We start from the raw sequence: 144179 nt of genomic DNA on the forward strand, positions 1-144179 counted from the left end.
GTTCGCCAGCAGCCCGCGGAGATAGCAACAGAGTTGGACAGCAATGAGGCTACAGAAGAACATGGGCCAGTCCTGGGGGCTGGGGAAGGCCTGGCTGAGGGCTCTGCATCGGAGGCAGAGGTGGGGCCAGGGCCATCTGGGAGTGTTGTGTGGATTCCGGAGCCTCCAGAGGCTGACAGTCGTGAGGCAGAGAAACAGGAGGAGCCTGTTTGTAGTGCACACATGAGAAGAGCTGCCAGAAGGCAAGAGCAGCTAAAGCAAAGCAAACCCCTCTCATAAAGATTAATGATGTTTGGGCTCTTTGCCGGAAAACAATGTTGATAACCTTGTCTTGCTGCATTTATTTCTTATTGGCGTCTTCTGCTTTTGAACTTTTGCCAAGAAAAGCCTTTGGCAGTTTGCCTAATTAGGCCTAAGTTGGTGATAAGACTGAAGAATTTGCTTTTATTTAGTTTGGACTATGCTGAGAATGAGTTATTCTCAGCTGTTCTAATAAAGTTTGTTTGTTTTTAAACTGACTGAGTTTACTATTACCTACTTGGGCCTGGGTCAAAAAAAAAAAGTGGAAAAATGTGACTTATGACCATTATTCACAGTTACGACCTTTTGAGCATCCCCATGATTATGTGATCAAAATTCAGAAGTTTGGCAACCGGTTCATATTTATGACTGTTGTTGTGTCCTAAAATCATGTGATCGCCCTTTTGTGACCTTCTTGCAAGCAAAGTCAATGGGGAAGTCACTTAACAACCATGTTACTAATTTATCAGCGGCAATGATTCACTTAACATCTGAGGCAAGAAAGGTCATAAAATAAAGCAAAATTCACTTAATATATGTCTCATTTAACAATAGAAATTTTGGGCTCGATTGTCGTCACAAGTCGAGGACTATCTGTATAGAAAGTTGCCAGAAAATGTCCTGTGGTCAGTTTGGTGCTGAAGGAATTTTGATGTCAAAACTCATTTTCTGCACTTTAGACTAACTTTTTTTTTTAAAAAAGCAAGAAAAAAGGATGCAAATAAGAACAATGAATGTTCTGTGGGTAGAAAGATAAACAGAAGCAATAACAACACTGCCATTGCTATTATAAATTAGCAACAGCTGCTTGCATTACTGCAAGTTCAAGTCCCACCAGGCCCAAGGTTGACTCAGCCTTCCATCCTTTATAAGGTAGGTAAAATGAGGACCCAGATTGTTGGGGCAATAAAACTTGACTTTGTATATACAAATGGATGAAGACTATTGCTTAACATTGTGTAAGCCGCCCTGAGTCTTCGGAGAAGGGCGGGGTATAAATGTAAACAAAAACAAAAAAAAACAGTTGAGCTGCTGGGTGTTTGTTCAATAGCAGCTACCCATTTGCAAGCAGAGAAACTGCTTTGTTTCATTGTAATGGATGGGTGGGACATTTGAGGCAGTCACCAGAGCAGCACTTCTCAATATAGCCACTTGAAGACATCTGGTACTTCAACTCCCAGAATTCCCTAGCCACCACTGCTAATAATGCATTATTAGATTGAAAAAGGACTTAGAATAATACAGTAAAAGCAGATCAGCATCATCACAAGACTTCTGAGTATTCTTTTTTATAGAGGAAAAAGGATTGTGGGGGGCAGTGTCTCAGTGAGATGGGCAGGACAAGACATTTTGGTTACTAAGTAGATAAGGGTTCATTGATTGAGATTTTTCAGCATGCATCTCTCAAACTTTTTATTGGTTAGCTCTTTACTAGCACTTCGGAATCTCAAACATATCCCTCTATTGTTCTGATAGCCTAAAAGAGTCAAAAGAGCCTGATCTCACCTTGTGAAATAAGTGTTGTGGTTCGCCAGCAGCCCGCGGAGATAGCAACAGAGTTGGACAGCAATGAGGCTACAGAAGAACATGGGCCAGTCCTGGGGACTGGGGAAGGCCTGGCTGAGGGCTCTGCATCGGAGGCAGAGGTGGGGCCAGGGCCATCTGGGAGTGTTGTGTGGATTCCGGAGCCTCCAGAGGCTGACAGTCGTGAGGCAGAGAAACAGGAGGAGCCTGTTTGTAGTGCACACATGAGAAGAGCTGCCAGAAGGCAAGAGCAGCTAAAGCAAAGCAAACTCCTCTCATAAAGATTAATGGTGTTTGGGCTCTTTGCCGGAAAACAATGTTGATAACCTTGTCTTGCTGCATTTATTTCTTATTGGCGTCTTCTGCTTTTGAACTTTTGCCAAGAAAAGCCTTTGGCAGTTTGCCTAATTAGGCCTAAGTTGGTGATAAGACTGAAGAATTTGCTTTTATTTAGTTTGGACTATGCTGAGAATGAGTTATTCTCAGCTGTTCTAATAAAGTTTGTTTGTTTTTAAACTGACTGAGTTTACTATTACCTACTTGGGCCTGGGTCAAAAAAAAAAAGTGGAAAAATGTGACTTATGACCATTATTCACAGTTACGACCTTTTGAGCATCCCCATGATTATGTGATCAAAATTCAGAAGTTTGGCAACCGGTTCATATTTATGACTGTTGTTGTGTCCTAAAATCATGTGATCGCCCTTTTGTGACCTTCTTGCAAGCAAAGTCAATGGGGAAGTCACTTAACAACCATGTTACTAATTTATCAGCGGCAATGATTCACTTAACATCTGAGGCAAGAAAGGTCATAAAATAAAGCAAAATTCACTTAATATATGTCTCATTTAACAATAGAAATTTTGGGCTCGATTGTCGTCACAAGTCGAGGACTATCTGTATAGAAAGTTGCCAGAAAATGTCCTGTGGTCAGTTTGGTGCTGAAGGAATTTTGATGTCAAAACTCATTTTCTGCACTTTAGACTAACTTTTTTTTTTAAAAAAGCAAGAAAAAAGGATGCAAATAAGAACAATGAATGTTCTGTGGGTAGAAAGATAAACAGAAGCAATAACAACACTGCCATTGCTATTATAAATTAGCAACAGCTGCTTGCATTACTGCAAGTTCAAGTCCCACCAGGCCCAAGGTTGACTCAGCCTTCCATCCTTTATAAGGTAGGTAAAATGAGGACCCAGATTGTTGGGGGCAATAAAACTTGACTTTGTATATACAAATGGATGAAGACTATTGCTTAACACTGTGTAAGCCGCCCTGAGTCTTCGGAGAAGGGCGGGATATAAATTAAAAAAAATAAAAATAATAATGAATGTTTGGCTTTGGAAGATGTTGGGTGTAGATCAGGGGTGTCAAACTCAATATCATTGATGGCCACCTCAGGGTTATGTTTGACCTCAGGGGGCCAGAGCAGGTGTAGGCAGGGGGCATGGCCAGCATGATGTCATTTGTGTCGAGGGTGCCTGTGGTGGCCTGAGCATTCTGCCAACGAAAACAGGCTCCCGAGCTCTGTTTTCAGCTATGACAGCCTCCTACAACCCTCTACTAGCAAAAATGGTATTCTATTTTTGCTGGCAGAGGTACCGCAGACTGGTCCTTCACTGTTTCCAGGGTGGCCCTGTGGGCCAGATTTAAGCAACCCACGGGATAGATCCAGCCCCTGGGCATTGAGTTTGACACCCCTGGTGAAAAGGCTGTAGCATTTGGACCTGGAAATCCATTTTCGCAATCCTAGAACAATTGAATCTTTGCTTGTTACTCTCAAGAATGTTCCTATTTTGTTTATAAATTTTCTGGTATTCAGAATACATGAAAATTGTACCAGTGAATATGCTATAGAGAGATAGTGTAGAATAGTGTCCAAAGCAATGTTTCTTAATCTGGCAGCTTTAAAAGATTTGGAAGGACCTTGGAGGTACTCTAGTCCAATCCACAGTCAAGCAAAAGACCCTTGAAGGTAAGTGGGGGGGGCAACATTCCCCCCCAATTTAACATTCTTAAATTTATCATAAAGTAGCATTAGCATTCGTAAGTCTGCCATCTTTATCTGGTCTATTTGAAGGGCTCATAGTAATATATGCAGAGGTGGGCCACTGTCAGTTCGCACTGATTCGGGCGTACCGGTTGTTAAGATTGTGCACAGTTTAGAGACTTCCGCTGGCAACGCAGGCTTCGTGGACGTTCCTTTGGGATCGTCTGCCCTGGGTTTCGTCAAACCGTCCCTGACAGCGTAAATGGGCTGTCAAACGGTTTGGAATTCTCTCCCCCAGGAGAAGGGGGAGGGAAGAGTGGTCAGGTTTGGGTAGAGCTCCCCGGGAGCCCCTGGAATTTAACCAGGGGATCGAAGGGTGAGAGCTCCCCTTTAGCCTGACGAAGCTCCGTGCCCAGGGTGCTTCTGATGGCCGCGACCATCTCTGTGCCAAGATTTATTTTTAAAGAGAACTCAACACAGACAGAACAAAGTAGGAGGACTAGCAAGGATTTGCAAGTAATAAATCTTAACTTCAGCTCTTAAATAGCTTTCCTTTGAACTAATTTTCAACTTGAGTGGATTTAAAATGGCGTTTGCAATATACAAAGGAAAGTGAAACTATAAAAGGACAAAGGAAAAGAAGAACATAACAAGCTACTTTTTAAATGGAATGAATAAGATTAATGATTTAATCTTAATAATATGTTAATGATTTTTTTTTCTTTTTACCTTTTTCTTTATCATAATGTTTAAGAAGAAAAATTTATTGATTTTTTTTTCTCTTTTTGGTAGATTTTACAGTTTAAGAATGGCTCTTAAGCAAACAGAACTAACTACTAAAATCTTGGAAACTTCTTCACTTCAAATATGGAATTATTATTTTTTTATAGGAACTTTTGGAGGCTTATCTTTTCTTAATAAGTTTTTAAACAAGAGATTTTTACACCAATATATTAAAGATTGGAAATTCTTTATTGTTAGATGTTAAGCTGATTGGTGAGCAGATGGTGGAAAATGTGTAAGATAGAAGACAAGGGGAAGGAGAATGCTTAAGATGTGATTTTGATGGTATTTTTTTTTATATATATATATAGGGTTTAATTTTTACAACTGACTTATTTTGGGTATAAGGTGTTACTATTTGATATATGTGAGGTATAAAGGAATGGGAAGATGGAATATTGTTTAACTTTTGGAGGACAGATAGAAAAATTTATGGATGTAATGTTGGTATTTGGTTAAATAGAATTTAGAATAGAATAGAATAGAATAGAATTTTTATTGGCCAAGTGTGATTGGACACACAAGGAATTTGTCTTGGTGCATATGCTCTCAGCGTACATAAAAGAAAAGATACGTTCATCAAGGTACAACATTTACAACACAATTGATGGTCAATATATCAATTTAATTAATTTTAATTGTTATAATTGATATATTTTGGATATAAGTTATAATTTTAATAATGTTATTTGACAGATGTAAGGTAAATTGAAGAAATATTAATATTAGCAATGTTATTTGATTTATGTAAGTGATATTAAAGATATGAGAAGATTGAATTTTTTTTCTCTTTTTGGTAGATTTTTACAGTTTAAGAATGGCTCTTAAGCAAACAGAACTAACTACTAAAATCTTGGAAACTTCTTCACTTCAAATATGGAATTATTATTTTTTTATAGGAACTTTTGGAGGCTTATCTTTTCTTAATAAGTTTTTAAACAAGAGATTTTTACACCAATATATTAAAGATTGGAAATTCTTTATTGTTAGATGTTAAGCTGATTGGTGAGCAGATGGTGGAAAATGTGTAAGATAGAAGACAAGGGGAAGGAGAATGCTTAAGATGTGATTTTGATGGTATTTTTTTTAATATATATATATAGGGTTTAATTTTTACAACTGACTTATTTTGGGTATAAGGTGTTACTATTTGATATATGTGAGGTATAAAGGAATGGGAAGATGGAATATTGTTTAACTTTTGGAGGACAGATAGAAAAATTTATGGATGTAATGTTGGTATTTGGTTAAATAGAATTTAGAATAGAATAGAATAGAATAGAATTTTTATTGGCCAAGTGTGATTGGACACACAAGGAATTTGTCTTGGTGCATATGCTCTCAGCGTACATAAAAGAAAAGATACGTTCATCAAGGTACAACATTTACAACACAATTGATGGTCAATATATCAATTTAATTAATTTTAATTGTTATAATTGATATATTTTGGATATAAGTTATAATTTTAATAATGTTATTTGACAGATGTAAGGTAAATTGAAGAAATATTAATATTAGCAATGTTATTTGATTTATGTAAGTGATATTAAAGATATGAGAAGATAGAATATTGTTTATTTTTGGAGATTGGATAAAAATTTAAGAATTTAAGCTGGAAATATGAATTATATTTGGGAGACTGTTTAAGGAAGAAAGGTATATTATAAAAGAATTTCTGATGAATACTGAAAGATGGAATATCGTCCTGGTCTTGATCGATGAAGATTGGATATTAAAAACTATAAGATTCTGAAGACTTCAGGAGTGGAATGGATTGATATATATTTGGTGTTAATTGATGAAGATTGGATATTAAAAACTATGTATTTTATTGATGAACTGGAAATACTAATTTAATTGGAAGATTCTGAAGATTTTAGGAGTGGAATGGACTGATATATAATGGACTGGAAGAAGAATGTACTTTTTTGTTTCTGGAAGGGGAGTTAAGGTCTTAGAGAGAGGAGTGACTATGGATTATGACTTATGTTGTATTTTAATTTATGATTGTTAATCTTATACCCTGTACTTTGTTTTGGGAAGTCTCGGGGGGTGGGAGGGCAGAGGGAGGGGAAGGGGGGAGAGGGGGGGAGATGAAGGATCAATGTAAAGGAATGATTGAAGATATGTAATTAAGAAATAGAAATAATTTGAAATGAAATCGGGGCTGCTCAGCTGCCATTTCAGAAGGGAATGGAAAGGGAGAGGAGAGAGTGAAGGAAGAAAGTAGGTAGGAAAGAAAGAATAAAATAAATAAAAACAAAAAAAACAAAAAAAAAGAAAAATACAGAAGAAAAAAAAAGATTGTGCACAGTTTGGCAAACTGGTAAATCCCTCCACTGGCTAATCTCCCCATTCCGCCCTACCCCACCCTATCTTGCCTCGCCCACCATGGTCTTTGCTGCCGGCAAAGACCAGTGGCTGGCACATCCCCCGACCCGAGGCAAAGCACGAGCAGGTGGCATATAGGTGGAGGCCCAGGGGAAGGCCAGAGCCAGGGACTGGTGCATTCCTGGACCCGAGCAAAGGGCTGGAAAAAACTGGTGGCTGCAGGCTCTTCACACTGAAAAAGAGCAGCAGTGGCTGCAGGCCGGTGTCTCAGGTCAGGGTCATGTGTCCAGCTGCACCAACAAAGGCCAGAAGTGGCCACCTGCCATTTCCTGCTGCAAAAAACATTTTTAAAATTGTGACTGTCGGGCAGCGAGATACAGCAAGAGATGGGGCATCAGAGAATCATCATTGCTGTTGCTGCAAAAAAGTAAGTCTAAGGCTCCAGCCACTGCCACTTTGGCCTGCCTGTGTCGCCCCACCTTGCCATAAGTGATATCAAGTTGGCCACACCCACTCAGTCACATGACCTGTCCCCCCTATCTTCGCCCACCCAGTCTTTAGGATGAACCAATTGTTAAATTAATTGGAGCCCACCACTGAATATATGTCCATCATGAAATGTTTGTCTCACAAAGCTGAATTTAGTATAAACTTAATGGGAAAAAAGTAAACATATTTATAAACAAATTGATTGTCTGTAACATTGGTACCATAACATTTTTGAAGAAATGTTTGAAGTTTGAATGCAGTATTTAATAAAAGCTAGAGCAGTCGTGCCCCAGAAGTCTGTAATTGGCTTTTTTTTAAATTTGCATTTATATCCCGCCCTTCTCCGAAGACTCAGGGTGGCTTACGCTTTGTTAGTTTACAGACATAATCCCTGATTATGTATACTATATACTGATTATGTATACTATATACAGACATAATCCCTGATTTTCCATTTTATTTATTTATTTATTTATTTATTAATCACATTTATATACCGCCCTATCTCCCGAGGGACTCAGGGCGGTTCACAGGCAAGTAAAAGACATATAAATACACACTAAAACCACATTTAAAAAACTTATTCTACAAAGCCGAATTAAAAAGCAATATAAATAATAAAAACCCATTTAAAACCAATATAAATTTAAAAACTAATCCAGTCCTGCGCAAATGAATAAGTGTGTTTTAAGCTCACGACGAAAGGTTCGGCGGTCCGGAAGTTGACGGAGTCCTGGGGGAAGTTCGTTCCAGAGGGTGGGAGCCCCCACAGAGAAGGCCCTTCCCCTGGGTGTCGCCAGACGGCACTGCCTAGCTGACGGCACCCTGAGGAGTCCCTCTCTGTGAGAGCGCACATTTATCCTTGTCAATATTTAAAATTATGAGATTTCAAGTCCATTTCTGCTGATCCAATTCTACAGAGGAATTATTGAGTCTGTCATTTGCACCTCTATAACTGTCTGGTTCGGTTCTGCAACCCAACAAGAAAAACACAGACTTCAGAGGATAATTAGAACTGCAGAAAAAATAATTGCTACCAACTTGCCTTCCACTGAGGACCTGTATACTGCATGAATCAAGAAGAGGGCCGTGAAAATATTTGCAGATCCCTCGCATCCTGGACATAAACTGTTTCAACTCCTACCCTCAAAACGACGCTATAGAGCACTGCACACCAGAACAACTAGACACAAGAACAGTTTTTTCCCGAAGGCCATCACTCTGCTAAACAAATAATTCCCTCAACACTGTCAGACTATTTACTGAATCTGCACTACTATTAATCGTTTCATGGTTCCCATCACCAATCTCTTCCCACTTATGACTGTATGACTATAACTTGTTGCTGGCAATCCTTATGATTTATATTAATATATTGATCATCAATTGTGTTGTAAATGTTGTACCTTGATGAACGTATCTTTTCTTTTATGTACACTGAGAGCATATGCACCAAGACAAATTCCTTGTGTGTCCAATCACACTTGGCCAATAAAATTCTATTCTATTCTATTCTATTCTATTCTATATAGTTAGAAGACTGTCCAGGGTTGAGAAGACTAGACCAGGACATAACTACATAATGTAATTTTAAAATAACCCTTTTGTTCTGTGTACACATGATGTGAATTGTGCACTTGTGCCAGATATCATGGTAGAATTACATAATTTGTTCAATGATATCATAATACATGTCATCATCTTGGTGTCATCATGGCTTGTTTTGGATACTGCTGCATCCCATTTATCTTTCAGTCTAACCTCATTGGGATATTTACAAATAGAATACAGTTTTTCACCTTTTTCTTCATTTTCTAAGGTTGAATTCAGACAGCACATATAACCGGGTTAATTAAAAACCTAGCAGCCTCATTTGCACAATACACTAAACACTCATTTTTAACTTTGTTTAGTGTATTCATAATTTAGCATGTTGTGCAAACAGAACGTCTTTGGCTTTCTTCTCATTCGATGTACTGTGTCAGCCTTGTATGTGGGTGAATTTATTAAATGAATCAACTGGATTATGTAAAACCCATCTCAGAATGCTTGAGCGGCCTGTATGGTCGGTTTGCAAAATGTCACTTCCTATTTATTCATTCTTTTAATTAAAAGAACCTAATGAAAACAGTAACAGGTGGGGCAAAGAGCCTGGCAAGTCCCAAAAGAGCTGCCTACCAAGCTGTCGTTGCCTATCCCTGCAGTAAATCTATGACCAATTGCTTCAGAAATGGGAATATGCTTTCTCTGCTTCAAACATCTGCCCTTTTGTGAAAATGGAGCCAAAAAGGATTTCATGGCGTACACGAATATTCATTCTCCAAGATTAGTTCGGCACCAGTGTAACTAACTAACTGTATTTCTGCATAAGCTGACTCCTTGCTGACATCTTGACAAAGGATGAAAATGCCCCCTGCAGTGGAATAAAGAGCTAGGTTCATTTATTTAAGCTCTACTTTAACATTCAAAAACGAGGCAAGTAAGTGCATTCATAAATTAGCAAAATGAAACAAAAAAGCTATTTTTCTGTTTAGGGTGCTTTCATTCAAGAACCCAGATACCTAGCAGTTTAATTGGCTTACCTAGGTTAAAAAAAATCCATTTACATACCTGCGATGCTACCAAAGTAACATCTGTATTCAGGCCCCCAAGGAAAGCTATTGAAAAACTAACTGCTTTATCAAATGTAAGTGATGAAACCCACAAGTCGAAGAAATCTCTGCTTGGATATGATATGCACAGATTGAAAAATTATTGACTTTGAGTTCTCCTGGGCCCAGCTGTTGCCAGATATCCCATGTATATCATAAGTAAATTGCTTCCAATTTGAAAATATTGGCTTGGGCTGGATAGAAATGATTTTGCATAAGGGAATCACTTCTCCATAATTATCAGTTACCCTAGGAGCCTATGAGCAATCTCAGAAAAGAGCCTCAGTAAAATAAAAAGCCCAGTTCAGGTACTCAGTTACAATAATAATAAGAGCCATCTTGGCAGCCAACATTAATGCACATTTCTGGAATCAGCTTGGCTCAAATATATCATTTTCCCCCCTTTAATTGTTTGGATTGGGAGGGGGGATTGCCATTGGATAATCATTTAGAACTGTAATGAAATCATCTGGCACTATTATGGAATGGACTTTTGGCTTTCCCAAAACATTATTCTTTAGCACAGAATGTAAAATGAGATTCTGTGCATGCTAAGTCTCATGGGTACCTACTATTTTCTAGATGCACATGCACAGATTCTTCAATCCTAATTCTTTGCTCACATATAACTCATGTTAATAATGTTTATTTGACAGTTCTCTTTTCCATTTCAGTTAAAAATATTTTTATATATTTATTGTGTTTACTTAATCCTATTTATTACAATGGGTAAACTTTAGAATTTGACCGTGGGAGATGGAGGAAGGAGGGAAGGAGGGGGGAAAGGAGAAAGGGAAGGCAGGGGAAATGGTAACTTTTATTTCCAGAATGTAAAGTATGGAATCTATTTTGATTCACATTTTATTTGGACAAAAACTCACTGAGCCTACACTCTGGCTTATATCACTTCAGACTTTATTTGGGGACTCTCAAAAGTCTCTTCGTGTAGAAAATTAACAACTTGGAGGAAAGGATAAGCAAAACCCAACGAAAGCCAAACAATGCCACTATGATTCTTCTTCTATATTTCCTACATACACCAAGTGCTAGAAGACTGGGAGACCAAGGTTCAAATCCACTATCAATTATGAAAGTTACGGAGCATATTCAAACTGATTACTTTCTCTCACTTAACCCATTTTATAGGGATTAGGATTGTGGGTTTAATATCGGAAGAAAGAGATTGCTGGTGTATAAATTGCCTTAAATCTTTAGAGGAAATACAGATTAAATACCAACAAATAAATAACAAATAAAATAAATAAGATTACAGTTGTGATTGAAACAGAAACTGCAGGATTAACAAAGACAGATAGATAACATGGTTAGCTTTGGAGAGCAACTGGGTTAGGGGTGTTTTGAGCATTACCAGGAAGATAAATGTAAGCATCCCCATCTTCCACACCAGTCCCCATCTGATTTCATTCTTCCCTTGGCTCTGTAAGCATTCACACATCCAAGCCTATCCTACTTGCAAATGTATGCAGGAACATATATATATAAATACATACCCTTATAGATGGAGAAATGTCTCATCGTCACCTACGCTTTAACATCAGCTGGGTAATCATACAATTCTGAGGGAATTTCAGCCTGGATTCAGTTGAAAGTAAGAATCTTCCACACCCACTTTTACTCCCCAAAATCCTTTACTATAAACCTAGCTGCTCTTATGAATAGTAAGGACTCTAAGTTACATCTTGAATATTACATGTTCACTCTGCTAGCAAACTCTCTAATTCTCCCCCCACATTATCTACGGGAATGCTGTTGAACTGGTCTTTACATAGACTTGTCAGCAAAATGACTACATCTCTCTGACCTGACATACAGTACCTTCTGAAATGGTGCAGCCCACCCAATTATAAATATTCTGAAGGGTTACAGTTCAATTGATCTATGACTTATGAGGATTAGATCCATGACAAGGGGGGGGGGGCAGAAAAACCTGCATTGCTGCAGAGGCAACTTTTCAGATTAATGTCAGGCACTGCCTGTTAATCTTTCTGGCAAGTGCTTTTGATTTCCTGTGATTGCACAGCTCTTGAAACAAACATCTGTCATATTTAAAAATCAGAGCTGTGTGTTTAAAAACTATCCTAAAAATAACACTGTCCTAGTTTCAAGGCCTGTTCTAAGAGCTAAGTTAAAAGGCAGCACACCCACTATCTGTGTGAAATCTTTAAACAGATTCCTATTCATGTCTTTATTTTAAAAGACAGCTTGGAATTGATAGCCTTGGTACCTGAGATGATTATTTGTGGCAAAAAGCCCAAAACATAAAGGAACATTCTTTTTTTTGTCAGCATTTTGCGAAAGTAAGAACTGTATTTCCCTGAAGTAGAGGGAGAAGATGCTCAGAAACCTACTTAATACACTCTCCAAATGTCCATACTTATCTCCTCCTGCCTCACCTAGGTAAGCAACACAGTAGATATTTTTCATCTTTTTGAATGCAAAAGGATCCTTAGGATACAATTCCTTCTATAGCCTTTTCACCCCTAGAGGCCATGTTCTATCAAGGATTAATCTTCCAAAAGCACATAGCCATTTGCGATATCAGCCAAGGGGAGCCATGCAACAAAAAATATATTGTGGTGCAGTTTATTTTATATTTGTTTATGATGCAGGTATGAAAAGATGGAGCTTTCATTAGGACATCACGGATCATGCTTCAGTATATTAACATTCTCAGGGTAAGAGTGCCTTTACAGGAGCAATATGGAAGCAGAGACTGAAGCTAACAAGCTACAATTTCACACAGTTGTATATTGAATGTTCTGCCATTCACACATGCAAACACACATGCTCCAACTTCAGTTCTACAACTTTGATTAATTCCAGATCTAACTGCTGCAAAAAGTTATCTGAAAATCAGACCTGATTTGACATTAATAGGCAGATAATATTCAGACCCATTAACCCTTTTCTCCAAATCCAGAATAAACCATTAATATTCTGAACCAATTCTTGAGAACAGTAAGAATTAAAAGAGGGTCAGTAAATTTTGACTCCGTCAAGACAAAATGGCTAGACTGTCAGCATTAGGAGTGTGAAATCTGCTATGGATTTCTATGGCAACAGATTGTAATATCTGCCAAATGGATTCTGAAACAGTTCAAAAGAAAAGTACCGAATAGAGTATAGTAGCAATTGGCTTTTACTGGTCAATAGCTCACTTCCAAAATATCCAACAACTCGTTCTTTTTAACGAACTAAATACAAAAGAGGTTGCTATGTTAACTATAAAGGAAAGTACAACGAGTAGAGTTATATTTTAAAACCCTGTACCAGGAAATTGATAATAACAAGGAATGACAGTGAGAAATTTGCATTAAATGAAAATTACAGAAAGAATTATGTTAACTACCAATGTTAGGAATTATTATATGCCAAAACTCCATACGCAAGGAAACCTGCAAATATAAACTGACACAAATCTTTTTAAAAATCATTAGAAAAAAACAAACCAAAATGCTTCCATGCTAAGCTTTATAGGAAAAAGGATTGTTATACTGATCTGCACATCCCAGATGAACAGGGTCTAATGGCATTCCACGGAAATCAGCTTAGCAGAATTCTTGGATTCAGCATTAGTTCTAGGGACACAAAAGCCTTAAAGCAATTTTATCATTTTAGATTGCTTTACCATATGCAACCTAATTTTGACATAAATAGCCTGGTCATAGGAATTTTATCCAGAATCTCAATTGTCCATAACAATCTGTGCCATTATAGTTATTCTGCAATTTCAAGGTTGCAGTTTCATTTCATTACAGGAGAGAATTATGCTAGATACTTTTCTCACAACTGCATTGTGCTACCAAAAATAGAGACCAAATGTAGAGATTTGGATAGTTCTTTCTTGTAAAAGAGGAACATATTTCTTTGGAAGTCTGCCTGCTATGACATTTTGAACCCAGAAGCTGCAAAAAAGAAAAAGTGACACATTTTTTTCCAGATAGAAAAAAAAAGGTTTAATAAACAGATGTGACCATTTCACATAAATAAGCATTTGCTGCCTCAACATCATGCCTTTCCAAAACATAAACATGTGATACTGTAATATATACAGAAGCTCAGTATCATGTTTATGTGCAAAATGTAATTTTTGGACAAAACTTAGAATTGCACTTCCATATTTCTGTTTCTATTAGGTCAAAGGGACTATTCCTATTGACCTGCATTTTTATAATATGCTTTGCTGAGAAAAGGGTCATTCTGAGGTATAAAAATATTTTGTAAGAGCAGTGCTTGCCTAAAAAAACTCTCTTTTGCTTCAGAATAGAGCTTGCCTCCCTCTCTTAACAAATAATCAAGAAAAGGCCACATTTTGTTTCAAACTGATTTTTTTTGGAGGGGGGGAATCAATTACAAGAGCCCTTTAAATGAAATGCAATCTGAAATAGTATGGTTTTCTTTTTACAGGAAAAGAGCCTCTACCTCAGGGGTCTCCAACCTTGGTCCCTTTAAGACTTGTGAACTTCAACTCCCAGAGTTCCTCAGCCAGCTTTGCTGGCTGAGGGACCCTGGGAGTTGAAGTCCACAAGTCTTAAAGGAACCAAGGTTGGAGACCCCTGCTCTAACTAGCTCCCAACATAATGTGCTTCTTTTCTGAGGAGGGGGAATCATTTGGTTGTTGTTGTTTTAAAGCTGAATTTAGTCACCTGGGCTTGAATAATATGCTTTCCCTCCATCCATCTTTATTCAACTTTGATCAGGATGGGAAAGTCACAAGGAAATGCTTTTTTTTTTTTTTACAAATGGAAGAAAACCAACCTGATGGAAGAATTGGAGAGTCCTTCTGCAGAACATCAGTTCAGACTTTTGGTAAGAGAACAAACTTTATTATGGCCAGTGACCAGGGAAACCATCTGCTAGGAATGATCTGTGTTTCCCTTCCATCGGGCAAGAAAAAGGGCAGAAATGAGGAGATTGGCCTTTGGCCAATTTAACTTTTCACGCATGACCAATTCATGCTAAGCAAATGTGGACCTTGATGGAAAAAAATATCATAACATAACATAACATAACATAACATCAGAGTTGGAAGGGACCTTGGAGGCCTTCTAGTCCAACCCCCTGCCCAGGCAGGAAACCCTACACCATCTCAGTCAGATGGTTATCCAACATTTTCTTAAAAATTTCCAGTGTTGGAGCATTCACAACTTCTGAAGGCAAGTCGTTCCACTTATTAATTGTTCTAACTGTCAGGAAATTTCTCCTTAGTTCTAAGTTGCTTCTTTCCTTGATCAGTTTCCACCCATTGCTTCTTGTTCTACCCTCAGGTGCTCTGGAGAACAGCCCAACTCCCACTTCTCTGTGGCAGCCCCTGAGATATTGGAACACTGCTATCATGTCTCCCCTAGTCCTTCTTTTTGTTAAACTAGACATACCCAGTTCCTGCAACCGTTCTTCATATGTTTTATCCTCCAGTCCCCTAATCATCTTTGTTGCTCTTCTCTGCACTCTTTCTAGAGTCTCAACATCTTTTTTACATCGTGGCGACCAAAACTGGATGCAATATTCCAAGTGTGGCCTTACCAAGGCATTATAAAGTGGTACTAGCACTTCACGTGATCTTGATTCTATCTCTCTGTTTATGCAGCCCAGAACTGTGTTGGCTTTTTTAACAGCTGCTGCACACTGCTGGCTCATATCTAGATGGTTATCCACTAGGACTCCAAGATCCCTCTCACAGGTACTACTATTGAGCAAGGTACCACATATACGGTACTGGTGCATTTTGTTTTTGGCCTAAATGTAGAACCTTACTTTTTCACTGTTGAATTTCATTTTGTTAGATAGCGCCCAATGTTCAAGTCTGTCAAGATCTTTCTGTAACTTGAGCCTATCTTCTGGAGTGTTGGCTATTCCTGCCAGCTTGGTGTCATCTGCAAATTTGATGAGTTCCCCATCTATGCCCTCGTCCAAGTCATTGATGAAGATGTTGAAGAGTACTGGGCCTAAAACAGAGCCTTGGGGTACTCCACTGCATACTTCCTCCATGTGGATGTAGTTCCGTTGAGGACTACACGTTGAGTGCGGTTGGTCAGCCAGTTACGAATCCATCTGGTGGTGGTGCTGTCTAACCCACATTTTCTACTTTATCTAGTAGTAGGTTATGGTCTACTTTATCAAATGCTTTACTGAAGTCCAAGTAAATTATATCAACAGCATTCCTCTGGTCTACTAATTTTGTCATTTTGTCAAAGAATGCGATAAGATTAGTCTGGCATGATCTGTTTTGACAAACCCATGTTGGCTTTTGGTTATTACTTTGTTTGCTTCTAGGTGTTCGGTGATTCGTTGCTTGATTATCTTTTCCAGAATCTTCCCCGGTATTGAGGTCAGACTGATAGGTCTGTAGTTTCCTGGATCTGTTTTTTTCCCTTTTTTGAAGATGGGAACTACATCAGCTCTTTTCCAGTCCTCTGGCAGCTCCTGTGCTCCAGGATCTTTGAAAGATATAGTTCAGTGGTTCTGAGATCACGTCTGCCAGTTCCTTCAGAACCTTGGGGTGTAATCCATCCGGTCCTGGTGATTTGAACTCGTCTAGGGTAGACAGGTGTTCACTTACCATTTTCTTCCCTATTTTAACTTGTGTTTCTAATCTGTTTTTTGTAGTGCTGTTTTTGATAGGTTGGATTGTTTTTCCTTTTGTGTAAAGACAGATGCAAAATATGAGTTAAGTAGATCTGCTTTCTCCCTGTTGCTTGTCATCTTCTTGCCACTTTCTCCCAGCAATGGGCCAATTGTTTCCTTGACTTTTTTCTTGTTTTTAACATGTTGGAAGAAGCTTTTTTTATTATTTTTTACTTTTGTCGCTAGCCTTTGTTCATTGTGAGCCTTAGCTTTCCTCACTTCATCTTTACAGGCTCGGGCTATTTGCTGATATTCTGCCTTAGTTATTTGCCCCTCTTTCCACTTTTTATATTTGTCCTTTTTGTCTTTCAATTTGTCAGATAGTTCTTTATGCATCCATGCTGGTTTCTTTTGTGATCTACTATTTTTCTTCTTCATTGGTATTGTGTTAGACTGTGCTTTTATAATCTCACTTTTCAAAATTTCCCAAGCTTCTTGAGTTGTTTTCCCCCTGAGGATTCTCATCCATTGAATCCTTCTCAAGATCTCTCTAAGTTTATTGAAATTAGCTCTCTTAAAGTCCAAGACTCTAGTTTGACTTTGTTCTACTACTTGTATTTGCTTAATGTTGAATTCCAATATTGCGTGGTCACTTGCCCCCAAGGTTCCTGTAGCTTCAACACCTTCTATCATTTCATCTCTGTTAGTGAGAATTAAGTCCAATATGGCTGATCCCTTGTCGCCTTCTCTATTTTTGGGAAACAAAGTTGTCTGCTAGGTTTGTTAGGAACCTGTTGGATCTTCCACTTGGTGCAGAGTTTGTTTCCCAGTTGATGTCAGGGTAGTTAAAATCCCCCATTACTACTGTGATGTGCTTCCTACATACCTTAGTTAGCTGACTAGCAAAAAGTTCATCTACTTCCTCTGTTTGGTTGGGTGGCCTATAGTATAGACCTATGGCAATATCGTTTTCACCCTTTTATATTGACCCAAATACATTCAAGATGATTTTCATCATTGTTGTGCTCTATTTCTGTAGAGATGTAGTTATTTCTTATATATAGTGCAACTCCACCTCCTCTTTTATTTGGTCTATTTCTTTTAAATAATTTATATCCTCTAGCTGTATGTTCCATTTGTCAGTTTCATCCCACCAAGTTTCCGTAATGGCAACAATATCATATCTACCCTCATTTACTTGGATTTCTAATTCACCCTGTTTATTCCTCATACTCTGTGCATTGGTGTATAGACATTTGAGTCCATTTGGATTGATTTTGTGTTTACTGTCTACATAACCTGTGTTGACTGCCCCTACTTTCATGCCACCTGTTGGTTTAGTGCACATGGTATGGCACTCACTGTTAAATGCTTGGTTTTGCTTGATAGCATGGTTGATAGTCTTACCCATACAGACATCTATGTTACATGCACTGATAACCCTTTTAGTTTTCGATTGCTGGGGACAGAAATTTTCTATATCAGTTAATTCTCTGTCCCCACTGTTCAGTTTAAATGTTTATCCAGAAAATCTGTGAATGTATTGCTAAGTAACTCAGTCCCTTTCTTTGATGGATGCAATCCATCTCTTTTGTACAATTTTTCATTGGACCAGTTGCAGACATCATGACTAATAAAACCAAAGCCTTCCCTTTTACACCACTCCTTTAGCCACACATTAAACTCCACTACACGCTGGCCTTTACCTTTTTGTTCCTTATGTACTGGTAAATCAATTAACTTAAGTTTTAAAATACATGTTGCAAAGGAATGATTATTTTACTTAGGAAGCCTTAGGAAGAGGAAGGAACTATACTGACAGCTTTCTTTAAAACAGAGGTCAGTGACACGATATATATGAGTACTGGGGAATCCACAACAATGAAAAGGATCCTTGTAGCTCTCAATGAAATTAAAGTTAAAATAATTCTAATATTTTAAATTATTTTTTTAAAAGGCTTCTTGAATATTTTAAAACCTCAGGAGGAGAGAGGGCTCTAGACTTTTAGTAATGACAGGGCCTGAAAATGTTGCTGTTCATCAAAATCATATGTTTTATTTATTTATTTTTATTTATTTATTTTGTCAAGTACGTATTAGATAATATATATCAGTACAATCATGAATTGAATACATAAAATGAATACAAATAAAGGGAACATTTAGGATAGGGATGGTAGGCATGCTGGTGCTCTTATGCACGCCCCTTACAGACCTCTTAGGAATGGGGTGAGGTCAACAGTAAGCAGTCTTAGGTTAAAATTTTGGGGTTTTTGGGATGAAACCACAGTCAGGTAGTGCATTCCAGGCATTGACCACTCTGTTGCTGAAGTCATATTTTCCACAATTCCACAATTGGAGCAGTTCACCTTAAGTTTGTATCTATTGTGTGCTCATATATTGCTGTGGTTAAAGTGAAATAGTCATTGACAGGTAGGACATTATAGCTGATAATTTTATGAGTTATGCTTAGGTCATACTGAAGGCAGCATAGTGCTAAGTTTTCTAAGCCCAAAATTTCAAGTCTGGTGGCATAAGGTATTCTCTTTGAGCAGAGGAGTGGAGGACTCTTCTTGTGAAATATTGCTGGACACACTCAATTGTATTAATATCAATGGTGGGATTCAAATAATTTAACAACCGGTTCTGTGCCTTAATGATTTCTTCCAACAACCAGTTCACCAAACTGCTCAGAAAGTTAACAACCGGTTCTCCCGAAGTGGTGCGAACTGGCTGAATCCCACCACTGATTAATATCCAATATGCAGTGCGGGTTCCAGTCAAATGAGCTGTATTCAAGAATTGGTCTAGCAAATGTTTTGTATGTTCTGGTTAGTAGTGTAATATTACCAGAGAAGAAGCTACGCAAGATTAGGTATACAACTCTTAATGCCTTTTTGGTGATGTTGATACAGTGATCTTTTCAAGGTCATCTGGAATGAGAGTGATTCTATTTTTGGGGACAAGAGAGCCCACCCACTCAGCCTTCAGTTAAGTTATAAGTCTACAATGGTTATAGAAGCAAGCAAAGAATATTCTTTCTGCACCAACTCAGAAAGCTCAAACTGTCCAAGGAGCTGATGATACAGTTCTACAGAGGAATTATTGAGTCTGTCATCTGTACCTTTATAACTGTCTGGTTTGGTTCTGCAACCCAACAAGACAGATACAGACTTCAGAGGATAATTAGAACTGCAGAAAAAACAATTGCTACCATCCTGCCTTCTATTGAGGACCTGTATACTGCACGAATCAAAAAGAAGGCTGTGAAAATATTTACAGACCCCTCACATCCTGGACATAAACTGTTTCAACTCCTACCCTCAAAACGACACTATAGAGCACTGCACACCAGAACTAGACACAAGAACAGTTTTTTCTCAAACGCCATCACTCTGCTAAACAAATAATTCCCTCAACACTGTCAAATTATTTACTAAATCTGCACTACTATTAATCTTCTCATCATTCCCATCACCCATCTCCTTCTACTTACGACTGTATGACTGTAACTTTGTTGCTTGTATCCTTACAATTGATACTGCTATTGTTTCCTGATTGCTTATTTGTACCCTATGACAATCATTAAAAGTTGTACCTTATGATTCTTGATGAACAAATCTTTTCTTTTATGTACATTGAGACCATATGCACCAAGACAAATTCCTTGTGTGTCCAATCACACTTGGCCAATATAGTTACTGCATTCTCTTTTGCCATTTCAACCTTCATTGCAAAGCCAGAGAAGAAGTGCTAATGAGCTTTTTAAAAAATCTTCATGGGGAAAGGAGAAAAACAAATGTGTTAAAAGTGAGCTATTTGTGGCACTTCTAAGATATTTCCGAAGTGTTAAGAACATATAATTGTAAAAATGCTAATAAGGGGTATGAAAACTGAAAACAAGAAAAAGTTGGCTTGCTTAGTTGTGATTAATGCAAGTTCCCAATTAGCCAGCATCTTTGAACCTTCAGCACACTTCAGTGTAGAAAGGACTTATAATTTGTGTTTGTTTATCTCTATAGATGCAACCAGTTCCTTGCTAAGAAAATGTGGCTTACAAATTTCATGGCCAAAAGATGATTTGAAAATAGGCTCAGAAGTTTCACCATTCAGTCTCTCTTCTCATTTGACAGCTCAATCCAGCTGCTCCAACCATATCTGAGTGTGGGAAGCCAGTGGACACAGGATTCATTATGGAAAAGGAGAAATTGTTGTCTCTGTTGAAAGGATGAGTGATGATAGCACTATAGAAGCTAATGTTACTTGGATAGCCAGAAGCAGTTAAGTGACAAGCTGAGTTCATTTCCTTCCATTTGTCATGACTCAAAAGTAGGGAAGGAAGGAGTCATGTAATCTGGGACAATTTTTTTACCAATTTAATTTAATATTTGTTATACTTACAATACCTTTTATCCATTTTATTCATTTTTTAAGCTCAGAACTGCTGATCTTCAATTGTCAATGTGGCAAATAATTCAGTAACAACTTTTCCACAATATACATACATCATAATTCTAAGTTATAAATTAACACTTTTTGAAGGATGTGTATTCAGGCAGGCAACAAAGGAGGGCTGATGTGTTGCAACTTCTTATGAATTCTTGTGAACTTTAACATCTTCTTTAAATTGTTAAAAGTAACTTAAACAGGTGGTGCCTGTTGGAAAAGCAAGCAGATGTTTCTGGTTCAAGTAAGTTTACAACTTGCTGGTTAGTATGCATGGATGAAACTTCCTTTTGCAGAAAAATATTTCAATGCTATTTATAACTATTTGTATTGATGTTTCACATCACCTGGGATTCAGATGTAAAAAAGAGAGTTTCTTTTCTTAGAAATAAAAACTAGAGGTATTACATACAGCACAATAACTTGAACTTAAATTATTATTGCAAATTCAAAATCATTTCATAATGTTACATTATGATTTTGTTACTTGATTTTAATGCCACTAGAGGATTATTTTTTCCTCCTCCTCCTCCTCCTCCTCCTCCTCCTCCTCCTCCTCCTCCTCCCCTTCCACCTCATCCAGTCTCAATTAGAGTCATTAAGTCAGGACTACCTATATTCCATGCCCATTCCATCCAATTTACTTTGGTTTTTCTTTACATATACAATTGACTTCTATATAAAAAGTAGGCAGCATATTTTATACATAACATTTTACTTACTTTCATCAACATTTATTCCTTGCAACAGAACATATATTACCATATATTATATTTTGGCACATATTAAACATTCTTCATAAGGGGATGCGGTAGCTCAAGGGGCTAGGATGCTGAGCTTGTCGATCGAAAGGTCGGCAGTTTAGCAGTTAGAATCCCTGGTGCTGCTGTGTAACGGGGTGAGCTCCCATTACTTCTCCCAGCTTCTGCCAACCTAGCAGTTCGAAAGTGCATAAAAATGCAAGTAGAAAAAATAGGGATCACCTTTGGTGGGAAGGTAACAATGTTCCCTGCATCTTTGGCATTGAGTCATGCCGGCCACATGACCATGGAGATGTCTTCAGACAGCGCTGGCTCTTTGGCTATGAAAAGGAGATGAGCACTGCCCCCTAGAGTCGGGAACGACTAGCATGTATGTGCGAGGGGAACATTTACCTTTAAACACTCTTCATATTTTCATCTTTTTCAACATTATATTAAGGTGCACAAATTCATCTATTTACAATAATTTTTTCCTACTAATATATAACTGGTAATCTTTCACTCCATTTTCATTGTCAAACAAGATTGCTTTAATCTTTGTCACATTAATTTCCAGATCCATGCTCTGGATTGCATTATCTTCTATAATCTATCTAACACTGACTGTAAATCATGTCGTTTTCAGGCAAACAGTAAACAGCTCTGCATACAAAAACACATATATTTAGGAAGTACATGAATGAAGTTCATGCCCATTTTCAGGTTTACACTGTAAGACTCTGTCTTGAAACAGGAAAAAAATAAATTCTAACTTTTGGACTTGCTGATTAGATATGTTTCTTATTATAGAAATAGCTAGTATATACTAAGCATGCAAAAGTAAAAATCTTCCTTGGCCCTTTTCTAATTGAATTTCCATCAGTCCATCAGAAATAAAAGTTTTGGTTTTGATTGATCGTTAAAATCCTTTGTATCATTGTAGAAGTTCCATCATTCACTTCTTCAATTTCTACATTCTACATTCCCCAACTCAGAATTAATCTTTCCGTGTCTGTCATCTCCCATTAGTTTCTAGGTTCATAACACTGCAGTATAAAGCTGGTATTCATGAGATTCATAAGTCATATAAGAAAGCTTGATGGAAAAAAAATAAACAGGATTTGCTTCATCATCTAGGTACCACTCAGTACATCTTAAAGTGGTGTTTCAAGCTATTTAAACCTGTTCTTTGCTAATTCTAAATGACCACCATCTGAGTCCTGGAATTTTCTGGGTGAGCATATTGTACATAGAAGTTGCTCTAGCAACCAGTGGCCCCATGATTGACGTGCCAGCTTTCCAAACACATTTCATCTTAATGAACCACCATTTTATATTCCTCTCATTTGTGCTTGTCTTAAATAATTCTTGTGTGTCCTACTCAATTTCAAAGCTGGTGAACATTTTGTAAGAGTTGGCTATCATTGGCTGTTTTCAGTATATGCCATGCACTTAGCCAAAGACTTACGATGTTTGTATTAGATTTTTCCATCCTAGCAACAAGGATAAAGGCTAGAATATGCTGCCTGAATCAATTGTATTGGCAGAGACAAAAAGGCAAAAAGCAGTTTCATTAATTGCTGCCTCTTCCTCATCCTAGGAGTAACATGATATCTCAGAATACGACAAATGTGCTTTTTCTTCTCCATTTGCTACAGTTTCACAAATGTGCCTAACATGCCCGATCTATTTTGTTAGTGCTGTTATGTGCTGTTATGTGCTGTTACATAAAAATCTTTTGGATATCTCTGAAAATTATGGCAATATGCAAAAATTGGGGGGCAAGTGGATTTTTCTTGATCTGAAAGTTATGACTTGGAAGTATTATTTCTGATTTGCCTAGAATATATTTCACAGGCTTTGCTGGAGGAATAAGGGGGAAATGTGCAATATCTATTAAATCATAGTTGACAATAAAAAGGGAGACACTAGCTTCAGGGATGGGTATTTTGATAAGATGTTCACTTTTTGCCATTTCTTCTGCCTTTTCCATCTGTTATATTTTTGGCCATCCTTTCAAAAATGCAATAAAACGAGAGCACTTTGGTATTGATAATCCTCCAGCAGTTTACAAAAGTAGTAGAAGATGTGAAGCCAAGAGAACGCCATGATACCAAATACACCAAAACAAACAAGAAATTGAATAGAAAGCACAACTTAAATTGGAAGGGAGCAGATGAATAAAACGCAACTTGAAGCAGCAGTGCGAATGTATGTCTCTCAGAATGTTCTAGTAAAAACAAAAGATACAATAAAAAACAAAAAAAAGTATTTTCTGTAGGACTTTTAAAAAAGTTTTTTATAAGGCAGAAAAAGAAAGAAAATAATGAAATACAATTTAGAAACTATACAAAATATAAAATGAAAAAATACCTTGATGAAGGTAACTTTTCTTTTATGTACACTGAGAGCATATGCACCAAGACAAATTCCTTGTGTGTCCAATCACACTTGGCCAATAAAAAATTCTATTCTATTCTATTCTATTCTATTCTATTCTATTCTATTCTATTCTATTTAAGCATTTAATAGAAAGAAAGCAAAAAACAATCCCACCAAATTTTCCTCAAATAATACTGAATTAGAGCAAATACAAAGAAAATAATGTGTCAGTTCAGAACTTTATTATTAAAATTAAATCAGAAAATGATAAAAACACCCCAGATTAGAATTTTAAGTCAAATTAATACAGTAGGAATTGGCAAGGATTTCTAAATAAATAAACTGAAGCACTATTCTATGGCCAATCAGACATTTAAAACACTAGATACTGAATAAGTTTTTAAACCTGATGTTATAATATATTGCAGAAAAAGCACCTGGCCCTGGAGAGTTACTCAGTTTTGGTTTCTATGTTGCGTCATTTTTTTCATCTTCAGAAATATTAAATAATTATTTTTATTGATCTCTACATTTTATTATGAAAATACTCTATACTCTTTTCCAAACCAGGTATTTGTTTACATACTGTATATATTTGGGAATTAATAATAAACCGACTCCTCTTTTTTCTTTTTTTCTTTTAAGTTGAAATATATTTCTTGCTGTCTCCAATGGAAGTTTTTTTCTCTCTCTTGTTCTATTCCCAATTGATAGGCTCGTCTGGATTGATATTTGTGCTTAACAAAATTCTAATTTATTTAGATCATTAAAATTAATCACCAGAATTACGTAATACATAAGAAAAAAATGTATGTCTTCTTTTTTAACTGCGTAGCTTGAAATATTAATAACTGATTATAAAATTTCTGAAGCTTTACTGTTCAAAAGTTAAATCACATTGACTAACAAACCTTCGAGGCTGACTGAACAACCCAGAACGTTCCAGATCTTTGGAAATGCTTTGTCCATTCTGAAATAGCTGTGCAAGGGTTGCCCAAGTTACACCAGCCAATTAAAAATAAGCACCACCCGTCTGCCCCCTCTAGTTGGCTTTGGCCAGCGCAGTAAAATCTTCAGGGACTCCTTTACCTTTTCTGTCAGTTCAAAACGAGCCATTAAATAATTGGAAGTAATCATTCTTCAGTGGGAAAAAAAGCAATAAGAAACTAGTAAGGCAGTTTTGGATACACCCTCAAAATATATGAATTTGAGTTATTCATTGGATATTTCTTCTAATAAGAAGTTTGGATGGAAAAGGGAAAAAAAATCAGCATATGAATGGAAGGTATCCTTAAAAGATAATTATTGGGACAATATGATTAGCAGAAAGTTGGGGGATCACATATTACAAAAGTCAAAACAGTAATTGTGGTAACATATATAATTTGAATAAAGTGCGATGCTCTGGGACGCAGTGTTCCACTTTTGGCACCAAAATCACTGGAACATAGTACTTGCTTATACAAAGTGGAGTAAAATAAATTTTATTTGCCAAGTATCGCAATGACCACTATATCAGCCCAAAGAAATATGGTATCTTTCTATCAGTCACAAAAATGCCTATTGCTGAAATCTTAAATAAAAATGTTGTATTCAGATTAATTGAAATTGATGTTTTGATTAATTAAATGCAATTGATGTCTTCAGAATAAAGTCAAACGCTTTGCAGATCCTGTATTATTATTGCTACTATTATTATTTCCCCAAATAAATCCAGTGCAGGAAAAAAGCCTTTTCATTAAACATTATGGATCATAATCTACCACATTGATCCAGTGTGAGTTGATAGACATATGTCTATAAAGTGACATTCGTGTTCCCAGCATGAGTCATAATTACATTTTATAATTTTTTATAATTCAATTCATTGCAATATATCAGCAGCAGGCTAAACATTGAAAGCAAGCTCAGATAAATAGCCATGTATTCCTCATCTTCTTTAAAATCAACTCTCTATTGTGGGGTTACAGTAGTTCGGTAAGATCAATTTGTCATGTCCAGTTCTTGTAGCCAAAGGTGAAATTATGGATTTAGCAACTACATTACCAACAGAGAAAAAACAAAAATGTGAAAATTGCAATTACTGTTTTTGTCAGTTAAATTATCTCTCAAAGACTGGATCTGATGGGAAGTGTCATCCTTGAATAGAATGACAAAGTGATGAATGCTAAATTTGGGACATGAAAAATTAGCACTTTTATAAAGAGTGCCTTTTTTGGAAATGCATAGATATGGACAGTGTAGAGCTTGTGGCTGTTGAGATGTCACATGCAAATATATTAATAACAACAGGTCTAAATACTTCCTTTACAAACCACTTTTGGTTCTATTTTTACAAAAAGATCAATAGTCATATGTTTAAGTGTGAGAAAAAGCCAATCAGTTTCCCCTTCTTAAAAGCCATGAAAATAATGTTTGCAATTTATATATGATAGGACAACTTCCCTTAGCATGAACGACAGGCTGGAGAGCTAAAGAGTACAACAAATTCACTGGGAATTTGTTGGGTGGGTGATAACCCACTTATGGTTAAATAGCAAAGAAAAGAAACAGTTACCAATTACAGGTAATCCTTGACTTACGAGTCCAATGAGACCAAAATTTCTGTTGCTGAGACAATTATTAAGTGAACTTTGCCCCCATTTTATGACCTTTCTTGTCGCAGTTGTTAAGTGAATCACTGCAGTTGTTAAGTGAACCTGACTTCTCCATTGACTTAACTTGTCAGAAGGTTGCAAAAGGAGATCACGTGACCCCAGGACACTGAAACCAGTAATGGGTTTCAAATTTTTTTACTACCGGTTCTGTGGGTGTGGCTTGGTGGGCATGGCAGAGGAAGGATACTGTAAGATCTTATTTATTTATTTATTTATTTGATTTGATTTTTATACCGCCCTTCTCCCGAAGGACTCAGGGCGGTGTACAGGCATAATAAAAAACCGACAATACAATATACAGATTTAAAATACGATTTAAAAAACTTATTTAAATTAGCCCAGTGATTAAAATTTACCATACTAAAACCCCGTTTAAAATTAATAAATTTAACATTAAAATCCCGATTTAAGCCAGCCCCGCGTGGATAAAAAGATGAGTCTTGAGTTCGCGACGAAATGTCCGAAGGTCAGGTATTTGGCGTAAACCCGGGGGAAGCTCGTTCCAGAGTTCGGGAGCCCCCACAGAGAAGGCCCTTCCCCTGGGGGCCGCCAGCCGACATTGTTTGGCGGACGGCACCCTGAGAAGTCCCTCTCTGTGGGAGCGTACGGGTCGGTGGGAGGCGTATGGTAACAGCAGGCGGTCCCGTAAGTACCCAGGTCCTAAGCCATGGAGCGCTTTAAAGGTCATAACCAACACCTTAAAGTGCACCCGGAAGGCCACAGGCAGCCAGTGCAGTCTGCGCAGGAGCGGTGTTACATGGGAGCTACGTGTAGCTCCCTCTATCACCCGCGCAGCTGCATTCTGGACTAACTGAAGCCTCCGAGTGCACTTCAGGGGGAGCCCCACACCCCTCCAGGGGAAGGATACTGTAAAATCTCCATTCCCTCCCCACTCCAAGAGAAAGTTACTGCAGTAACTGCAAAATCTCCATTTCCTCCTGATCAGCTGGGACTCGGGAGGCAGAGAATAGACGAGGGCGGAGCCAGTCAGAGGTGATATTCTCCAAACTACTCAAAATTTCGCTAGCGGTTCTCCAGACCTGGTTAGAACCCGCTGAAACCCACCTCTGACTGCAACCATCATAATATGAATTAGTTGCCAAGCGGCAGAATTTTGATCACATGACCATGGGGATGCTGCAGTGGTTGTAAATGTGAAAATTGGTTATAAGTCACTTTCTCCAGTGCTGGTGTAACTTTGAATGGTCACTAAACAAACAGTTTTAAGTCGAGGACTACCTTTACTTAAATAGGTATCATATTTGTACCTAATTTCCTTTCTTTGTTGTACAGTGCAAAATAAATGTGTTAGCGTTGCCATTGGTATGTAGAACCTGCTTAAAAGTCATTGGTGATGCTGCTCAATTCCCTCAGCTCTTTAAGGAAAGTAAGCATTCTGTTCCCAGGGTATTGAATTCTCTAGTCCTTTTCATCTATCTTCTTATATATGCCTAGCATCAGCTACCCTGTTCAGGTTTATTGTTGTTATCCAAATAATGACCATCTAAATTTTTAAATCAGCTTCTACTTTGAATTGGAAGCATCTTCCTTTGCACTACTACTTGATAGATTTGTTCAAAAGTAATTATATTTATGTATTTTGAGAAGACATAAAAGTATCCTAGAATTACAAGAGGCTGATGTTCATGAATCAAGTCACAGCTTTCGATGCTTAATCCAGAATACAGTAGCTACTATTGTATCAGAAAGATTCTGGTTTAGCTTCAGTATAATCCAAGCCATGATTCTATCAGACTTGGCCAGGGGTGAAATGCTCCCGGTTTGGACTGGATCGCCTGATCCAGTAGTGATGGCGGTGGGTGGTTTGGAGAACTGGTAGCAAAAATCCCTGCCCCCCCCCCAGCTGAGCCACACGATCATCAGGGTTTTTTTTTAACTTTTAAAAGCATTTTTTCTTCCACCGAAAATATGCTTTTAAAAGTAAAAAAAAGCCTCTGATGATCGCGCAGCTCATCTAGGATTGTCAGAACTCTTTAAAAGCTTTTTTTCCTCTGGCGATCCCAGCTGAGTTGCCTGATCATCACAGGCTTTTAAAAGCATTTTTTTATAACCTCTTCGGTTGAAGAGATTGTAGAAAAAATGCTTTTAAAAGTTAAAAAAAAAAGTTAGCCATGCCCACCCAGTCACATTCCACCCCCACCAAGCCACACCCACAGAACCGGTAGTAACAAATTTTACATTTCATCCCTGGACTTGGCCCTTAGAGATCAATAATTATTAATTATCATTAACAGGTAGTGAGATATGGGGATAAGGTTGATTACAATATCAAAATCAGTTATTTCTCACTTAATTATATTTCACTTTCAGCATAAAAGATAGCAAAAGCACTTAGACTTATATTATATATACTTATATATAAGAGCTGTGGTGGAGCAGCGTTTAGAATGCAGTACTTCAGACTAACTCGGTGCCCACTCCAGGACTTTGATTCTGAACTGCTCAAGGTTCACTCAGCCTTCCATCCTTCCAGGGTCGGTGAAATGAGGACCCAGCTTATTGGGGGCAATATGTTGAATTGCCGCTTAGGGTTAGGGTTAGAGTACTGTAAAGCCCTATGAAGTGGTATATAAGTCTAGGTGCTATTGCTATATCGCTCCATAGTGCTTTATAGCACTCTCTGAGCAGTTTACAAAGTCAGTTGCGAATCATCTTTGGATTTTATCCAAAGTCACAGACGCTTACTTGTTAATGATTCTAAGCTTTGACTGTAAAGATAAAAGTACAAATATTCACTAAAGTTACATAAAATACTTAAAAGCAGCGTTTGCAGCATTTTCTTAGTGCTGTCACAAAAGAGAGAATATCTTCTAATGCAAATGCAAATAAAAAAACATAGTTATTCCTCTTAAAACCATTCAATAATTTTAAAAAATGTAGTTGTATTATTGTTCTAAATTTCTGCAATGTATTGTGCCATCTGCTGGGAAAAAAAACAAATCCAACAGAGAATTTCCATATCCATTACAGGAATCCAAAAAATACATCGGAACACAAATGCCTACTAACAATGTTAATGTTATATTTTCCAGCTATAGAAAGATTAGTTTTTATGTTGTGCACTAAAATGTCTGCATGGGTTCTTAATTGGCTTATGATCTTTTTATCCAAGCTAATTATAATTTCCATAAATAGATGATGCTGAATAGCAGAATTCTAGATCTGGTATCAAACAGCTTTTCTTAAGACGATGCCTATGTGGTGTAACACTTCTACAGAATTGTATACCATTCACTATTCAGGGAGAAAATATAATGATCCTGTGTTAACTGCATGCAGTTCTTATAATTACTGGTGGATTATTCATGAAATAAAAAGTGATAATTAAGTACAAAGCTTCATTTTTCTTAAGGAAGCAAGTATGATTTGCACTACATGTAAGTTTTTGAAGGAAGGAAGGCCCTATAAAAATGCAGGTTCAGAGTCCAATCCATCCTGTGACAAGGAATCTGAATTTATACTTGATCAGAGAAAAACACTCGTGTGATTTTAATAGCAGTTAATAATAACTGCTGGCAGGATAATAATCAAAACTGACAACATTTGGAAACCAAGTCATTATGGTTTTTTTTACCAACAACAAAAATAACCTCCAAATGCGGTTTGAAAATTTGCAAGTACTTTTGGTCCTCTCTGCAGGTGCTTTAATGCTGCCAAAATCAAAGATACCATTGAATGTTGTCCTTTTTATATTTGGTGGCATTTTAAATTGACACGTCTTACATTTTAAAAAGATGTTTTTAGCATTTGTTATCCATTGACAAATTAATTGCAATTTAAATAAGATGGTGAGTGTGTTACATATTGGCAATAAATAATAGGTAAAGGTTCCCCTCGCACATACGTGCTAGTCATTCCCGACCCTAGGGGGCAGTGCTCATTTCCGTTTCAAAGCCGAAGAGCCAGCGCTGTCCGAAGACGTCTCTGTGGTCATGTGGCCGGCATGAATCAACACCAAAGGAGCACGGAACACTGTTACCTTCCCACCAAAGGTGGTTCTATTTTTTCTACTTGCATTTTTATGCGCTTTCAAAACTGCTAGGTTGGCAGAAGCTGGGAAAAGTAACGGGAGCTTACCCCGTTACACGGCAGCACTAGGGATTCGAACCGCTGACCTGCCGACCTTTCGATCGACAAGCTCAACATCCTAGCCCCTGAGCCACCGCGTCCCTTAATAAATAATATGGAAGTCAATATGATTGAATTCATTAGATCTTGTTTCCTGGGGGAATTTTTGGCATGATGCAATTCTACAATTTTCTTGACTGCAATAATAATCATATTTATTGAATAAAAATTGACTTTGAGAGACAATCCTCAATAGCGTTCAGTTCTTCAATACAATAAGCGAAATATATTGGGGGCGAGTCATTGGCCCCGATGGAGAGGGTGCGCAATCTGGGCGTTCTCCTGGATGAACGGCTGTCTTTTGAAGACCATTTGACGGTCGTCTCCAGGAGAGCTTTCCACCAGGTTCGCCTGGTGCGCCAGTTGCGCCCCTTTCTAGACCGGGATGCCTTATGCACGGTCACTCACGCCCTCGTGACGTCTCGCCTGGATTACTGCAATGCTCTCTACATGGGGCTCCCCTTGAGGGGCATCCGGAGGCTTCAGTTGGTCCAGAACGCGGCTGCGCGGGTGATAGAGGGAGCCCCCCGGGGCTCCCGTGTTACACCTATCCTGCGCAGACTGCACTGGCTACCTGTGGCCTTCCGGGTGCGCTTCAAGGTGTTGGTGACAATCTTTAAAGCGCTCCATGGCATAGGGCCGGGCTATTTACGGGACCGCCTACTGCTACCAAATACCTCTCACTGACCCGTGCGCTCCCACAGAGAGGGACTCCTCAAGGTGCCGTCAGCCAGGCAGTGCCGTCTGGCGACACCCAGGAAGGGCCTTCTGTGGGGCTCCACCTCTGGAACGAACTCCCCCCAGGACTTCGTCAACTTCCGGACCTCCGAACCTTTCGTCGCGAGCTTAAAACGCACTTATTCATCTGCGCGGGACTGGATTAGATTTTAAAGTTATTGGTTTTAAGGGTTTTTTTATTATTTATATTGTTTTTTAAATTCGGCAATAGAATAAGTTTTTTAATTGTTGTTTTTTAATTTGTATTTATATGTATTTTAACTGCCTGTGAACCGCCCTGAGTCCTTAGGGAGATAGGGCGGTATATAAATTTGAAAAATAAATAAAATAAATAAATATATCCCTTTGGTTATAGGGGGAAGCTAGCTTTATATTTAAGATGAAAATGACACCACTTTCAAATCAAACCTATTGCTAAATGATTTCATGGCCTTATTCAGTAGTTTTCTTGACCACAAGAGAAGTTCTTTCACTATGTTTTTTTCAGCTTCCCAATCTAGACTAAAGCACTGGGATTGTTTTTTAAGGACTAATGAAATTCAGCCCCGCCAATCTTTTTGAAATGAGCTAAATGCCTAAATAATTAGATCATTGATTCTAACATTGATTTAAAATACTGTTCAGGTTCATGGCAACTATTTCATTCTCAACACCATCTCTTTCTCATAGTTTTGTTCTACAGTTTATACCCACAGCTGTTTCATTAATCTACTTTTATCTGGATGGTATTAAATATAGTCAGCAACTGGTTTGTCTAAAAATTACAATATACAGGCATCATTGAATGCCATTCAAAGTGACATCATTTGCAATACTATCTTCAACCTTAGAAACCTATTTGTGCTTAGTTATGAACTTTTAGAACCTAAATTAACCAATTACCATACTTCCAGATACCCTCATTAACTTTAGACATGGCTGTTGCTGGCACACCTACCTTAGAATCAGTGATGAAATCCAAATTTTTTTTACTACCGATTCTGTGGGCGTGGCTTGGTGGGCATGGCAGGGGAAGGATACTGTAAAATCTCCATTCCCTCCCCACTCCAGGGGAAGGTTACTGCAAAATCCCGATTTCCTCCAGATCAGCTGGGACTTGGAAGGCAGAGAATAGATGGGGGTGGGGCCAGTCAGAATTTTTACTACCGGTTCTCCAGAACTGGTCAGAACCTGCTGAAACCCACCTCTGGAAAGTTCCCATCCCTTTTCCCAGCCTTCAGTACGATGGCTTGTTTAAACATGCTTACCACATGTTTGCTGCTGATTTACATATCCCGTCTGCAGTGGTAAAGCAAGCACCCGTCACTTTTTTTCATGGGGATGGAGTTGACAACATGTGATTTCCATTGATAGGGTTTTTGTGTAAGCCCCCTCCTCATACTTGTCTTCATAGTTGTCGTGTCCCACTCCTCCGCTGATGGCCGGGTCAGGGAAATCCGAATCAGGCTTGCCTCTGCAGCTCTGCCCAAAGTCCTAGCAAAGTCCTCAGAGCAGGCAGGAGACCAGTAAGTGACTTCAGCAAGATAAGTTCGACTTTTGCCTGACTCAGAGACTGCCAGAAAGCAGATCCTTTATATAGGCCATGGGGTGTGGCTCCATGACTCAGCACTCATTAAGGCCTGCCCCTCCCTTCCTTCTGTTGCCTCCGCCTATCCAGTCTTCTGATGCGAGGGTCACTCCAATCAGGTGTTGGTAATAAACCCTCCTCAGGCTCACATGCTGTGGAGGAGGGGGAGGGGTCTAGCTGCTCCGTTTGCCTGGTCATGGAGTCAGGGCTGGGGCCGGGAGGTGCTCCTTCTTCTGCAGTTTGTCTGGGCATGGAGCCAGGACTGGGGCCGGGAGGCATACATTCCTCCGTGTTCGGGAGCAGATAAGAAGGCCCCGGCTGCTCTGAGGGCGGGCAAGACACAACAATAGTACTCGGTACCTTCGGAAGTGGATAATTTTTTTAAAAAAGGAAAGAAACCCCGCCACCCAAAGGTTTTACTGTGCTACCAGTGAATTTATTGTTTATTTATTATTTATTGTTTGAATTTATATGCCGCCCTTCTCCCGAAGGACTCAGGGCGGTTTACAGCCAGATAAAACACACATATAAACATATAAGAGTTAAGAACATTATTAAAAAACTTATTCAAATTGGCTACTAAAATCCAATAGAGCTAAAAATTCAATTAAAAACTCCCTTTAAAAGACATTTTTAAAAAAACCCATTAAAAACTATCAGGCCAGCCCTGCACACCGAAACAAGAATGTTTTTAGCTCACGTCTAAAGGCCCAGAGGTCAGGGAGCAGACGTAACCCTGTGGATAGCTCGTTCCAGAGGGCAGGAGCCCCCACAGAGAAGGCCCTCCCCCTGGGGGTCGCCAGTCATCATTGCCTGATTTGATAAAGGAAAAAAAAGTCTTAGTCCACATCCCTTCAGAAGCAGGCAGCAACTCAACTGTCCAGGACAGCTTGGCTATGGAGAGCGGTGACCACTGATTGAAGGGAACAGAATATTTCTCCCCCATTGCTCAGTGCCCAAATAGGATGGGGGGCATTGTCTACAATGAAGGTGGTGGCTTCAAGTAAGCAAATTGCCTTCCTGTGATGCATGCCAAGGAATGATGTGTGGAGATCTCCTGAGTTCCATAAGCTGAGGTATGTGGAGACAGTTATTTAAAACATTTATATAACACCGCCCCCTTGTACTAAATGCTGTGCAACTTACCACCAAAAATAAAACAGCATCTATTTAGCAACAAAAATCTTACCAAAAAAAAAAAAGACCTGGTACAATAGCTAAACTGATGGAATGTAGTTCAGAGTCTCAGAAGCCAAGGAGATAAAAGCAGATTAGCCTGGAATCCTTGGTATGCAGGAAGAGAGCCAGGGTGGATCCTCCCTAACTCTTCCCAGGTTATAGCAACAGCACTATAGCACTTAGACCAGTGGTTCTCAACCTTTATAGTGCTGCGACCCCTTTAATACAATTCCCCACGATGTGGCGATCCCAACCATAAAATTATTTTCGTTTTGAATTTATCACACCTGAAGCCATATTGGCTAGTGATCTGAACTGCTTGTGATTGCCTTGGGGACGGAGGCATTAAAGCGGAGACTCCTCCCCTATTAAGTTTATCACGCCTGAAGCCAGATTAGGCTAGCGATTGGGAGTGATTGCAGCTGCCTTGAGCGGGAGACATCAGAGCAAAGATTTCTCTCTTTTTTAATTCATCACGCCTGAAGCTGAATTTGGCTAGCGATTTGAAGAGCCTGCAGCTGGCTTGTGGAGTCAACCATTGGAGCGCGATTCTTCGACTCGCAAGTATACTTCCCATATTTCCGATGGTCTTAGGCGACCCCTGGGAAATCATCATTCGACCCCCAACGGGGTCACGACCCACAGGTTGAGAACCGCTGACTTAGACTTATATACCATTTTATAGTGTTTACAGCTCTCTCTAAGCGGTTTACAGAGTCACATATTGCCCCCAACAATCTGGGTCCTCATTTTACCAACCTCGGAAGGTTGGAAGGCTGAGTCTACCTTGAGCCTGATGAGGTTCAATCTGCCAAATTGCTGGCAGCTGGTGATCAGCAGAATTAGCCTGAAGTACTGCACTGTAACCACTGTGCCACCTAGGCAGATTTGTGCTTTGGAAAATTATATTCTACATTTAGTTTTAGAGTGTTACTATACGAGCATTCTGTGTTACTTAGTTGAGTATGTTTTTCAATAATAAAGAGGATATAAATTGTATACGTATACGTGTGTATGTATGTAAAAATAAATAATGGACATACTAGTACCTCTCCAACTTTTTGATCTACTAAACTCATATCATGTAGTTCTCTGAATGCATTTTTCTTACCAGGTGTCCTGAACTGTAAAAATGTGACTATTACTCTAAACAGGGGTGAAATCCAGGAGATTCTGACAGGTTCTGGAGAACTGGTAGTGGAAATTTTGAGTAGTTCAGAGAACCAGCAAATACCACCTCTGGCTGGCCTCAGAGTGGGGTGGAAATGGAGATTTTGCAATACCCCAGAGGTGAAACACTACCAGATTGGACTGGATCGGGCAAGTAGGTGGCGGAAATTGGGGCTGGTTTGCCGAACTGGTAGCAGTCGCTGGCTGGCCATGCCCCTGAACCAGTCCATGGCCCGCAATCTTGCCATGCTTGCCTGTCTTCCACGCTGCCTTCCCAGCATCCCAGTGACCAGCTTGCGAAGGCAGGCAATTGGAAGCCCACTTGGAAGGCAGGTAAGCATGGCAGGGCTTCGGGGAAGGAGCTAGCAGCTTACTCCCTTCCCTGAAGCCCTGCCATGCTTGCCTGCCTTCCATGTGGGCTTCCAATTGCCTGCCTTCGCAAGCTGGACACCGGGAAGGAAGCTCGCCACCCGCTTGCCGCCTCTTCACCTTTCAGTCAGGGGCTGGGGCCCATTCCCTAAGGACCCAGAGCTGCCACCTGCTCACCGCCTGCCTCAACCAGGTCAGGGAATGCACCATTCTCCAACACCAGCTTTGCCCCGGAGCCACCACCTGCTCTTCCTTCGCCACATGGCATGTACTTACCTTCCTCCAGTTGCTGGCTGCCATGAAAGACAAGCACTCTCCTTCTTGAATATGCCGCCGCTAGCTGCGCAAGCGCACACCGTTTATTTCATTCATTTATCAGTGGCAGGTTTGGTGTGTGCTTGTGCAGCTGGTGCATGGAAGAAGGCGGCGATGGTGGCAGCATATTCAAGAAAGAGAACAGCTCCGGTAACTTTTGGACGCTTGCCTTTCCTGGCAGCCAGCCGCTGGCGGAAGGTAAGTACACGCTGTGTGGCAAAGGAAGACAGGCGACGGCTCCGGGGCAAGCTGGTGTTGGGGAATGGTGCATTCCCCAACCTGGTTGAGGCAGGCGGTGAGCAGGTGGCGGCTCTGGAGCCTTAGGGAATGGGGCATCCCTGGGCCCCAGCCCATGACCGAAGGCAAAGGGCGAGTGGGCAGCGAGCGGGCAGCGAGTGGACGGCAGCTCTGGGAAAAGGCCAGAGTAAGAGAATGGTGCATTCCCTGACCCGGTTGAGGCATGCAGCTGCTCTGGGGCCTCCAGGAATGGTGCATCCCTGGGCCCCAGCCGCCGACCCAAGGCAAAGGGTGAATGGGTGGCAAGTGGACAGAGGCTCCAGGGCAAGGCCACGTTCAAGAAGGGGAGTGACTCTGGTAACTTTCGTTTGCAAGAAGCCTGCAGCCACTGAATCTTTCTGCACAAGAAGTGCCTCCAGGTGCACCAAAATGAGAGAGGCTGCAGCAGCAGTCATCTCGCAAAAAGGGAAAAGGCAGAATAGAAATTAAAAAAAATGTTCCTACTGGGTTCTGTGGGCGTGGCTTGGTGGGGGGGGTTGTGACTGAGTGGGCATGGCTGTGAGTGACATTGAGTTGGCCATGCCCACTCAGTTACAGGACACACCCATCCACCAAGCCACACCCACAGAACCAGTAGGGAAAATTTTTAAATTTCACCCCTGCTTCCTCAAAGAGTGGGAAGGGAATTTTGCAGTATCCTTCCAGTGGTGGGTTGCCCCGGTTTGGACCGGTTCTATAGAACCAGTAGTAAAACCGGCAGGAGGTTCTGCCCACTGACCCCACTAATATCAGGAAGCTTCTGTGCACGCGCACCAAACCAATCTGTTCTGCAGACCTCTCCTAATTCCGCTTGCCCTTGCTGGTTGCTCTGCTGCAGATTCCTTCTCCATTTTTGTCCATGCATCACTTCCAGACTCCATAGCACAAATATCTCTCCTCTGTTGCCTGTGAAGTCTGTCCTTTATATCTTTGCACCAAAAGGCAGAGGGCCTGTACATACAACATTAGGCAAGAAGCTTCTTTCTTAGTTTCTATGTGGCACTTTGCATGTCTGTTTGCAACAGTGGTGGGATTATCTTTGTCTTTGCATGTCTATGTCTTGCAACAGTGCATGGCATGGCACTTTGCATGGCACTTTGCATGTCTATGTCTTGCAACAGTGGTGGGATTCAAAAAATTTTTTACTACCAGTTCTGTGGACGTGGCTTGGTGGATGTGGCAGGGGAAGGATACTGTAAAATCTCCATTTCCTCCCAATCAGCTGGGACTTGAAAGACAGAGAATAGGTCAGGAGCAGGGCCAACCAGTGGTGGTATTTGCCAGTTCTCTGAACTACTCAAAATTTCCACTACCAGTTCTCCAGAACTGGTCAGAACCTGCTGAATACCATTTCTGCCTTGTGACCATTTTACAACATTGTCCTGATCCGGACACCTCATCTTGCCATCTATCACAATGGCCAAAGAGAAGAAAAGAGTTAGAACTCAGAAAGGAATGTTCTAAACCAGCTTTATTTCCAGCCAGTTTACAAATGGAAGAACAAGCTGTTTAAGGCTACAATGCAGAAAAGTCTGAACTGTTGTTCAACTGAACCTTGGCACAGAAGTAATGCTTAAGGCTGCAAAAAGAAAATGAGGAAGTGAGTGTTCCACTCATTTTTAACTGATTTCAGTAGAGGGAAGGGAGAGAGGGAGGGAGAGCTTTTGGACCAAAAAAAATGCAAATTTTAGTACACAAAGAAGTATATCCATCTGAATGATCGGGGTTTCACCTTAATAACATGCCCTTCCACAAATACTGGGACCTGCAAGGAAAGGCTTCCTAGGGGTTTCCTACTTTTTCTCTCTCCCTCAAACAGAGGAATTAATACAGTGGTGAAATCAAATTTTTTTTACTACCGATTCTGTGGGCGTTGCTTGGTGGGCATGGTGTGGCTTGGTGGCTGTGGCTTGGTGGGCGTGGCAGGGAAAGGATACTGCAAAATTTCCATTCCCACCCCACACCAGGGGAAGGATATGCAAAATCCCCATTCCCTCCCCACTTGTGGGAGAAGGATATTGCAAAGTCTCTATTCCCACCCCACTCTGGGGCCAGCCAGTGGTATTTACCAGTTCTCCGAACTACTCAAAATTTCCGCTACCGCTCTCCAGAACCTGTCAGAACCTGCTGGATTTTCACCCCTGAATTAATATCCTGCACTGGAGGTGAGAGCAGGCTAATATAACTTGAGGGAAGAAATGTCCACTTCAGTTTATGTCTCAAATGATTTAAAGCTTGGGAACTTTGGGAGAGGGAGTCATTAATATTAATCTGGAAATACAGGAATAGCAAAGGCTAATTTTGGAAAGAGGATGAAGCAAGACACATAAGAAGCAAGATGAAGAGTTCGAAGAAAAAAATGCATATTAAGCAGAGAACAGATAAAAAAGCAGCTTCATCTTTGTAGTAGGAAGGGGTGCCATTTTTAAAAGAATACTTTAAAGAATTGCCATTGTGTTTGATTTACTGCTACAATCATTTTTCACCAAGATGTTTGTAGTTACGAGCCAACACAACTGGGGGTCACTAGGTTGGAAGGCTGATAAGTGTTTTCTCCATCTGTGAATATTGGGGCAATTGGTGTCTTCCAATTCCATTAATAGGTTGCCCTCTTGAGAACTGAGTAAGATTAATATTAAACTATCCCTAATTAAAACAAACACAAGTATAGAAAACCACAAAAATATCCAAGGAGCAAAAATAATACATCTTAATTTAAATTAAATTTTGCCCCTTACATACTCATCCCTGATTATTCATTACAAGATCTATAGGCATCTTTACTACTAGAGTAGCTCTCTCTCCCAAGTTACAAGATGAGCCACATATTTGACAAAGACATTCTAGAATCCACCTGTCAGAATCCCTTGTTACAGAAAATTGGTAAAATCTGCTAGAGAAGACCCAATTGATGTGTTTTTAGGACTGTGTCTATTGAATTCCACCTAAGGAAATTCTTGTTTAGCAGAATTGCATCTTTAAGCTTATTTCAAAACACTTGAAGAAACACAGAATTAAATGGTGTGATGATAGCAAATGGGTTCCAAATGTCAATAAAGGCAATACTCTATGCACATCGAAAGAAACCATTTTAGCAGCATGAGATCTACACAGAACTACAGGTAGTCCTCAACTTAGAATAGTTTATTTAGTGACTGTTCAAAGTTACAACGATATTGAAAAAAGTGACTTATGACCATTTTTCACAGTTACAACCTGTATAGCATCCCCTTGATCACATGATCAAAATTCAGATGCTCAGTAACTGGTTCATACTTACGGCCATTGCTGTGTCCTGGGGTCATGTGATCCCCTTTTGCGACCTTCTGTGAAGCAAAGGCAACGGGGAAGTCGGATTCATTTACCAACCGGATTACTAACTTATCAACTGCAGTGACTCATTTAACAGGTGTGGCAAGAAAGGTTGTAAAATGGTGCAAAACTCACTTAACACAGTCTCACTTAACAATAGAAATTGTGGGCTCAATTGTGGTCATAAGTCAAGGACTACCTATACAGAGAGGAATCATCAGTATACAATCAGTGAAATATCTGGGTGACTCAGAAGAAAGCAAATACTTATTTTATGAAAGATTTATTCAACATAATGGCTAATACCTTTATTTAATTTAACTTAACTGTTTAATATCAATATTTGGAACTATTTTTCACTCCAGAGACATGAAACAATAAAAGCAGTGTGTTTTTGTATCTATTTCCAATACATTTACTATCATTATTCCTCTTATTCCTGTCAATACAATATAATATCTGAAAGAAAGAAACTGACTTAACCAGCTGGTTGGGAAATTTTGAAATGACAGATATCCAGATCTTGCATAACTTATTCTTAACTTTTTCACTGTTCACACCTTTGCATAGGAGTGGCTGTGAATGTCCTGGCATTCTGGGAATTCACTGCAGGGAAAATTGGAAAAAAAAATGTTCCTAAACACAATTTGAAAAGAAGCACAGTATAAAGCTTTCAGTGTACTGTGTTCCTCCGAAAATAAGACCCTGTCTTATATTTTTTTTTGAACCCCGAAATAAGCACTTGGTCTTATTTTCAGGGAAGTCTTATTATTTTGAGGCACATGGAGCAAGATGGCACTCCTCTTGCCGTCTTACTCAATTTCCAGCTCTGTATTTAAATATTTTCAGGGAGGGCTTATTTTCAGGGGGAGGCTTATTTTAGCGCATGCGCTCAAAAGCCTAATTATTATCAAGGGATGTCTTATTTTTGGGGAAACAGGGTACTATGTATGATACTGCTGCATTTGTTAACTGGAATATATGGAATTGAGTGTCAAATATAGACAATACAGATAGTCCTCGACTTATGAGCACAATTGAGTCTAACATTTCCATTGCTAACCAGGACAGTTGTTAAGTCAGTTTTGTCCCATTTTACAACTTTTCTTGCCACAGGCGTTAAGTGACTCAATGCAGTTGTTAAATTAGTAACACGGTTGTTAAGTGAACACTTCTGCATTAACTTTGGTTGTCAGAAAAGGGGATATCACATGATCCTGGCGCACTGCAACCATCAAATACACATCAGTTGCCAAGCATCCAAATATTTTGATCATGTTACCATGATACTGCAATGGTCATAAGGGTAAAAAATGGTCAGATGTCACTTTTTTTACTGCTGTTGTAACTTTGAACAGTCACTAAAGGAATGGTTGTAAGACTACATGTAAAGGCTAAGGACTTTTTTTTTTTTTTGAAAGCCCTGATATTTTCCCCCCTCCATGGGCTCATTTAACATAAACCTAAGGAATTTGATGCAGATGGTTCAGGTACTTTTTCAAGATAGTAGCTAAATATGTCTAAAAAATTACTGTGTATAAATAAATGCACAAACTCCACTGATACAGGACCTTCTCTACCCAACTGTGAAGTCTGACAGACTGTACCTGTTGCCTGATTTTTGGAGAGGTTCAACAAAAGCCGTTTTTCTGAATGGCACAACAAACAACATTTGGCATACCAGTGTATTGCCTGGAGAAAAAAATCAGGTCTGCAGATGAGAAGGCTGTTTCCATGCTCAACGTGCATGTTGAATAATCAAAGGAAAGATTGAGTAGCAAAAGAGTCATTATTATATTCTGTCTTAGGCTTTGGAACAGTGCAAAAGTTCAGTAAGAACTATTGGTCTCTCTTCTTTAGCACACTTATCTACTCCATCCACATTCACAAAAATAGCTGCTTCTTGCCTCCATGTTGTACTTTTCCTGTCCTCCAAAGAGTAATGGTTCACCTGTTTTCTCCTTTACAAAGGACTATATTCTTGCACAAGTTCAATTCTCTCATTGGTTGATATGTAAATATGGGCTATTTTGGCTCAGTTCTCATTAGGATGCCATGGAGAGGGGAGAGCACCAGCAAGTGAGTGAATGAAGTGGTTTCTCATTATTGTTCCATTTTCTAACCCAACCCCCCCCCCCCGGAGCAAGATCAGGGTTGAAATCCAGCAGGTTCTGACAGGTTCTAGAGAACCGGTAGCGGAAATTTTGAGTAGTTCGGAAAACCGGCAAATACCATCTCTGACTGGCCCGAGTGGGGAGGAAATTGTCGTGTCCCACTCTTCCGCTGACGGCCGGGTCAGGGAAATCCAAATCAGGCGTGCCTCTGCAGCTCTGCCAAAGTCCTAGCAAAGTCCTCAAGGCAGGCAGGAGACCAGAAAGTGACTTCAGCAAGATATGTTTGACTTTGCCTGACTCAGAGACTGCCAGAAAGCAGATCCTTTATATAGGCCATGGGGTGTGGCTCCATGACTCAGCACTTATCCAGGCCTGCCCCTCCCTTCCTTCTGACGCCGCCGCCTATCAATTCTTCTGAAGCGAGGGTCACTCCAGTCGGCAGCTGTTGGTAATAGACCTCCCTCAGGCTCACATGCTGTGGGGGAGGGGGAGGGGTCTAGTTGCTCCGTTTGCCTGGGCATGGAGCCAGGGCTGGGGCTGGGAGGTGCTCCCTCCTCCTCAGCCTGTCTGGGCATGGAGCCAGGGCTGGGGCCGGGAGGCATACCAGGACATTCCTCAGCGTTCGGAAGCAGATAAGAAGACCCTGGCTGTGGGTGAGGGCGGGCAAGACACAACAGAAATGGAGATTTTACAGCATCCTTCCCCTGCCATGCCCACCAAGCCACGCCCACAGAACCAGTAATTAAAAAATTTGAATTTCACCACTGAGTAAGATGAACTGTTTGCGCTCATGTCTCAGGTTACCAATGTGGGCCCTATGAACTGACTAGCTTCCCTGAGAGAAAAAGCAAGACGGTGCCTTTTCTTGCTTTCTTGCATCCTACGAAGTGGGACAGAAGCAAAAGGCCCGCTAGCCGCTGCCTATCTGGGAAGCCTCCCCTAGAGACCTTCTTCCAGGTACCTTAAGTTATGCTGAAGAAGTAAAAAAAACGAAAGAGAGTTAGATCACTTCTCATGTCAGATTTTTTGTTTTCCTTCAGAGTCAACATAGCAGGCAATCTGAGGAACAAAATCAAACAAATCTTATCAAATCAAGTATCCCCTATTTGTGGTCTTAGGTATCTTGTTTTCAGTTTAAGAGTTTACAGAAAAGAGGGCTCACGTTTATTATCGAGTTAATAAACCTAATAAAACAAGTGGAGGTAATCCACAAAGTCCATGCCAAACCACATCGGTATTAAAAGAAACCTACAATCAGTCTGCTGTTTTTGTAGTGGCAGACTAATCCAGCTATCCCTCTGGAAAGTTTTAAACATAAGCCAAAGTCCTGCGGGTTCACCGGTTTCAGAAGCAGGCGGTGGACTGTGACAACCAATGTTAATTCCCCAAACTTTTCTGCCAGACTTGCAGGCGAAAGCTCGACGTTTGAAGGTGCCACGGAAGTCCTGGAAGCGCCCGTTGCCCGGTTTGAACAGGTTGCTTGCCTAAAGCTGGCTCTTTTCCGCTCCTTCCCTAATCGGCCCGAAAGGCTCTTAAGCAAATGAAGACAGCTGCGTCCGTCGTCCGTCGAGGAAGTGTTGCTCAGCTGAGCCTCCGCGCTGAGGAAATAGTTGGGGCTGCGAGGGAGAAAATGAGGAAGCGAGCGCTCCACTCATCCTGAACCGGGACTTCAGAGGCGCCTAGCAGGCGTGGGCAGAAAAAAGCCGAGGCGTCGTGTCAAGAAGCGCGCCGATTTGGGAGCTGAAGCTGGAAGGGGTTGGTGGGGGTGGGGTGGGCGAAACCTCGCCGCCGAGATCCTGAAGGCGCAAACCGACGAGGATCTCCCTTGCGAGCGCAAATTCATTCCCTCCCTCCGCTGCAAAGGCAGGGGCTGGTGAGGAGACGCCCCTGTCGGAGGTTCCCACCACCCGTCGGTTTCTCAAGTAAGAGGCGTTCCTTTCCCAATTTCGAGAGACCGGGGGGGGGATGGTGGTGACAGAAAGGGGCTTCGGGATCCCCCTCTTTTAGATTAATGTCAGCCAAGATTTGGAGTTGGGTAACTGCGGGAGACGGAGGAGGAGGGGGAGGAGGAAAACCCGAGGTCCGACTTCAAGTTTCCCTACTTCTGTCAAGTTTGGGAAGGTGTGAGTAACCTGGAGGAGAATGCCCTCCAAAGCAAGAAATATATGCCAAAAAGGTCGTTTGGAAGGCGGGACGTGGGATCGGGCTCAGCAGAAGCAAGGCAAGGGAATGAATCATTTCGGGGAAAGAGGCGTGCCCCATGGTGAAAAGAGGAGGATGGAAAAGAAAGCAGGTTTGTCGGGGCGAACTCCTTGAAAAACTGCTTGAAAAAATCGCGGCTGCGTTAGGTTACAGTTCTCGCCTTCTCTCTGAAAATGGTTGGTCCAATACAACCAACTCGAAATGGTTGGTGGTTATGGTCCAACGAAACTGGAGTTTCACTAGGCTGTGACAGGTTGATTTATGTCTATGGATAATTATGGATAATAGATAGGTGGAAGCACAGATAAACAGTAGGGTTGTTGTTTTTTTTGAAGATTTTTTTTGTTTTGTTTCATACAGGCATTGACAGAACTGAAGTGAAAACTCCATTGCTCCTGAAGTCAACTCAAAATAGCTTTTCTTTGTGAAAGATTTCATAATATACAGACTACAAGTGGAAGGGGTTTTTTTTGTTGTTATTGTTTTGTCAGGCACAATTTTGTTTCACATTGTTGTTGTTTTTCTTGCCTGTTATATTAGTGCGCAGATCAATGTGACAAAAGTTGCCCTTATAGGCGTGATTTTATCTGTTTGGCGGATGAATCTTAACACAGTGAGTTGTGCTTCAAAAAAAAAAAAAAGTAAAAATGCCTTCTGGGCTACACAAGATAGGGAAGTAAAAGAAGCTGTTTTACAATAAGTGCAGAAATAGGGTGGCTTGATGCAGATGGCAGGAGGGGAAACCAGGAATCAGAATAATGTGTACAGAATTGTTGATCATAATCCATCTGCCTACAGGAGGAGAGAATGAAATGGGATTGGAAGTTAAGATCCTTCACGAACAACTTCACAGGTTTCATTTGCTTTTGTCTCATGCTTGATTGGGGGGGGGGGGGGGTTAGGTCTGATTTTTAACTTCTTAGGCTGTGTTTTGGATGTTTTGTGCCTGTGAGTCAGTGTTGACTCCTGGATCAGTTCCTGCAATTTTCTTTGCCACTGCCTCCTTCCTAGAATCCAAGGCAGGACTAGAATTCCTGGTTTCTAGCCTGATGTCTTAACTACTACACCAGACTGGCTTTCGTATCAATTTAGGACAAACCTTCAATTTGTATTGCAGTCTGTATATCACTGTTATTTAAGAACAGTCCTTTGGGGTCTTTGTTTTTTCCTTGTTTTATCCCCTTAGAATTATTCTGCAGAGAAACACCCTCATGACTTTGAATGGGTACTATTGACAAATTCTGGAGGTGGGAAACGGATAGACTAAGTTACAGGCTAATTTCACTTTTGAATAACTCAGAAACCTGTAGGCCCTATCAAATAGGATTCAAGATACAGTTGCCATCTTCACAGGGGTGGGCAGTACTTCTTGATGCTGCCATGAGGGGACTGAGTAAAGAGAGATTCTCTTTCTGTCTGTCTCCCAATAAGTCCAAATCTTCTCCCTTTTCTGTAAACTGCCCCCTTTCCCTCTGCAATTAGTGGGCAGCATGTCACCACTGGACCTAAACAAAGGTTGCAAATTCTTCAATTTAGCTGCTGCAGTTGAGAGCAGTGATGGTCTTCTCCAAGGACAGGCAGCTAAGAAAAGAATGAAACAGATATGGCAAGGGAGGCTAGGTAGAAAGAATATTAGGGTGGGATGTAGTGACAGGTTTTATGGATGTTACTAATGAAAATAGTGACCTTGTGCAAGGGATTCCAAGTCAGTACAGTATCCTTTTGTCCATGGGGGGAAAAAGAACTGGGGTTTTGGTCTCTTGGGCAGATGGAGGAGAAATAGAAATACAGAGCCCATGGCTGGATGGAGGTCCTAGCCCTGGGATGATGGGCCATTTATTGATTCATTTACCGATATTTGCCCATCTCGAAAATTTAACTGGGGAGCTCACAACAATGAAAAAAGCAGAACTAAAAACAATAAAAATACAGTATAAAACCACATAAAAGCATATAATTTTAATTATAATTAAAATTATTAAATAAAATCAATAGCAGTGTTCCAGAAACACTTCAGCAAAGTTCAGTATAGCCATTGGCAGGTTTTGCCACACATCTGGATCTCCAAGTCCAGAGGCAAAGCCGCTTCCTCAAAGCTTTGCAATCTAATCTCGGGGAAGAGGGGGTCCAAAGACCAGGTACCACAATAAAGAAGTTCTCTTCCTGAGCCTGAACAGATGACACATCTTAGTAGATGACACCTGGATCATCCCCTCCTACTGGGTGAAATGGGATACAGTACAACTAGGGAGAGGTGATTCATCCATTAATCTGATTTAACTGTAACACCGCAGGTTGCTGACCTTTCTTAGAGTTTATCTTGCGGAAAGACTGATTGAATCGTTAAGGGAGAAAAAATTACAATAGTCCTGAGAAAGTGTGAGAAAGTAATTCAAAACAACTCTGCCTTACCATAGGTAACCAGGCAACATGAATGCAGACCATAAATAAATAGGGCTGTTGATTGCATGCAAAGATTTTGATTACTTCAGCCCCTGTAATAAACATGTTTTATTTATTTATTTATTTTTGTCACACAGTATATATAAGCATAAGCATGAAATAATTATACAATATATAATCATATATATATGAGTATACGTATGTAATAACTATATTAATTGGATATAACGAAAGAAAACAATAGGACAGGAATGGTAGGCACGTTTGTGCTCTTATGCACGCCCTTTACAGACCTCTTAGGAATGGGGTGAGGTCAATGGTAGATAGTTTTTGGTTGAAGCTTTTGGGATTTTGGGAAGAGACCACAGAGTCAGGTAGTGTATTCCAAGCATTAACAACTCTGTTACTGAAGTAATATTTTCTGCAATCAAGATTGGAGCGGTTAACATTAAGCTTAAATCTATTGTGTGCTCGTGTATTGTTGCAATTGAAGCTGAAGTAGTCTTTGACAGGAAGGACATTGTAATAGATGATTCTATGAGTTAAACTCAGGTCATGTCGAAGGCGGCGTAGTTCTAAATTTTCTAAATCTAGGATTTCAAGTCTGTTGGCATAAGGTATTTTGTTGTATTCAGAGGAGTGGAGTACTCTTCTTGTAAAATATTTCTGGACACGTTCAATTGTATTGATGTCAGAAATATGGTATGGGTTCCAAACGGTCGAGCTGTATTCAAGAATTGGTCTAGCAAATGTTTTATATGCTCTGGTTAGTAGTGTAGTGTTTTTGGAGAAGAAGCTACGTAAGATTAGGTTTACAACTTTTAAAGCCTTTTTTGCAATGTAGTTACAGTGGGCTTTGACATTTAGATCATTTGATATGAAAACTCTAAGCTCTTTAACAGGGTGGGGTAATCAGTAAGGTAATGTCCATCAAACTTGTACTTAGTGTTTAGGTTCTTTTTTCCAATATGTAAGACTGAGCATTTACTGGTTGAGATTTGGAGTTGCCAAGTTTTAGACCATTCAGATAAGAAGTTATGTTCTTATCTGAATGGTCATGTTATGTTAATGGTCATGGTTATCTTATGGGCAATTGTTTTCTATCCCTTAATATATCCTTTAAACCTTATATATTTAAATTCATTTAACAATCCTGTTGACACATACAATTTGGCTGCAAAACTACAAATGTGTACATTTTTCCCTCAGACTAATTTTACTGAATTTCATAAGACTGTCTAATCTTAGTGTATGAAAATATTGGGTGCGTGTGTGCACCTGCATGCTTTTAGTCAGTCATGGCTCCTGGCAATTGCCTCGACAAGTCCCTGCAGTTTTCTTGTTACCATTTTTGCAAGTGGTTTGCCATTGCTTCCTTGTTAAGACTGAGAGAGGGAGAGAGTGACTGGCCCAAAGTCAACCAGCTGGCTTTGTGCTTGACAACCACAACTGTATGGAAGTATATTGGGTATATTGAGACCAGAGGTGTATTCAGCAGGTTCTGACCAGTTCTGGAGAACCAGTAGCAGAAATTTTGAGTAGTTCAGAGAACTCAGCGGTAAATACCACTGCTGACTGGCCCCACCCGCATCTATTCTCTGCCTCCCGAGTCCCAGATGATAGGGAGGAAATGTGGATTTTGCAGTAACCTTCCCCTGGAGTGGGGTGGGAATGGAGATTTTACAGTATCCTTCCCCTGCCACGCCCACCAAGCCATGCCACACCCACCAAACCATGCCCACAGAACCAGTAGTAAAAAAATTTGAATCCCAACACTGATTGAGACCCAATAATGGGTCTCAAAACAGGTATCTACAACTTTTTCAGTAACCAGTGAGAACAGGGAAGGGACTTAGACCTAATTTTGCTAATGGGATATAAGACTTACCCTCCATTTTTCTGTGAGGCCTGAGTTTCAGACTCCAGTCAATGTTTTTCAGGTAATGGTCATGTGGCAAACCTTATCTGGCCAACTCTAAATTACCCTATAAATATTCACTCATTATATGTTTGGCTGTTTTCCAGACCAATACAAGAATACATAGGGATGAGAGAACATTTTGTTTAGTTAAGATCTTTCAATGAAGAGTTATCAAAAATTCAGATTTATTTACATATGAGAGGGACCAAATCTGAGATAAAAAAGACTAGTGAAGAAGAAATCAAACCTAACAGATCTCTCTGTTTCTGCTGAGTGATACTGATCTTATTTATTGGTTTTATTTATTATGAATCTGTGGATTGCATTTTGTCAGTCATTACTTGTATGAGCACAGTTATAAATTACAACAGTTGCTGCTCATTTTCCCCCTGAAATTTGTAATTAAGAATCTGATGCCCCTTTTGGGGGGAGGTGTCCAAAGGCCAGTAAGTTGTCAGGCTGGCAAGACAATAAAACACTTGTGTCCTTCACTAGACTAAGCCAACAGCATAGGCCTGAATCACATACTCTGCTCCATTGTGGCTGAATTTTAAAGAGAAGTACTGTATCATGTAACTGGATCTGCAAGACAATTTTAAATTATGCTGCCTTTACCTCAAGGTTTTTAACAGTTACATAATGACACATTTAGTTATGTTTAATAAAGTTTATGTTAAAAAACTTCTGATGATGTCACGGAAGCATAGAAATTTTGTCAGATTTTTGCCTTCAGGAATGGAAAGGGAGTACCGATTACAAACGAAGAAATTCAATCTTGGAAACTCCCCTGTCAGACCATATGAAATTTGCTAGGACCAATAGGAAGGGGCATTGGACAGTATGTTGAAAGAAGCCTAAGATTCACTGAAGGACCTTCCCCAAAGTAGTTTCTAATCTATTCCTTTCAAGGTATTAACCCAAAAATGAAACCAGCCAAAAGGGAAGTATTCAGAAGATATTTGTTTAGGAAGAATTAAAAAAGAAATAAGCATTGCTTCTTCCTCAATTTACCCTGCCATCTGTACCCTTTAAATTCAGTAATTTTAATTTTCAACCGTACAGATAGTTTTTTTTTAAATTTTTGTCACAAAAGTATATATAAGTTAAAAAATATATATAAGTTAAAAATACTGTGCTTGAGAATTATTTATGTGCACAATTTATGCATATAAATTCTAGGGGTGTTCTAGCAGTCTAGATGGTTCTTGTCCTCAGTTCATGGGTCAGCAAAAATAGATACCCAAATTATCCAGCTGATGAACAGCTTTTAATTTGAAGTTGCAAAGTATTTCTGGATATTTGTTATTATTATTCTGCATCTATATATACTGTATAATATATACATATATACTGTATAGTAATTCTGTGATAAAATCTTTTCTAATTTTTTTTACCATTGTCTTTCAATTTGATTGGTTTGCTTAACTTTTTTTAAATCGATGTAGTAATCTTTTGGTGACATTCATATTGGGTAGAATGCCAGGGTTTTGCAAGTAATTAGGGGGCAGAAGTATTTGTTAGTAGCTTGTCTCTTATTGTAGATTTCTGCCTGCATCTTCTTTAATTTTTTATGTTTGATCAATCCCATGGGAATATTTCTAAAGGAAACACATGGGTTTTTCAGTCCAAGAAATGTGGGAGATTTCAGAGCAATAGAGTGATGCGTAACAAGAAAAAATCAAATCCTCTGCAACTTTGCAACATAAAGTAAGCTCAAAATTCATCATGTGTTATTGCTATATATAACAATCCATGATTATGGAGATTGAAGTGGATGGGCTTTAGCTATTCTGCTATAGTGACATGCTTAATAGGAATATCTTCACTTACATTGAGGAACATTTAGATCATTAGAATAGAATAGAATAGAATAGAATAGAATAGAATAGAATAGAATAGAATAGAATAGAATAGAATAGAATAGAATTTTTATTGGCCAAGTGTGATTGGACACACAAGGAATTTGTCTTGGTGCATATGCGCTCACTGTACATAAAAAAAAAAAAAGATACGTTCATCAAGGTACAACATTTACAACACAATTGATGGTCAATATATCAATATAAATCATAAGGATTGCCAGCAACAAGTTATAGTTATACAGTCATAAATGGAAAGAGATTGGTAATGGGAACTATGGAAGATTAATAGTAGTGCAGATTCAGTAAATAGTTTGACAGTATTGATGGAATTATTTGTTTAGCAGAGTGATGGCCTTCGGGAAAAAACTGTTCTTGTGTCTAGTTGTTCTGGTGTGCAGTGCTCTATAGCATCGTTTTGAGGGTAGGAGTTGAAACAGTTTATGTCCAGGATGCGAGGGATCTGCAAATATTTTCACGGCCCTCTTCTTGATTCGTGCAGTATACAGGTCCTCAATGGAAGGCAGGTTGGTAGCAATTGTTTTTTCTGCAGTTCTAATTATCCTCTGAAGTCTGTGTCTTTCTTGTTGGGTTGCAGAACCGAACCAGACAGTTATAGAGGTGCAAATGACAGACTCAGTAATTCCTCTGTAGAACATACATAAAGATCACTTTGTTCCACTTGATTTTCTTTACTTTCATGTGTAAAATTTTATATTTGCTTATTGCTTTGTTGGCTCTGAAATTACGTATACCTTTTAATGGTCATGTATTGATTCCCCGAGATGCTGGCTCTACATTTTCACATATATGCAAATTATTACAATTTTCTTTCTTTATGCTATGCTTGATGAGATTTGTTGCTTTTTATCAGTTTATTCACAGAATTGGCAGATAATTACTACTTGTATGTATAGTAAAATAAAAAGTCCAGGTTTTAAGGTTAAGATATAAAATATTGCCTTCACAAAAAATAAACTCAAAGTCAGGACTCACCACCCATAATCCCATTTATTACGGTAATTTATATGTCTATATATTCTGGTTATAATCTGTTGTGTGAATATGACAGTTCTGTCATTTGATTACCTTTGAAATCATTATATGAGAACCAGTTAAGGCACCCAGCTAGAAACCAGGAAGCCATGAGTTCTAGTTTTAACTTACACACAAAGTCAACTGCTTTTCACAGGATGTGTTCAAGCAGATCCTGGACAGCCATCTGTTTTGGAATGAATCTCTCTCCCCCCATCACTCTCTGCATTCTGCTTTATACATTTAGATGTTTGGTAGGCTAAGTTCAAAGCCATTGCTTCCTCTCCTCTGCTGTACTGTAAACTTCATAAATAGCATCTTATTTTCAATATTAAATATTATCTTCAGGAGAGTGAAATGCAGCTAACACGTTTGGAGTAGTGTTGGCTTTTTCATGTAGTGTTGGTTTGCTAGCATTAACAAATTATTTATAAAAATAGATGAAGGCAGATGGGCTATTAAAATTCTCAGGGGATTTTTCTCTTATTTTACTGGCTGACATGTTTTGCTAACTGTAACTATAATCCTGACTCTTCCGTCACTGAAATACTTCTAGTTTTTGACAGAAAACACTTTTGCCTTTCTAAGTTTTCATTTTAAAAAAATCTTTGAAAAATTAGAGGTTTCTTGTTTTAAAAAAAAAAGTCTAACTGGCTTTCTTAATTTGGTACTTGAAATTTGGCCTCTCTTATTGATGCCAATATGCATAAGACTCGATTAAATATGCATAAGACTCCCAATAATTTTTTTAAAAACTTTATTCTTAACAATTATTTATTATTTTAGCTTGCGCAAGATAGGATATATGTCCATGCAAGAATTTTAATTTAATCATATTTACTTTCAATTGAAATGCAATTATTTGCTGAAGAATATTGTCATGTTGCATTTTTTCTTTCTCTTTGTATATAGCTGGAAATAATTCCAAAATCTGCAGGTAAATTTTTTGAAGTACATGAAATACATGTGGCTGGACTTTAGTAGAAAATTGCTAACTGCTCATCCATTCTACTTGAAAAGATTGATGTATGATATTAGTTGGGGGGGGGGAGTTTGAAAATTATACTGGTAATAAGAACAGTGAAAAAGATTTGTACTAACTGCCTAATCTGGGACAAATCTGTTCTCTGATGTTCACATTTTTAAAAGCACATATTAATTCTGTCCCATTTCAACTTCAATTTGTAAGAGGTCTTGTCTGCTCATATTTTTTGTCTTTTTATACAGTAAATACATTTATAAAATACATCTTTACATGAGTAGTGGGTTTCAAATCCCAGGGCTACTGGTTTGCTATCAGTAGCGCACAGGCGCACACGCTTGCTATGCAAGCGCACGGCGCTTCTGCGCATGCGCAGAGCATTTTTGATGACATCTGGGTGGGTGGGCGAAGCCTCCTGCTGCTACCAGGTCGCCTGAACTGGGGCAACCCACCACTGCTTTACATGTATATTAATATGTACATATTTGTATAATTCCTCCCACATCCTATCCATGTGTACGTTTATATCTTATTTTTCCCTCTCTCCCACCCCACTGCAAATCTCTAAGAATCATAGCAAATAATGCTCATCTGTTATTAATATTCTCAGATCAGACATTAATTTAGAAACTATGAATTTTTAATTTAAAATAAAATTAAACTGAGTAAAGTTAAAATAATTTTAAAAGGATATTCCAATAGCCCTCAGCCCGTCTTAGCAAGATGGGTGGCATACAAGTTTGATAAAATAAAAAATAAAATAAAATATAAACAGTTTCTAAGAAATAGTCCAAAGATACAGTCATAACTGCAGAATTCTAAGCAAACACAGTTTTTCTATCATTCAGCAGCTCTTAGTATAAAAGAGCAATTGGTTTTTAGAAGGCTTAGTACATCAGTAGTATATATGTCTGAGTAATGTGCACCAGTATAGACAAACTGTTTGCTTGGATTCATATGCAAACAAGTCACACTTCAGTGAATAAAGCTAAGCTAGAAAGTTCTTTATTTCAGAACTGATGTGCAGTTTTGTACATGTACCTATAAACTTTTAAGGAAAGTATACTCCTTCAGCCTGTATGCAATAGAAGGATGGTGAAATATCTACATTATTGACAATTCTACATTATAGCCATTTTAATTCAAATGTTTCTTTTACCTGAGTTAACTTAGGGTAAAACCAAAGTTATTAAAACAAAATTATTTTTGGATTTTTCACTCTATTGGGAATTAATCTGATAATCCAAAACATATCAACGATTTTTAAAAATTACTTCCAGTTCAATAGAATGTTGAAAAGGAAAAAAAAAAACCCTTAAAGGACTTTGGGAAACTTTCAGCTAAATATATATGAAAAAACCTGAAGCAAATTACATGGGCAAAGAAGTTGGCAAAAGAAGTATTTAGATAAGAAGTGGGCCAGAGTTAGCTAATAGTTTCAGTTAAAAAAGAAATTTAGTAATATTTTTCCAAATGCTTTTCCTGAGGAGATAGAAGAGCTGAAGGAAACTTCATGTTATATATTTGAATATATAGTTTAGATATAGCCATTTGAATAAGCAGATGATGGAAAAATAATTCAACACAAATGGTGCAATGTTTCATATTTTTCATTGTTTTCACAAAAATGGATTTCAGCTGGGACCCTTAAGAATGGAGAAGGTTCTCCTATCTCCTAACCTCCTGTCAGGTTATCCTTAAGCTGCTGGAATCTGTTTGTGCTCTTGTGTGGGTACTTGCTCTACTCCAAGCCCCTTCCCTCTTTTGACCAAGAATGAAGGTATTCTTAAAGGGTTAGAAGGCATTTCAGAAGTCACAGAATCAGGGGTGCTATTCAGCAGGTTCTGACAGATTTTAGAGAACCGGTAGCGGAAATTTTGAGTAGTTCGGAGAACTGGCAAATACACCTCTGGCTGGCTCCAGAATGGGGTGGGAATAGAGATTTTGCAATATCCTACCCCCAGGAGTGGGAAGGGAATGGGGATTTTGCAGTATCCTTCCCCTGGAATGGGGTGGGAATGGAGATTTATTTTATTTTTTTTTATTGAAAAAGTTTTTTAAAAAAACAAACAAACATTTTCCCCCATTATGGGCATTATGAGCATATTGTTGGCAGCGAAAATATTGTTTCCCTTTGATTTTTATGATTATGAGCCGTTGATTATTTTTCATGATCGAATTGTGTATATTTCCATCTCTTGGTTTCAATAAGATCATCAGGGTAGCATACAAAATAACATACATTCACACAAAAGTGTCACTAACTTGTGTTTTTTTAAAATTCTTTCTAGGTGTAATATAGCCTCAAAAGCAGACAAGTAAAGAGAAGTAGTGGGAGAAAAATGGCAAGTTCTGATTCTGTTAGCCACCTATCCTATTTTTTTGGCAACATCACACGTGAAGAAGCTGAAGATTACCTGTTGCATGAAGGACTAAACAACGGACTGTACTTGCTGCGACAGAGCCGAAACTATCTGGGTGGTTTTGCTTTATCTCTGGCAAACTGTGGAAAGGTTTATCATTATACCATTGAGAGGCAAATTAATGGCACTTATGCTATTACTGGAGGGAAATCTCACCGGAGTCCTGTGGAACTCATCGACTACCACTCAGATGAAATTGATGGTCTCGTGTGTTTACTCAGGAAACCATGTAATCGGCCGCCAGGAGTGGAACCAAAAACAAGTCAATTTGAGGACTTGAAGGAAAATCTAATCAAAGAATACGTTAAACAAACCTGGAATTTATCTGTAAGATTATTTTTTTTGTCCTTTTCTGAACGTCTATGGAGATTCTCAATCATCGAGGTCATGGTTGTCCCAAAGGTGCTTTTTCAAGAGGCAAATGGACTTTCTGTTTTGCTTCTCATCCAAAAAGTTTATTCAGCTCTGGAAGCTGCTTCTTCCTCAGAGCTGAAGAAGCTTCTTGGATGAGAAACAAAACATCTTCAAAAAAAAAAATAGGAAGTCCAGTTTTCTTTTGAAAAAGCACCTTTAGGGTTCATTTTCTGTAGTTTTTCCTCTTTTGCTTTGGGGAGGTTAGTGGCTATAGTTGGAAAGTATCCAGGAGCATGTCATATACGTGGACAAAGCCAGGATTTCCAATTTTTCTGGAGTTTTGGGATGGAAATTGAAGTTGGTTCCTATACTGTATTTGTTCAGTATAGACATCCTCAGCTTAAAACCATCCATTTAGCAACCTTCTGAAGTTACAACAGCACTGAAAAAAAGTGACTTATGCCAATCCTCACATTAATTATTGTCATAGTATCCCACAATCACATGATCAAAATTCGGGTGCTTGACAACTGGCATATATTTATGACAATTGCAGATTCTGGGGTCATGTCATCATCGTTCATGACATTCGTACCCAGCATCTGACAAGCAAGTCAATGATGGAAACTGGAGCCTTTTAAAGATATTTATTTATTTATTTATTTATTTATTTATTTTGTCAAACACAACAATATATATAAGTATAAGCATGAAATAACCATACAAACTGAATACAATCAAAGGGAACATTAGGACAGGAACGGTAGGCACGCTGGTGCTCTTATGCACGTCCCTTGAATTGACTGCGCGATTCAATTAACAACTGCAGTAATTCGCTTAACAACATGGCAAAAAGGTTATAAAATCAGCCGTATCTCACTTAACAACCATCTTGCTTATCAGTGGGAATTCCAGTTTCAGTGTGGTTTTAAGTGGAGAACTACCTTTACTTGAACCTTATTTTAGGATTTAAACTACATTTGACATATTTTCCCACTATTTTAACTTCATACCATTTTAATTTCCACCATAAACTACATGCCATAGTTTCCCACCATTTTAAAGTGATACATGTATTTATCCCTTTAAAATGGTGGGGAACTCTGGCGTGTATTTAAGCCATTTTGTTTTGAGCATTTTCTGTGAACTGCAAAAATAGATCAGGCTTGCCACATACCCACCTTCTGACATGCCGCTGTCCTTGTTCCACAAATAAGAAGTGCAGTGATGCTTAAAAGTTTATGAACCCTTTTGGATTTTCAGTATTTTTGCATAAGTGTGACCTGTGATCTGATTTCCACACAAATCCTAAAAATAGATAAAGAGAACCCAATTAAACAAACGAGTTAAAAACACTATACATATTCATTTATTTATTGAGGAAAATAATCCAAAGCTACATATTTAAGTGGGGCAAAAGTAGGTGAACCTAATTTTGAAACTCGTGTGCAGAACGTACCATATTTTAGGCCATACTTGGGGAGAAATATTAAAAATTCAAAAGGTTTACAAACTTTAAAGCACCACTGAATGTAAAAGCGTAAGAAAAAAAAGAGGTGAACCAAAACCACAACTTGGAATAGCATGCTTGTTGTACTCCCTAATTAACATACTACTATTGCTGGGTGGAACATTTTTTCTTTTAATTTGAGAATGGATTTCAGAATACGTGGAATTTCCCAGTTATATATACATGTAATTCAATTTGTTATTTTGGAAACACTGACCATGATATTTCTAGACAACATTTATTCATATATTTTTTTACTTTCAGATATATTGTATTATTTTCCATGTTTCAAATTTGTTCTCATAAAAACATTCCTGTTGGAGCTGACTAAGATCGATCTTAGTCCAGCATTTCCTTGTTCACGGTGTCCAACGAGATGCCTCTGGGCTGCTCACAAAATGGAGCCATACTCCTGTCTTACTGATGTTTATGTGCAACCGGTATTTGGGACATGCTAAAATTCATAACTCTTGATAGACTCTAATCTTCGAGATGTGCTAGAACATCTTCTGATAATACAATGTGCTTTGGATGTCCTAATTTCTCTCCTGGGAAAGTCAATACAGGTTCAGGTATCAGTCCAACAAGTAGTTTTCAACTTCTAACCACAGTTGGGACCAGAATTTCCATCACTAAGTGATACAGTTGTTAAGTACGTTGTATCCGATTTTACAACTTTTTTTGCTGCAGTCATTACAGTAACTGTATCACCACAGTTGTTAAGTGAATCCAAATTCCCCCACTGACTTTGCTTGTTGGAGGCCCCCTATGAAGATTGCAAATGGTGATCATGTGACAATGGGAAATTGTAACTTTTATAAATATATGACAGTTGGCAAGTGTCCGAATTTTGATCATGCAACCACAGAGGTGCTGCAATGTCATAAATATGAGGACTGGCTGTAAGTCAATTTTTTTCAGCCCATCATAACTTTGAATGATCAACAAATGAATGATTGTAAGTCAAAGACGATCTCTATATATTCTACATCAGGGGTATCAAACTAGTTGTATCACGTCATCATGTGACTTTTTCCCCTTTGCTAAACGGAGAATGGGTGTGGCCAGCACATGATGCATCCATCCCGTGGGTTGTGAGTTCTACAGCAAAAGCAGGTAGAAAGTATTAATTCAGTTTTTCTGCATTCATATTCTCTAGCATTCATTTCACCGCTTTGTCATCTAATCACCTAAACTGGTGAAGTTGGCTAGAATCCAACTTTAAATATGAATTTCAAAATTCTTGTTTAATGATTTTGTAATTCATTTCTCAGTTATTTTAAATTTTATTTGTATTATTTTATTTGTATTATTTTTTATGACTTTACACCATCTCTGCCAATCATTTTCACAGTACTGCTTCTGCAGGCAGAAGTTAGAAGACATCACTTTAGATAAGGGACAAGGAAAAGGATAAGGGACAAGGAAAAGAAATGGACAGTTTGCCCTTGCAGTGAGCCAGTGATGGTTGAGAGCAATATCTTACTTTTAACTCCTCAAAAAAGGATTAGTAGGGTAAATTTCTCTCAGGGCAAGCCAGATATTCAGATGATCTCTAAAACTTATCCTAAAAGTTCTACAACCGGAATGTTTATACTTTAAAATCTTAGTAAACGGCTCTGTTTATGTCAAAATCATTCATACATCAACTTCCATAATTAACTATATTATATTTGTATATTTTTTGCCCTCCTGTCAATTATATAGGGACCTGCCCTTGAGCAAGCAATTATTAGTCAGAAACCGCAACTGGAGAAACTAATTGCTACAACTGCACACTTGAAAATGCCCTGGTTCCATGGAATGATATCTCGGGAGGATTCAGAGCAACGGCTACTTCTGGGTACAAAGGTCAATGGGAAATTTTTGTAAGTATATATATTTTTTCCTACAGGTTCCATGACTTAATGACTTAAACAGAAGAAGAGTAGGAAAAATAATCAAAACAATGTTTTTAACCATTCCAACATTTCTTTGTAATGTCGGCCATTGCAGTTCCATTTACTTAAAACAGCATTTGTGATTTCTTTACAGTGGCATGATCAGTTCTTTACAGTATATAGAACGTCGTGTCCACCGATTATGGAGCTGAAATTTGTTTTTTCATATACTATCACCGTCTCTAAAAAATAAAATGGACAAATTAAGGGTAGGTGGTGGTGATAATCTCTGTAGCTAAATAGAAGGTCCATATTTCAGTTAGTTCATAGTTCATTTGTCATTGAATGTCAGAACCTGAATGAACAACTAGAGAACTAGTTGAGAACTGGCCATGGTAGCTCAGGCTGTAAGAAGCCTGTTATTAAAACACAGCAGCCTGCAATTACTGCAGGTTCAAGCCCGGCCCAAGGTTGATTCAGCCTTCCATCCTTTATAAGGTAGGTAAAATGAGGACCCAGATTGTTGGGGGGGCAATAAATATACAAATAGAATGAGACTATTGCCTTATACACTGTAAGCCGCCCTGAGTCTTCGGAGAAGGGCGGGATATAAATGTAAAGAAAAAAAAACCTATGTTGCCTTCATGCTCTCCTTTTGTGCATCCAGAGGATTGGATTGAAAAAAGTAGATCCTGAAATAAATAGACTATGGCCTGGGTTAATTTTTGCATGAAAATAATGCATTCTTCATTCTGCTCAATGGAAGAAGCTATTGTGAGATCAAAACTCTTTACAACAATACTAATACTATTTCTCCCTCTATCGCTCATTTTACATTGAAAGATAGTGAATTTGAGAGATATTTCCATATTCTTTTCTCTAAAACTATAGTTAGTTTGCTATGCTTTCTGGTCATATTTATACCATTTATACAATTTTTCAAAATAGGTATTGTCCCACACAATATCATGCACTATTTAATCTTCTTTCATTCTGCAGTATTATTTTTAGATTAGTATTACATACTTTGAACTCCGATCTGAAAGCATTGTCTTTCTTTTTGCTGTGCTGTTTACAAAGTTACTCTAAGCTTGACCTAAGAAAGGTCCTTCTATACCTAGAATTCTACAGTTAGCCTGATAGTTGCTGAAAGCTCTTAAAGTTTTTTATTATTACCTGTATTCTGGCTTGAAAGAAAAAATAATAAATTACCTAATAACCCTGAAGCAAATCTTACCTGTTGAGGATAATCAAGAGAAAAGTTACAGTTCATTGATTTCATCTACCATTTAGAAAGCAGATTGCAGTTGCCCCAAGAGATAGGCAAATATACCTACTGTGATCTTAGTAATAGATCTCTAATAATTTACTAAATAAGTAACAAACCAATATAATAAATAAATATATGTGATTTTATTATAAAACTCTTTTCTAGTATCCTGAAAACCAGAATTAGATTGTGTGAATGTCTAAATTCTGTAAATGCAGAAAAATGCTGTGATTTGCAGATAAAAATATTATGATCTATTTGTATTTCCTATCTTTTTTATTGGAACTAAACTATTTATAGGTCAATCAAAAAATACACAGAATGATAGTAAATCAGGAACTGGAATATACTAATCATTCATGGAAGCTTGGAAATAATGTATTAAGATCACATAAGTTATATTTTTTTATAGATTGTGATCACAGAATGAGTATAAATCAGTACATGGGGTTTTTTTAACTAGCCTTCATTTTTCCTTATTTTACAACTTTTAAAAATATAACCTTCTCAGACCATGATTTCGGGGAGAAGGATAAGTAAAAATGAAACCAATTTATATGATAGTCTCCTTATCTGGTGTCATTCGGGTACATTAAAGTGCAATTTTTGCCCAAAGCATTTGGAAGACATTAGATTGAAGTACAGTAGATTGCTATAAAACATCATGGTGTTACAGTTATGATAAGACACTTTGTAGATATTAATATCTTTTCTTAGGGATATTGTAAAGCTAAACAGATTCTTCTTGATAAATATATTCCCTACTGTGTGCCACTTACTCTCTTGTAATCCCTTCTTTACCAATCTCTCTGTTCTGCAAGAAGGAGGAGGGATCAGATATGGGAGAGATTGCCTAGAGAAATCATTTTTTTCCTATTTCTCCCCCCACCTCCAAAATAAAACTTTTCATGATTTCAGTATCCACAAATGAGTCATGGAAGGCAAACATCAAATTTACTATAATTAATAATACACAATATACACATATTAGCCCAGTGGTGATTTCTAAAATAGGGATATATATTCAGAAATTTTTGAAAATGTAAGAATCAAGTTGAAATGTTTTATTATATCTGGTGTTCAATTTTTGTGGCAAACTATCAACTGCAGGATGAACCAAATTATAAATACTGACTTTTGTTTGCGACCAGTTATTTTCCTGTTAGGTATTGCTAAATTTTACATAAACATACAAAATAGATTGAACTGTCTTTATATATGATATTTGCTGCCAGGATATTTTGTAAGTCACATATCATTCTGTTGATAGCTTGCTGCCGTATCTGAAATTTGGGTTCTCTTAAAATAAGTTCTTTAAACTAAGATGGTTTATTTTCAATAGATAGATCTTTAAATTTTATTTTAAAATTATTTTTAATAATAATTAAACGTAACAATATTGAAACTGCTAAACTATTAAAATGTCATGAAACTAACTTTATAATTGTTTTGATCCAATTATAAATGGCTATATAAGGATAACGTTTCTTTCAGTGGAATAAGTTCTGCTTTCATTTTAATTCTATCCTGACGTTATTCTGCAAACTTTTCCATTTAATTTGCAATTTCTATTTTTTTTTCTTCTTTTCCTTTTAAAATAAATTATTTATTCTTTTAAAAAAACCACCCTCAGTCTGGACCACATAATCATCATTCTGATTTACCTACTGGTAGCAGGAGCACTTAACAATTGTAGTTTGGGCACTATGTTCCAACATATTTTGCCATGAATATTATTAGGTTTTCATAGCCCTTCTCTTTATATAGACTATAATTTACCTTATTATTGTTATTATTATTATTTTACTTTTTAGGATTAGGGAAAGAGATAACAGTGGATCCTATGCTCTTTGTTTACTCAATGAAGGCAAGGTAGCACATTATCGCATTGATAAAGACAAGAGAGGAAAACTTTCAATACCAGCTGGAAAGAAATTTGATACTTTATGTCAGGTTTGTTGAATAGTATTCACTTAACTATTTAACTTGTTCGCCGGTTGTATATATATTTATGTTGCTGTTAAGCGTCCACAGTTTTTAACAATTTCTATAATTATTTTGATAGTTGATTTGTTGAAGCCTTATGTATGTGTGTTGTGTGTAGTTGTGTGTATAAAATATACTATGTTTAATACTGATTAAATTAACCTATCCAATTAGGATAACCCAGCAAGTTTTGTGGCAGAGCAGATTCAGAAAGATATTTGTAATAATAGTTCTATTACAGGTCTATTATATTTAGATCTATTTAGATTTTTATTTATACCTAAATGAAAATAACTATTGAAAAAAATCTAGGATTCCATTTCAGAATATTTCAAATATTTTCTTTATATTGAGTGAGTTTCAATAATAAAATGTCTCAGAAAAGAGACTACCTTGGAAAATTGTAATCTTGGAAAAGAGGCAAACAATCGCAATAAATAAATATTTTTTTTTAAAAAAAATTATTTGAGACAAGACTATATACAAAAACATGCATAAAGGAAAACACAAAACAAATATATTTAAATTGTCATCCCTAATTGAATACTGATAAATATATTTGAAAGATAATAATTCTTGCCTTTATCTATTTTTAAGTGTTTTAATGATTTGTGACATTATTTTAATTGTTGGTTGAACTTCACCCAGATTCACATTCAATGAGATGGACAGCCCTATCTCATACCACCTATATAACATTGTAGAGCAGGGGTGTCAAACTCGATTTCATTGAGGGTCGCATCAGGGTTGTGTTTGACCTTGGAAGGCCGAAGGTAGGCATAGCGGAGGGTGGGCGTGGCCATGCTAGGCGTGGCCAGATCAACGTCACTCGTACCAGGGCACCTGTAGTGTCCAAGTGCTAAGGCAGGACTTCCCTGAGACCCTACCTCACGCTCATTATAATCCCCTTCCTTCCTTCCTTCCTTCCTTCCTTCCTTCCTTCCTTCCTTCCTTTTCTTCTTTTTCCTCCCCTCTTCATTCTCCTTTCTTCTTCCTTTTCCTCCTTATTTTTCCTTCCTTGCTCTGTTCCCATCTTAAACTTCTTTTTATTTCCTCTTACCCTTTCTCCTTTCTTGTCCCTTCTTGTATGCTCAAATGCAAAAGGGGAAACATTTCTCCTTTTGTTTTGTTTTTAGTTTGTTTTGATAGGCCTCTGCCAGTGAAACCGGAGCCCAGGGGGCCATGTGCGCCCCCCACGCCCCATTTTTTGTCACAACAGCCTCCTGCAGCCCTCTGCCAGCGAAAACGGAGCTCCGTTTTCATTGGCAGAGGCACTGCAGACTGGACCTTTGCTGTTTCTAGGTTGGCCCCACAGGCCAGATCTAAGTACCAGATCCGGCCCATGGGCCTTGAGTTTGACACCCCTGTGTAGAGTGGATTCCTTTTAGTTTGTATACTAAAACTTTACTCATATTTCTTGTTGATGGAAAAGGACAGTTAAAAAGAGAAAGGCAATTACTTCTAATTGTGCCATAAATGTTGTATAGGTAGTTCTCAACTTATGATCACAATTGAGCCCAAAATTCATGTTGCTAAGTGACAAATTTGTTAAGTGGGTTTTGCCCCATTGTACGACTTTTCTTGCCACCTTTGTTAACTGAATCACTGCAGTTGTTAAATTAGTAACATGGTTGTTAAGTGAATCAGGTTTCCTCATTGACTTGGCTTATCAGAAGGTTGCAAAAAGATGATTGCATGACCCCAGGACACTGCAATGGTCATAAATGTGAATCAGTTGTTAAGCAGCTGAATGTCATTCACATGAGCATGGGGATGCTGCAATGGTCATAAGTGTAAAAAATGGTCATAAGTTGCTTTTTTCAATGTTGTTGTAACTTTGAATGGTCACTAAGAAAATTGTTGTAAGTTGAGGACTACATGTACTACTATTCTGTCTGCAGAAAACTGAGTTAAAAGAGTGGTAAACAAGCCAAATTTTCACTTTCTCTGGGCAGCTTGTTTTTAAGTACACAGTTCTTCAATGAGATTACAAGTTTATTTTGATCAAACGTGCAAAATGTATAGGAATTTGGTCCATACAATCTAATTTTCTAATGCTTATATACTTATATTCTTTTCCCAAATGAGATAGTTTGCATATTAGCAAATAAAAACGATGTTGCCTCATCATATTTCTAATCTTGGGGTATACAAGTTTACAAAAATCTATTTAAGTCAATGGTTGGTGAAAAAGAGAAACGTATACGTAGCTCAACAGGGCTATTTAAATTTTAGTAGGAGAGTTAAATCTCACATACTTTAGAAGAAAGTCTGATATCACATAGTTATTAAAACAAGATTGGTGGAAATTGGACCTCCTGCTCCAAGAAGCCAAGTAGCCCATTAAAAAGAATGAACAATATAACATAATACAAAAGGTTTGAATAGTTAATCTATAAATGGCTCTTGTACTTGAAATGCTGCAATTTTTTTCATGATAGCTTTCTAATTTTAATAAAATTACTTATCAGAAGTTCTCAACTTCTTATGAAATTGCCAAGTTATTTCCAGTCCTGCTTGTTCACTGAAACCTGATATATGTGCAGTATTAAGTAGAAATCATAATCCAGAATTTTAGTTGTGGGCTGGAACTAAACATTTAATAGCTTGTGCATGCATTTGTTTTCATTTAATTGCTGCTACTGGTATTTTATTTTATCCAAATGACAGCTAGTGGAACATTATTCCTACAAAGCAGATGGACTTCTAAGAATAATCACAGAGCCCGTTAAAGATCCAGCTTTTCAGTCAAGAAATAGTAAGTGACTTATATTTTTAAAATATGGAAGTCAAATCATACACTGTGTGCATTACTAACATCTGATTGTGTCAAGAAGATGAAGAAAATTCCTAGTAATAAATTAAAAATACCCTAACAATGTCATTATTTGCATAATTAACTTAATTTTTCTGAAATACAGTTTCTTAAAAAAAGATAAGTACATATTGCAGGGCTGTCAAACTATTGCAGGATTTCATTGAGGGCCGCATCAGGGCTATGGTTGACCTCACAGGGGTGGGCAAGCGTGGCCAACTGGGTGGGTGTGGCCAGTTTGACACAGCTCATTGGGTGTGGCCGACTAAGTGGGCATGGACAACTGAGTGGGCATAGCCAGCTTGACCCCATTCACTGGGCATGGTCCACTGGGTGGGTGTGGCCAACTGGGTGGGTGTGACCTGCTTGATGCCACTCACTGGGCGTGGCTGACTCAGGATGGCTGAGTCGGAACAGAACAAGTCATACCTGCTAACTTGATGTGGGGACAATTTGGTTCCCCACAAGTTCCTTGCCTCCCCAGATTGTTGGCTGCCAAGTGCATATGCGCACACACATACACACATTCCAGTTTGGGGACTTTCATCCACATAGGAAGGAGAGGACCTTCTCCCTTGGCAGTTTGTAAGCTCAGATGTGGATAAAAGTCTCCAACTTGGAATGGTGTGTGCGTGTGCCAAAGGAGGCGTTCTTCTCCCAGTCCCAGACATTGTTGGCATTTTCCTATCTGGTGCACCCTCCCAGAAAAGGAGGAGGAAGAGGACGCCGTGCTGCTGTGTGTGGAAACAAAGAAGAGAAAGTTTGCAGGAAGCAGTTTCCTCTGAATCCAACTTCTGCCTTAATAGATCTCTGGAGAGCAAGAGGAGGCAGCAGGGGAGCAGTGCTCCTGCACGAGGGAAGCTGGCCCTTCTCCAAAAGGAATCCGTTTCCAATTATGAGTGGTAAGGATGTTAGCTTGTTGAGGCAGCCTTCCCACCATCCCCTTCTCCTCTCCATGCTGCTCTCCCACCATCCCCTTCTCCTCTCCATGGCAGGTCTCCACTCCACTCCACTCCAGAGATCTTTCAAGTCACATGTTGGGCTTGGAGGAAACTGCTTCCTGCAAAATTTCACTGCATCAGCATTATGGTTGCCCTCAAAGGGCCAGTTGCATATTAGTTCAGGAGTATATTAGCATGGGACGAACAGGATTAACATTTCAAATATGAACAAATATTTCAAATAAATCTGCAAAAACAAATTTAAAACAAAGAACAAAAATAAGCTTTTAATATGCAAAAACAAAGAACAAAAATAAGCTTTTAATATGCAAAAACAAATTTAAAACAAAGGAAAACATAAGTTTTTTAGTTCTCTCTTTCTCATGCTGTTTTGTCTGAGCCGGATGCTTGGCATCTTTTATTGACTACAAGTTCATCCATGTTTGGAGTTAGGTTCTGAGCTGTGGAAGCTCTCAGGATAGAGTGGAGGTGTGCATCAGTAATAATCGTTCTGTGTGCGCTTTTTCATCATAGACAAAAGTTGCTTACATGTACTTCCAAACAAGCACATCATTTGAGCACCTTGTAGGTGGAGTTGGGGAGTCGTTTCAGGGATGAACCTGGTGAATTGTTGATGGAGGAAAAAAATCAGCAGTCCAACTGCTGAACCAGCTTCAGCAGTTCACTCTGAAGCTGGTCCAGCAGCCACAAGGGCTAGTCAATCTCTCTAGTTAAGCTATCTCCATTTCTGATCAGATGCTGATATTTTCAGGGCTGCCTTTCAATGCCTCTGATTGTAGGGGGGAAAAACCCAAGACACCATCCAGCTTTCTAAAATAGGAAACAGAGAAGCACAGTCTCCATCTTTTCCCAACAACTCTCCAACATTCAAGAAGCTTAATATCCACCCAAAATTTAGCTTTTTCAGGCAACGCTGGTTAAATCCCTCAGGGCCTTCTTGTGTGTTTGTCTTTTGGGTGGGGGGGGGAACCAAAGCTTCCCTCCATTGACTTCCAGACATTTTCCACAAAGCCTTGGAGCATGGTATGTGTGGGGGCCCAGGGAATCAGGGCTCATGGGAGAGGATGCTCATCAGGTGTTGGGTTCCAGTGGTTTAACATGTGTGGTATGCCAGTGAAAGGTTTTGGGCCTCTGAGCAGTGTCTCCTGTGTCACACTCGCTGTATCTTAGTGATATCAGGGTACTTCATCACCTTTGAGTATTATTGCAATGCTCTCTACATGGGGCTCCCCTTGAAGAGCACCAGGAGGCTCCAGCTTGTCCAGAATGCGGTCGCGCGGGTGATAGAGGGAGCACCGCGTTGCTCCCATATAACACCTATCCTGCGCGGCCTGCACTGGCTGCCAGTAGCCTTCCGGGTGCAATTCAAGGTGTTGGTTACTACCTTTAAAGTGTTCCATGGCTTAGGACCGGGTTATCTACGAGACTGCCACCGATAGCCTCCCAATCTTTTGTTGATGATGAACTTGTAATGAGGCTTTTCTACTTTTCAGCCTGTTGAAAAACCCTCCAGTAAATTGCAAAACTACAAGATCCTCTTGACCAGCAGACAAAAGTTTATACATAACCTTTTCTATTCCAGAAAAATATGTTCCAGGACCAAGTCACATGTGCTCATTTGTATACTTTCATTTTTTAATGGGAACTGAATTTGTCTTTGCATGGAGATAAAGTCTGTCTTTGCTCCTTGAAGCTGATCTTAATAAGTCACAACTGATATTTTTATAGTAATTGATATATCTTTTTACCTTAGATACATTACCCCCAAATGTTTCTAAGCCTCGCAACTCCACGGTAAGAAAATGTACTGGCGAAAACCAGTCATATTTTAAATAATATAAAGTCTGGCAATATTTAAGCATTTTGTGTGGTTTATATATTTATTCTTGCTGAATAGTGAATTAAAATAAGTTTCAAAAATAAGTTGCAAATTACCTTTTTATGCATTTATGCATTTTCATAAATATGTTTGTTGTTGTTTTTAAATTAAAGTAATATTAATTTGTTAAAAGGCAACTTATTCAGTGATTACCGAAAATTCATACATGGGTTTGTATCTGGTACAAATAAAATATTAGCTATCATTTTTCAAATTTTGAAATATTAATTCTGTTTTCAGAATAACTAATGAAATAAGTAATTTTAGATATATTTGTTTGCTCTGTAAGCAAGTGCATATAGGATTTGAATACATTAGAAGCAGAAAGTATAATTGGAGAATATGAAATAAAATAACGGGGATTATGTTTAAAAGAAATACTGTATGTGACAGTTACAGAAATTCATATATTATATTTGAAGAAATGGAGAAAATAATAAGCACAATCCAATAAGGCTTTTGGTCCCAAACATTAAACATTATTGGAAATTCCTGTCCTAGTTTTTAAGATTGGATTTTATCCTTTCCATTCACTTCGTGCTAGAACAAGCATGTACCGTAAGTGAAAGTGATTGTTTAAACTTGTTTGCACTAGTTAAAATACTTTAATCTCTTATGTTAGACATAATCTATTAATTGTGATAAGTTATAATGTAACCAGCTGGTAAATCTGATCATTGTGCCTTATAAATTGGTGCTTTATGATTTAGCATGATACCAACCAATTATGTTTATCTGCAAACATTTTTAACAAACCAGGCCTTAAATTTGTGTATAGATGGCTATTGTGATAGATTTGTGAAGCAGTTACTCAGATACCTACACCCAGAAGGGAATTAATATGTATCGTAAATTCCTCTAGGAAGAATCTCCAAAAACTGATTTTTCATAAATGTATTAATTAGACCAAAATGATCAAACTTTTTCTTAATGGATTGCATGAGGATGGTGTATGTTATGAATAAATTAAATTCCATTTCCAATATTCGAATATACATAAAACAAATTATACCATTGGGGAAAAGAAATAAAAAAATTGAAGTTTTCCAACCAAGAAAATTTCTTAATATCTCCCATATTATTGCTAAATATATAATCATAAGGCTGTATGTCCCAGTTATGACCTTTACTAGCAACAGAGCAAGCTGACTACAAAGCCAAAAGTTCTAATTAAAAATGCAACCATTGTCATGAAATCCAGAATTGTTTCTACTTATAATAAGCCATTGTAATCAATAAACCTGCAAATGAATAATTTAAGATCTATTTATTTTAGTGGATCTCTTTTAAAATAAATCAAAGTTTGAATTTAGCCAGTGTTTTGATGGAAGCAAACATCCACTTAACTTTAAAACCACTGATTATAATGTACATCACAAAATATGCTATACTTAGAACAGACCTATTGTAAACGACTGAAAAAAATAGATAATGGATTTTTCACATTTTCTTCATACATTTATTTATTTTTTTGATATCCTTTATGGTTTCTAGACTTGGTCAACAGGTGGACTTATCACCAGAATCAAATCATACACTTTCCCAAAGCCAGGAAGCCAAAAGGTGCAATTAAACTTAGTTTGGTTAAGTCCTACCATACATTTAAAAATTACCTTCATTTTGCTGACTTTCAAAACTGTTTGTAGTTTATTCTGCTTCTTGTTGCTAATCTCTGAGCATCTAGCACCTTTCTTCAGCTTTTACTTCTTAATTTATATAATTAACCCATGGCTATTTTATTCTTGGGCTTGCATTTTATTTGTTTTGAAATACAACAATGATTTGTTTTATAATAATTATGTTGCTTAGAAAGAAAATAAATATTTTTACAAGCAGGTCTAATTTCTGAAACATCAGGCATCCTAAGTTTACTGGGCTCCCATTGCAATGCATTGTCCTCCTCTGAGAAGTAATTTTAGCTTGAGTGGAGTGAGTGTAAGTGCAGGGCTTAATAGACCAACTCCCATCTCAACCCCTTAGAGATGCCCAAGAAAAGAACAAAGGTATTAGATAAGAGCACTGTGATCTTGGCTATGTTGCTTGGGTGGCCATCTGGAGTAGAAACAGTTCCAGAAAAGGTCATTGAACAAGTGCTCAAACCTAAGCTAGCAGTCAGATAGACTGCATCCTCTAGATTCAGTAGGAGAAATGCAACTTCCTTCAAAGCTACTTGTGACTCCACCAGGAGATCATGACCCAGACTTTATGAATCCCTTGCCTACATAAAGCAAAGCATTACACTAATTTCTGCTACTTACCTCTCAAACTATAATAACTCTGCTGGTGCTATTTGATTGCCATTTTGTAATTTCTTTCAAGGCCTTCCAGCTTCCTAGTCCAATGCAAATTCCTATATGATATACAATAAACAAAATGGTTCGTGGATCCCATTGTGGAAACTCTTCTAATGGAAAAGGGTTAGAAAGATTTTATTAATATATTAAATATATTGATGAATCTAAAACAAACATAAATATTGTATTTATTCACAGCCTATTATGACAAATGAGTTTTAGGCATTTTACATAAATGTTAGATGTAAAGGAGAGGCCTGATTTACAAACACTTGTTTCTTTTCCCATCACATGGGTCATAGTCACCTCTTCATAACTAAATAGGGAAAAGTTAATTAATTTTACCACTCTCCTTAATTGTGTTAAAGTCTCATACGAATAAGTTTCATATTTAAAAGTAATTCTCCAATGTTATCAATCAATTTAGTTCTGTCTTTAGCAATGGGGACCTGAGAGTGTTGAAACTGACAGAACTAAATTAATTAATAACATTAGAGAATTACCTTGTGCTTTGGAGAAGACAGGAACATTAAGTGATTACCTATCTCTGTTTTTCTCTGTTTCATTCAAAGTAGGGCTCTTACGTTTTGCTAGCACAGGGGTGTCAAACTCAATTTCATTGAGGGCCACATCAGAGTTGTGTTTAACCTCGGGGGCCTGGGAGGTTGTGGCTAAGGGGCACAGCCAGCTCAATGTCACTCATGTCGGGGGCATCTGTGGTGGCCCGAGCACTGTGCCAGTGAAAATGGAGCTCAGGAAGGCCGCATACAGCCCTCCCAAGCTCCATTTTCTCTGGCAGAGGGCTGCAGGAACCAGCCGCAGCTGAAAATGGAGTTCAGGAGAGCCACGTGCAGCCCTCCCGAGCTCCGTTTTCGCTGGCAGAGGCACCACGGGCCAGTCCTTCACTGTTTCCAGGGCAGCCCTGCGGGCCAGATCTAAACACTCCTGTTCTAGCAAATATAGGTATTTACATAGTGTATGTACTGTGAAATTCATAGGCATCTATTAATTCCCTTTAAAAGGTTCAGCACCAGTAAGAATTATTTTCCTTTTCTGTGGCATATATAACAAATAAAACTATTTATAAGTGATTTAGTAGCAGCAGATTTTATGTTAAAAGCATTTGTAACTCATTTCCATTCTTTCCTTGAAAAGTGATGCTGAAATAGTACTCAGGATTCCAATTGCCATCACAGAGGCAGCTCTAAATATATGTTACTTTGTAAATATTTATGAAGTAGTCATTTTATTTATAAACAAACGTATCAGGTTGCTAGTTGTCTTTTTTTTAAAAAAAGATACTTAAATTGTTTTGCTAGCAATATAATTTCTTTACAGCTTGGCTTTTTAAATCAAATTTGTCGCAAAACCTTCCACTTTCTTGGGATATCAGTTTTTGTGAAACTTCTACAATTTAACATGGAAGCATGTTAAAATTGAATTTACAGATAAAGTGATAAAAACAATTAGACATATTAGCAAAATGCTGTTATTGCTGTAATGTAGACTTACAACTAGTATATTTCATTCTGTCTGTTATCTATGTAGACGTTGTTTTGATTCAAATAGATATTGGTGTGCAAAAATATGGGAGGGAGGGAAGGAAGGAAGGAAGGAAGGAAGGAAGGAAGGAAGGAAGGAAGGAAGGAAGGAAGGAAGGAAGGAAGGAAGGAAGGAAGGAAGGAAGGATGGATGGATTGATTTTATGGCTACCACAACTATCTATTGTATCATGTTTATCCTCGTACATCTGTATTTACGTTTTCTAGTGTTCCAAGCAAGCTTAATGTGTTATTCAGCTTTCCATTTTTATTCACTTGCATTAAAAAAGCATAGATCAATGGTTGGGAAAAGCAATAAGACTATTTAGAGATAAGTTCATTCAGTTGACCCAACTTATCCATGTTAGTTTCAAATAATGCTAGACCAGTAGATTACATTTATTTCCCAAATTACTGCTTCAAAGTCCATGCACTTTTGAAGAATGGTTTATAAAATGAAAAATGGCAGTATATTAGAAAAAAAACACTGAGCAGTTCTTTTTTCGGGATTTCAAAATAGGGATTCCAAAATAGGATCTATAGTTGTCTTCTTGAAATATAAAACTATTGTTTAATTTCTTCTTTAGGAAATTATTTAAAATATTTGCAGAAATCTTTATGCTTTTGCATTGCAAGTCTTTCTTTACTGCCAAATATAAGCAGCAAATAACTTTTGAAAAGATTAGGTAAGATTTGCTCTCTCTCTTCAACTCGGCTTGCACATTGTTTTTGCTTAATGTTTGTCAAGTAATTTTCTTCTTAATGTTGTCCCTCTCTTTAACCCCAAATGATTGAAATAATATATATATATCTATCTATCTCTTTTTATCATAGACTTCTTTCTCTGTTCGTGGCCAGAGAGATGATTCTGCACTACTTGCAATGTTTAACAATTATGCGCCCTCTTGGGCAAAACGAGGTATGTAATGATATTGTGTCATTTCTGATAATGTCTAAAATACAGCAGTGAAGAAAGTTAACTATTCACAAGTTCAAAGTGCTTATTTATTTCACTACAAGTGAAATCACTTGTTCAGGTCTCACATTGGCCTAAGACTTATAAACACTGATTGAGATATATTAGTGCTTTGTAAAACTGTGGACCAAACTTCTCCAATATTTCTCTAACCTGGTGCCCAGAAAAATGCTGGATTTCAGTTTATTTATTTATCCAGTTTATATGGTCATCCAGCTATCCAATAAACTCTGGGAAGTGGACCAGATAAAAGCAAAGAATTCCATTATAGTCCAAAAACATATAAACTGTACTGAGTGCTCTTGAGGTTCACTAGGATGCTGTGAGTCCAGATGTTTTGAGCAGCTTTAGCAACATCACAGCACCTATGGAGAGTGACAGTGTACCTGTTTGTTGACATTAAAATAAGGCTGTGTGCCTTGTTTGCAGAACTACTGTGGCTGTAATTATAGAATATAATGTGAGACTACACTATGAGACAAAACCTCAGGACAAGTACAAAAACTTGGACATACACCAGAAGCTAAAGAAGGTGGAAGAGTTGAAAAAGAGTCTGATGTCACAGCAGCACATTTCACAAAAGCAAAGTCACAAAGTGAAGCTGCTGTGAAAGCTGTTTTTATAGTGGCACCGTGCTAAACCTTAAACTTCAGGGACGGGACCGTGTGATCACGAACATGTACGATGCAGTGTGAGTCTTTCGAGTAAAGCTGCGACTGTGGAAGACTCAGATGCAGCAAACAAACTTGAGTCACTTTCCCTGTTGCCAAACACTCATCAGCCAAATCCCCACCGCTGTGTTCTCAGATGCTCAATTTGTTGATAAACTGAGCATACTTCAAATGGAGTTTACACGTCGCTTTGTTGATTTTGAAGCACAGATGTTCAATTTTGGATGGCTCTGCAATCTATTTGCAGTTGACTTGGAGAAATCTCCTGTAAGCATGTGGATGGAGCTGATAGAATGTAGCACACTTAAGGCAAAATATTTATTTATTTTTATTTATTTATAATTACATTTCTATACCACACCATCTCCCGAAGGACTCAGGGCGGTTTACAGCCATATTAAAATACATAAACCAATACAAATTTAAATCTAATAAATAACAATATTTAAAAACAATTAAAACCAGATATTTAATGGCCAAATCACTAAAATGGTCAAAGACCGATTTAAAACCCATTTAAAATTTCGCTAAAATATTTCTTAGGCTAGTCCCGATCGATGAAATTATAAGGTCTTCAATTCACGTTTGAAGGCCTGGAGGTCGGGGAGTTGGCGTAACCCCAGAGGTAGCTCGTTCCATAGGGCCGGTGCTGCCACAGAGAAGGCCCTCCCCCTGGGGGCCACCAACCTACATTATTTGGTCGACGGCACCCTGAGGAGGCCCGCTCTGTGGGAGCGCACAGGTCATTGGGAGGCAATCTGTGGCAGAAGGCGGTCTCGCAAATATCCCGGTCCTAAGCCATGGAGCGCTTTAAAGGTGGTAACCAGCACCTTGAATTGCACCCACAAGGCTACCGGCAGCCAGTGCAGGCCATGCAGGAGGTGCTCCCTCTATCACCCGCGCGGCCGCATTCTGGACTAGCTGGAGCCTCCTGGTGCTCTTCAAGGGGAGCCCCATGTAGAGAGCATTGCAATAGTCCAGGCGGGAAGTGACGAGGGCATGAGTGACCGTGCGTAAGGAGTCCCGGTCAAGGAAGGGGCGCAACTGGCGAATCAGGTGGACCTGATAAAATGTTCCCCTGGCGACAGCCGTCAAGTGTTCTTCTAAGGACAGCCGATCATCCAGGAGAATGCCTAAGTTGCACACCCTACCCCTGGGGGTCAGAACTTCCCCCCCAACAGTCAGCGATGGCGTAAGCTGACTGTACTGGGACGCCAGAACCCACAGCCACTCAGTCTTGGAAGGGTTGAGCTGGAGCCTGTTCCTCCCCCGGCTATCATCTCCAGCAGCTCGGGCAGAGCTGCCATTATGTAGCAAGGAGCCAGGTACACAATCAGCAAGCCCACCTGCACCCCACGGTCCCACTTCAGTAGGAGGGTTTCACAGCAGGCTATCTGCGGGACAGCGACCTCCCTCGGTCAGAATCAAAATATGATTCTGTAGGGCCCACACAATCCACAAGGTTCATCCCTGAAACAATTTCCCAACTCAACCTACAAGCTGCTCGAATGCTGTGTATGTTTGGAAGTACATACCTGTGTGAACAACTTTTCTCCAAGATGAGGGTGAACAAAAGCACACATAGAAGGGTTCTCACTGATGCACACCTCCACTCTATCCTGAGAGCTTCCACAGCTCAGAACCTAACTCCAAACATGGATGAACTTGTAGCCAATAAAAGATGCTAAGCATCCGGCTTGGACAAAACAGCATAAAAGAGAGAGAGAATTAAAATGTTATGTTTTTTCTTAGTTTTAAATTTGTTTTTGCATATTAAAAGCTTATGTTTGTTTTAAATTTGTTTTTGGAGCTTTATTTGAAATATTTGTTCATATTTGAAATGTTAATCCTGTTTGTCCCATGCTAATATACTCCTGAACTAATATGATACAATAGTCTTCACATGCAACTGGTTTTTGAGGGCAACCATAGTGCTGATGCAGTGAAATTTTGCAGGAAGCAGTTTCCTCCGAGTCCAACTTCTGCCTTGAAAGATCTCTGGAGTGGAGTGGAGTGGAGTGGAGTGGAGTGGAGACCTGCCATGGAGAGGAGGAGGTGTGGGTGGGGAAGCAGTATGAGGGAAAGCTGCCCCAACAAGGGGCAGCTTTCCTTACCACTCATAATTGGAAACAGGGATTCCTTTTGGAGAAGGGCCAGCCTCCCTTGTGCAGGACCAGGGAGCACTGCTCTCCTGCCGCCTCCGCTTGCTGTCCAGAGATCTGTCAAGGCAGAAATTGGACTCAGAGGAAACTGCTTCCTGCAAAGTTTCTCTTCCATTTTTGCACATGCAGCAGCAGCGTCCTTCACCTCCTCCTTTGCTGGGAGGGTGCATTAGACAGGGAAATGCCAACAATGTCTGGGATTGAGAGAAGAACGACTCCTTTGGCATGCCGTGCACACACAGAGACACACCATTCTAAGCTTGGACCGTTTTATCCACATCTGAGCTTACAAACTGCCAATCATGCTTGGGCTTGGGAAGAAGGCCTTCTCCTTCCTATGTGGATAAAAGTCCCCAAACCTGGAAACCGTGTATATGTGTGCGCGTATGCACTTGGCTGCCAGCAGTTTGGGGAGGCGAGGAACTCGTGGGGTACCAAATTGTCTCCACATCAAATTAGCTGGTATGACTTGTTCTGTCCCAACCCAGCCATCATGAATCAGCTATGCCCAGTGAGCGCCTCAAGCTGGCCACACCCACCCAGCTGGCCACACCCAGGGAGCAGGTCAAGCTGGCAATGCGCACCCAGTGGGCCATGCCCACCCAGTCAGCCACGCCCAGTGAGCAGCGTCAAGCTGGCCGTGCCCACCCAGTCAGCTGTGCCCACCCAGCACCCCGAAATCAACCACAGTCCTGACGCAGCCCTCAATGAAATAGAGTTTGACACCCCTGCTGTATGTGATCCATTAAGATGTACAAAAGCAAATGAGAACCATATGCCTAAAATAGCACTATAGTTCAATACCAAAGTTCAAAGTAAAATATAATTATGATTGTTTGAAAAGATGTGTCTCATTTTGAGCTAATAATGTAAAGTTAATATTTTAAATTCAATCAGTAAGGACAGATTACCAAGGAGTGTTGTAATAAAGTAAGTTCTGCTGTTCATTTAACAGGTGAACACAGGGAACCTTTGCCTATGGATACAGAAGTTTATGAAAGTCCATATGCAGATCCAGAAGAAGTAAAAGCTAAAAATGTCACTCTTGACCGAAATTTACTGACTTTGGAAGAAAAAGAACTTGGTTCTGGTAATTTTGGTACAGTAAAAAAAGGCACTTATGAAATGAAAAAGTAGGTTATTGTTCCCCATCTGTATGCTTTTAGTATCCTCCTCTTTATTGGATTTTGATACTGTTATTACAATAATTATTAGAAAAAAATTATATGAGACCCTTTATCTAATATAGAATTAAAAATTAACTAGGTTCAATTAAATGAATATTGTTCATTTGCTATAGCCTTCCAAAACATTTGGTAATTTAAAATGAATAGACAGTTGTTCCCATAAACCAGTAGTACATTGCTTTAACTACATTAACTCTCAAGTCACAAATATGTGCACTGGATTCCAGCTGTATAACAAAAATCTAGCATGGTACCTTTAAACCAAAGACACAGGCAGCTTTATTATCTCCTAGCTCAGTCAGAAGTCTCCTTAAATTCAATAACTGCCTACCGAATTTCAGCTGAATCTTCCTTGTGAATATGGATATAATTGTATCTTTAAAATTCAGTTTTGTGTACGTTTACACAGAAATGCCATTTAATTAACCTAGAAAGAGTAGTTTGAATTGCAGCCTAACCAGTGGTGGGATTCAAGTAATTTAACAACCAGTTCTCTGCCCTAATGATTTCTTCCAACAACCAGTTTGCCAAACTGTTCAGAAAGTGAAAAACCAGTTCTCCCGAAGTGGTGCGAACTGGCTGAATCCCACCATTGAGCCTAACATAACAGTATTTTTATTTCAAATTATTTGTTATAATTTGTTCATATGAAAATCAGCATTTTGATTTTAATCTGGTGCCATAGCAGTAAACTATATAATTAACATTTTTTTCTATATATATTTGCTCTTTCTGTTGGAAAAAGTATGGGCACAATTTATATTTTATTCTATTTTATTATTTATGATTATTTATTTTTCATAACAAACAAATCTAATTTGAAAAAAATACAAATTAAGAAAGAAAAAAGAAAAATCTAATATTTTATATTTCTCAGTAGTCACTGATTTACCAATAAATTCACTACTATAACATGAATAGTACAAAATATTATTTTAAGATATGACAGAACCTGTGCTATGCTATTGCATCCTTTGATTGATAGAAAATAATCTGTTTTGCATTTTTCAAAACAGATTGGTCACACATTTCTGACAACTATTCCTTGACAGATTCCAATTTCTTAACAGAATTGTTTTGCACCACTCCCATGCTGATTACAAGCACAATTCTTGATAAACAGCCAAATTTCAAAGCTTCAACATTATGTATATATATTTTTATTTGCATTTATATCCCACCCTTCTCCGAAGACTCAGGGCGGCTTACACTATGTCAAGCAATAGTCTTCATCCATTTGTATATTATATACAAAGTCAACTTATTTCCCCCAACAATCTGGGTCCTCATTTTACCTACCTTATAAAGGATGGAAGGCTGAGTCAACCTTGGGTCTGGTGGGGCTTGAACCTGCAGTAATTGCAAGCAGCTGCTGTTAATAACAGACTGCATTAGTCTGTTGAGCCACCAGAGGCCCTTTTAAATTAAAATATTAGCTTATTTTTAACATTTAAAGATGTTCCCATAAATCTATTAATATGCATTAATTCACTATTCCCCAAAAGATACTAAATTATCACCTTACCTTATAATATGACTCAATATGGGTCAAATACTATATCATATGGGTCAAAAATAGCATTGGGCCAAGATTTTTATTAGCCACCAATATAACACCTATTATCTGTTATAAATTTGGCAATTATTATCTATTTCCTTTGTGCTATTTTCCATGGCAAGTTCTTTAAGCAAAATTTCTAGAAGAACTAGTGGTGAGAAATCTTTGAGCAATTTTAGGATGTAAACTGAGTTGTGATAGGGACTCAAGAGTATGTAACTCTTTGGGAAAATTCTATTTTGGTAAATTATTTAATTGGAAAGCTAAGATACAAGCTGGGTCATGATTTTAAATCAACTATGATATAATGACAAGTTTAAGGATTTTCTCCAACTTAAAATTGAATTTTGGCTTCTCAGTTTGTAATAGGGGAAGTGTCTTCAGCATAAGTGTGTTTTAAAGGATCGATATGGACCAGATGCTTTAGTTGCCTCAAAGGCACCTGAGTTGCTTTCTTATTTGATGGAATCCATTACACTATAACACAGCGGTCTCCAACCTTGGGAACTTAAAGCCTGGTGGACTTCAACTCCCAGAATTCCCCAGCCAGCTTTGCTTTGCTTTGCTTTGCTGGCTGGGGAATTCTGGGAGTTGAAGTCCGCCAGGCTTTAAGTTCCCAAGGTTGGAGACCCCTGCTATAACATACTGTACCTCTATCAAAAGCTCATAAAAAATTTGGACCTGGACTCTTCTGTGATATTTCAAACATAGACTAAAGAATTGGAATTTATGATAAAGCCACTTCATGAACTTAAAATTTGGCTTCATGAACTTAAACATGAACTTAAACACGTCTTCATGAACTTAAAATTTTTAAATGTTATCTACAGATTTGAAATTAAGGCTAACTCTGTTTGAAAAATGTCAGCAAAACAAAGGAAGCAAAATTTATTTTAGGACAGAAATAGACCACCTCATTTTCAGCCATCTACCCTTCTCCAAAGCTTAACATAATTATGTTTTCCTGGAATTCCTGTTACAGAGGAAAGAAAATTGTGGCTGTGAAAATTCTCAAAAATGAAAGCAATGATCCAGCAATAAAAGATGAACTCCTAAGAGAAGCAAATGTAATGCAACAACTTGATAACCCATATATTGTCCGAATGATTGGCATATGTGAAGCTGAATCTTGGATGTTGGTAATGGAAATGGCTGAGCTTGGCCCCTTGAATAAATATTTGCTAAAACATGGGTGAGTTGACAGTAAGTTGCAGGTTTTGACCAATAATGGATGGAATCTAAATTGATAATTAAAATGACCACTTTTCATTGGAAAGTGCAGGTATGAAAATAACAGCTTTTGTAATATCCAACGAATTGCTGAAATTGGTGTTTCTTTGAATACTTCAAAAGCAAACATTTTCATAAACAGTGACATTTTCAAAATTAACATTTTCTTCTTCAATTTACTTTGAAGGTGTATATGCAGCTTTGTGACATACCACTTATTTTCACTAGAAGTGAATTTACTGAATACAAATTAGAATAGAATAGAATAGAATAGAATAGAATAGAATTTTTTATTGGCCAAGTGTGATTGGACACACAAGGAATTTGTCTTGCTGCATATGCTCTCAGTGTACATAAAAGAAAAGATACATTCATCAAGAATCATAAGGTACAACACTTAATGGTAGTCATAGGGTACAAATAAGCAATCAGGAAACAATATAAATATAAATCGTAAGGATACAAGAACAAAGTTACAGTCATACAGTCATAAGTGGATGGAGATGAGTGATGAGAACGATGAAAAGATTAATAGTAGTGCAGATTTAGTAAATAGTTTGATAGTGTTGAGGGAATTATTTGTTTAGCAACTATACATAGCTATGCCGTATTCATATAAAGGATGATATACTTTGACTTGCCATCCCTGCTTACCTGAATGCATGGCTACAATTTTGCTGGATTTAGTATTCCACAGGTACATTTACAGAGCATGGAAGTCACTGCAATGTAGAAAAGTGACAAATTTAAATGATCTGTTTAGGTCAGAGATGGGGAACGATGGCCCCTTAATGGCTTGTGGATTTCAATTCAATTCTGGAGTTCTGAATTCAGTTCTGGGAGTTGAAGTCCACAGGTCAAAAAAGAGCCATAGTTCCCCACCCTTGGTCTACACCATCATCATGCTTCTTAATTATCTCATATTAATTGTGATATTGATCCAGTATATATTCTTGCTAAGACAAGCCAGTGTAATTCTGGGAGTTGAAGTCCACAAATCATAAAAGGGCCTTCGTTCCCCACCACTGGTTTAGATAAACCTTTGATTTCTGCAAGGTCTACTTCCCAGAAAATCTCTATTTAATGGTTGGCATTTGCTTGTAAAGCAACCTAAGTCAAGCTTTTCAGGGCATATTCCAAACATTTGTTAGGATCAGGACAAAGAAATAAACAAAGAGCAAGAAAATATTAATTTTATTCTAATTTAAATGTAGTTTAAAAGATTAATTCAACTAGTATATTTATTTCCTGTATAAATAATAATAATAATAATAATAATAATAATAATAATAACAACAACAACAACAACAACAACAACAACTTGTCAAATTATAATTATGTCACATTACAATTTATAATCCATTGACAATTCTGAAGGTTTCTGAGGCTGTACAAGATGGAGGGGGGAAATACTCTACCTCTGATCTAGACTATTTGGATGTTACATAATATAATAAAAATTTAGCAATAATGTATGGAAAAAATGAATGCATAAGGACTGTGTTCTCTAAGCAATAAAGTTATGATATTTATTCAATGTATTATTAGCATCCACTCTCTACTGGGTGGGTGAGAGGAATGAAGAATGTAAAAAGAAATAGATTTCTAAAAGTCTGGTTTGATTTTTCAGAGATGTCACAGAAAAGAACCTAATAGAGCTGGTGCATCAAGTTTCCATGGGAATGAAATATTTGGAGGAAAATAATTTTGTACATAGAGATTTAGCTGCAAGAAATGTGCTTCTGGTTACACAACATTATGCCAAAATCAGTGACTTTGGACTTTCAAAAGCTCTTGGCTCTAATGATTATTACAAGGTAATTTTTCCATCCTTTAACATGTTTTAAAATTTTTATCACCAAATGTCAATGTGAATTGTGGTGTCACTGTCATTCAGCCTTATGCCTTATGCACAAATTTGCAACAAATAATTATGGTTCATTGAACAATTACAATGGAACATGTTTTCTGGTTCTTTAATAGATTGTGGTTGATAGATATAATACACCAATATTTTTTTATTGTTTTCTTTAATTTTGGGTGTTATTACAGGCAGAACATCATGGCAAATGGCCAGTTAAATGGTATGCTCCAGAATGCATGAACTTCTTCAAATTTTCTAGCAAGAGTGATGTTTGGAGTTTTGGCGTGTTAATGTGGGAGACGTTTTCCTATGGTCAAAAGCCATATAAGGTAAACAAACTTTATTTACCATTATTAAACTTTCCTTTTTAATTCCAATCATAGATTAAAAAAAATAAACCAAGATGGAGATGCTATTCCAATGTCCACTACGACACACCTTTGTAAGAAAATATTTCAGAAATTGTGATATTCTTATTTCAGTCGAAGCCAACAGTGTCTCAGTTTTCTGTGTCACTCGGTTGTAGGGTATGAAAGGAATTGACGTTGCTCAGATGATTGAAAGAGGTGAACGATTGGAATGTCCAGTGGGTTGCTCGTCTGATATCTATGAATTAATGAAATTGTGTTGGACATATAAGTAAGTATTCTCATATCAATAGTTTCTTGAAGCTTATCAGGCTCGTTGTCCATAATTAAATATTCCATTGAAACCAGCATAAAAGGTAAGGGTCTCCAACCTTGGCAACTTTAAGCCTGGAGGACTTCAACTCCCAGAATTCTCCAGCCAGTTTTGCTGGCTAGAGAATTCTGGGAGTTGAAGTCCTCCAGGCTTAAAGTTGTCAAGTTTGGAGACCCCTGATATAGAGTCATTCTTTGCCCTTCAGTTTGCCCTTTGCCCTTCAGTTTTAACAAATGAGAAGTAGTACATCTCATTTTTCATGCATCATAACATACCGTATTTTTCCGTGTATAAGACACTACTTTTTCTTTAAAATATTTACTTGAAAATTGAGGTGCGTCTTCTACACAGGAGACCGAGGAGAAGGCCACATATGCCGGATGAGCCTCTTATCTTATATGCAGCTCTATCATTCCTCTCTATTGTAGTTGTTTCCCGTACCACATTGGTTTCATTCTAGGTTTCACCTCTATTGTTCCTGTGATGCATTTCCTGTTCTTGTTGTATTACTCACTCTAACAAGGTGGCTTTTTCACAGCTATGGCTTGTAGCGTGTTTACTACAAGAAACTACATGAAACATGGAGGCATCTTATACATGGGGGTGTCTTATACTCAGAAAAATATGGTAAACACCATGATTTGATCTCTTGGTTGTGACCGCCATCCTGACTTTTTGACCCATTCTCTGTTTCCACCTCCACCCTGCAGATCAGCTTCTTTTGGAAGTATCTGATAGTATTGATAGGCAAAAAGATGAAAGAAAAATACAGATCATGACTTTGTCTACATTTGTGGTCCTTTCCAGTGTTTCCAAAATGTCATTTCACAATGCAGTATTCTGATGGCTGCTTCTTGCTAAGTCCTCAGAAACCACTATTAGGTTATCTGATAAGGATAGCAGTTACACAATAAGCTTTTCTGAAGCAAGAGGAAGTGCTGGTAAATGTTATTGTTAAAGAGATAACATATTGACTGGAAATTGCCAGACAAATAATAAAGAGTCTTCTTGGCTACAAAAAATATTTTCCTTTTTTCTTCCAGTGTTGATGATCGGCCATCATTTTTTACTGTTGAATTAAAGTTACGCAACTACTACTATGACATTGCTCAATAAGTATACAGTGGAATTACAATGAAGACGTCCCGAGACACAGATACAAAAGTTGACTTTTCAAATAAGTTGCAGAAATACCAAAATGCACTCCAGAAGTATCATTGTGAAAAGACCATTGCAGTAGAATTACCTTGCTACTTTTAAAAACTTGCTAGTTTCTATGGTAATATTTTTAAAGTGAGCTTATTAGATGTTCAAAGATCTGGCATTAATTATACTTGCTTAAGTCTATTTTAAAAATGGGTTTTGTTCAGTTGCTTTTTGTCTTGCTGTTCAAATGAACCATCTTTTATGATATCAAAAGAACACTTGTATTTTCTTCATTGTTGCTGTTAAGAGAATCGGATACTTTCACTTTTGAATACTCAGAGCAGAGATTGGTTTTAAATTAGAAATGAGCCAATAAAGTTAGAAATCATAAATCATAGCTTTAAAACATATGGCATATATGTGCAAAACAAAACCTATATCTCCACTTCTGTCTTGGTATGTATTATTTGGAAAAATATAAACATCTATAAAAAAATGGCAAATTGTTTCATATAGTAACAACAGATCCCTATTATTGTTTTAATCTTTAAATTAAATAATAAAAGTTAAAAAAATAAGTATAGATGAATTAACAGCACTTAACCTCAATCTGTTGTGTCATATAATCAAAACACTGATAGGCGCTGAGAACCCCATCTATTTATATTAAAACCTTAATTGTTTAATTAGGTGTTATTGAGTCAGGCTTATTTCCTGGGGTATTGCTCAGTATTTCAATTTATTTCCAACAATAACCCATAACTCTTCCTAAGACAATCATGCAAAATTTTCTTTTATCCTCTCCTTCTACCTTATCCTTTATCCACCCTCTCTTTCATTTCTCCATCTTGACAAAGAAAGTTTGTTTCAAAGTTTGTGAATTTTACCTTACTGATTGTTGCCTCAAAAAGACAGTGAGCCTTTATTTGGCTCAGGACTGAATAATCATTTTTGCCAGGTATTCTTACTGTCTTTAGATCCATCATCTGAACTTGATTCTCTCATTCTTTCTCAGTATCAATATGCAGTATATTATGGAAAGATCATTGCTTTAACTATTCTGATCACAGTTGTCATCAAATATTCTTTTGTAAAATATCCTTCAGTGAGGGTGTTTACCCACTTGCATCTAACAATAATACAAACATATTTTAGCAACTTCTTTATACTACGTGTTCCCATAATGTCTTCATCTTGCTCCCAGCCCACTCATTAGACAGGCTTAAGTTGTTCTCAGCCATTATCAAAGCAATGCTTTCTCTCTTATAGGAAGCGGAACCCCTTAGTTACCCCAAAGTGTGTAAAATCTTAGATGCTTCATGGACTATTCTGTCAGCAGCACAGTCAGGTGACTTCTAGAGGGTAGGATCAGCTTCAAGTTACCACAGTTACACATTTCCCTTCGGTACCTTCTGTCACCATTCTCTTTTCTTAGCCTTTGGCAGAAAGCACTGGGCATAGTTGTTCCAGACCCAGCAATTTCATCAAGAATTTAATAAATTGTGAAGGTTCTCCAATCCAGGAATTGGATTGGCAATGGGACAATATATTTTATGCCAATATTGATTTCTGCTGACTCAAACATAGCCACTTGAATTAGGCCTTAGAGGAGGGCCATCTTTTCCACAGCATTTATTCCTAAGATGAATGTTTTCTTTACTCATTACTTTTACTTTACTTTGTGAACCCAAAAGCTGACTTGCCATCTACCATCTTCATGACCAGCTGTAAGCTCATGATATTAGCTTGTGATCATGAGGTGATGTTATTTATGAGGTGACTAGAAATCCTTCCATGGCTGGTGACCAAGATGTTTAGATAACAAATATCTGCAAGTAACCAAAACTTTCTCAGCTCAGGCATGGAGAAACTGTTACTGAACTGATTCACATAATAAGAGTTTCTAATACTGCATTAGTGGGCAATAGTACTATTGTGCTTTTTTGTAATTTCTGTAATAGAGAGCTGTCAGAAAAAGAACTAGAATGTTCATGCCTTAGCATCTGAATTTAAGTTTCTTGAAATGTTTCTAGTAAACAGCCATCTTGCCTTATTCTCAGAACAATATTAAGTGTTCAGACAGTAGGGTATATCCGACTATACATGCTTCCCCTGTTAGCTTAATATCTGGCAGTGAAATATATTCTTCTACCAATGTTCTATCCAAGGATGCTGCAGAAGATGGCAGCCTCTTGTGGGCATTACAAGGAGAATAAAGGCGAATTCTTTTGCATGTGTGCTTACAGAATATAAGTGTAATTTTAGATGTCCCCTATTATCTTATTCAGAGAACCAGTTTGGTGTAATGCAGTGCTTCTCAAATAGTGGGGCGGGCCCCCCAGGGGGGGCGCGAGGCTCCGTAAAGGGGGGCGCGTTTGACCTCGGCAAACACTGTCATAACAAGCTAAGCCCCGTGTTTACAGTCGCGTGGGGGGCGCGAAAAATGTTTTCTTCTTCCTAGGGGGGCATGACAGAAAATAATTGAGAAGCACTGGTGTAATGGTTAAGGCACCTGGCTAGAAAAGAGGAGACAATGTATATGAAGCCTTACCTTGGGCCAATTGCTCTCTCTCAACCCTAAGGAAAAAGGAAGAGCAAACCACTTCCAAAAAAACTTTGCCAAGGAAACTGCAGGGACTTCTCCAGGTAGTCTCTGAGAATCAGACAGGATCAAACAGAAGAAAAAATACACACCTTAGTGTGTAACTATCTTACATTTATGTAATCCTGCATTTTTTTCTTACCACAGAAAGCCCACTAAAAGGGGAAAGTTTGACTAACACCACAAAACATCTGATTGATAGTATTAGCAAACTTTTTTTTAAAAAAAACATCATTATTGGCTGAGCATTTAATGATTTATGTATTGCTTATGATGAATAAGTCCCTAAACAACTCTTGATCAATTGTATTTTCTGTATGTTTTTAAAAATGTTATTAGTTTTTAATTTTATCCCTGAAGACATCTGGTATATGTAGCCATACATCCTATCATGAAGATTTAAGAACTACAGTAATATAAACTAAATTATGCAATAGAAATGTATATTATTTCAAATAACTCGACATAAAGCATTTTCACTTTAATTTATTTTTAAATCTCTTTAGGCATAAAGAAAAATATTTGGTAATAATAGAATTGAATAACTAATACTTAATTATCATTTGTTAATTTTATATACATTCACAAGATCTTATTTTATCTGTTTCTATGGTAAATATATTTGTAATGAGGCAGATGAATTCAAACCCACCTGAGAATAACAGATATCGTCATAGTAATAAGATGAGTGTATCTATTTAAAAATTCTGATGCATTTCCTGAATGAGAAATAGTATGTGTAGATAAAGATTTCCCATCTCTGATTAGACATCCATTATCACAATCTGTCAACAGCAAACTGTCACAACCATCAACAATACAGACTTTTTAAAAGCTGATGTACCTATCAAAATTGAAGGTGAGGCCTTTTAATATCTTTTGTACCTATTTTAAACACCTTAAAATATTGTTTCTCTTGTTTGTAATAAACCATTGGAGATAAATGTGTGGCTGACAAGGGTGACTGAAACCATTAAAAGACAATTTACTGACTATACATAGTTTATACAAAACAAAACTCCTCTTTATTTAAGCCCATACACCTTGAATTCCTTGGAGCTTCCAAACATACTTAAAAGGGTTGATTTTTAATTGCCTCTTTAGACTTCTTTGTGGGTTGAAGGAAAAATGGGCTTCCATTTCTAGAAATGATTCAATAGGGAAACAATACAACTCCCTTTATTTTGATTTTATTGCCAGAGGGGAAAAAAGAAGCATAGCAAATAAACATTCAGAATCTCATCACCAACTACTTACTGGAATGCTTTCTGAGAGGCTTTCAATATAAATGTGTACAAAAGAGAGAGCTGCTATAATCTTTCCCTCATCTCTCTTGAATGTAGAGGATTAGTTCTTTTGACACATAAAACTTTTGTATAAAGAATGCCTGTGAAATGTGAGAAAATAAAAAAAAACACCAGCCAAAATAAAGGATACATCACAATGCAATTTAATACATTCAGACATTTAAGCCTTGATATTCTAAATAAAAATGCGCCATTGTATGCATTTTTAAAATGTTTTCTTCTTCCTAGGGGGGCATGACAGAAAATAATTGAGAAGCACTGGTGTAATGGTTAAGGCACCTGGCTAGAAAAGAGGAGACAATGTATATGAAGCCTTACTTTGGGCCAATTGCTCTCTCTCAACTCTAAGGAAAAAGGAAGAGCAAACCACTTCCAAAAAAACTTTGCCAAGGAAACTGCAGGGACTTCTCCAGGTAGTCTCTGAGAATCAGACAGGATCAAACAGAAGAAAAAATACACACCTTAGTGTGTAACTCTCTTACATTTATGTAATCCTGCATTTTTTTCTTACCACAGAAAGCCCACTAAAAGGGGAAAGTTTGACTAATACCACAAAACATCTGGTTGATAGTATTAGCAAACTTTTTTAAAAAAACATCATTATTGGCTGAGCATTTAATGATTTATGTATTGCTTATGATGAATAAGTCCCTAAACAACTCTTGATCAATTTTATTTTCTGTATGTTTTTAAAAATGTTATTAGTTTTTAATCTTATCCCTGAAGACATCTGGTATATGTAGCCATACATCCTATCATGAAGATTTAAGAACTACAGTAATATAAACTAAATTATGCAATAGAAATGTATATTATTTCAAATAACTGGACATAAAGCATTTTCACTTTAATTTATTTTTAAATCTCTTTAGGCATAAAGAAAAATATTTGGTAATAATAGAATTGAATAATACTTAATTATCATTTGTTAATTTTATATACATTCACAAAATCTTATTTTATCTGTTTCTATGGTAAATATATTTGTAACGAGGCAGATGAATTCAAACCCACCTGCGTATAACAGATATCGTCATAGTAATAAGATGAGTGTATCTATTTAAAAATTCTGATACATTTCCTGAATGAGAAATAGTATGTGTAGATAAAGATTTCCCATCTCTGATTAGACATCCATTATCACAATCTGTCAACAGCAAATTGTCACAACCATCAACAATATAGACTTTTTAAAAGCTGATGTACCTACCAAAATTGAAGTGAGGCCTTTTAATATCTTTTGTACCTATTTTAAACACCTTAAAATATTGTTTCTCTTGTTTGTAATAAACCATTGGAGATAAATGTGTGGCTGACAAGGGTGACTGAAACCATTAAAAGACAATTTACTGACTATACATAGTTTATACAAAACAAAACTCCTCTTTATTTAAGCCCATACACCTTGAATTCCTTGGAGTTTCCAAACATACTTAAAAGGCTTGTTTTTTAATTGCCTCTTTAGACTTCTTTGTGGGTTGAAGGAAAAATGGGCTTCCATTTCTAGAAATGATTCAATAGGGAAACAATACAACTCCCTTTATTTTGATTTTATTGCCAGAGGGGAAAAAAGAAGCATAGCAAATAAACATTCAGAATCTCATCACCAACTACTTACTGGAATGCTTTCTGAGAGGCTTTCAATGTAAATGTGTACAAAAGAGAGAGCTGCTATAATCTTTCCCTCTTCTCTCTTGAATGTAGAGAATTAGTTCTTTTGACACATAAAACTTTTGTATAAAGAATGCCTGTGAAATGTGAGAAAATAAAAAAAAACACCAGCCAAAATAAAGGATACATCACAATGCAATTTAATACATTCAGACATTTAAACCTTGATATTCTAAATAAAAGGCGCCATTGTATGCATTTTTAAAATGTTTTCTTAAATTATGTTCTGTTTTTATCATCCACAAATGAATAGAATGTTTTTGTTACCTTATTTCCACTGTCTGCAGTTTTGAAAATTAAATTTATATTTGCCTAGTTTTTTTTCTAAATAGCTGCCTTTCTCTTTCTACAATTTCAGTTTCTGTATGAAGTGCATTGTGTATTAAAAGATATTTTACAGATGGCAATGGACTGATTTTACAAACATTCAACGTATGTATGGTGGTTACAACTCAGCCTGTAGCTTGTGCTTGTTACTCTCTAGGGTAGTGGCGACCAACCGATGGTCCGTGAGAAAATTTTGGTGGTCTGCAGAAAAATTATTTGCATTTTTATATTGCACTAAATACTATTTATCCTTTTAAAAAATTCATATTATTGGTCTGTGGGATTTAAAATGAATTTAGTGGCCCCTGAGGTCCAAAAGGTTGGTGACCTCTGCTCTAGGGCTAGCATGGCCAACCACTGTTTCATTGTTATAAATACTGATTGGCAGAGATCTCTAAAAATTTCGAGATGTGTTTTTTTTAATCCCAGCCTTACTGCAGATTTGAGGGATATAGGGGAATTTCTGCAACCAAGAGATATATACTAAGGTATATTTGAATGAGGGGTCCTTGGTGCTCTCTGAGCTTGCTTGTTTCCTTGCACACACTTCGTTAACCTAACTAGGTAACATCATCAGTTCTAGTAAGGAGTGCTGTTTGCTGTCAGTTTATATTCTGTCTGTCTTACTGATGGAGAAGTGCTGGAGTCTTGGGCTGGTTGATTGTCTCTTCCATAGTCTATATATGTTGCTGATATCTAGACAGACAGACAAGACATCAGTAATCAGCACTCAGATCGGCATAGATTAGCTCCAAATTAACTTCATACCAACAATCAAGTAAGGAATACCCCAGTCAAGAAACTGCCAAAGAGCCATCAGTAAACAGCTCAACCAAAGAATCTCTATGACTGCCCCCAACCATACAGACAGAATATAAACTGACAACAAACAGCACTGCTTACTAGCACTGATGATGTTACCTAGTTAGGGTAATGAAACGTGTGCAAGAAAACAAGCAAGCAATATACCAATAAAGGAGAATATTTGTAGTTTAGGGTTGAAATGAGGTTCTCAGAGCACCAAGGACCCTTCATTTCAACCCTAAACTACAAATAATCTCCTTTATTGGTATATTTCAATCTCAATTCCAATGACTGCCAACAGCGTTTCAAGATTCTGATGAAATATTTGTGTCTCTTGTAGTTCATGCAGTTTTTTCAAATAGCTCATTAGGTGATCTGCAGACACTATGTCTTTCAACTCACTTATTTTCAGAAGGAATAGGGAAACTTCTGCCATGAAGAACCTTCAGGAGAAAACCTTGCATATACGAATACAACTAATGTAATGTTTACCATGTCCTTCCCATACCGGCCAAAGAAAGTATGACATGCCTGTGACCAGCAGGTGTCAGTATTTGAATAGATTTTGCTCATTTCTTATTTTAGTTTCCATTTTAGTGAGTAGCATGCAGTCCCTTCAACAGCATTCTGAAATCATGAAAAGTAAATTTTATGCACGTCGTGCATATGAAATGTATGCATGTCTAGTGAAAAGTATATCCTGCCTGAACTGAAATATTTTTAAATTTAGCCTGTTGCTCAGTTTTAGATAGATAGATGACTTTTATTGTCATTTTTTTTACTGTAGGCACACTGGCACACATTGAAAAGAAATTTCTATTGCCTGCTCTCAAAAGTCTACACACATCACACATATACATGTGTGTGTGTATATATGTGTGTGTATGTGTATGTACACATACACACACACACACACACACACATATATGTGTGTGTTTTCTGAGGTTTTCACGGGTGTTTGTATGTAGGTCTTTGGTTGTTCGGGTTTTCTCCCGTGTAAAATTGGAAGTGTCTTGGCAAATGAGACTTCGTCGAAACGTCGCCGAGACACTTCCAATTTTACACGGAAGAAAACCCGAACAACCAAAGACCTACATATGTACATATACATATACGTATACATACATACATACATACATATATGTAGTTCTTGGCATATTCAGGTCTTTTCCCGTGTAAGGTTGAGAGTATCTTGGTGACGTTTCAATGAGACCTCATTGAATGTACCATTGAATGTACCAGCCTGAAGATGATGAGTGAGACCTTGTCGAAACGTCGCCAAGATACTCTCAACCTTACAGGGGAAAAGACCCGAATATGCCAAGACCTACATACCTATACCTGTGAAAACCTATGTGTGTGTGTATATACACACACACACACAAACACACACACACACGTGTGTGTGTGTGTGTATCCATCTTGAATACATATTGGAAACAGGAAGCTTGAGAGCTCACAAGGTTGATACTATATGGAACTAAACAAAATTTAATCTGCTTCGGATACCAAGAAGCCGCCTCCCAGAAGGTAACAAGGAAAACAGGTCATGAAGAGGACGCGTAGTGTCCCAGACAATCCTGCAGACGCTGGTCAAGCATCACTTATATGCTATGTCCTGGCTAGATGGAAGTGAACTGCCAATAATCTTCTCTGCCATCCATTCAGTTTAAGTAACTGAACATTGCCTTACAGATAAACCGAGAAAATAAATCTCAAGCAATCTACAGATAGTTTTATATTCAAATAGACATAAGGTATTTTCATTTGGTTTTCACTTATGTTGTATGAACGCAACCATTATGTTTTGTAATGTTTTAATATGATGCACATATCTAACCAATTGGGTTCTATTTAACACATACCATTGAAATGGAAAACTCGAAGCCAAATTCAGATAAATGCATGCACTTCCCAAATACTTTGCCTTTCAGGCCACTTCAACCATGTCAGTGGGGAAGAGCCAGGCTGTCATAAGAAAAGCAGCACTTCACTTAAGTTCTTTAAGCTTTTCTACAATATTAGAATAATAGGATTCAGTTCTAGCAACTTACCGTTGAACCTATTCCTCTTGTCCTTAACTTGCTGTTTATATTGCTTGGTGCTTTATTTTTAAACAATTTTTATGAATTTTTCATTAAGTTATATGCCACGCATCTCACTACCCAAAGTGATTCGGGGCAGCTTACAATACAATAACACACAAATATAAAAAAACAGTTAAAATTACCAGAGTTAAATAAAAACCAAAAATACCCACCACCTCCAACATAAAAAGCCTTATCAGAGCCAAGTTTTGAGGCTGTTCTGGAAGGCCAGAAAGTGGGGATGGATCTCATTCTCTCAAAAAGATGTTTCAAAAGGCAGGAGCCATGGCCAAAAAGGCTCTTCTCGTAGACCCAGCCTGATGAGAAACAGGGTCCGTAGCAAGCCACTTCTGACAGAACGAGTGGGGCAGATCAATCCCATTGGGGCTGATCATTTATTAAGTATCAACACAGGGATAGCAGGAATATCAAAATGCCTGGCAGGCTTAAGAGAAGCCTTGCAATGCATTAATTTATTTAAAATACTGTGTTTGCTTTTCTATATAAAAGGTCTTTAAAGAAACAGTGAGATAACTATCTGATGGGAAATATGCCCTGAAAGAAGTATGAAAAAGTGTCCAGAAGATCTGTTTCCCGCACAGCTCAGCTTCTCAAGAACCTTTCCCCAAAATAGGAGGTTAGAGAATGGGCAACGGTTGTCTAAAATTACGAGGAAGAATGATGGCTTCTTGAGGAGCATAGCCTCTTTCAAGGCAGGTTTATAGCTGTGCTCCTAAGGATACAGTTGTGGGCTGCTGTGGGTTCGCAGGGGTTCGGGAGAACCTCTAGCTAAGATTCTGTGCAGTTGGAAGAACCCCCAAATCTCACTCCTGGCTGGCCCCATCCATCTCACCCCTCCCCTCCCAGGAGTACCCACGCAGACCATTTTGGATGTAGGTAAGTGCAGGGTGCACATGGAGGCTCAGGGAGGGTGAAAAAGGGGCCTACTGGAAGTTTGGGAAGGCTGGAAACGCCCATTTTTGCCCTCCTGGAGGCTTGAGGAAAATCTCCGGAAGCCAGGGAGAGAAAAAATGCCCCCCCCCGTCCAGGAGGCAGACTAGGCCACGCCCACCATGCTATGCCCACCCAGCAAACGGGCAGAGAACCCCTTGCTAAAATTTTTGAAGCCCACCCCTGTAAGGATACCGTCACTATTGCCTTGATCCAGCCTCCTGTTACCTCTCTAGAGCCTTCGCCAACTAAGAAGACCAGGGATCCAAGCTGCTGGGGGCAGGACTGATATTGCAGATAATGTTTTTCATGTCTTTGGAGATTCTCAGTCATCCAGGTCATGGTTGTCCCAAAGGTGCTTTTTCAAAAGGCAAGTGGACTTCCTTTGTTTTTCTTTGAAGATGTTTTGCTCCTCATCCAAGAAGCTCCTTCAGTTCTGAAGTACAGTTCAGAACTGAAGAAGCTTCTTTGATTGGGATAATATTCTTCATTTCCTCTGGACCAACAGCTCAAATTTCCTCCAAATAACTTCATGAGTTTATGAGAACTCCATAAGACTTGTCCAGCTGCATCCAACTCAAAATGAACCTGAGCAATTTTATCCTTAGCTACCAAGCAATTGCTTTCAGAGAGTTTTATGCACATATTTTTCAACCTAACTAGTACTACCTCTTCAACTGCTTCCATTTGCATATGATTCACATATGGATACACTGAGTGTATAGTTCAGGATTAGCCACTATTAACCATTATATACTAACCATACAACTCAAAAAGCATAGGCAAGAAACACAAGAAAGCAAGATCTCCACTTAGGAATGCACTCTAAATCTTTGATAAATTTCAATAATGGAATGCAGATATGAGTTTTAATGCTATAAGCACAATGTAGGAAAATGCAATTTTAGGAAACAAAAGGGAAAATCCATAGCCACTAGCAAGTTTCAAACATTATATTTGTTCGGTGTTGACTCAATAAACGAAATATTCATTTGTTACCTAAAACAAAATTAATCAGTTGTCTCATGTGCTTTGAGAAACCCTTCCTTCCTTCCTTCCTTCCTTCCTTCCTTCCTTCCTTCCTTCCTTCCTCTCTTCCTTCCTCATAACTTCCATGTTCTTTAGTTGAAGTATTGAACAAATAGAACATGATGCAGAAAATCAAGCAGAATGGCTATCCTGCATTTCTTAGTCATGGAGCTCACACAAACCAAATCTCTTTCCCTTATATGCTCTTAAATGCCCTGTATTCTTGTTTCTTCCTTTCTGTTCCTCTGCAACATTTAAATTTGTCTTGTTATATATTTCCCAGTAAATATCATCAGTGACAGACTTTTACAGCTCACCAAATGAATGCGAATGAAAGCTGGAAAGGATAAGTGAGAATGAGCGTTGCTTCCAGAACTGTAAGCTGATTGATTATTAGCTTAATCAGCCAAGAGAGAACTACCAAGCTTCAACCAAGGAAGGAGAATTAAGTAGGTTTAGACAACTGAAAGAAGCATTGTGATATCATGATGCCAGTCCTACTACTTCGGTGCATATATTGTGGAATCAAACACATGCTCAAATGCCATTGGATTCAACTACTACTGACAATTTATATTGACTGCAGCTCATTCCTGGTGAGAAACCAATTAGGTTTTTGCCCAATAATGGTGAATAACATTAGTTTTCCCAAAGAGTTTACAAGATCAAACTTGCTTTGGTTCTGCCAAGCAGGCCTTCACTAAGCCTACAAAGTGGAGAATGGAGTTGGCACACAAACCATCCAAATCTTAAGGATGATTAAGAAAGATACATCCTAAGAAAGATACAGTACATCCTCACATTTTATTTTTTTTCAAGCAGAAGTCATTTAGCCAAACCACAAAAAAATATCTAGTGGACACCTATCCACCCACACTCCATCAATTGGGCAGGTTCTGTAAAAGCACAGCTAAGTTTAAATCAGTTCCATTGACAGATTAGAACAAGCATATTTTACAGAACTGTTTTTTTGTGGTGGAATACCAGAGGCTTGCCTCTGGGACATCTGCCGGAAACAAGGCACCAGTTGTGGGAGTTAACACAACTCAAATGCCTTCCGAAAGCCGACAAAGCCACAACCAGGTATAGCTAATGAGGAAAAGACACCCATACCCAAGTCATATAAAGCTGACATAAATCAACTTGTCTGTTTTCCTCGGATGTGCATTTAGTGATAAACAGAGAATATGAGCTACCCATTCCCCTCAAGAAAAAACAAAGGAAGGACCAAAACTGACTTTTTGTGAGAAATGTTAGTACAGCCTTATCCTTACAGAACAAAATACCAGAACCACAAAATGTGCTTTGACTAATTATAGGAAAAAATTGATTTTATAAGCAGGTGTCCATGTGCCTTTGTGACACAAATAGAGATACAAAGCCATAAAGAAGCAGAACATGAACACATTAATAAAAATGCCTGAAGAATGGGAAGCCTTGGTGGTTCAACTGCCAAAATGTAACTGTTAGAATCCCTGCCTGTAACTGCAAGAGACTTCTTTTAGATATTTAATTTGTTAGCTTGTCTTGTGATTACTATAAGGAAAAAAAAATAGCCTGAAATCCAAGACTATTCTTAGTTCCGCTAAGTGCACTGATGTCTTCCTTATCTGGCCTATCCCAGCCTGTGCCCTGCAGATACAACACTGATCATTCACAGTCAAAATATCTGGAAAGATAGCTTGGCTTCAAGACATAGAAAGCAGGCAATGCAACAAATAGATTGGATTGGGTCCAGTTCTACTGAGTTTATTTATTTCTTGGTGAAGCAGAGAAGCAGATTGTTACAAACACGGAAGTGAAAGTGCAAGGAAAGAGAGCACCTGGAGGATTTTAGGAAAGCCCTTTGGTGATATTAGTAAAATGACAGAGAAAAGAAGGATCTCTTGAGGATGGAAGAAAAGAATTTGAAAGAGAAATATAATTTGATCTGAGGAGAGTGAAGCAGTTGAATTTTGCCTTTAAAGATCAAAGTGTTTGAAAAATCTTAGGAAAACATTAAGAGAGGAAAAGTAATTCATCCCCATGGAATTTTTGAACAGGACTACTCTAATTGATGAAGGAAAACATTGAAGGAAAGGCCTGATTCTGAATAATTTACAAATAATGGGGTAGGTTGGAGCATTTGAAAGGAATGAAATGAAGGAAACTAAGAGCAATTCTAAATGGCATCCTTATGAGCTCCCTTCTCCTTCCCACACTACTGTACTAAAGAAAGGAGCTAAAGAATGACAGCATTTAGCAGGGAAATGTACTATATAAACAAGAGAGTCAGAAGAGCCTCAGCAATGATGCTAAGTGATGGCAGCATTCAAAGGAAAAACGGCTTAATCAAAAGAGGGGAGGATTTTCTCCACTCTCTAATTGAGTCACTGTTTCATCCAAAACTTGCCTCTCTTCAGTAGCCAGTTTTTCTTATTGCTTGCAAAAAATAATATACTTCATTCAATTTTGGCCAGAAAGATGTAGATTCGGCTTCTGATATTCAACCCTCTGCAATAGACAAAGCCAGTACCCAAAGCAGAGTCATATTTTGGCACCACCTATGGTTTGGCTTATCTTCTAGTTTTGTTAGGAATTTAAGAAAGGTGCCATTTTCTCTTCTCCTCTCCTCTCCTCTTTGTGCTTTTCAACTTTACCCTTATAATTTTCCATTCCAATTTGTGTTTATTTTTGCAGACATATTCCTCCTATTTATTGTGAATCATAATATTTTAATGACATCATCAACCATTGTTGTCATATGGCAACAATTCTGCAAAATTGTATTAACCTTCAAGCTGGCGCACTGGCACAAAAAATATACTATTTTTGTGTTTCCAAATACAGTTTAATTTAAATGATCCCAATAGTCACAGGATTTGCCTGCTCAGTACCTTCCTATCAGAACATTGTATTGCTTTGGTAAAATATCAACTTCCTGAGGATCATAATTGTAATAGTAATTCATTTTTCATGACTTGCATCATGTGGTTAGTGTGTACTGTTCAATATCATTCAAATGACTTTTTGTTTGACCTTTTGTTGAACAGAAAGAAGTTCTGTTTCTAAAGCAATGAAGAAAGATGATTAAAATTTATACTCCTATTGTATATTTTAAGAATTGTTTCAATTTTGGCACCCCCTAAAATTTGGTGCCCTAGAGAACCTAGATTTAGAATCATCCCTGAGCAGGAAAAAGAAATAAATGCTTAAATGCTTTTAAGTTCAGTCTGCATCTTCTTCATTTTATCAAATAAACTGAAAAATAGCTTCTTCAAAAAAAGAACAAAAAGTTACAAAAAACCTACTATAAATTGTGATCAACAATGTAATGCATTCAAACAGAGGAAGTACAATAATTAAGTATAACCAAGAAGTCTAAAATGTGATCCTCATTAAAAACTCGGCCAAAATAAAATGTTTTGAGTTGCTTGCCTGAAGTTTTTTGCCTGCTCTGTATTATTTGATTATGCCTGGAAGGATAATAAATAAATAATATTTATATGTCTTGAATCATAATGTCAGAAAGAATAACTGAAAGTCTCTGATGGAATATAAATAATATGTTTTCATTCCAAAATAATGAGAAAACAGCTAACTTTTTAAAGCTACAGCAGTCCTGAGAAAATTATAAGGAACCATTTACTGCCATAGCTATGGCTTTTTAACATATTAAAACCTTTACAAAAATGCCAGGGAGTGAAGGTAACATTTTCTACAGTTTATGTGCTGGCAACAGAATTAGGTGAATTATAATAGAATTATTATTCTAATTAGAATTAGAATAAGGGGGAGTCCAGGACTGAAGGGCTGCCTCTTATTTTAATGTAAAAAGAGGGCAGGACTTCAATTGCCCACTTGCCATGTTGACTTTTTGATCCCCTTGGCCCAGGGATCCCTTATGGGAATCCATTCTCTTAAATTGGTGGATTTATCACTGCAGATAGTCTTCAAGTTGCAATGGCAGTTGGGACCCGCATTTCCATCACTAAGCAATGCAGCTGCAAAGTGCAATGTCACATGATGGCATTGCTTAGCAATGACACTCCTGGCAATCCCAGTTACCATCGTAACCCCAGGTCTGCGTGAATATTTAAGCAGGAAGAGGTCAGAGTCTTAAGCAAGCAGGCTGGCGGAAGAGTGCATGGGATGCTGGGAAGAGGTCGATGGTCAAGTGCTAAGGAATATGGGCAGGTGAAAAAGCAGGAGGACCAGGAGCAACTTCCAAATTCCTGCTTCTTAGATGTCGGCAGGGAACATCGGAAATCACAATCACATGACCATAGCTGATTGCATCATCATAACTGCAAGGTAGGCATTCAAGTCAGAGGTGAGTTTCAACAGGTTTCTGACCAGTTCTGGAGAACCAGTAGCGGAAATTTTGAGTAGTTCGGAGAACTGGTAGTAAAAATTCTGACTGGCCCCGCCCCCATCTATTCTCTGCCTCCCAAATCCCAGCTGATCGGGAGGAAATGGAGATTTTGCAGTAACCTTCCCCTGGATTGGGGAGGGAATGGAGATTTTACAGTATCCTTCCCCTGGAGTGGGGTGGGAATGGAGATTTTACAGTATCTTTCCCCTGCCACGCCCAGCAAGCCATGCCCACCAATCCATGTCACGCCCACCAAGCCACACCCACAGAACTGGTAGTAAAAAAAATTTAAAACCCACCACTGATTCGAGTGCCTAGATTGCGATCACAGGACTAAGTGATGATGTGACAACCAGAACTCTGAAAATCAGGTATATGTCACCTTGCTCAATGCTGCCTTAACTTTGAATGGTCACTGAACAAGTGGTCATAACCTAAGGATTACCTGTAAGCATGCATGAAGCAAAGCAGAATAACCTTATAAAACAGTTTACAGAGAAGCATATTAATTTGCACAAAGACACTTCGGCATGTTAGGCTATTTTTAACCTCGCCATTAGATTCTAGCAAGTATGGACTGAATTCACAGATTCCAGTAATTACTGAATTACTGAATTCAGTAATTTTGAATCTTGATTACATTTCGTTGTCATACTATGCTGAAATCTGCCTCACAGTTTCTCAGAACTTATTTCTCCCTGAAATAGAGGTCTCTTTTTTTATACTTTTAGTATATTCTCAAGATGCTTTAGAACCTCTCTTGCTAGTGATTTTGACTTTACTTGTAGATAAAGGTATTTATTACTGTTGGTGTTGCTTTCTATTAAATATCCACAGTTATTGTCATTTTAATATGTATATAACTGATTCTAATAAAAAAAGCACTTGCTTGCCAGCATTAATGTATTAGCAAAAGGTGATTTTGCAATTGAAAGTGACCTTGGGATGAGTTACCTTTATTTAGCAGTCGATATTATAATTGTTCCCAGAAATAATGAGCTTCTCCATTTAGAGTTAGCAAAATTAATTAAATTCACCATTTGTTTAATATGCTTTCTAATTAATTCCGTACAGAAAACAGGAAAACATTTTCAAAATTTCACTCTGCTACAATTGGCCACAGAGCCTTTCGAGAGTTTTGCATCAGGGAAAAGAGGCACTGAAGTCTCCTCATAATTAGTTTGCTTGGAAGGTTTTAATGAAGGAAGCTTTGATAACAGTGTTAGTTGCAGTACTTTAAGTATCACAACAATACAATTCCAAGGGAGGAAAGGCATCAAATCTGAAAGCCAGATAGGCTTTTCGTTTTACAAAATAGATGGCTATTGTTGCATGTTTACGTCATAAGGCTTCTGTATATGTGCCTTATGGTTTTACATTCTAATCCTAAATTCTTATGCCTGCAGACTAGTCTTCTCACATCAACTGAGGTAGCCACTCAAATATTTATGATTTCTATATATTATTTTTTATTTGCATTTTAACCATTTCTGTTCATATATTATGTTTGTTCACCTTAACTTTTCTCCATGGAGCTCCGATAGTGTACTTGGCCTCCCTCAACATGATATCTTCTGATCAAACCTTTGAGAAAGATTATGCTGAGAGGAAGGTAAGTCACCCAATCAGTGCATTCCACAACATGAAGAATGATGATGCTAGTTAATTCATTGTCCGATGCTGCCTTATTTATTTACAAATTTAGGTGGCCGCCCAACTCACACAGATTCCAGATGGCTTACAACATGAATAATAGACCAAACAATAAGGTAATATAATGAGGTTGTTCACACATGGCTGAAAGTGGTTCTACTGTGTCCCTGACTCAGCCCCATTAAGTAACGTTAACTTCATTTACAGCCAATTCTCCATATCACACACATGGTCCATAACAGGGGTGAAATCTACTTACCTTCCTTACTGGTTCGGAAGTACACACACCATGTGCGTGCTCTCACTTTGCCCCCAGGTGCTCACACGCACATCACATGGATGCACAGGCCTTCTGCGCATGCGCAAAACACATTACTTCCTGGTTAAAACCAGGAAGTAATGACACCTGGGCGGGTGGGTGGAGCTTCGCTCCGCCATCACTACCAGATTGCCGAACTACTGGCCACGATTGATACTGGATCGTGCGATCCTGTCCGATCCGGGATCATTTGACCCCTTGTCCACATGCTTTCCTAGACAATAAAAACAGGGATGGGGGACTTTGCAGGTGTTCCCAGATGCTCAGAAAAGTAAGCAACCAGAAGTTAGTTAGAACAATTGATAGGGAGCCATCTCACTGATTCTTTTCTAGCCACAGTCACTTTGCAATTTGGGAAAGTGCTCACAATAACTAAATGTGCGCACAGCATGAGCAAGTTTGTCTATTCCTGACCTCATCACTGCCTTTCATTGGCTCTTATAATCCCATGTGGCCATAAACTTTCATGTAAATAAGGAGAGTGGGACCTTAATCAAAGTCTAAACTGTTTTGAGCCAGATTTCTTTATAACATTTGACAGGTATGTAATGTATTTTTAACTTTGAGAGGGAATTTTGGGCGGGAAAATTGCATGTTGCTGATTGGTTGAAGCCTCGACCAAAAGAGTATTTAAAGAGGGGTTTTTGCCGGTTGTGTTTGCTGGGGTCACAATAAACTAAAGAGCTGTTGTCACTCACTGGTCTCCTGCCTCTTCATTGCCCGAACTTAACATTTGGCGACGAGGGTGGGATGTTGAGGCAGTGAGATTGCGAAAAGAGCTGACGGAACCAGGAATTCGCAAACCCAGCCAGTTCTCGAAGGCGGAAAATAGCGATGTCCAGCTACACGCTGCCAGCGCCATTTGACCCCGCAAAGGAGAAATGGGGGTCGTACATGGCTCGTTTCGAGTGTTTCCTCGAAGCAAACGAATTACAGGGAGTCTCAGATAATCGGAAGCGAGCATACTTCCTGAGCCACTGCGGTCCAGAGGTCTTCGATACGGCGGAGTCACTCTCAGAGCCAACGGTACAATCGTGGCAGACACTGCAAACAACACTTCGAGCACACTACGCACCGGTACCCTCAAAGTTTGTCCAACGGTTCGAGTTGAGGCAACGGGTACAGCGAGAGGGCGAATCAATAAGTGTGTACATGGCCGCGTTGAGGGAAGCCGCAAACCACTGTGAGTACAGAGATTTGGAGGATTCCCTACTTGAACAACTCATTTGTGGGGTCAGGGACATCAGACTACAAAGGCGGCTGCTGTCCAAAAGCAACCTGACTTTAGCGATAGCCCTGGACGAAGCCAGAGCTCATGAGATGTCCACCAAGGTGGCGGAGACCTTGCAAAAACCAAACGCGCAGGGTGCCAGGACAAAGACTACACCGGTCCACAGCGAGGAAGTCCAGGCCGAATCGGAAGGTGAGGAAGAGGTGTTCCACACCGGGAGGCTGGAGAGAGGTGACTGGGACGAATGTGTGAGTTGTGGGGGGCAACACCAATGGCAAAACTGCAGATTCAAGGATGCGGTTTGTCGGCGGTGTGAAAAAAAAGGACACATAGCTCGGGCCTGCCGAGCCCCCCAGCCTTCCCGCCAAAAATTCAAACCGACCAATCAGAGTGCGGGAGCAGCGAAGCGGCCCGGGATTGGTCCATTTAAAAGGGCGGTTAAACCAGACCACTGTGAGAGTGGGCCACGCATCGACACGACTAGAGAAGAAAATATTTACCCAAGTCTACATTGAAGGGGTGCAGTGCCCAATGGAAGTAGACACTGGGTCTTCAATCACAATTATGTCCTGGGACACCATTGTGAGAGACCTGCCAGCCATCGCAAAACGTCAGCTACAAACCCAGAAGCTGAGAGTGCAGGACTACCAAGGGAATCAGATCCCTGTTCGAGGAGTCACATCCGTCCAAGTCAAATATGGACAATTCAAAAAGACCCTGCCAATCACCATAGTAAACGGAACTCTACCGAGCTTGCTAGGGCTGGACTGGTTCCGAGCTTTGGGCATGGGAGTGACCGGGGTCCACAGGAGCGACGTCATCCTCAGAGACGAACTACTGAAGGAGTTCGAGGACATTTTCAAGGATTGCCTGGGCAAGTACGTGGGGACCCCTATTTCTTTCAACCTTGACCCCCAAGTCGCCCCCATCCGGTTAAAGGCTAGGAGGGTTCCATTCGCCCTAAAGCCCAAAATTGACCGAGAATTAGACAAGCTAGTAAGCCAGGGAATACTAGTCCCCGTCGATCATGCAAAATGGGAGACACCCATAGTAACCCCAGTCAAACCGGACGGATCGGTCCGGATTTGCGCTGACTACAAAGCAACGCTTAACAAAGCATTGCAGAAAAGTGCATACCCCGTTCCAGTGGTGCAACATTTGCTACACTCATTAGGGCAAGGGCAGGTCTTCGCCAAACTCGATTTGGCCCAAGCCTACCAGCAGCTACCTGTAGATAGCAGCACAGCAGAGGCGCAGACAATTGTCACGCACCGCGGGGCTTTCAAATGTACGCGACTCCAGTTCGGAGTTAGCGTGGCCCCAGGGCTCTTCCAGAACATAATGGAACGATTATTACAGGGCCTACCAGGAGTGGTACCATACTTCGACGATGTATTGGTATCAGCTGAAAACTTAGAGGAACTCGGGGTAAAACTAAGGAAGGTGTTGGGCATTTTTAGGTCCGTGGGGCTTAAAGTTAAGCTCAACAAATGCCACATTGGGGTGAAATCTGTAGAATTCCTAGGATACCGAATAGACAGGGAAGGGATCCACCCCACGGAGAGCAAGGTACGGGCCATTAGAAAGGTCCCAGCCCCCAAAAATAAAACAGAATTACAGGCATTTTTGGGGCTTGTTAATTTCTATGCGGTATTCTTGAAGAATAAAGCAACAGTAGCCGAACCGCTACATAAGTTGCTAGCAAAGAAAGCTGTGTGGTCCTGGGGGAGAGAAGAGGCTAGGGCATTTGAGGGGGTAAAAAACCTTTTGTCCAGTGATAGCCTCCTCATCCAGTACAATGGCACGTTGCCACTAGTGTTAGTTTGCAATGCGTCACCATATGGGGTGGGGGCGGTGCTCAGCCATAGGTTACCAAATGGAACAGAAGCCCCTATAGCGTATTATTCCCGGACGATGTCCTCTGTGGAGAGGAACTACAGCCAGCTAGACAGGGAAGCGCTGGCCATAGTCTCCGGGGTTAAGAAATTCCACGAATACTTGTTCAGGTGAGATTTCGAGATAGTCACGGACCACAGACCCCTTCTAGGACTCTTAGCGGGTGACCGCCCAACACCCATGGCACTTTCTCCCAGGCTGACCCGATGGACTATTTTCCTAGCGGCATACTCCTACAAATTGCTCCACCGCCCAGGAAAAGACTTAGGGCATGCGGACGCTCTGAGCAGATGCCCTTTACCAGAGACAATTGAAGACCCCACCCCGGGGACACCCGTCTTGCTAATTGACTCTTTGGACTCTGGCCCAGTCACATCCAAGCAGGTGGCTAGGGCATCTTACAGGGACATTACAATACGGACTGTAATCGGTTGGGTGCAAAGGGGTTGGCCCGCTGCGCCGGGCGAGCGTTTCAAAGACTTTGCGAAAAAACGATCAGAGCTGTCGGTTCAAGGGGGGTGTCTGTTATGGGGGGATAGGGTAGTTATCCCAGAAAAATTACGCGAAAATGTGTTGGAACTGTTGCATGTGGGCCACCCAGGGATTGTGAGGATGAAGAGTTTAGCGAGGAGTTATGTATGGTGGCCCTTAATGGATAAGGACATCAGCGACAGGGTAGGGAAATGCCAATCCTGCCAAGAGTCGAGGTCGCTACCCCTACAGCCCCAGTTAGAGTGGGAGAAACCCCAGGGCCATGGTCCAGGATTCACATAGATTTTGCGGGGCCGTTCCATGGGCAGACCTTTTAATTGTAGTAGATGCCTACTCAAAATGGTTAGAAATCATCCTCATGAAAAGCACAACGGCCAAGCAGTAATCACAGTCCTAAGGCATCTATTCGTAACACACGGCCTGCCCGACACCTAGTCTCTGACAACGGCCCGCAATTTACGGCAAACCAGTTTGAGGGGTATTTAGCTGGAGAGGGCATCAGACATGTCCTCTCGGCGCCTTTCCACCCGGCAACGGACGGACTTGCAGAACGTTTCGTTCAGAGCACCAAGGAAGCGCTATCTAGGATAAGGCCAGGCGACTGGCAAACGAAAATAGACACTTTCCTGGCCGTCCAACACAGGACCCTTGTGTAACAACTGGCGCAGCCCAGCAGAACTCTTAATGGGCAGGAAACTCAGGTGCCCACTAGACCGACTAAACCCAACTTATACCCCAGACGGGTACAAGGGTATTCAAGGAAAACCAGGAAATGACAGTGGGTGACCCAGTATGGGCACACAACTATAGCGAGGGCCCAACATGGTTAAAGGGGGAAATTCTGGGCATAACCGGACCCAAATCATACGTAGTAGACATGGAGGACGGCCGGGTATGGAAACGCCACATAGACCAGTTAAGAAAACGTATACCAAACAAACTAGAAACCAAACAACCAGGCCCTGACTACCAATTGTTTGAATCTGCAGCTGACTCAAACCCGAGGCGAGCGGAGGACTTATCTGATTCCGATGAAGTCCAGCGACGCCAACAGGTTCCTCCTGAAGGCAACAGGGACAACTCAGCCAATAATCCAGGGCCGGACGGCCTAGAGGAGGAGCTGGGAGGAACAAACAGTCCCTCCGACCAGCTCAACTCTCTCCCAGAGAATGAACTGCGCAGGTCAGAAAGAGTTAGGAGCCCTGTCTACCTGCGTGACTACATAGAGAAATAGCATGCAAATATTATGTAAATAGAGGTACCAAGTGTTCTGGGAGGGAAGGAGTGTAATGTATTTTGAACTTTGAGAGGGAATTTTGGGCGGGAAAATTGCACATTGCTGATTGGTTGAAGAGGGTTTTTTGCCGGTTGTGTTTGCTGGGGTCACAATAAACTAAAGAGCTGTTGTCACTCACTGGTCTCCTGCCTCTTCATTGCCCGAACTTAACAGGTATGTTTTCATAATTAAAATTGGCAGAGCAGTTGGTGCATGCTCTGTCTTCTTCCTGAATGCATGAGACCCAGATGGTGATGAAGAAGTAAAGGAGGGCAAAACTGGCGACAATGAGATTGTTGCAGAAACTGAAAAAGAAATGTATTGCCAAATACTGTGGAGAGAGACATTTCTTATCCGTAGCTCCCTAATGTCTAGGCCTAGGGCAAACCAAGGCAAGGAGAATTTCCTTTCCCATTATCTCCTATTGTTACAGGGTGATTGTTATTAATATTTTAGATGGAGGTGCATTTAGTAGTTAAAACAATTGCTCCTGATAATTGCTTTCTTTTTTATCATGTTGTTTGGGGATGCTAGTGTTCTAATTTCTTACAATATTTGAATGCTAGTCCAATGAGATTTGAATGGAAAATCTACGCAGAGATTTGAATGGAAAAATTGGAAAAGCATGTGCAATGTCTTGAGAGAAATATAAATCTACCAAATAAATCATTTACAAAGTAAATGGAAATAAAGTAAAGTAAAGCCACATACGCCATTATTTTAAAGTCTAATATTTCTTTTTAAAAACTCTTGTATTATTCCTAGAAATAAAACTCTAACAATATATTTCTTTAATTCTTTACCCAGAAGTGAAGAAAACTGCAACCTAAACCTCATTAAATTTAGACCCCGACAGATTCATTAAAATTACACTGAGCTTTAACCTGAGGTGGGCAACATGCAGGGTGGCCTTCCCACTTCAAACATCTCATAAGAAATATTTCGCACTTCTCTAAACTATCTTGTTTGATGGGGGGGAAAAAAGAAGTAACAGGAAAAAGAATGGCAAGAAGTAAGGGGGCTATCAGAAAAACATTCCCTATTAATTTTTGGCTTAGCCTTGCCTATTAGCTCTCCAGCAGAATTCCCTTGCTTGCTCCTTAAGGAAAGAACTGTTTAGGGGATTGTTTGTTTTTGTGCCTTTGAGTCAGCATTGACTAGTTCCTGCAGTTTTGTTGGCAAGATTTCTGAAGTGGTTTATCATTGCTTTTCCTAGGGCTGAGAGAAAATGACTGGCCCAAGATCATCCTGCAGGCCTGGTACCTAAGCCAGAACTAGAACTTATGATTTCCAAGCGTATATCAAACTAAATGGTGTCTTTAACAACTATATCGAATTATATGTATTTTACTTAATTTGTTCCTCAGGAGTATGGAACCTTCTTTTTTCCCCTCAGCATTCAGAAAACTCCCTGCACTATTTTGGCCTTTTAAGTTATTAGCAAGAGGGAGGGAGGGAGGGAGGGGAGAGAGAGAGAGAGAGGGAGGGGAGAGAGAGAAAGGGAGGGAGGGAGAGAATTATTTTTTTTCAAGCACTGTACAGAAATGAAATAATCATACCCCTTAAAAGCAATTAAAGGAACCATTGAGTAATTTGCAAATCTAAATAGCAAATGTACAAAAATAATTAGCATGGCTGAAAATCTGCTATTTCTCTGATAAGCTCATAAGCCCTTTTAATTAAAATCACAATATTTTTTAATTACCAAAGGGAATATTTTGTTTATAACAGAGGAACATTTCTAAGTTTTAATTTAAGTTTCATACTAATATTCTTGTAATTGAGAAACACTCTCTGGGGCCATGTGTATCCATCTAACCAAATAATGTGTCTCCCGTTAACACTAAGGAATTGCATACATAAAAATAAGGACAATCTTGAAAATACAAAAGTTACCACAAAGGAATTCTGAAGCCTTCTCACTTACATATTGTTTCTATATGTAAGTCATGTGAGACTTACATATAGAAACAATGCCTATCTCAGTATATTGGTTACTGTTATAATATATGCTTTGGAATAACATAACTATCAGTCCATTTATTTATTTTTACATGGAGTACTTAAACTAGTTAACAATAATTTTTTGCTCTAAACCCAGTTTTGATTCTTCTGAATCTCTGTATTATGTATTAACATGAACATCATTAAGCACTGTAGTTACTTCAGTTTTATTTATTTTGTTGAACAATGTAGTATAGAACAGCATTTTTCTTCTAGCAATGAAAAACAAAGCTGTGCTCTCTAGTCTGAGAACTGTTTGTGCATACATATCCATACACACACACACACACACACACACACAGAATGAGAGATGTATAGACATACCAACACACACAACACAGAGACACATAGATAAACATACCAATACACACACAAACCCAAACATATTTATTTTTATATATATAGTATTTATATATATGTTTTCATAGGTTTATATATATATATTTGTGTATATGTGTGTGTGTGTGTGTGTGTAGGTCTTTGGTTATTCGGGTTTTCTCCCATGTAAAATTGGAAGTGTCTTGGCGACGTTTCGACAAAGTCTCATTCATCATCTTCAGGCTTCAGCTTCGTGCTTCTGGGAGCAATGTGTGATTGCAGCCGTTTCTTCCTTTTTAACTGCTAGTGGGGGTTTGAACTGATTGGGTGGGAGCTTGGCTGTGCTCTGATTGGATGGGGGGGGTTTTGTGCTCTGATAAGATGGGGGTGTGTCCTGTTTGGGTTGGGGTTTGGTTGTGCTCAGATTAGTCTGATTTGCAGGGGGATTTGAGCTGGTGAGCTGCATTGCTGTTGTTTGGCTTCGTGTTTGTGGTCGTGCTACATCTTCATAGTGGGTGTCAGTCTGCTGCATGTATGGATTGGAGGGGTTTGAAATGGCTATGGATTGGAGGGGTTAGAAATGGCTAATGTTGCAGCGACTAAGGACCAGAAGTCAGACTGCAGCTGCAACATTAGCCATTGGGCCCAGTGTTCAAGTTTGTCAAGATCCTTCTGGTTCTTGAGCTTATCTTCTGGGGTGTTAGCTATTCCCCCCAGTGAGGTGTTATCTGCAAATCTGATGAGTTCCCCTTCTATTTCCTAATCTAAATCATTTCTGAAGATATTGAAGAGTCCTTGGGCTACCACGCTGCTTACTTCCCTATGTGTACATGTAGTTCCTTTAAGGACTACATGTTGAGTGCAGTTTGTCAGCCAGTTGTGAATCCATCTGGTTGTGAAGCTGTTTAACCTATATCTTTCTAACTTACTAAGAAGTAGGTTATCTACTTTATCAAATGTCTTGCTGAAATCCAAGTATACTATGTTCACAGCATTTTGCTAGTCCACTAATTTAATCACCTTGTTAAAGAATGAAATAAGTTTTTTTTTTTGGCATGATCTATTTTTTACAAACCTATCTTGGCTTCTGATTATAACTTTAAGTTATAAAAGTAACTAAAGTAAACTATAGCTTTTAGGTGTTTTGCAGATCTGTTACAGTGGTGAGATTCAAAAAATTTTACTATTGGTTCTGTGGGCATGGTGTGGTGGTCATGGTGTGGCTAGGAGGGCGTGGCTTGGTGGGTGTGGCAGGGGAAGGATACTGTAATATCGCCATTTCTTACCCCACTCCAGGGCAAGTTTACTGCAAAATCCCCATTTCCTCCCGATCAGCTGAGAGTTGGGAGGCAGAGATGGGGGTGGGGCCAGTTGTGGTATTTACCGGTTGTCCTAACTATTCAAAATTTCTGCTACCGGTTCTCCAGAACTAGTCAGAACCTGCTGAAACCAACCTCTGATCTGTTACCTGATTATCTTTTCCAGGATCTTCTCAGATACTGATGTCAGACTAATTGGTCTATAGTTTCCTGTATCCATTTCTCCCCCTTTTTTGAAAAGAACCATGTCAGGTTTTTTTCCAGGCTTCTGGTAGATCCTTGGTGCTCCAATATCTTTGAAAGAAATGTTCAATAGCTCAGAGATTATGTTTGCCAGTTTATCAACACTCCGGGATGCAATCCTGGTGATTTAAACTCATCTAGGATGGACAGGTGTTCTCTAACCATTTCCTTGCCTATTTTAATTTGTATTCCTAATCGTATCTTTTACAGGTCTGTTTTAGATTGGTTGGGCTATTTTTTTCCTTTTCTGTGAAGAATTAAGCAGTTCTTTCTCCCTACTGCCCCTCATTTCCTTGACATCTTCTTCCATTAGTGAACCAATTATTTCCTTGACTTTTTTCTTGCTTTTATACATACTGAAAGAAACTTTTTTTAAATTATTTTTTTAGACTTGTTGCAAGTCCTAGTTCATTCTGAGCCTTAGCTTTCCTGACTTCAGATTCTTTGCAGATTCAGACTATATGCTGGTATTCTGCCTTAATTACAGTATGTGTCCCTCTTTCTATTTTTTTTAAAATATATATTTATCCTCTTTATCTTTAAGTTCAGGAAATTCAATTCAGGAAATTCAGTTCAGGAAATTTCCATTCAGGAAATAAAATGCTAGCGTGGTAGATCTTTTTTCTGATCTTGAGAAATTGCCTAATAGATTATAAACAGATGACTAAGCATATGAGAAATGTCTCTTAGCACCCAATAACTCTCATTGGGAAAATAAAGTATGTCTCCAATCTAACACAAATAGCCCCTGCACCTTTTGAGATCAAATGTTGAACTAGAAGCTAGAAAAAAGCAAAGGCTAATTTGCTGGACAGAACAATCCAGAAATATAACAGAATGTACAGAAAGAAATAAGTGACAGGGAGGGTACAAACTTTGCACGCCTGTCAGTTTTAAGTGATCTGCCTTGTGGGATAATAATCGATCTGATAAGATAATCTTTTTATCCTATCCGTTGAGATATTATCATCAGACATTTATAGAGACCTTGACACCCTCTAAAGAACACTTGGTGGCAGTCATACAACACCATTTTTCTTTAGCTATTGTAAGCTTTTACTCTGTAGTAGAAAGGAATTCTGGATTGCTCCAAAAGCAATCCAGCCTTTCCCACCATAATCTTCTTTAGGTGTCTTAAAAATGGCTGGCAATTCTGGAGGCTAGAGCTCCAACATATGAAAGGTGAAAGCTGGAGAGCGGCTAGTAAGTTATACAAACAGTTTAGGTGCAAATAGTTCTTAAATTCAATGCATTACATTCATCTCAGTACACAGTAGACAGTGTTGCATAGAACTGGTTCCTTTAAAAAATCCATCTATTTTCCAGGGATTGCACAGGTGCTCCTCCCACAACTCCAATGCAATCCCCGGAAGATATATTTGGTTGAAGGAGTTACTCATAGAGGCTACCCACACACTGAATACTTTCTGAATCTTTACCTCTTTGGATCTAGATTGCGGCACAGTCCTATTCTGTACTATAAAAAGAACTGCCTGCACTAATGGCAACAATTTACTTCATGTGAAATGAAAACTAGCAGTGATTAGCAGTGACATCACATGTTGATTAGCAGTGACATCACATTATTATTTTCCTCTATGCTACCGATTGTAGACGGCCGCCATCAATAAATAAATGTCTAAAAGCTTAATAGGATATATTATTACATCAATGGAGTAACATTCTACTCATTTAAGAAGGAGCATTAAAAACCATTAAAACATTTGAATATTATCTCCTAGATACCTCTTCTGTTCCATGAAAGAAAAAGAAGTAAATATATTATATAAAGGAGAAATAAGAAAGTGTACATTAATTTACAAAGATACATTTCCGGTGAATTTTTTTCAAGCATTTCTGGGTACACCACTAAGTGTGCTTCATTTAGTTTGCTTGAGACAACTGCCCATATTACCCAAAATATTTTTTTAAAGGAAGATCGGATAGATTTTATTGACGGGACTTAATTTACAAAAAGATTGGCATTTAGGAAGTAAATACTTGTGTGGTAATTGGACTGTGAACTGTTTCTATCCCAGGGCTATTGAATGGTCTGAATTAAAATTAAAACTTTCATTCACTCAAGAGCTAAATTAGTTTATCTGTGTGTCACACCCTTGATTCCTTAATTATTCTGAATTGTGGCAAATTACAGTTCCAGTCACTGATCCTATTTTGGTGCTGATGCAAAGTGGATTGAATATTGTGTACTCGGGGCTTCTGCCTCTCTTGTCTGATTGTTTTCTAGGCAGCATCTCTTCCCTCTTTTCCTCAAAGTCATCCACATATTCCACTGCAATACCTATTCAAAGACACATCATAGGAAAATCAACCTGGGATGTGGATTCAGATAGACTTTGGTGTGAGCATATCTGGGTATAGTGTTTGTTTGGTTTTTTTACCTAGAGAAATGCTCTAGCAATTTGGAGACTAAATCAGAGTCCTTCAGAAAATCCAGAACTGTTTTGTTTCCAATTTAATGAAAAGAAGGACTAGGGGAGACATGATAGCAGTGTTCCAATATCTCAGGGGCTGCCACAAAGAAAAGGGAGTCAAGTTATTCTCCAAAGCACCTGAGGGCAGAACAAGAAGCAATGGGTGGAAACTGATCCAGGAGAGAAGCAACTTAGAACTAAGTGGAAATTTCCTGACAGAACAATTAATCAGTGGAACAACTTGCCTCCAGAAGTTGTGAATGCTCCAACGTTGGAAGTTATTAAGAAGAGGTTGGATAACCATTTGTCTGAAGTGGTGTAGGGTTTCCTGCCTAAGCAGGGGTTGGACTAGAAGACCTCCAAGGTCCCTTCCAGCTCTGTTATTCTCTTCTATTCAAGTCTGGGTTTGCCTATAATAAAATTATGGAAATTGGGGACATCTTAAAACACTGTGGTATTTGATAGGTGAAAAAAAATGGCTACTGTTCAAAAAAGTGGAAAGGCCTCCTTAACGCAGGACTCCAAAGAGCATTTGAGTAATTCATGATCCAACATTGGAATAAATCTCCAAATTTACAAAGCTCAAGTCAACTGTTTATATACAGAAATATAAATATTTTTCCATTAATGGAAATTTTCCCCAATGAAAACATGTTTCATTTAAGCATGACTAAATAACTAAGGAATTAACACCTCTGTGCATAACTGAAAGACATGTTGCGGTACATACTTATATTTCAGTCTTAAATGCGTGGCAGTTATGTACCATCTTTCAAAGAGAACTCTCAAAGTCTTTACAGTTCAAAAGTGTAAGTTACAATTAAAATAGAATTGGATTATTTATACCCTTCTCCAACTGCCCACAAGAAATAAACGACCGATCAGTCAGTTAGGCTAAACTATGGTTAGCTAGTTATTCACTGTGTTGTGCAAATGTAGCTCATGTATGATACAGTATGAACATATATAGAACATATTTTTACTTTCCTCTTCACCAGGGGTCTCCAACCTTGGCAACTTTAAGACTTGTGGACTCCAACTTCCAGAGTTGGAGTTGAAGTCTACAAGTTGGAGTTGAAGTCTACAAGTCTTAAAGTTGCCAAGGTTGGAGACCCCTGCTCTTCACTATGTTATCAGAAGTCTGAAGAAATTCTTCTAAAATAATCACAGAAGAGGGAACAAACAGATGGGTCACAACAAGTCTAAGTTCTGTCTTGTTGAGTTCTTTTCCAGAACTGCACAAGAGAGCTATTTACGACACACAGAGACATCTTTCACCAGTTTCTAGGGCTGCTGGTAATATGGAAGGAGGTGCAAGTACTAAGAGATGGGTTTTTTGTTTTTTTGTTTTGGCTATTTGGTGAATGATGGCATATAAAAGTTTAAAACTGTGCCTCAAACCATTTGTCCTAGAGCAGGGTTGTCAAACTTGCGGCCCGTGAACCAGATGTGTCACGCGCTGGCCATGCCCATCCTCGGTTTAGCAAAGGGGGGGGGGGAAAGTGTGAAACGTCATGTGACAATGTGTCATTGCAAGTCTGACACCCCTGTCCTAGAGCAGGGGTCTCCAACCTTGGCAACTTTAAGACTTGTGGACTTCAACTCCCAGAATCTTAAAGTTGCCAAGGTTGGAGACCCCTGTCCTAGAGAATTCTTGTTTTGATGTTGTTGTTTTTAGCAAAAACTGGCCTAATTTTTTATTTAATTTTTCAGTAGTCTCCACCCAAGTAACTAGAAATGTCTCTCCTCCTGTATTTTAAACTTTAATAACCTAATCAAAATATTGATTCATAGCAAACCTTGGGGGTAGAGTGTCCATAAATTCACTTCAGATCAATACTTGATTTGATTCATTGGATTTACCATGAATTTACCTCTTTTTGGTCAAAGAAATAGAGAAATTGTAGGTTTAAAATAGTCTTCTGACAAAGCACTAGAGGGAATTGGCCCAGTAACCCAAATTATAATTTAGTAGATGTAAATGTGTGTGCTTTTGTATGTTTAATCACATGAATATTATCGGTACACTATCAATTCTTTTACCTGAAAATTCAGTGTAATACAAATGAAGGTATCCACTAATTTTATCTTTATCACAACCACTCTGGGAGATTGTTCTAAGATAGAATGGATGGACTCAATGACCCAGTGAGCCTTCCTCTTGAAATGTCTTGAATCTGGTTCTCCCTGGTCCAAGTCAACAACAGTTCACTTGTGAGATATCATTTTGCTGAATTGCCCAGGTGAATAACAGTGGGAGACTTTGCAAAGACTTTTCAAAGACATTTGAAAAGATGCAGTATATTTCATACAACTTGTAATATGTTATACTACAAAATTAGTTTTGGTGAAGAAATAGAGAGAACATACAGATAAAAGTCCAACCATGTATATTCTGAACACAGGCATTATTTTCTCATTTTCTATGCCAGAGAACTGGAAATAAGGGCTAATAGCAGTTAAAAGTGGATGTGAATGTGCTAGACTTCATCCTTACTTCAGAATAGCAGAAAGATGTTCTTGAATTGGAGGACATTATTATGGAAATCCGTCTGACATGGTCAGATAATTTATTGGTGTAGATTACATTGATTATCATTGCAGACCTTCATGGGATGAATAGACCTATTAGCATAGCATTCTAGAGGATCCTTGGGATATTTCTCAATGATTTGGCAGGCAGTTCCATTAATTACTTGAATTAGCCTCTGATAATGACAGATGGACTAGGTGTCAAGGTTCCAGAAATACCTCTTCTGCGTAAAAGAAACTCAAAGGCATTTTTCGTTTTTTCTCAAAGTTCTTTACTAGCATGAGGAGACTGGCACGCGATGAGTGCAATTCCCAAAACTGAAGTTCCGGATTCGTTTCCCCAGTTATACAAACCCCAAGAGTCCCACCCCCCTGACCCCTTTGATGGTCACATGGTCCCACGTTCTCCCAGTTCACTCGAGTATCTTCTTGCCACTCTTCCTGCAGACGTGAACGCCATCCGACCTTGAATGCTTGAAGAATGTTACCATACCCCACAACCCCCCCCTCCTCCCCTCAGGAGAAAAATGTGGCAGCGTCTGGAAACCTAAAGTCTAATATGGTTTCCAGGCCTGACACTAGGTCTCAATGGGATTGTTCTCATTGGGATTGTTCTCACTGACCTCTCTCTTCAGTAGTCACAAGTCCCAACTTATTTATTTATTTATTTATTTATTTATTTATTTATTTATTTATTTATTTATTTATTTATTTATTTATTTATTTATTTATTTATTTATTTATTATTTCAATTTCTATACCGCCCTTCTCCCAAAGGACTCAGGGCAGTTTACAGCCAGGTAAAAACAGTAGATACAAAAATTAAAACAAATTTAAAAGACTGAATTCAAAATTGGCTGAAAATTCTAAAAAACTAATAAAACCCCCATTAAAAACTATTAGGCCAGTCCTGCGTGATGGAATAAAAGCGTCTTCAGCTCGCGTTGAAAGGTCCGAAGGTCAGGGAGTTGGCGTATCCCTGGAGGTAGCTCATTCCAGAGGGCTGGAGCTCCCACAGAGAAGGCCCTCCCCCTGGCGGTCGCCAGTCGACATTGTCTGGCACCATGAAGAGACCCTCCCTATAGGAGCGCACTGGTCGATGGGAGGCCACCGGTAGCAGCAAGTGGTCCCGTAAATAACCCGGTCCTATGCCATGGAGCACTTTAAAGGTGGTAACTAACACCTTGAATTGGCTGAGAAGCCTGAAGTTACTGGTAGAGGAAAACAAAAGTAATGACCGAGAATGAGTGCATGCTCTAGTCTGAGCCTACACCTAACCATATTGAACAAGTATGCTACAGCCAAGCATCACTGCTTCTCCTCCATTATTGTATTGATGTACTGTTAATCAGTAGCCTTGTTTACAACAGACAACTCCCTTATGGTAAAAATGAGTATGTGGTTCTTCTACCTGGCTATTGTAACCATTTTACTGATGAAATTGCTAACATTGGCCAAAGTCTTGACACTTTATTGATAGAATCCATCATGGTAACTAGGGGGATGTGTCAACATATTAGCTGGAATTCTTTATGGCCTATTGATTCCAAAGAAGTAGATAAGGTATACTCCAGCTTGACTGCTACCACCTATGGGATAGATACATGTCCTTCCTGGTTTCTGCATGGCAGTAGAAAGCAGGTCATGATGAAATAGATATGGGGATCATCAATGCTTGCTGAAGGAATGGACAGTGTCTGCAGTTTTGCTTCCTCCTCAAGAGGCCCTTTCTCGATCCAACCATATTAGGAAAGAATTACTCAATCAACCTTCCTTTCTTCTAAGGTTTTGGAAAGGATGGTGAGAATTAGCTGCAAAATGCCCTATAGGAAATGAATTATCACATCCCTTTCAGTAAGGGTTCAGATCAAAATAGTATTGATTGTAGGTGTGGGTGACATTTGTTGAGTCTTGAATGGAGTACACCTTCCTGAGTGCTTTTAGATCTCTCAGTTGCATTTGATAACAGCAATATGGGTACCCTTTTGGTACTGAAATGTAGGTACGTTCTCATTAATTTAAATAACATTACAGTGATAAATAGTATAGAACGGGGTGTCAAATTCAATTTCATTGATGGCTGCATCAGGGTTGTGTTTGACCTTGGGGGGCCAGGGGGGCATGGCCAAGGTAGGAGTGGCCAGTTTGATATCATGTGTGTCGGGGCACTTTTGGTGGCCCAAGCAGTCTGCCAGCAAAAACAGACTCCTGAGCTCCATTTCTGGCTATGATGGCCTCCTGCAATCCACTGCCAGTGAAAACGGAGCTCCCAAGTGCCGTTTTCACTGGCAGAGGCACTGCAGGCCAGTCCTTTGCTGTTTCCAGGGTGTCCCTGAGGACCAGATCTAAGCACTCCGTGGGCCTAATCTGGCCCCCAGGCCTTGAGAACATTTCAGGTATGTCATATGAAAAGAAAGTACAGTTGCTCAGCAGTTAATATGTTGTCTATAGTAGCAAAACATCAATAAGATCACATATGTTTTCAAGTATCCAAAGTGCCAGAAGTAAAAATTTATATTTAAAATTATTGTTTCTCAATAACCATGGTTTAATGACCGACATAAAAATGTTCTGTTCAAGGCATGTATAATGTCAGCAAGTTATTGATGAAACAAATGACTACAACCATTAAAATAAATTGAAATAAAATGTTGATGTTCATAGATTGGGAAAGGCTTATGTATTTATAACTTTGTTTCCTGGACAATATCACAATTTATCTAAGCAAGTAAAGTTCAAATACACAGATAAGGTACATATTCATATATATCTGTCATGGATAGCTCAAATCCTTTGCAGCTGCTAAAACATTATCTTGCTTCCTATTACTGAACTCATGTTTGATCTGATCACCACAACCAGAACATGAAGACAGTGGTTCAAAACTTCTTTTTGTACATTCTTGCAAAATCCAAACTTAACAGAACAGTTTGATAATGGATAATATACTAGGAATGTGTTGATATAGAATTGTTGATATAAAATTACTAGTAAGTAATTTTAGTAAGTTCAAAAAATACATTGTCTATTCTCTCCCTGTATCCATTTGAGAGAATATGAGAATCGAGCATGTATCATTCCTAACCACTTTTGTTGTTTATATCGTAATATGTTGCATACAAGACATATGATTATACTTTACTCTAGTTCCATTTATTATATAGCATCATTTGATGATTCTGCTGTACTGGTTTAAAGAGTATGCAGTTGAAATGGCAGGTAAATGAGATGCAAAATCCTTCTATCAAGGACTAAACCATCATTAATTTCAACAAAGTCCTAATGAAAAACTCTATCCTATTCTTTGGTGTCAGAAAGAGACAGAATGCATTGCCCAATAAAAGATCCCAACATAATGAATTCTTGAATACATTGCAAAATGTCATTCAAGATGTGTATTAGTGTACAGGATGTCATCCTCTTTGACTACTACATTTCATATTCATTCATTCAACAAACTAACAAGATATGACTTCAACTGCAGATAATTTGAGAGTTGCAGACTTAATAGGGTAAGGAAAGGAAGAATGGTATACTGGAACTGAAAGTCTAAGATTATTTCTACACATCATTCATTCATTCATTTATTCCTCATTCATATTTTCAGAGAACGGAGAGAGTATCAGTACTTTGCACCCATTCCATGTAAGTGCTTTTTATGTTCACCTGTTTCTGGTTTTAATTAATTTGAATACAGTATTATTAGTCTGTTAAGTAGAGATTGGCAAAGTACAAATGTAATTCATAAAACTGTCCCTTTAATTTGAGGAAAAAGCAATACTTTTCATCCTTTTGAAAATTACTATAGAATATCAGGGGTGTCAAATTGGTGGTCCATGGGCCAGATGCATCACAACAGACCACATGCACCCCGGCTCCGCAAAAAAAGTCATGATGTGTCACATGACGTCACGTGATGTGAGTGAGTTTGACACCCATGCTATAGATGGTAGAGCTAAACACTTTTGACTTGTTCTTAGAATTTGGGGAAACTAGCTGTAAATCTGAAAATGGATGTCTTTTGTCTGGCACAACAATGTCCTGTAGAGTTGCAGTGTGGAAGTATCAGTCAATAAAATTCAGTCATATAGTAGTAGTAGTCATTATTACCTCAACAATTGGAAGTGAATGAATGCTGTACATGAGAAAAATAGCAGAGAAACAATTGAGAGAGGTAGGCTGAGGGAAGAAAAATAATCACAATAAGAATGATCAGTGTTTCCATGCAGGATTTTTTTCCCCCTTCAGGCTCTATGGCTCTTGCCAAACATTGGTGATGTGCTGTTATCCAGGTCTTTAAATAGCTAGCTGGAGATCAAAGGGTGTGAAAAGATTTGACGTGGAAAATGTGTTTATAATTAATGATGGAGATACTGGAGGAAGCCCAACAATGAAAGCAATTCTTGTTTCCTAACTAAGGGAACAAGCCTAATATAAACACACAGAGAAAGAAGATTACCATAGTAATGAGGCAGTGTGCTGAAGTGAAACAAGATACACATATTGTACTCAAAAAGTTTTCAGAGTTGTAACTATTCACCATACAGATGGAAATCCTCTGAAGTACATGGATCCAAAATGTGTGACTCTGATGGATATTTGTAACGGGGGTGGGGGGGGGGGGAAGGCTAGTGGCACTGTTGTGTTGTGACCTTGTCCTAATGCCAGAGGTTCTGTTCTTTCCACCAGTGTATTCTTGAAGCAAGACTTTTTCCTATGAAATGGATATACAAAGGGTGGCTTTATCAGAACGTAAAGGCTCTCTTGTTAGAAATAACAGAAAATATCAAGGTCAATATTTATTTATTTAAAATCCCCTATGCTCTAACTGCTTGCAAGGTAGTCTCTTTCTGCCTTTTTCTCTTGTGATTTCAAGTCGGTGGTGATTGCCTGGACTAGTTCCTGCTGCTTTTATGGCAAAAAACTGAAGCAATGGTTTGCCGTTGCGTTCTTCCTAGGGCGAGAGAGAAAGTGCCTGGACCAAAGTCATCTAGCTGGCTTTGTACCCAAGTTGGGACTAGAAGTCTCCCAGCTTCTACCCAATGCCTGAACCAGTACACCAAACTACATTCACAAAACCAATTGCCACTGCCTCCTTTCCCCATTGGTATGGTATGGTATGGTATGATATGGTACAGCATGGTACAATACAGTACAGGTAAAAAATAGACTAGGGTTTTGAGATAATTAACTATCTAGTGAAATAATTAACTATCTTTGACATCTTGCTTTATTGCAAGCAGGCAACCTACATGTTATTTCCTGTCAGTTATAAATAGGTGTGTACGGGGGGGGGGGGAGGGAGGGAGGGAGAGGGGGGAATCCATGCATCCATCTGTGGCCATCCTTGTTGTAAAAGATAGGCTGGAAAACTAACAACTAGAAAGGAGAAGGCTTTTTGCCTGTCTTGGCTATTCACAAAAGCTCAGTCTCTTTCTTTGCATCCTACATCAAAACCTAGATTGCATCACTCTTATAAGGGACGAGGGATTCTGGTTTACCTCATTATTTATGTTAAAGAAAACACAACAAGCATAATTTCTTAACTTTAAAGACTAGCAATTTTAACACAGCCTATCAAAAATATTTTACTTGTCATCACTCTGAGATGGTGTAGGGTTTCCTGCCTGGGCAGGGGGTTGGACTAGAAGGCCTCCAAGGTCCCTTCCAATTCTGTTTATGTGATCAGACTTGGGAACAGCTGTCATAATTTTTAATTGTTATACTTTCATTATGATTTATTATAACGTATTGCTATATTTTTAGTATAACGTGGGAGCAAGAACTTCAAACTTGATTTTCAGCATCAAGTATTATATCATATTTGCCATCAAAAAGCCCAGTAATTCTAACATTACTCCATTAATCAGGTTCTTATGTATAGCAGAGCAAATATGTTATTGAGTGATAAAATACTGGTAGCCTCATTTTAAATCTGTTCAACCCTGATGTTAACAAGCTAGCCTTGGAAAGGTCAAAGATGATTGCTAAATGACAGCAGAGAGTTATATTTTCTGTATCTTTTTGCTAGCAATGGCATGATTTGGATTTTCGCAGCCAGATTTATTAGCCCTCATTGCTGTTCATAATCCGCCCAAAGTCACTTAGATGAGATGGGCAATTTAGAAATTTAATAAATAAAATAAAATAAATTTGAACCTATCGCTATCTTTCAGCAAAAGCTGCTTCTCTAACATATCAGGAAGAGGAATAGAAGGGACAACGATTTCAAGTTCTGGAGTCACCCTATGCGTAGAGGGATATTATGAACCTTGATATGGTTAGGAATATATATGCTAATCACATAATTGGGCCACATAATCATCATATCCTTCTGACATCTAGACCGAAATCAAATTAAATATGGCTAGAAACTGAACAATTCAATTAGTATTGATATGCTACTAAAAGCATGAATAACAAATCTATATATAGTGGAGCCAGGCTTTTCATTGATTGACGATAGAGTTATCAAGTGAACATGCAGTGCTTCAGTCAATTAATAAGGAGGAGGCAAATACTCCTGTGAGCATGAATAGGGGGAATGTTATTTTTTTTTTAAAAAGCATTTTTTTTTAAAAAGTAATTATTATTATTATTATTTTATTTATTTTATTTTTATACCGCCCTTCTCCCGAAGGACTCAGGGCGATGTACAGGCAACAATAAAATACAGACACTACAGTATACAATTTAAAATGCAAGTTAAAAAACTTATTATAATTAGCCTAGAACTTTAAAAATTTATAAAAACCAAAACCCCATTTAAAATTAGTAAAAAATTTAAAATCGATAAAATTTATGTAATTTAAAATTTAAAATTTAAAATTTAAGCCAGCCCCGCGCGAATGAAAAGATGTGTCTTCAGTTCGCGGCGGAAGGTCCGAAGGTCAGGTATTTGGCGTAAGCCCGGGGGAAGTTCGTTCCAAAGTGTGGGAGCCCCCACAGAGAAGGACCTTCCCCTGGGGGCCGCCAGCCGACATTGCTTGGCGGACGGCACCCTGAGAAGTCCCTCTCTGTGAGAGTGTACGGGTCAGTGGGAGGCATACGGTAACAGCAGGGGGTCCCATAAGTACCCAGGCCCTAAGCCAGTGGTTCCCAACCTTTTCTTGTTTGAGGCACAACCTTTTCTTGTTTGAGGCACCCTTGGAAAGCCTTTCAAAAGTTCCCGGCACCCTTATAAGGAAATAGATATTTAAAATCTCCGTAGCTCAAAAGTTCCCGGCACCCTCAAAAGATCTCACGGCACCCCTTAGTGCCGCGGCACACTGGTTGGGAACCACTGCCCTAAGCCATGGAGCGCTTTAAAGGTCGTAACCAACACCTTAAAGTGCACTCGAAAGGCCACAAGTAGCCAGTGCAGTCTGCGCAGGAGCGGTGTTACGTGGGAGCTACGCGAAGCTCCCTCTATCACCTGCGCAGCTGCATTCTGGACTAACTGAAGCCTCCGAGTGCACTTCAAGGGGAGCCCCATATAGAGAGCATTACAATAATCCAAGCGAGAGGTAACGAGCGCGTGAGTGACTGTGCACCATTGTTTATCTCTGTAAGTAATGTGACTCCCTTCCTTCCTTCCTTCCTTCCTTCCTTCCTTCCTTCCTTCCTTCCTTCCTTCCTTCCTTCCTTCCTTCCTCCCTCCCTCCCTCCCTTCCTTTCTCCCTCCCTTCCTGACTCTTTTGTTCTCCATGAAAGAAATAATAAAAAGCAATGGTTTTTTTAACAACAACTAATAACCCAACAAAAAGCAAGGGCTAGGATTCAAGCAACTTTTAGTGGAACTTCAGTCAGAGTGAACAATGCTAATCTTAATAGAAAATCTAAATGGAATACTCAGACATTTAATGTTTCCTGATGATAAGAGAAAAATCTAAAAATAGCAGTGGAGACCAAACTAGGCAATTCTGTATATGGTCTCCTTTAGAGTTATGCTCCTTTTTTCTAGTCACATGGAAACATCCATTTACTTGTTAATCAATAAAGTATTCACTATTTGAAACTCTTGGTGGATGAAAATTGCAGTTACTTTTGTTGGGTTCGTTTTGAATTTATTCCAGTGATGCTATAAGGAAAATAGTCTATTTCTTTCAATGGCACAATTTCTGTTGCCAAACTATGTAATTTCAAACAGTGTCAGCCTTCTAAGTTGGCAGCAGAACTATCAGGCCCTTTCTTCATTTATTTATATTAATAATGGAAATATTTCTTTTAACTTACCTCAATGCAGCAGTCCTTTCTACAGCGTATTTATAAACAGTAGATATATTTATAGCAAAGACTTTAAATAGAATGTATTTTGGTGGTTTTGTTTTTAATAAGAGAACCCAAATTTATATAACAGAACTATAATTTGTTCATTTGCCCAGATTTATGATCTGAAGTTAAAAATACAAAATATGCTGCATTAATGTGTAGAGCTATAGGAATGATAGAAAGAGGCCGAGCTTTAAAATTTTTGTAGAAATTGTCTTAATCTCTTTTTTACTGGTCTAGGAAGGGAATAGAAGCAGGGAAATCCACCAAGGTCAATATGATCCACTCAAAACTTCAGGTCACCTTTTCCTCTGTCAACCTAAGTTATGATGTATTTGGCTGGTTGATTATATTTAGAGAGACCTAGTTAATTATGAATTTCTGTGACTATAAATGCACTTTCAGACTAATTCACAGAAATGGTCTGAGAGCTTTTAAATTAATCTGTAGATCTAGATACCATGTCATTGTATTAAAAGCTATTGTTGTTATATTCAGGGTTACAAGCTGCATCTGGGTTACCAAATTACTCTTGCTGATCTATTGCAGAAATCTGCCAAACAAGTTGGTTAGTTACGTTGCCTAGCAGCACATTGCACAGATTAGACTCACTGCATCATAGAACTCTTCCTTTTCTCTAAATTTGTGTGCATGTAATATATAAATACTCATCTAGCAACCCACTTGTAACATTTAGAAGAATAAAAAAAATCCTCAGGTTTAGTCATTTTAGGAATTAATGAGCTTGCATGAGGCAGATGTAATCCAGAATCTTGAACTAGGGCAACCAGACTTCCAAAATAAAAACTGCGACTCAGAATTGGTATAAATGTATAGTTATTAATATCTATAAGCATAATTTCCTAAGCATCCTGGGCAAATGTTTAGAAAAAAATAAGTTCATGTTTAACAAGGCTTCTCTGTAATAAAGCAGCTCTTGATAGAACTTACTGAACTAGTAAATGCTAACAAGCTATTCATCTATCTGTTAGTTAGGAGATGAAAAAACTTGAGATCCCCTAGTTCATCCATCTTTTCACCAGGAAGCATTCCCCAAAGCTGGTAAATCTTTTTAAAAATCCAAGCATTACGATGAAAGTGTGATTATCCAATGCCATTTCTGTAATTTGTGGTACTGATACCTAAAATCCCTCCCGTTACTGCAGCAGTTCTCAACCTGTGGGTCGGGACCCCATTGGGGGTCGAATGACGATTTGCCAGGGGTCGCCTAAGACCATCGGAAATATGGGAAGTATACTTGTGAGTCGAAGAATTGTGCTTCAATGGTTGACTCCACAAGCCAGCTGCAGGCTCTTCAAATCGCTAGCCGAATTCGGCTTCAGATGCGATGAATTAAAAAAGAGAGAAATCTTTGCTCTGATGTCTCCCTCTCAACCCAGTTGCAATCACTCCCAATCGCTAGCCTAATCTGGCTTCAGGCGCGATAAACTTAATAGGGGAGGAGTCTCTGCTTTAATGCCTCCATCCTCAAGGCAATCGCAAGCAGTTCAGATCGCTAGCCAATACAGCTTCAGGCACAATAAATTCAAAACGAAAATAATTTTATGGTTGGGGTCGCCACATCGTGGGGAATTGTATTAAAGGGGTCGCAGCACTATAAAGGTTGAGAACCACTGCTGTCGTGTCCCACTCCTCCGCTGACGGCCGGGTCAGGGAAAATCCGAATCAGACTTGCCTCTGCAGCTCTGCCCAAAGTCCTAGCAAAGTCCTCAGAGCAGGCAGGAGACCAGAAAGTGACTTCAGCAAGATAAGTTCGACTTTGCCTGACTCAGAGACTGCCAGAAAGCAGATCCTTTATATAGGCCATGGGGTGTGGCTCCATGACTCAGCACTCATTAAGGCCTGCCCCTCCCTTCCTTCTGTTGCCTCCGCCTATCCAGTCTTCTGATGCGAGGGTCACTCCAATCAGCAGCTGTTGGAAATAAACTTTCCTCAGGCTCACATGCTGTGGAGGAGGGGGAGGGGTCTAGCTGCTCCGTTTGCCTGGGCATGGAGCCAGGGCTGGGGCCGGGGGGTGCTCCCTCCTCTGCAGCCTGCTTGGGCATGGAGCCAGGGCTGGGACTGGGAGGTGCCCCCTCCTCTTCAGCTTGTCTGGGCATGGAGCCAGGACTGGGGCCGGGAGGCATACATTCCTCCGTGTTCGGGAGCAGATAAGAAGGCCCCGGCTGCTGTGAGAGCGGGCAAGACACAACAACTGCGTTACTGGGACTCTCCTGACAAAATTTCACATGTGGCCACCCCTAGCTTGAGCTCGGATTTAAAAAACTCAAGTAAACTCTTTCTCAGATGGCAGAACACCATTAAATATGTCCAGCTACTCAATTAAGATTGTTATATAAATGGTTAACAGAATCAGGAAGCAGACCATATAAAAATCAAGGGGATCTGGCAGCTTGCAAGTGAATCACTTAATGGAAACTTCTAGTTGGAGCCAATTTTAATAGTGTGCAAAACTGCACTGCAACTAAAACATGATAATCTGTTCATTAAAGTGAGACTTTCTGTAACCAACACTCCATAGATTTTTAGTATTAGCCCGATTAGTCATCGTAATAGGCATGTGGATTCAGTTTGGAACAAAAGAAGTGTTATTTGAGACAGATCTTATTTGGTTCCAATCTCTTTATTCCTGAATACTATACAACAATAAATTAGCATACAATTCCTTATCCCATTTACCACTCATTCAAAATAGGATTTATAGGCATTACTGATGGGGAGACGGAGAGTTCGTTAATAAAGATCACCTTCAGTTTTCACCAAACACTCTAGAATTGTGCTACTTCTGGCCAGCAGTAGCAGGTATCAAAAAATGTCTACAATAATTATGTGCGGGGAAAGGATGAGATGGAAGTTCTACCAGAATAAAGAAACTTGCATAATGAGGTACAGCAAAATATGGATGTGACAAATAAAAAACCAAAAATGTATCTGATAATGTGAACGAATGGATTATCCAAATGTAAAATGACTCATATATGCACCCACATCTTAAACCAGCTGTCAGAACCTGACTGACTTAGCTATATTTATATCTTGCTGTTCTGTTAAAGGGCTTAAAATGACATATGGGAAAAATATTTTTTCCTCACAATCATTCTATAAAATAAATTAAACTACTGTTGGTTGGTTGATTGATTGATTGAGTATGTGCCCCAATTTCTTGTCCAGTCAAGCCATGCAAGTAACTTTACAACTAACGGCTGGTTTTTCAAAAGGCCTGCATAAGTTCTTGTTATGACATGTCTTATGGGTGCAATGTAAATGCAATTACTAGGAGACAATTGTAACTCAGGGCCTGAGCATGACACAGAGAAGGTGAAAGAAGATAGCTGAATGTACATGACCTTCAGTTCCCTCATGGCGCTATAATTCTGTCATTCTTAGATGATATGACTAATGTATGGGCACTTCCATGTGGTACAGCATATACTTTCCAATCAAAGCATTTGGACGCACACCTGCCAATCATCTTCATTCCTGCCACCTCAGACAGTAAGAGCATAAGGAGTAGGGGTGAAATCTAAAAATTTTCCCTACCGGTTCTGTGGGTGTGGCTTCATTGGTGGGCGTGGCTTGGTGGTCAGATGACTGGGTGGGCGTGGCCAATAACAGTAAATAATAAAAATAATTAACGAAGTATACAAAACAATAAGAGGTACCAAAAACCAACTTTCACACTTTACACACACACAACACAACACAACACAACTGACTCACACACAATGTAAAAGCAGCTGCACTTCACCCAAAATGGCCCCTGCAACAAGCAGGAACCTCACACTTTCACACTTTACACACAACACAATACAACTGACTCACACACACACACAAAATGCCACATACAGCTTTGTGAGATTTTGTGTGTTTGTGTAGTTAGAGTGAAACACTATAGAAACACACCAAATCTCAGAAAGCTGCACAAATATTTTATTTTATTATTTTATTTTATTTTATTTTATTGTGGACTTCAAATCCCAGAGTTCCTCAGCCAGCAAAGCAGGAAGTCAAAGAAAGCTTTTTTTTTTCTTCAGTAGCTGAAGAAAGCATGGCGTTACCAGCCCGAAAGAGCAGTAATTATAGGTAAGTGAGGAGGGGGCATTGGGTGGACATGGGTGGGGGCTCTTGTAAGTAGGGGCTGTTAAAAAGTGATTTTAAAAGCCTGCTAGGCTCAGGAAACTCCTCTGGGATCGTCAGAGGAAAAAAAGTTTTAAAGGCAGCTCCTCTGACGATCTCAGCTGAAGTTCCCTCATAGCAGCCCAGAACCTCTTAAAATAATTGTTTTAACATGTAGAAAACATGTTTTTTAAGGTTCTGGTGATGAGGAACTCAGCTGGGATGGCCAGAGGAGCCTTTTAAAGCCCCCTCCCACTTTTCCTTTTTTTCCCCTTCAGCTGAAGAGGTTTTTTTTTAAAAAAAAACTTTTAAAATGTTCTGATGATCTCTGCTCAGCCCCGCGATCATCAGAGGGTTGTTTTTTTTTTTACTTTTAAAGGTATGTTTTTGGCTGAAGAAAAACATTTAAAAGTAAAAAAAAAACCTCTGCTGATGGTGTGGCTCAGCAGGGGCAGGGGGCGGGGCCAGGGATTTTTGCTACCGGTCCTCCAAACCAACAGCTGCCATTGCTACCTAATCGGGCGAGCCGGTGCGAACCGGAAGCATTTCACCCCTGATAAGGAGCCAATCGGTGCTGTCCTTCTTGTTGATCAATGGGAGAGTCCAAAACACAAAATTTATTCAGTGTCCCTCACAAGATACTGCTAGCTCTGGAACAACAATGTATTTCTTCACATCTAGTTCTTACAAAATGGAAATGAGATAAATTGTTAGCATTTCCTCTTCCATTCAGCACAGAGATATTTATATCCATGATAAGAGTTTGTAGAAAAAACACAAACACACATCACCACCTTAATTGCTTTTATAAAGTAAAGATATTGGATTCCAAGCTGTGTTAAAAGCCTTACTGGTAATTATGGCATTATTTCATGCCATTGGTTTGGCAACCAATTGCTATTCTCAATCCCTCAAACTGTTTTTCAAACTGGCAATTTTAAGATGTATGGACTTGAATACCCAGAACCCCCACAGCCAGCATGAGGAATTCTGGGAGTTGAAGACCATACATTGTTTAAGTTTCCAAGCTGGGAAAAAAAACCTTTTCTAATGCAGTGATGGCAGAAATAATTTAGTCTGCAATTGCTGAAACATTTTGGATTAGCATTTCCACTGGAGTAACAACAAACTTCCAATCCACCCCAATTCACACAAAAGTGAATTAAAAACAAAGACAAAAAAGCCCCAGCAGTTCAAGTTTGTCTTTTACCAAAGATAAGGGGCAAACACCCAACTTTCTAGTTGATGACTACAGTGGTATTCTCTTCAAAGGACTTGTTTGGTATGTCTGCTGGAACTCAAGAGCTTGAAGGAAGAAAAGGGCAAGTATTCCCCTCATGGAGAAATCTGTTACAGAACTTCACTGATGTAAGAAATGATCTATTGGGATTGTTGCTTTTGATTTACATATTGATTTCAGTTTTGGATATATCACAATTCAGCTCAGTTAGAGAAATCAGTCAGCCTCATGATATCATGAGGTCTAAGGTACTTTTGAATCGGTGAATTTTCACTTGGGAGTACCCTAGGGCAGGGTCACCAATCTTTCTGACCTCAGGGACCACTAAATTCATAATTTCAAATCCCACAGACCACTAATATTAATTTTTAAAAAAAGATAAATAGTATTTAGTGCAATATAAAAAATGCAAATAATTTTTCTGTGGACCACCAAAATTTTCTCGTGGACCTTCAGTGATCCACAGACCACCGGTTGGTGACCACTGCCCTAGGATACAAAATAGTTTATAAAAGAAAAAGAGTTCACAAGGTGAGTCACAGTCATGTTCATGTTAGTTAGATGATAATATCTAGTAACTTCCAGGGATTGTGAATACTGGACTACAGCTAGGTCTGAGAAAAAATTATGACTCAATTATGACTTTCAGCATCTTAACATCTCAGCATCTCAAATTGTCTTTCAGCCTTGTATCCCTCTTTTATATAAAGTTTTTCATAATATTTAAAAAATAGGGCACCAGTCTCCTCGTTTAACATGATTAACAAAGGATGCCAAGTAGAGCAAGGAAAAAATGTAAAGCAGTCAGCCACATGCTCAATGGCGCAATTGTGCCCCAGATGGTTTTACGGAGAAGCCAAAAAGAGAATAAACAAAAAAGGGGGGGGGCAGGAAAAGGAAACAAAAGACATCACAAAAAGAAACATTGAAACCCCTGCTTTCTTTCCTTTCTTTTTGATGGCAACTAATTTGCAAATAAACAGAAATACTAGTCCAAAGAAATGCCTATGATTTGGTTGGAAAACATTTATTATAGGCATTCTGTAATTATCATTACTACTTGGCAGCAGTTAAATCCCACAACATGCAGGTGTTTGTCAGGTGAAAACAAAGACATTGTTTGGAAAAGAAGAGAAAATTAACATGCTATGTATAAAATATGTGTTTGGCAACATGAATGGCGCATGTGGCCAGCTGTGTGGACACGTGTGACCACATGTAGAGATACTTTATTGTACGCGTGATCTATTGAATCATGTAGTTCTCTTTTATTTTTTTCTTCCACTTCTCTTTTCGTTTGGTTTATACAGTACAGCTTGGCTGGGCAGCCTTCCAAAAGATTCACATTAAATTCTAGCTATATTCAGCACAAAAGTCATCTAGCATCAGAGGATCAGAGTTACATCAACCAATAAGCACTAAGGAATTGATAAACTGCTAAAATTAGGTAATCTCCTAGCAGCTGCTTTTGATAGATGAAGTGGAATTTAGCCTCAGGTTTTCTATTTAAAGATGTATTACAACATCTTTTCCTGCAGCCACAAGAAGAACCTAGCAACATATAATGCTGCTGATTAAAGGTTTAATCGCTACTTGTTTGCTCTTTAGATCATTTCATCCGTGCCATGAATGTATAGCATATCAGGTTTGCAGATATTTTAGCTACTTTGAACTCAAACAAATATGTTCTGAAATAATTTAAATCCCTAAGGTCTAAGCACTTCAGATTGATTTTTTTTTAAAAAAATAGTGCTATTAACCTACATTTTGAAGAATGGGTATGTACAGTAATGTCAAATGCTAATCTGAAAAGCTTTTATAATTACATTTTCTGTATTGTTTTCAACTCTAAAACAAAAACAAAAAAAACCATAATCATTCCTAGGAATGACAATTGTTTCATGAAGACTAGAGTGAAAAATTTCTCTCGGCCTGTCACCCCTATTGAAAACAAAAACTGTTCAAATACTTACACAGATTGATAAATCAAGTATAATTATTTACAAGCAGAAATAATTTATGTAGGGTAAGGTTTTACTGTAGAGACTTCACAGAGAAGAAAGGAAATATGTTAAATCACCATTAGAATAAGGTAAGGTTCAGGGATGAAATGCTTCCAGTTCAGACCGGATCACGTGATTCGGTAGCGATGGGGGCAGGTAGTTCGGAGAACCGGTAGCAAAAATCCCTGCCCACCCCCAGTGCCCATGCCTCGCTGTTCCTCTTCTCTGTCCCTGAAGCTCTCGGTGGTGATATAGCTGCAAACGGCCTTAAATGACTGCCGCAGCACTTCAAAGGGCCGCACTACAGCTGATCAGCGCTGTAGGCAGCTAATAGACCAGTGCCTCTATTTTTAAAGAAGGTAGACCGGTGCCTCTCAATGAAAGGCAATTGGTAGACTGGAGCCTCTCAGTAAAAGGCAATTGGTAGACCGGGGCCTCTATTTTTAAAGGAAGTAGACGAGTGCCTCTCAGTAAAAGGTCATTGGTAGACCAGGGCCTCTATTTTTAAAGAAGGCAGACCGGTGTCTCCCAAGTTTTGTATATTTATTATTTTTATTATTTATTATTATTGACCATGCCCATTCAGTCACCTGACCACCAAGCCACACCCACCAATTAAGCCACGCCCACAGAACCGGTAGGGAAAATTTTTAGATTTCACCCCTGGCAAGGTTGCTTAAATTGACCGCTCTTCCTATATATGCCAATGCTGGGTTTTTTTGCAACAGTGCTGAAATTGTTTTTCACCACTTTCTTCTTACAGTTTTCTTTTAACTTTCCAGTCCAGTCTACTAGCATTTTCTTATTGATCCCCAACAAAGTACTAATCAGACCTTCTTCTGTTTAAGAGTTCAATATCAATCTAGACCAGTGGTAGTCAACCTGGTCCCTACCGCCCACTAGTGGGCGTTCCAGCTTTCATGGTGGGCGGTAGGGGTAGTTTTGTCCAAGACTGAAGCACTTTCCTTTTTTTTTAATTTAATTGACTTTTTAAAAAATTTTCACAGCATTATTTAAAAACATTTTCATTAGATTTTCATAAAATTCCCCATGACAATTTAAATTTCTGAAAATATACTATTTGTATCGCCCACGCATAAGTTTAGTTTACATTACGTAAGTGAAACTAAATGGAGCTATAGTGCGACCGCAAACAAAAGAGCCTCGTCCCAGAATAGCTCGCACCTCTCCCCCCAAACCCAATCCACGATGCGCAAGAGGCCTTGAGCAGACGACAATACATGGCACATTACTGTGGAACCGGTGGGCAGTTAGAAAATTTTACTATTAACAGAGATAGAAAAGTGGGCTGTAGGTATAAAAAGGTTGACTACGCCTGATCTATACGTTGCACTCATTCCTGAGTATATAAGGGATAAGTATTTTATTTTTTTTTAAATCCTCAATACAATTGTTTACTCTTTAACAGCTCATTTGGATATAGACAATCACCATCACCAACTGCTTTTGTAATTTCAGATTATTTCTAGGATTGTTTATTACTTTGAAACAATGACACACCAGGTTAATCTTAACCTTTATAGAAAGCAGACCTAAAGTGACATATGTAGAATTCCCTGCCAAATTTTATGAGCTCTCACCCATCCTCACACTTAACAAATGCGTTCTTAACTATAATACTTTCATCTGTAAAATGGCTACCACCAAAGCAAACCCTTTCTACTTAGCAACAGGGGCAGGCTTTTCAGTCATGGGTCACATGTAACTTTGGAGGGGAAGGTAAAAAAATATAACGGGGAGATAGAACTATGTTACTTAGCACATACATGGAATAGCCCTGAGTCATCCCCCTCCCCACTTTTCCTGGCTTGGGAAGGTTGGAAGATCTCTTGCTTTTGAATTATGAATCTATGCTAATATTCAACCTGCCATTAAGGATGACAGGCCAAGCGAATTAGTGGGAAATTATACTGCTAACTTTAGGCAATTATTCATTTATTTTATTTATTTATTCGAATTTTTATACTGCCCTATCTCCCGAAGGACTCAGGGCAGTGTACAGCCAAATAAAAACATAAGAATAATACAAATAAAAACAACAATTAAAAAACTTATTAATTAGGCCGAAATTAAAATATCACTAAAATAGTATAAAACCCCATTAAAACTAAATTTAAAACTAAAAACCCTAGGCTAGCCCTGCGCAAATAAATAGATGTGTCTTAAGCTTGCGGTGGAAGGTTCGGAGGTCGGGAAGTTGGCGCAGCCCTGGGGGAAGCTCGTTCCAGAGGGTGGGAGCCCCCACAGAGAAAGCCCTTTCTCTGGGTGTCGCCAGTCGGCACTGCCTGGCGGACGGCACCCTAAGGAGTCCCTCTCTGTGAGAGTGTACGGGTCTTTCTAAAATTCAATATTATTTCAGAAGCCACTTCAGTGTCCATTCTTGCTTTATAAAGCCTGTAATTTGATTCTTCTCAGAATTTAACTGATGTTTCATCACTTCTATCAATTATACAATGGTCTCACCCTCTTTTTTTAAGAGATTGGCAAAATGATGAAACATAATACAACATAACATTGTTGTACTTAGTTTAAATGCATTTAAATAAACCACTGAAAGATAGGTAGCCTACAGGAGGAAAAACAGCATTGAAATAATTTTTGCTAACTCTCCAACCAGCAATATTCTACATGCTAGGCAAATGTTATTACAAAACTCCTACCGGTATTAGGCACAGGAAGGGATTTTTTTATTTTAAAACTTGTTTTACCTCGTATTTTGATGCATTTCAACTGTGTGTGTGTTTAATACAATGTATTGTAACGATAAAGACAGTGAGATCCAGACTTACGGTAAGTCCAGTCTCAGTCATAAAACCTCATTGGGTATTTTAGACTGGTCAGCTCACACAAACACACACACACACTCTTCAGGAAGACCCATCACAGGAAGGAAAAAGATTGTTAATTTCCTTCTGGAAAATAAATGTGAGAGAGCATGGCAACAGACAAATTTGTCCATGAGAGGATGTAGTAGCCTGAAGTCTGGACTGAATTTTTTTTTTTTTGCAAACTCTTCAGTCCAGAAAGGATTTTTTTTTTAACCCAGTTTAGAACTGAGCTGGCATGAGCAAAAGATAGGGCAATTCAAAGGATGCAGTGTAGTTAGGCCTTAATGAATAAAATTAAGTATTTATCAAAATAATTATGTTAAGAAGAAAATAAAGTGTTGCTTTTCAAATAACTGGTTAAAAGTACTTCAATATCCTTGAGCTTGCTTACCTTACTTAGTATTTAGCTGAAATTTCCTTGGCTACTAAACACGCTATAACTTTTCCTCAGAACAGATTTTCCCAAATTCTTTCCAGTCCTCCTAATAAGAAACAGATCTTTTATTGCCATTTTCACTGCTTCCAGTTCTTTGTGTAGGTTATATATGCCAGGCAGCTTATTCGGTACTCTTTCCTTCAATTTCTACAACAGCAGCTATTCAGGATATTTATTTGATTTATATCCTGTCCTTACTCTGGTAAGGAAGGCCATATATATATATAGCACTATAGCTATGATTTCTTGTGAAATGATTTCAAAGTAATATTTTAGACCCGTTGAGCACAAACATAACATTTCTCTGCTATTTACTAAAGCAGCCTAACTTTTTTCAGGCTTCTGTGGGAGCCTGTCATAAAATAAATAAATATGCCACAGGAGCATATTTTTCTACAGGATTGGATGGAAATCTTAAAAAAAAAAAAAGTTTGGACTGCTTTAGTAGAGTGTTATGCTCGTGTTAGCTCTGAAGCTTTTGTCTAAGAATTTTTAAAGCATGCAGAGTCCTATTTAGCACTGCTTCTCAACCTTAACAACTTTTAAGATGTGTAGTTTTTTTAATTCCCAGAATTCCCCAGCCTGGAGGATAAACATGGTTTGCCTGGGAGATCATGATTAGTCTAAAATCATCCAGTGAGTTTGCATGATTGAAAGTGGAATTGAACCTGGGTTTCATAATCCTAATCCTATATCTTCTCCACTACAACAAACTAGTTCATGAAACTATCCTTGAAGATCTCCAGTGATGAAGTGTCTTTTCAAAGCTTACCCACCTCTTCTGGCATTGTGCTCTATTCTGTTCAATCATGCACTGAGGACTCCAAATCTTCCCACAGGATCTTACAATATGTACTAACGACTTATTTCTCTATATAGACCAGCGGTTCTCAATCTGTGGGTCGGGACCCCATTGGGGGTCGAATGACGATTTGCCAGGGGTCGCCTAAGACCATCGGAAATATGGGAAGTATACTTGCGAGTCGAAGAATCGCGCTCCAATGGTTGACTCCACAAGCCAGCTGCAGGCTCTTCAAATCACTAGCTGAATTCGGCTTCAGGCGCGATGAATTAAAAAAAGAGAGAAATCTTTGCTCTGATGTCTTCCTCTCAAGCCAGCTGCAATCATTCCCAATCACTAGCCTTATCTGGCTTCAGGTGCGATAAACTTAATAGGGGAGGAGTCTCTGCTTTAATGCCTCCGTCCTCAAGGCAATCGCAAGCAGTTCAGATCGCTAGCCAATACAGCTTCAGGCGCGATAAATTCAAAACGAAAATAATTTTATGGTTGGGGTCGCCACATCGTAGGGCATTGTATTAAAGGGGTCGCAGCACTATAAAGGTTGAGAACCACTGATATAGACCTTTCCTTGGGTTGTCTCCCTACAACTAAATAATCTCTTTTTTAAAAAAACCATATGTTGATCAAAGTGTCTGATATAGGCCTGTATTCATGAAGATGATAAACCATAGCTTGCTAACCAAAGTTTTAGTATAAATTGATACATATATCACCTAACCCACAAACAAACCAAACTATGATTTTGTCATAAAGTAAGCCCTCTCAGAGTTTTTCATAGGCCTTCTAATTATCAATCAAATGTGTTCGTTCCTTGCCTAATTACAAATTGTAGTTTATACCTTAACCATTTTCAATCAACAAGTAAACACATTATGCCTAAAGTCTTGTTATATTTTTTTCTTACCAGTGAAGCCAGATTTCTGCCTCACTTTGAAGTTACTGAAAGAAAAATATTACAGTTCATGAAGACTTACGTGACAAGAGCTGAATGACAAGCAGCAATAACACAAGTTTGTCTCTTCCTAGCTTTAGACACTGATAGGATTCAAGCATTGCACCAAGCCATAATGTGATTTGTTTGGTTTTGGCATAGTGTAAATCCAACTACTAAATTCTGTAAATATTATTTATGACTAACATAATATGTAAAGCCAATCAGCTTAGCTTAGCCTATTAACCATGATAAAACAAACCCTAGCTTAGTGTGAGCTATGAATCCAATAACACTGATATGGAAAGCTTTATGTATTTATGTTCTAGCTGCTGCCAGCTGTTAAGGATTCACCTAACTACATATTGTGTAAACATTCACTAGAATCCAGGAAAAATGGTTCTTCATTAAACTAAATATGTTGTAAATTAAAGCATAGGGTGAAAAAAATGAACTCCTGGGGAGATGCCTAAATACTATTTATTTACCTACTTTTGGTAGGAAACAGAAGTGTCTGCAGAAATGTGAGAGAAGTAGGACTGCAACAGCTCAACAAGTATATGCAGTTGGTTATAAGCCTCAAATTCATGTGAAATAGCTGGACAATCAATCACATGTATGTGGCATATACATATTGCACATTCAGTTTCTTCAGTGGAATGAAATCCAGCTCTATGCATGGTAAACTTCCATTACCGGTAGTTACATAAATGGCATGTTTGAAAAGTTTTATCTCTTTTTTCATTGATGCAAAAGAGAGCTCAGCTATATGTTTACATTTGCCCTACACTTTATTTGTTTTTACCAGTCCCATTTCCTGTCTGATGTACAGAAAAAGAGAAATAAAATGAGCAGAAAGCACTATTTCAGGCCAAAATCTTCCCTTGTTATTCCATAGTTTCATTTTTTAAAAAACCCTTTCTTTGGATATTGTTTTAGGATGGGATCTTGATTCTGAAAAATCTGGAAGGAATCACCCTTACCATCCACATGCATGCCCTCAATAATGCATATGGCAGAATCAGTGACTCCATATATTATAAGGATTGTGGTATGAAGGCCTCCCTGTATTAAACGATACTCTTGGAAATAAATGTGCAACGTGAAGAACAGCCAGGGTAAGTATATTGTTACAAAATTGTTGTTGTTGTTAGTTGCAAAGTCGTGTCCAACCCATCATGACCCCATGGACAACATTCCTCCAGGCCTTCCTGTCCTCTATCATCCTCTGGAGTCCATTTAAGCTCACACCTACTGCTTCAGTGACTCCATCCAGCCACCTTGTTCTCTGCCATCCCCTTCTTCTTTTGCCCTCAATCTTTCCCAGCATTAGGTTCTTCTTCAGTGAGTCCTTCCTTCTCATTAGGTGGCCAAAATATTTGAGTTTCATCTTCAGGATCTGGCCTTCTAAAGAGCAGTCAGAGTTGATCTCCTCTAGAACTGACTTGTTACCAAATAGGTTTTCATAATTTTTTCTTTAAACATCCTGAAAATGTTAGCTGCCATTTCTGATATCTCCCCTAATTTGAGCAACTCTTAGCTCCTTAAAAACTAACTCTGTTCACTTAGCAGAACTTGGGAAGCGTCAAGGCAGAGAGTCTGAATTGCACAGCATGTGCAATGCTAGATATGAGTTCTTGCTTTCTTGTCACATAAATGCCTTTTTGTTCCTGTCATCCTCCTCTTTACAAGGTTAATAGAGACTTGTGTCATACTAATGTATATGAGCCAAGAGCCATTATTCTTGGCTCTTTTAATGTGGGTGTAGAGAAGGCAGCAAAACATTAATTAAAAGAGATGAATAGTAAACGTATGATTTAATTGGATCAGTTTTCCGTGTACTGTTGGGTTAGCCTTTGTGCATGGTTCTTTACAATTTTCTTTATTGCTTGCTGTTTCATAAAATTAGTCATCCGTAGATAAATATCCGTATTGCATATTAGTATCTGTTCCAGTGAAACACCAGAAAATGAAAAACTGAATTGTCTAGTTTTAAAATATGTTATACATCATAGTACGAATAACATAAAAATCCTTAATATAAAATATTGATGAGGGTCAGAGTGACTAGAGCAATTAACAGGCTGTGACAAATTTGCCAGGAACACCTGTTGTTACAGGAATTAGCCTAAAAAGGCTAAGAGCTAGCTGGAGAAGATGACTCATTATGTTTACCAACCTCTCTCACACCAAAGAAAGACAACTAGGGTATAAGTGAGAAAATTATTGAAGCATTTTCCAGAGAGAAGCTGCTGATTTTGAAAGAGAGGCAAAAAAAAAAAAAGCCCACCAAAAAAACAAGTGAACTTCAATCTCATTAAGGGAGTTGGCTGATTGTCTGAAGAAAATTTATGTGGAGCAGTGGGTCTGGTGCCTGCTGGAGTAGTTAAGACTTCATCCATATTAATAAAATCATACAAACACACTACATCTCAAATCAGCAAGCTTGTTTTCTAAATGTGAGTTCTTATGTAGCCAAACTGTAATCAGCATGTTTCAGGAAAACCTTAAATTTCCTGCGAGGTAATAAGTAAATAAATAAACTCCCTATGACTGCTTCACCAAAAAAAAAGAAGAAGAACGGTTTAATGAGACTGCTTAAAGTCCACAAAATACTGGCTGAACATTGAAAAAGGGGAAAGGAAGCAGATAAGGGGGAAAAAGTATGAGGAACATGTTAGACTGGAAGAAAATGTGATTGCTGGTTCCATACAGTACTGCTTTTTTTTTTTTTTAAAAAAGATTTTTATTCTGCCTTTTCCCCCCCAAGGCAACAAGCTCCTTTCTCTTCCTATTTTCCCCATAACAATCCTTTGAGGTGAGGTGAGCTGAGAGACCTCCAGATGGTTTTTCATGCTTAAAGTGGGACTAGAAGTCATAGTCTCCTGGTCTCTAAGCCAGCTCATTAACCACTACACCAAATAGCTCTTTTTATTTTATTTTGTTGATGTTACTTATTTGAACAACATTTATAAATTCAACTATAACTAAGTACCAGAAGTTACTCAAGAAATAGGATAGGCATTTCCTAGGCAGCTCTGTTATACTTATGACACTATATTAATTAGTAATATGTAAAGAACTTTACAAATATAAAGTATAAAAAGGTAAAGGTTTTCTCTGTCCAGTCATGCCCATGTCTAAGGAGTGGTGTTCATATCGGTTTCCTAGCCGAGGGAGCCAGTGTTGTCCAAAGACACTTCCTTGGTCATGTGGCCAGCATGTCCATATGCTGAGATGCACAGAAAGCTGTTAACTTCCCACCAAAGTGGTACCTATTTATCTACTCATATTTGCATGCTTTCAAACTGCTAGACAATATGTATTGTTACGCGCACCGTGTAACCTAACCTCATTACTAATTAGCTGGAATGCTACATTTTGTAAGTTGAACTTTTAAACTCCTTCCCAGAAGGTGATGTGAAGGCAGTTGAGACGTCAGGACAGGCCCCAGCTGAGACTCTGATAGAGTTTATTGCAAAAAACAAATCCAGAACACACACAGATAAATTGATGCAGCAGGATTCATTAACTTCTTTATATACAAGAAAATATATATACAATACCAACAGCAGAGAACAGTTTCATTTCAGATCAGATCAGCAGACAAGTTCACAGAGACACTCGTTTCAGTTTCATTTCTCTGCACAGAATTAGAAGCTGCAGACTTAGACACACCCTGGCCCTAGTCTGTCTGAGCTCCCATTTTGCTGACTTAGTTGCTACGCCTATTCATTGGCTGAGCTTGTTACCATGTCTTCCCTGTCATGAATATTCTGACAGACTCCCCACCCCCAAAGTGGTTTTCATGGCCATTCCTGATCATTTCCTGGTCTTCCTTCTCGTCCCCATTGTTATTGTCTGCTCAGCTGCCATCTGTGAGTGAGCAAGAAAAGAAGGGAATGAAGAACAAGAACCACTTCAAATCAGGAGTTGCTCTCAGTCTTCTGGATGTTTGCCATGAGTTGTTAATGCTAACTTCATCTGCTCTCGATTAGAAGCAGGCAAGCCATGACCATGGATTGTAAATGGCCCAAATTCAATTTTGCAGCCCCTGGGGCCTACAAGATCTCATGTCTGAAAATGACAACAAATTATCAGTCCTCTGCAGCATATTATTCTTAAACCAGAGCCAAGTTAAATTCCATTTTAATTGGAACTATTTTTTTAACAGAGCTAAAGAGTGTTATAATCTTCTGATGGGCTTAAAAGTTTAACAGCACACACATACACATTTTAAACATGAAAGAATGAGAGCTTATACTGTCAGTCTCACCCCATCTGACTAAGTCACCATGTGATTACCATTCTCAAGTTGCCATGTCCCAGAATTCAAATGTTACAGTCACACTGCCACACAAAGGTTGCCACTGCTCTATAATTCATTACCCCATTTCTTTGAAAGCTATAAGCATTCTGTTATTCTGATTTTGTTTCGAAATAAGGACAGCCCCCCTCAATTGACCCAATACAATTCTAATACAGTGGCTTATACTCAGTGGTGGGATTCAAGTAATTTAACAACCGGTTCTCTGCCCTAATGATTTCTTCCAACAACCTGTTTGCCAAACTGCTCAGAAAGTTAACAAACAGTTCTCCCGAAGTGGTGCGGACTGGCTGAATCCCACCACTGCTTATACTCAGCAGTGACAACAATCCTAAATAAAAGCACACTGAAATATTATGTTTAAAACAATATTTTATAAGGAAACAATTTTCGAGCTCCTTCCCACCGGACAATTGGTGGTAATGATCCTGTGAGGAGAGGAAAGACAAAGCAGGCTTTCAAGATGATCTTTAATGTTCTCTCCTTTCTGTGCCAATCCAAAACCACTTCAGTCCCCATCTTTTCTTCTATGCAGTGTTTTCAAAAAAATCTTGTAGTGACTGGTATTTCCCCACCATCATAAAAAATGAGTTCACCCAACTCAGGAGAAGCTCCCATTGCTAGCCTTTTTGACAAATGATACTTGGGATATTGTATGTTTTTTTCTTCTTTCCTGTACTTCCTCTCAGAGCTTGTGTGGAGTCAGGAGGTGACTCTCATTTAAAGACTCTCATTTAAGTCTATTTAGTCGACTTACCTTTGAGGTAAATAATCAGTGTTGCTGCTGTCACAAATAATGCGCACTGTGTACCGTACAGGTTTTATTTCAAGCTCTTGTAAATCTCCCTTGCTATATTTGCTATATCGATAGATATTAAATCAATCCATTTGAAGCGTCTCTTAGCTACATCATGCCTAATTCTGACACCTGTTGCATGAATTGTTTAGTACCAATCCAGAAATTAATCTGTTATTAATCATCACCCCAGAATAGAAAATGCAAAGCCCTCACTGCACTGATAGTAATAAGAGAAAAAAAATATTCTCTTTATCGGAGAGAGGTCTTATTCCATCTCTCACAAATGTTTTTTTTTATTTCCTTTCATATGCAAATAGCCCATTTGTTTTACAGTTGCAGTAAAACAGTTGTGCAGCATTTGTCACAAAGAGATCTTTTAATCACTGGAGGCAGCTTTTCCATTGTACTAAACAGGTGTTTTCTAATAGAGTGCCCCTTGCATCCCACTGCATGCTGGAAATGCTGTCATGAAGTAGATGCGTCTATTCTCCTGCTTAGGATTAGTGGTTCTTATGATGAGGTATGAAAATAGCATAGTTGCTGTAAATGAACAGAGAAGTTGGAGTTTATTTGAACAACTCTAACTGATGTGATAGATTTGGCTCTGATTTTCTTATGAGAAGAGCAGGAAATATGAAAGTATTTTTGTTACACACATACATAACCTTGGGGTTCAATCAGTGTGAAGATTTTGCTCTTTTGAAGAGGTCTGTATAGATTCAACCTCTCCTACTTATAGAGGAAAAAGGTGACTGATTCCTCAGACATCAGTGTCATTAGAAGGGCACAAACATTTCCAGCCCATCCTCTATATATTTCCTAGTAAAATACATGGGAAAATCCCATTGTGAGAAAGCCCACTTAGAGTTAGGGTTAGATCTCCATGAAACTCAGAAAGCAAAATGGATGTCACCAATAGATTCCTAGCGCATCAGTATGATTAGGAGGGTGGAGACTTTTTCCAGCCCACCCTCTAGACTTTTCCTCGTAAAATCCCATTGGGGGAAAACTAATTTAGGTTTAGGGTTTGGTCTTCATGAACTCAGAGAGCAAAATGGACATTGTCAACAAATTCACATCTATAGGAATAGAGGGGTGGAGCACATCTACAGGAATAGAGCAAATCTATAGCACCTCTATAGGACTAGAGGGGGAATCCCATTGGGAGGAACCTATTTAGGGTTATGGTTATGTCAGTGGTGGGTTTCTACCAGTTCTACCTGGTTCAGGCTCCACCTACCCGCCCAGACATCATCATGGATGCTTTGTGCATGCGCGCTCACAAACCGGTAGCAAAGGTAAGTGAAACCCACTACTGGGTTATGTCTCCATGAACTCAGTAAGCAAAATGGATGCCCCCAATGAATTCTGAGTCCATTGATACGGCACCAACTTTTCAAGCCTGCCCTTTCCTGTTAAAATTTATAGGAAAATTCCGTTGGAGGGAAAATGCTCTTAGCATTAGGTTAGGTCTCCGTGAACTCAGGGGGCAAAATTTACATTGCCAATGGATTCCTATTGCTTCAGTATGCTTAAGAGGGTTAGAGACTCTTTGTGCCCATGCTATCTACATTTCCTGGGAAAATCCATGGTAAAATCCCAGAGAGCAAATCCATCTAGGATTAGGGTTAGGTTTCTATGAGATCAGAGAGCAAAATGGCTGTCACCAATGGATTCCGAGCGCATCAATATGACTAAGAGGGCGGAGACTTTTCCATCCTCCATCTTCATGTTTCCTGGAAAATACATGGTCAAATCATTTCGAGAAGGTTGATATTGTTTCAAGGTCTGCAGCTGCAGAGGATGATAGATATAAGCAGAGTTGAAATATCTTCAAACTAAACTGCCAGGAAGAGTAGAACCCTTATCTAATTAAATATTAAACAGAGGAGCAGGAGACCTTATTTTTGGTTTGACATTATATATTGTTTTAACTTGATAATTACCATAAAGCTTTGTTAGACAAATTGTAAATACAGTAAATGCTGAAACGGTATATGTGGGAAGATCAAATTATGGATTGTATGTTTATTTATTAATTACATTTTAATCTAACTTTGCTCCCGTGAGGAAATGAATGGTTTAAGTCCATGAATTGCATGACTGAGCAAGGATTTAATCTGACACTTCTGAGGAGTCTGTGTGGTTGAATTTTGTATTATCCTCTAATAAATAGTGTGCTAAAAAAATAATTCATAATATTTATGGATACTATTCATGAATCACTAAACTATCTTTTCTTTAAGACACACGTATAGATTTTAATGATATCCCTTATCTTTATTAATATATGCCTTTATATTTCAGTGCATGACTAAGAAGTTCATAACTCACTTTTTAGGTTAACATCTGAAAGGCTTGCTTTAAAAACATATTCCTTTGTTAAACCACAATCTCTACTTATTATTTTAAAAGAATTGCACTTCAGAAATTGACTGGCTGCTGTAAACTAAACTGTACTGAAGTGTTTCAGAATATTCAGTTGATCAAAGAATGTAAGGTTTTCCCATCCAATATATGTAAGGAAAATATGGATATGTTTGTCAGAGGTTAAAATTGCTGAGAATTACAAATAAAATTCAAAACTTCAGAAAACTAACAAAAATATGTAGAAACCAAAAGAAACAGTTGGTTAACCACATTAAAGTACTACCATGCAAAGTCTGAAGCAGAAGAAAATGTGCCAGATTAAATTGTGGTGACCTTATTGCCATTTCTTCTTCAGGCTGATGTGCTAGTCCAAGTTAAGTTAAAGGTAGCTATGGAGATTTCTCCTGGCTTCATTTCACACCACCTGCCAGCATCGCTCACCAGGGGAAAGCTACTACCAATGTTCTCCTTAATGTTTGGTAAGGCAAGGAATAGTTAGCGTACAGAGGCACTCAGAATGGCTGCTTTAGACCCCAGTTAAATTACCCAATGACAGTCACAGGCATGGAGGAGCTCCACACCTGTCAGTCAGCTGAACATGGGTTAAGCAGTGTTTTGAGGAAGTGTTAGGCTCCAGAAATAATCCATTTAAGGTGTCACAGATGTGGAAGAGAAGCATGAGGTGAGGTGGAAGAGTAAATTGAGTTTTGTCCTTGATTAGTGCTACAAAAAGTGGCAGTACTGACAAAAAGCAGCCCTGTAGGCAAGTAGACAAAATGGTTCCCCTAACCAAACTCTCTTAAAACAATAAAATATACAAATGAAGCTCCTTGTGACAGAAGCAGTAGAAAACCTGATTACAGTTCCTTTGGTGAAAAAATTACCAAGATACAACTGGCAACTTTCCTTCTTGATTTAAATTGATCTTTTATGTAACACAGGACAAACTCTACTTTTTAAACTCAAGTCTAGCATTCTTTCTGAAGAGCACTAAACCCACATATATAAACAGAATGCCAATCAAGAAATTACTCAAGAAAAGGCATAAGGAAGACAGGTTTTTTTTTTCTCCTGCATGTCAGAACTCTCTAGCAACCATCAGGACTTGAAATAAATAAGCATGGAATAAATGTCTCAGAGTTCTGATTTAGCTATAGCACAAGAATTCCAATTAGTACTTTTGCTTTTTAAATGTGAGTCTTATAAATATGCAATCCAAAGTAATTCGCTTCTTACTTTTTTTTGTCCTGTGCTTCCAGTGCAAGGGAAGGAAATCCACCTCTTCTGAAGAGGTAGCCCAGACTACACGCATATTTTTTACATAGCAATTAGTAGCCTCTTTATCAATGTGACAATATAGTGTTGTGGACTAGACCACAACGGCCATGGATGTCAGAATTCTGCAACTGGATCAGAGGGTGCATATTTGCAGCAGACCAATAGTTGGCCAAGCAAGTTCGCTAGATTCAAAGTCTTGGCCCTGTCAGCAACCACATCATTGATGAAAGCTACCATATGGCATCCATGGAAAAAGAAAGAAATCAGAACAAGGAAAACATTACTTGAAAACTGGTTAGAGGAACATAAAATTGAGCCCAAATGAAATTGGCTGATGGAAGAATGCAGCAGTGATAAGTCTGAGAAAGACTAAAATGAAGCATATCAACAGGGGGGTGAAATCTGGGGAAAACACAGAAGAGATAAGGCAGAGATGGGGAATCTGTGCCATCTTAGATATCACTGAACTTCAATGTCCAACATTTTCCTCCTTAATAGTCAAGATCAGGGTTGATAGGAACTGTCATTCAGTGGCCTCTGGAAATTTAGTGTTCACATGAGTCTGATGTATGAGATAATCAGAGTTTAAAATACCACAATTTTTCAAAATGTAATATTCTAAAGAGATGGATAATCACTAGTCATAATAGATTAAATTTGAAATATGGTATTGAGTAGAGGAATATTTCTTCTGGCAAGAATAATGTATCAGGGGATTATGTTGGCAGTGACATATCCTCTTGTCAGTAGGCGGCAGCAAGCTAACAAATATAACCCCGCCTCCTGTGAACAGAACCCTGATTTTTCACCTACAAAAGTTGGGAAAAGTGAAGGTTGGTCTATTAGAGTAAATGGAGACCTGTACTACTAGACTCACCTGTCCCCTGAGGGCATCTTTTGTCTGGTTCCTTGCTTAAAACTAATTCACATAGAGGGATGTAACCATAGGGTTACTGTTATGTTCAGTCAATATGGTTACACAGAGGTGGGTTTCAGCAGGTTTCAGCAAGTTCTGACCAGTTCTGACCGGTAGCAGAAATTCTGAGTAG

The 144179-nt window shown here is 38.6% G+C and overlaps 1 protein-coding gene across 8 annotated transcripts; it reads left to right on the plus strand.

Moving 5' to 3' along the window:
- Positions 1-43169: 43169 nt before the first annotated feature.
- Positions 43170-86944, plus strand: SYK (spleen associated tyrosine kinase). Of its 8 annotated transcripts, none has more exons than XM_058169038.1 (15): positions 44028-44360; positions 50224-50300; positions 54761-55219; positions 58464-58624; positions 61721-61859; positions 64563-64650; positions 67423-67463; positions 69043-69111; positions 72218-72302; positions 76148-76325; positions 78920-79129; positions 80798-80984; positions 81220-81360; positions 81558-81670; positions 82756-86943. In XM_058169038.1, exons 3-15 carry the CDS (start codon positions 54812-54814, stop codon positions 82826-82828), a joined length of 1893 nt encoding a protein of 630 aa, XP_058025021.1. In that variant the 5' UTR covers positions 44028-44360; positions 50224-50300; positions 54761-54811; the 3' UTR covers positions 82829-86943. The 8 variants fall into 8 exon arrangements, with proteins under 8 accessions (XP_058025023.1, XP_058025024.1, XP_058025016.1 ...); XM_058169035.1 differs by lacking the exon at positions 44028-44360 and adding an exon at positions 44596-45122; XM_058169033.1 differs by lacking the exons at positions 44028-44360; positions 50224-50300 and adding an exon at positions 43171-43989.
- Positions 86945-144179: the final 57235 nt, after the last annotated feature.

Source organism: Ahaetulla prasina, chromosome 2 (genome assembly GCF_028640845.1).
Source record: "Ahaetulla prasina isolate Xishuangbanna chromosome 2, ASM2864084v1, whole genome shotgun sequence".
Classification (NCBI taxonomy): Eukaryota; Metazoa; Chordata; class Lepidosauria; order Squamata; family Colubridae; genus Ahaetulla; species Ahaetulla prasina.

What these genes read in the sequence shown, in the direction of transcription:
- SYK (XM_058169033.1), top strand. Translation starts at nt 54,812, where the DNA reads ATGGCAAGTTCTGATTCTGTTAGCCACCTATCCTATTTTTTTGGCAAC. An exon ending in AAGGTCAATGGGAAATTTTT is followed by an intron (nt 58,625 to 61,720) that starts GTAAGTATATAT and finishes TTTACTTTTTAG; the next exon opens with GATTAGGGAAAGAGATAACA. An exon ending in AAATTGTGTTGGACATATAA is followed by an intron (nt 81,671 to 82,755) that starts GTAAGTATTCTC and finishes TTTTTCTTCCAG; the next exon opens with TGTTGATGATCGGCCATCAT.